At 36.5% G+C, this 144,179-nt stretch overlaps 1 pseudogene; it reads right to left on the bottom strand.

Annotated features, from left to right (window-relative positions):
* Positions 1–61,114: 61,114 nt before the first annotated feature.
* Positions 61,115–117,592, bottom strand: LOC149202258 (glycosyltransferase family 92 protein RCOM_0530710-like; annotated as a pseudogene).
* Positions 117,593–144,179: the final 26,587 nt, after the last annotated feature.

Genomic DNA, 144,179 nt, shown 5'->3' with positions numbered 1-144,179 from the left:
CAATTATTCAAACATGCCATAAATCCTTGGTAATGGATACATGTTCTTCATGGTCACTTTGTTCAACTACCTATAGTCAATGCATAACCCAAGAGTTCCATATTTCTTCTTCACAAACAATACCGATGCACCCCACGGTGATAAACTTGGCCTGATGTATCCCTTGTCCAACATTTCCTTCAGCTGCAGCTTCAACTCCACCAACTTAGGTGTGCTCATCTAGTAAGGTGCTTTCAACGTTAGAGTTTCCCCTGTAACCAACTCAATAGAAAACTCTACCTCCCTATGAGGTGGAAACTCTGTAATGTATTCAAGAAATACATCCTTGAACTATTGTAGAACTGGGTACCTACTTAACACATCTTCATCCTCAACTTCCTTACCCTTGTCACTATAAATGTGCACTACAAATAACACACACCCTTTCTTGTGACTATGCTTTGCCTGCATAGCTATCGCCATCCTAACTGATGTGGCTTTATTCTTACCCTGTAAGACTCTTGTTTCTCCATTGACATCAACACACTCAATGGATTTTTCATAACAATCCACCTTGATTCTATGAAGATACAACCAATCCATTACAAAAAAATATTGTATGACCCTAACAATAATACATTCAAATGTGTGTGCTAGGCATACCATTCAAATCAAATGCACAAGCTCTTACCCAATGATGAACTCACTTCTTTGTACCTGTAGCCAACTGCACTAACCAAGATTCTACATGAACTTCCTTACTCAAACCACACTAATCCACCAAGTTAACACTAACATAGCTATAATTAGATCTAGGGTCAATCAAAATAGAAATAACTTGATCACAAAGCTTACTTTCCATCTCAATGATATATGCCTGATGGTCTTCCTGTTTGTTATCCAATGTTGAATAGATATGAGTAACGCTCTGACCAACATCCCCAACAAATTGTGTCCTTTGCACTGTATATCATAGGTCTACCACCTTGATACTATGGATAATCTCTCCTGAGATGATCCCCTCCACAATTCCAAGACCACACAGGCTCCTTATTCGGTTCCTCAAATCAATGTCGATGTCCTCTATCTGATGCATTGAACTTCTTAGATGGTCAAACATTCTCTTTATTGTCTTTCCCCTGAGGTCTTGCTCGTTTCTTGTCCCATTTCCCTTTGTTCCTTGCATTACCTTTCAGTCTGGGTTAGTCTCATATATGCACTTCAATTGCTCATAGAAACTCCTTAGCTTTCGAATGGCCTCCTCTAATGATCTAGGCTCATCGATCTTAATCATATCTTCGAATGCAACCAGTAATCCACTAATGAACCTCTGAATCTTGGCCTTATCCTCCATATGATAAGGCACATACCTCACTAACTCCAAGAACCTACTAGTGTACTCGTCATTTGTCATCGATCCCATCTTTAGCTCATAATTTTTTTTTCTTGTCATCAAAGTATCTCTCTGATTGGTACTTCTTCTTGAATAGCTGCTCAAAATCACTCCAAGTTAAATCCTCCCCATGAATACATCTGACATTCCTTAAATATTCCCACCAAATGTATTATTTACCTTTGAGACTGAATGTACCTACTCTAATTTTCATGTTCTCTGAATGGTCATGTAACTTGAATACCTTCCTCATGCCAACCATCCATGCCTCTGCATCCTATGGTTTCTTAATCTCTCCATTAAAATTACATGTATTTTCTTTACTAAACTCATCTAACAAGTATCCCCTATCACTCCTCCTACAAGGATGATAATGATGATGATCATAGTGCCTATCTGAATTAAAACTAGAATAATACTTATTTCTATCCATTCTCCTCTCTAGAGTGTCCAAAAACTGGCCATCTCTAACTGTGTCATATCTATATGACATGCGAACATGATGCAACCTACTACCATATGCCCCATTAGTTTTATCCTCCTTCTCATGGCTATCTGACGTGGTCCCTGTCACTGTAAATATGAAAAACCTTGAAGTATCACTACATTTACCTCTACTTGTTTCTCCTAAGCCTATATCATTTTGTCATTATCTACCTTACAACTCCTTATTTCTTCCTTTAAGCTTCTTAGTGTAACTTCCAAATCAGAATATTTTTGAACAACGTACTACTCTTATGATTCATAGAGAGAGTATTTGTAGTCAACCATCTTTCTAGCCATTTGATATTTCTTCTTGCAAGGTATATCATGTCATCTAATCCAAATCACAATAAACCAACGTACCTTAGTATAGATCAGGGAGGATACCTTGTTTGCAAGATGAAAAAATTAGTGTGATACATGTATAACATAATCATGACAGCATATATGTTATAGCTCCAAATCTCACTCTTATGGTTTGTGATGCTGCACTCATGGCCTAGGGCAACCCCTCCTTCCAGACCTGGTCTTAAAATTTAAAAAACAGTGTTTTATCCCTTATACGCGACATTGCCCTGAGTTAAACACGTGTACACGCGGGTCTGTGTATACCCAACCCGCGTGTATGTATTAAAACACTTAAAAAAATAAATAATTCCTTATTTTCGGGCGGAGATCGCGGGTTTTACCTGTTGATCACCTATTAGTGCCCGTGGCCCAACTATTCCCAACCAACTCCTAACTAAAAAACTACTTTGGAGATGGTATAAAAAGATATCAAAGGGAAGGCCTAAGGGAGAGAGAAAAGAGAGCAAGATTATTATGCTGAGATTTTCCCCTTAGACCAGGTCTGAAGTCCTTGGTGCCTTCTGCACTTCCCCCATTTTGCATAGGAAACCCTTGTTTCCATGTGTATTGGTGATCATTCATCCTTTATATCACCATTGAGTAAGACTTGGAAGGAGCTCTTGTTGGAGGCTTGAGGCTGGAACGAATCCGGGAGGAAGCTTTGCTTGGAGCCTGCTGAAGGTGTTTCAGATGAAATCTTTCCGTTATATGTACTTTACTTGCCTTTATATAAAGAAACACGTCTTGGTTCCCGAAACAATCTTTCTTTGTGCTTATGAGATTCTTGTTTTGAATTCTTATGCAAGTAGTTACTTAAAGATTTTTATAACTAACTTTATAGCATGAAGATGGTTTATGTATAAGTATTTGTCTATGTACTGCTGTGTTCTTTGATTTGTTTGTTTTACAGGTCAAAGGAGAAGAAGGGAACTCCAAGAAGGGTTTGGACCCTAAAGGCCTTCTCGAACGTAGGACCTTAGGTACGTACCCTCAACATTAGAATTTGCTTACAGTAAAGATAATGGCTGTGTGTGTGTTTCTTTGAATAAGCAATTTTCAGTCTGGTAGAGTCTTAACCCAAAGGACCCTAGGGGTACTTTCCCCTCAACCAGAATTGGCAACTCCGCTCGGGAACAACACTCTTGTTGTTCCTAGTTTGGGTAGTCTTCAAGCCAATCAAGGCTCAGCCCCTCTGTTTGCTGGCTCTGATTGTCTGATCTGTTCTTGAACTCTAAGCTTTTCCAGTTTTTTCAGTCTGTATTTTTTTTATTTTTTCTTGAAAATCTTCAGATACGCTATTTTGCTGGATTACAGAAGCGTATATACACAAGTTTAACTAAGTGAACCCACGTATATGCAAGTTTCCTCAGTTACAGTTGCGTGTACACGCACTCTGCACATCACTACAGGTGCATATATTATATAATTTTCAAGATTTATAAATTTTTCTTTTTGCTGAATGTTTGTCTGGTGGTTTGCGTCAGTTTGAAGCAGTCATTTTCCAGTAACAGTCCTCTGTTTAACAGGGGTCATCTTGTTCTGAACTCTCTCTAGTTATAAGGAGTATTAGTCTTGTTTTCGTTGATTGCAAGCGTCATTGTTTTTGACACACAAGATTTCTGGTTAAGAATCTTGACTACTCTGTTTTGGCAGAGTAGGAAGATTGGGTTCAATCTTTGTGCTCATTTTTTTTTAGTGACCCTTTTGTTTGCTTAACGAAACCATTTTTGTGACCATTTGCTCCTTCGTTTCGGGAAAGTTGTTTGTTACCATTTTCTTGAAACTTGTCTTTTGATCTTTTGGACTTTCATTGTTGCTTTTGATTGTCAAGAGCGATTTCAAACACATTTATTTTTGTTGGGTTTTCATCATTTGAAAGGTGTCAATTCGAAAAAGTGTTTGGTTTCCTATTCTTCAATCATTAGTGTCAGTATTTTTGAGAGCATTCCTTGAAAAAGACTTCTTTGTTGTTTGAAAGAAAATCTTTTGAAAATTTTAAGTTTCGCTTTCTTAAACTTGCTTTTCATTTGATTTCCTTTTATGCGAAGTGAAAGTGCTTTGTGTTTATCTTAGAACTTGTTTTTATTGTTTGGACGAAATGATTGGTAGCACATCATCTTCTATCTAAGCATTTTAGTGGCAAGATAAATTTGATATGTGAGCAACTTTCCTTCTTTGTTTGTAGAGTAGTCTTAAAATCTTGCATCCACATATAGTTGTTGCATTAGGATGGATTTGCATCCCTTTTTATGCATACATAGCTTTGTTAGCTTTTGTGAGTGTGGAGTTTGAAAAGAAAGCAAAAAACTTTGTTTAAATTGAAGTACCTCTGAACCCAATAGAAATTGCTCTTCATCAAAAAACAAAAAGTGCATGTGCATGTAGCTAAGTTTTATTAATTTCTTTTGCGTCCATAAAAACACCACAAGTTTCATCTCCATTACCTTGTGACTTAAAGAACAGCCTAATAAAATCAAGCGCTAATTAAAATCCACTAGAACTTTTTGTTTTAGACAGTTACACCAACAAGTTTAGGATTTTAGGGCCTTGGATTAGGCGAGTGGAGAGTTAACTCTCCAAGGCCACATAAAATGTCAAACATAAGAGTCTGAATAACGAGAGAAAATCCAATAGCGTTAGGAAGACCAGGAAAGCTCCGGATCTGGGAGTTAAGCACGAGGGTCTGTGAAGACAGGGAAGAGAGATACCCCCTCTCCTACTTGTCCGAACTTACCTCACGACTGTTCCGCCTGGCTTCTACGACGAGTTGGTATCCATAGTTGCCTCTCCTAGGGATCTACACAGGTGGCTACGGAGGGGAATCCCATGGCACCTGAGGTTGACGTTGCATCACTCTCGACAGTACTACTGGAGGGCACCCTTGCGAAGCTTAGGGGCTTGCACCGGCGTAGGCTGTTGTTAGGAGGTCAGCGTAACTTCCTCTGATACCTTCGCTGATAGGACTGGGCCGTCATTATCCCAGACTATCTTCGGAAGGCCCCTGACTCCATTTTCTTGTATTTTGGTGTCCGGTCCTCACCACCCGGAGCGGAAATACTTGGAAGTTGTTTGACTGGCTGTATCTTTAGGGACTTTATAGTGTGTGCTCTTTGTTCCTTGTATACAGTTGGCTTTAGGTATTGTAGTCTAGTCGCGTTTGGACTTTCTGTTCTGAGTGACTGGCTTACCACTCTACCAATCTTGAAAGGATTTTGGTCGTTCTTTCAGAAGTTGTGGAGTTGCCTCCTCAAGGGCAAAGGTTTTGATTGCTTATCCATATTCCTTGAAGAGTTATTTCTATATTCCCGTAGGAGAAGGGTCTTTGGATCAGTTTAATATGGCTAATATTCCTGTGGAAACCAACCAAGGTACCCTTCCAAAAGGGGATCCTTGTACTTTTCCTTTCTTTGGAAACGTTGGTACTCCCTTGATGGCCACTTTGAATATTCCTGGGTTGAATGTTGGACTACCCATTTGGCTGTGGTCCACTCCGAATATTCCGAATGCTCTTGAAGCTTCTCAGTTGAATGCTTTATTTCAGGGGCATCACATGGGTGCTAATTGTTCATCTTCTTTCAAAGAGAAATCTGGGATTCCTTCTTCTCCTCCTTCTTGTAACAAGAAATCTAAAAAGAGGAGAAAGAGGAAGTCAAAGAAGAAGAATAGTTCTATCCTTTCATCTTCAACCTCTACCAGTCATGTTGGAGATGGGTCTTCAGCCGCTGCAAGTCATGCTGGGGGCACAAGTCTAGTCACTGCAAGTCACACTAGCACTTCACCTTCAACCTCTGCGAGTCATGTTGGAGATGAGTCTTCAGCCACTGCAAGTCATGCTGGGGGCACAAGTCTAGTCACTACAAGCACTTCATCTTCAACCTCTACGAGTCATGTTGGAGATGAGTCTTCAGCCACTGCAAGTCATGCTGGGGGCATGGGTCTAGTCACTGCGAGTCATACTAGCAAAGAGTCACTGACCTCTACAAGTCATGTTCAGGACTCTCCGCAAACCACTGCTAGTCATGTTGGCGGAATGGAGGTTGATAAGAAACCTAGACGTAGAAGTTTTAAACCTAAGTTCCCTTGTAAGATATGCAAGGGAGACCATCTTACTCATTTATGCCCTGGTATTCTAGAGGTTCAAAGGATATGGTCCGAGTCTGAAAGTACTTCTGCTCCTAGATCTGATATTGTTTCTCATCAATCCCATCAACCATTGGTTGATAATGTGGTAGAGCCAGTGCAATCGCTGGCCGATTACACTCCTCTTTTGGGGGGTGAAGTGCCTAACAAAAGAGTTTGTTTGATCTCTAGTACAGAGTCTTCTAGTATAGGGGGCATTCCAGGTACTTCGAATGTTCCCCCTCTAAGTGCTAAGAGTGTTTCCTTTGATTGGGATAGTCTTGTTGAGCCTCGTCTTCCTTCCGCTACACCTTTCCAAATAAAGGTCAGGGTTAATTCCACAAATGTCTATCGATGTATGGTGGATGAAGGATCCTCTACAAGTATTATATCCTCTTTGACTTGGAAAGCTTTGGGTTCCCCAAAGTTGTTGACAGCTCAGAGTCAGTTGTTAGCCTATGATAGAAGGCCTGGTGAATCTATGGGTGTTCTTCCTCAATTGCCTATCACTTTAGGTGGGAAGACTGTCTTAATCGATATGATGGTGGTTGATAGCCCTTTAGACTTTAATATGCTACTTGGGTGTGATTATGTCTATGCTATGAATGTTGTGGTGTCTTCACTCTTTCGAGTAATGTGCTTTCCTCATAACGGGAATATTGTCACTATTGATCAGCTTGCATCTGATAATCACCACCCTAATTCGACTTTACTGCAGAATGCCCCTTGGTTTGTTCCAAGTGTTCAAGTAGACTCTACCCTGCCACGGGTGAATTATGTGGCATTGAGTCCTCAATGTTCAATCGCTTCTAAGAAGGATCCTTTGACTTATTATTCTCCTTCTTGGGACTTGGTCCCGGCAGTTGACCGAGAGATTCATCCTATAGGGACATGGGACCCTTTAATTCCCTCTTTTGATCCTTATAGTTCCCATGATTTCTTAGAACTTGTTTTTCCTTCACAGGAGGAACTCTTTGAAGCCATGAGTTATGACTACCAAAGGAGTCCTTGGCCTGAGCCCTGCAAGGGGTTTGTTCAACAAAACTATTATGCGTAAGCCGCAAGGCTCTGTGGTTCCCTGTACCATATTGTATATATGAGGTACACATTTTCAAGTTTGGTATTCTATAACACAAGTTTTTATATGAAGTTTATATGTGTAATGCATTAACTTCTTGTCTAGTGTTCTTATTTATGTTTACAGAACTTGGAAGATTTCTCCTTTGGAAGTTTATGGTTGGTCTGTTCTGACAGGTATTGGTTCTCGAAACTGGCATATAGGTTAGGTTTTTCCGCCTGCATTGTGCACTTATCACTTTCCTTTTCCATTTTGCCTTAGGATCGACCCCACCAAGTTATGGTGCGGAACCTTCTCATTGTTTAGAAGTATGATGACTTGTGTGGTAGAGCCTACCTTATCATGGGTGCCCTAGTTAGTATTTTTTTTGTTGCTTGGCACTCATGTCGATTTTTCATCCCTAGGCTCGGGAGTCCTCTGTAGTCCCACCATGACTTATACGTTGAAGACTCATTCCTCTTAGCTTCTCCGCTTTGTTCTGGGCTTTTTACCCTAGAGGCTCCTTTTTGTTGAGTTGTACTACTGCATCGCATGTTGACCATTTGCACCTTTTGGCCTAGAGCCGGCTTCACTTGGACTCGTGTTTAAGCCAACTTTTGACCATGACGTCTGCAAAATAAACCTTGCATACCTTTGACTTCTGCATCTTGACATACCCTGATCCATGGAAGGAACATACCTCTAAGTGTCATTGACCAGTTTTCACCTCCCTACATTGAGCATAGGAACATTCCTTTCCCAGGAACTAGATCATCTGTTTCACCTACACTCGTTCTTTCCATTGTACCATAGCATTCTTTTATTCTTTTTCCGGCTTAACAGAAAAAGACAAAAAAAATTAAATATTCCAAAAAAGAGCGGGAACAGGGACATTATTTCCATTTATTGTTGGCAGCTAGAGTCAGTCGTGTCGCCCTTGAACAAAGCACTCAAAACAAAGTCTCCTCCGCATGGGTGGGATTTAGTTTGACTTAGGTATGCCATAACCTTGTTATTGAGTCAGTTCTCCCCCGATTGGTTATCTCTTCCAATCAAATGGAGGGTTCGTTCGTGCCTCCTGCATGGCGAACTTATACAGAGTCATCATATGCTGCCACATAGTCACATTGAGTCGTGCTTTTGTTCAAGGGAAGTTAGCCTGAGTCGGCCTCTCTGCGGTGTCTCTTGACTCATTTTTCAGTCGGCCATCCCTGGTTGTCAGTATCATGTCTATCATCACATCAGCTATATTGGTCCTTTACTCGTGCCGGTTTGAGAAGGTCCCCATTGACTTCTTGCTGGCGGGTCTTGTCCTTATCGACGACGACACCTTGCTCTGAGGATAGGCCTAGAGCTGCACCCTGGCCCTATTTTCATTATTGATAGGTCACCTTGTGCTCAGCATCGATCAGTATCATGGGTCTTTGACTGAGTGGTTTCCCTTGTGTTCGACATCAACATACATTATCACACATTGGGATTCGTGCAGTACCTTGGTTTCCATTTGACCCTATTGGTGGATACCTCGCCTCTGTGTCAGCTTTCATTATTGGTTGGTTCAGAGGGTTTCTGCCGTGCGCTAGCCACATCTTGTGTACGCCGGAAACGTACTTCGGTTGGGTTACTACATCTTTTTCGTCTGATTCCTTCCACATTATTGGCCTATGGGTTACACTCGCGCTAGATTGATGGAGGATGCCTTAATGCCTTCCTTCTAGCGGATCTTTCCCTATCGACTCTGACTCATTGCTCTGGGGCAAAGATCTAGAGTCCATTTGGCAGTACCTTGGGGTTTGCAGTCATTAGTGGCAGATCCTTCGCTATCGACAGTGGGAAACCATCATTGTCTCCTGATCGATAGATTCTTACAGGTGTTCGACTTCAGCTCATCTATTCACACTTGTTAGATTGTACTGGGTACCTTGACGCTCATTATCATTATCGGTGAGTAGTCTCACGTTTGTTAACGGTATACATCAATGACCGGTAATCAAATGATTTCTCACATGGTCGACTTCAGATCATTTATTCCCATGGTGTAGAAATGTACCACGGCGGTCGGTGAAGACCTCAGGTTGTATCAGCATTCATTGGTTCACTTGACAGTTGCTCCTGTTGCTGCTAGTTCATACCACTCCACCTTATATGTTGCAGTCAGTCATGGCGACATTCTATATGCTGGCACCTGAGTTTGCAGTGTAGTACCATCCTATTCCATCATGTTCAGTTGGTACCTTTTGGGATCAGTCTTTGATATCAGTGATCCGTTGCACCTTTCAGCATCATTGACAGTATTATATGTGATATTCAGACATGTACTTGCTCATTATGATCAGATGATCCATTATGTATCTTCTAGTCATTTATACTTGTATACTTAGTGGATCCTCTTGTACTTGATATGCGGACATGCTTTACTTCTTTTGAGCATGGGTATGCCCGCCTCAGACAGTGTTTCTTTCTGATCTCCTCTTGGTGGCTTGGCAGGCTGAATTCTGGTGAAGTCCTCCTCGGTTTCTTGACAGACTTCCTTTCCATGTACTTACATAATATATTTCGGCCATCATGTTCCCCTTCTGACCTCATATATTAGGGGGCATCTGTTATAGCTCCAAATCTCACTCTTATGGTTTGTGATGCTGCACTCATGGCCTAGGGCAACCCCTCCTTCCAGACCTGGTCTTAAAATTTAAAAAACAGTGTTTTATCCCTTATACGCGACATTGCCCTGAGTTAAACGCGTGTACACGCGGGTCTGTGTATACCCAACCCGCGTGTATGTATTAAAACACTTAAAAAAATAAATAATTCCTTATTTTCGGGCGGAGATCGCGGGTTTTACCTGTTGATCACCTGTTAGTGCCCGTGGCCCAACTGTTCCCAACCAACTCCTAACTAAAAAACTACTTTGGAGATGGTATAAAAAGATATCAAAGGGAAGGCCTAAGGGAGAGAGAAAAGAGAGCAAGATTATTATGCTGAGATTTTCCCCTTAGACCAGGTCTGAAGTCCTTGGTTCCTTCTGCACTTCCCCCATTTTGCATAGGAAACCCTTGTTTCCATGTGTATTGGTGATCATTCATCCTTTATATCACCATTGAGTAAGACTTGGAAGGAGCTCTTGTTGGAGGCTTGAGGCTGGAACGAATTTGGGAGGAAGCTTTGCTTGGAGTCTGCTGAAGGTGTTTCAGGTGAAATCTTTCCGTTATATGTACTTTACTTGCCTTTATATAAAGAAACACGTCTTGGTTCCCGAAACAATCTTTCTTTGTGCTTATGAGATTCTTGTTTTGAATTCTTATGCAAGTAGTTACTTAAAGATTTTTATAACTAACTTTATAGCATGAAGATGGTTTATGTATAAGTATTTGTCTATGTACTGCTGTGTTCTTTGATTTGTTTGTTTTACAGGTCAAAGGAGAAGAAGGGAACTCCAAGAAGGGTTTGGACCCTAAAGTCCTTCTCGAACGTAGGACCTTAGGTACGTACCCTCAACATTAGAATTTGCTTACAGTAAAGATAATGGCTGTGTGTGTGTTTCTTTGAATAAGCAATTTTCAGTCTGGTAGAGTCTTAACCCAAAGGACCCTAGGGGTACTTTCCCCTCAACCAATATAGAAACATAACACATAACCATATGACCATGTAAACATTATTCTAGTTAGGTCCAGTCATCAATGCATGACATTATACACAACTCATACCACAACTTCATGCATGACGACAACCACTACATCATTGTAAACTTGACCACATGCATAAGTAATGCATAACCAACCACACACATGAATAAACACATGTAATTATACATAAATGAATGATACTTGAAACCAAACCTACAAGAATGATACATGCAACCAGGAATACAAGAATATAACTAAGCGACATATAAAAACATGTAACCGTTTGTACACTCATGATGATGCACTCCACAATAAAAACATTGAGTTCCTCATGATGACATCACCCCAACCATGATCAACATCATGCAAATGCAACAAGCACATGGAATGCAAATGTAGGAGACACACATGCAATTGGCATGCATGCATGACCAACACATAGCCCATCTAGTCCGAGAGGTGAACCATGCTCTGATACCACTTTGTAATGCCCTCCTCCAACATCTACCAAAGCAATTGGCCAGTCTGGGTAAACATTCAACGAGATCCCGCTATGATATGATTTAAGCTCCTAAGTCACGTTAATAAACTGGAACCGAACGAAACACACCATACAGAAATTCAACATCAACCTTAAGAGCCTCGGGAACCAATCCAACACTTAAGGCTACTTTCCCTTGGGTCCCACTAAACTTTTGGACAACTTGACATCTAGATGCTCTCATGCTATGGGCATTCCAACATCCAGGGACTCTTTTTCTTAGTCCTGTGCCAACACTCCTAGGAATTAAACCACATTTTCATGCCAAGATCCTAGGTCACTACCTAGAATTCAATCATGTCTTCAAAACAATAAATTAACAAGGAAATGATAGTACAAAATAAATCACTTGAATGAGACCTTGATTAGACCCCTACTAGCCATCATAGGCATTTCTTCAAACATATCACGAAAATGTAATCTACATGTGTAAATAATAGAGTTGATCATAAGGGTATTATACTTATTCATGAATCGCTAAGTAGCATTGATGCCTTAGCACACAAACTTCCATTTCATCAATTAGGTCATAGATACATTGATCATACATTTACAAGTAAAAATATGTTGAAATCCATACATAGCTTCTATCATAAAACACATAAATAACCATCATAACAGTAGCAAAATACTCATGAAATCATACCATCTAAACCACAAATAATCCAAATATCTCTTCAGCCATTCATCCCCGTGCCATCTAAACCACATATAAGCTAAATCTCTCTTCAGTCATTCACCCTCATTCCATATTCAAATAATGAATGTGGGATGTCATAGAAAACATCAATCAAAACTCATCTTGGGCTTCCAGAGGCCATCCACCTCAACCCATGAAACAATGATTCCACCTCACCATTGTACATCACCAAAACTATCATCAGATTGTTCTCTATCCCAGCTATCCAGGGCTCCAAAGCATTTCTTTGAACCAAGGCTCCAAGACTAGTAACCCAACCTAGAGTTCTCTTTGGGCTCTGTAGAGTTTGTCCAACCAAGGCTCAAGGACTAGCAACGCAACCCACCAAGGGCTCGAGAGTGTTTGTCCAACCAATTCTATGGGAATATTAACTCAACCAAAGTTGTTACCTGGGTCTAGAGAATTTGTCCAACCAAGGCTCCATGAACTAGTAACTCAACCCAAGCTAAGGAAACATGACAACCAACCAAAACAAAACAAGGAGATTGTTGTGGGGAAAAATGCCTATGCAGGACGATCCTATCTACCTAAGGTGTGACAGTGCCTTAGCAACAAACAGAGACAACTATTCTAGTATTCTTCCTTTATGAATTAAGAATGAAGAGAGATGGATGGACTAACCGGTGTCTTCCGTTTGTCCCTCGATCCGGCCTCTCTTCTCTTTGGGTGTTCCCAGCTACTTGCCTTCTTGCTCGCCCAGCTTCAACAGGTCTCTGCAAGATCACAAGAGAAGAACACTACACAAAGACATAGATTCATAATCATAACTAGTTCAGGATTAGAAGTAAACTAAACATACTAATGCAATCATACGTCAAGAATACATCAGCATATAGGAGAAACCAAGATAGCTTTATTGATGAATAACAAGGTTCAGGAAGAGATACAACCCAGAGGGCTCCAATCCAGCATCTCCTTCCCAGCAAAATGGAATTCCTATCTTCACCTCCCTTCAAAGCATTAAGCACCCAATGATTCCAATCTCAAACCAACAGCAATTCTTTGCAATAACAAAATTCCAGCCTCTAGATCTCATGGAGGAGAGATCCATATATAGATGTTTGGAGAGAGGATGAGTCAACTTGAGATCTCACTAGTGTCCTCTCCCTCTGTTAGTTCTTGATTCCACTTGGAGGTTCTTGCTTCCACTTGGAGATTTGGAACCTCTTACTCATCACCAGTCGAATTCCCTGAGGCAAGTATCATTTTGGAAGCTTCCTGGGTTTTGACACCTTGATAAATGAGCTTGCCACATGTCCACTCTCGCTCAGCGCAGGTAGCCAGTGTTGGCTTTGACATTCAGCGTAGGTAGCCAGTGTTGGCTTTGACATTCAGCGCAAACAGCCAGTGGAGCCATTGACATGATCCTGAATTGACTTGTTTTTGAGCAGTTTCTGGTGGAGAACTTCTGTGAATTGCTGTGGTTTGTTAGCCTTGTTCCTCTAGGGGTAGGAACAACATGTTTAGGGACTTTGGATCCCTTATATTATGGACATTTCAGGCTCAATGTTGTAAGGCACAAAAATGTCTATAACAGTTGCCCCCTAAAGTATGAGGCCGTTTATCGGGTGAAATGCTTTATCCAGGAGGATCCGAAGTTCATCCAATGCTGGGAGGAGACCTGTAATAAGATACAATACAATACATTATTTTTCATACTGCTTTCATGATCTAGCTGAGGCGGGCATTCCCATGCTCAGCTTTATAAATTCATTTTTCTGTACATAGAGTAGACAATCGTCTGATGGTAGACTGATAATTTTGATGAAATTATCATCCTTTGAGTAGGATGATTATCTGCTGCAATGATGTACATGTCAATGTCTTTATTTTTTCTGAATATATATCGCAGCCCGGATTGATGAAACTAGATCCGGGGTCTTCAAACTCGTTCGATCTTCACTCTAAGTACAAGTCGATCCATGTGAGAAATGTTCTGAAGTCGAACATGGAAAGACATCGCTTGATTACCGGTCAATGAGGTAAACCGTTAACAAGTGCGAGAGGAATCACCGATAATGATAATTACCCTCAAGGTACTGCAGTACAATTCACGTGGTGTGAATAAAGGACTTGGCGTCGAACACCACGCAAAATCTTTCGGTCGAAGGTCATTGATGTATACCTGTCGCCGGAAGTGAGAAACTTGCCATTGAGGCATGCAAGCTTCAAAGTACTGAAGGGGTTGTTCCTAGATCAACTTCTTGGATAATGAGCTGATGTCGACAAGAAGCGATCTGTCAAAGGAGGACCTTAATGAATCCCACATCAGTGACACGGAACAGAGCTAATGATTTTGATGGAGGTGAAAACGATCTGTGACATATGATTCAGGATGGTGGTCATGAAAGGATGAAGGATAATGTATGGCAGTGGATGGGACACGGTTGACTTTTCTGAACGACTTCTCTTGAACATATGGCGACACTAATGTGATGGATCGGTAGCATTACCCCAAATATGGATGGTATGGCGAGACCATGGTGATGTGACCGGTGAATGAAACAACCCAACCCGATTGTGGTACGGAGGAAAAGTGTCATGTTCAAGAGCGACTTGCTACCATCAAAGTTTTCTTTAGTTTCTTCCAATTTTTCCCCAATCATTGCTGACCAGTACCTGTTTATTTTTGTCAAGCTTGAGGAGGATAACATATGCTTGTTCTATAACCTGCCCTTCGGGCAAGCCCATCGCTATGTTTTAACGAGCCTAGCGATAGTGAAACTCGTTCTCGTCTAAAGACAAGTTTGTCGCTATTTAGTGATTTTAACGAGTCTAACGACAAAGATAACTCGGTCCTTTTCATTTTTAGAGAGTCTGAAAAGGTACATAAAGTTAACTCCAAAAAGTCCTTTTTCGTCATCTAATCCCTTAAGTCCGAAAAAGTATAAAACAAAACAAAAGGGATGAGTTTTCGATAGTTTTAACGAGCCGAATAAAACAAGCGCTCGATCTTTTTGTGCAATAATCCCTCAGGTCCAAAAAGATTAAAATCTAGAGGAGGGATAGCACTTCCTATCCCTTTAACGAACTGGAAGGCCAAGGACTCGGCAATCTCTTCATATTTTATGAGTCAGATGAAAAGAGCTTAAAGAAGACTCGTCTTTTGAGGAACGAGTGATAAACAGGGTTAGCAGTTGATTCCAGGTACAGGTTGGAATTTTCCAATCACGACAGTGTCACAAGGATGGCTAGTGAAATCACTCTTCGCAGCTGTTCCTCAAAATGGGTAAACAAACATATGGAGGTGAACGATCGGCCAATGAAAAGTGGAGGTGATGGGAAAACACGACCAAGGCTTTAATGGCTGATGATATTACATTCACAGTGGTTATTTACCGGGATAGTTCATTTTTTAACGAGCTTAAACGCGGATTGAAACACTTGCTCGATCTTATGTTTATTTTTTAACGAGCATGAACTATGTGCTAAAACTGCTCGGATCTTGCGTTTATTTTTTAACGAGCATGAACCGTGTGCTAAAACTGCTCGATGATTAGTTTGTATGCCCCTAGCATAATAACGCAAATCGAGGTGCATGCCCCCCAAGCTTCATTGCATTCAACTCGGTGGTTGGAATGAAGGTTTACCTTTGAGATTTGAAAAGGGGATTTGTTTCATTTTTTAATGAGGTTGACATAGTAAAAGAACTATCCTCATGACTCCTTGTTTCATTTTTTAATGAGGTTGACACGAGATAAGAATCGTCCTCGGAGTCCAAATCCATTAGATATAGAAGGTTTCATATTCCACTGTGGCCACTTCCGCCAGATTACTCGGAGGCGGTAGGGCAAAAGTACCCATTAAGGCAGGGTCTTTTAGGAGACCTACTTTGATATTTTGGAGCGAATGATTGCTTCCATGGATCATTGGAATGCTTCCAGTAACTTGAGAACCATTGGGGAGAAATGTTTGTTGGTCGACGATTGTAATTCCTCCTTGAAAGGGAAATGCAATCTTTCTAAAATAGGTCGACACAACAGCTACCATGGCATATATCCATGGTCGTCCCAGTAGGATGTTGTAATCAAGATTCCCATCGATGACTTCAGCATCTATTTCTACTGTTTTTCCCCCTAGTTCAACTTTCAAGTTATTTAGGATACCGTATGGGGTATATGTCCTTCCGTCGAATGCTTTTAATGTTGTCGCAGATCGCGACAAGGTTGGAGATCCTAAAGTTTTCCAGCAACTCATCGACATAATACATGTAGATACCCCATCATCAATAATCGTTCGGTGAACAGTTTTGTTGAGGGCTTTCACTTGAACAAGGAAAGCTAATTGAGCTGGTAACTGAGGATCATACCCTTTGTGGTCAAAGGATACAAGATTGGAATCCATTGGGTCAACCCCACCTATTGCTGATAATAAAGCTTGCTCTTGGGAGAGGCAATTTTGCGGCACCTCAAGTGTCGACATAGCGGACGGCGATTGGGCCAGGTCCTCTATTATATTATAATTCTATGCTATTTTTTGCACGAGGATTAACTGTCGATTTGTGCACTACTCCCTTTGGCGACTTTATCATTTGTTCAGGAATGATGGGTGGCACAACTTTGGTCAAAGTTGTTGTCGAACTACTAGGTTGTTCATTAGCCTTGTTGTTCGACAGCTTTGGATTCCTGTAATCTTTATTCCTCGTCAAAGCATCATTTTGCTGCTTTGATATAGACAACATAAGCACTTGGGATCGGGAAGCATTTTGATTAGCAACCAGTTCAGTTCCCGGGCTTGGAAACGGATCAATCAACACAGCTGAGGTTTTCGAACTCTTAAAGAATCTTTTAAGCTCAGCTTTGTATGGACAATCTGTTGTCCAATGATCCTCATCGTATATATGACACCCCGCAGGGGGTTTCCTTTTTCTCCCTTTCTTTTTCTTCTTGCCCCCTGGTTGCTTCAGTTGTTTGCCCTTGTCGTTCGACACGGCACTTACTTCCGAGGCAAGAAGTTCCTCATTTGCATTTTCACCGGAAATCTTACGGGCCTTTTTAGATATAGCCTTTGTCGATTTCATGTCTGTTGCGCCAATCACGCCATTGCCGGCATGAGAGTCATTGTTTGATTTAGGAGGAGGAGGAATTGAGAATTCCGGTCTAGGGGCATCAGGTATTTTCTCATAGAGTGTGCCGGACTGAGTGTAAACCAAGTCCAGATATTGCGCACGAGCGATGACTTGCTCTTCCGTTACGACTCCCCCCTTTTCCACATCTTTCGTGATGGCAGGAAGTAATGACTTGATAAACCATTCAGCTAATAGCTGATCGGGAACGTACGTTTTTACCATCCTACGACGACGTCGCCACTCATGTATATGATCGGATATGTGAGTGGCCGTTGTCTATTTGAAGTTGGTTAGGAGTTCCGTTCCCGTTTCATACCTTATGGGTAATTGAAAATGGGTTAAGAAAGTCGTGGCTAGGGTACTGAAGTTGTCGAATGAAGATCTAGGCAATTCGATATACCATTTTGCTGCCGGACCAGTTAACGTCCTCTGAAAAAGGCGAAGCCTAATCGAATCATCATTTAGGGTGTTTGATGAACACCACAAATGAAAGGTCATCACATGATTCGACGGATCTTCACCCGGATTTCCATTAAATTTAGGAATATCTGACGGAAGTTTATGCGGAATTGCTGGCCACCAAGGGGCATAAGCAATTGGATCATTCGTAAGCCGGTTTAGATCTGGTAATTCTAGAGTTGCTATAAAAGGCAACTGTTGATTTAGGTTGGGCGAAGCATACCCAGGATAAGATGGAATCGCCTGAGCCGTGGGTCTTTGCATACCAGCATAATGTATTTGATGCTGGAAACTTTGACAAGGTTGATGGGCATAACCATTATAATATGGTTGTTGGTAACCGCTTTGTAAATGCGATTGCCCATTACTTACAAAGACTTGTTGCTCAGGTCCTCGATATGATTGCTGGAATGGGGGTTGATGAGTTTGAACCAGCTCTGGTTGTTGGACCATTTGCTGTTGTCCAATACTGGATGATTGACCAAGATGAGGAGTCATAGTACTTGTTTGAGCCTAAGTCGCTCCAGATAAGGAGGCACTAACCGGAGGTTGTGATTGAGTTGTCGAGACAAGAGGCTTTTGTATGGCAACCTGAGAAACTTGGGGTTGACATACAACAGGTAGTGCTTGTACTTGCGACGCAATCACCATACCAGGTATAGTGGCAACATTCGACACAGGGTGGACTGGTTGCACTGAATATGCAACCCTTGGTTGCTGAGGCAGTATCGGTACCCATCCGCTGGATGTAATTCCAGTTTGACCTGAACTTTGTTGTAAACTCCCATATGGTTGTTCTTCGGGGGGGAACAATGAAAAGGCATACTGCCCTCCATATGGTGGCAATCCAGTACTTAAAGGGTAGATTGGCCTTTGAAGACACATTGGATCAATTTGTTGAGTTTCAACATAAGAAATACCAGACGATAATCCGGATGAAGAAATAGGAACTAACCATGTCGTCGAAACAGTCTCTGATTGGACTCCAGCTTGTTGTTGACAATTTGCCGAGACAGATGGTATACCAGCGAACATCGTTGGAGTAGCAGCAGGAGGCTCTGCCGCTGCTATGTCGGATGACACAGTCTTGGATGTCGACGGTTGTTCAGACATATTTAGTCTATCCAAAAGATTTCCTAGCGATTCTACAAGAACTTTGTGATGAAGGTAGACTAACTTCGAAGATCAACTAGGGAAAGGTGATGATTATTCCGTTTAAAATAAATTTTAACGACACTTAGACACAACTTGCTTTTTCAATTTTAAAGAGTCGAGAAAAAGCTAAAGATGACTCTAGTCTCCTTCGATGTTAAACGAGCCCGAAGTGACAAATGCTCGGATGGACTTTTTCTGTTATAGAGTCTGAAAAAGGCCAAAAGAAACTGCTCTGGAGTTCTAGGCAGAGGGTGTGCCAAAATTTTCGCAAAACCGCAGAATACTTTTTTAGGGTACGGGCGGTCGATCTTCCTGAATGCTGTGTTCAGTGCATTGCGATCAGTAGGGTGGCCGACACGGCTTCCTAAGGATAAAGGTTATATTCCTATAGGGGTCTCCCAATATATACGCGACGGTACGTGGGAGCACAATCCGTACTGGCGCTATCGTCCCTCAGGAGGAATCACCCACCTTCAACGAGATCAACAGTCACCAGGCTTTACGACGCCGGAACACGTCTCTAGCCTAGACCTCTATGTTGTGCGTTATATTGCAAAGCGTTGTTAAGCTCATTCAGTTTATTTTAAGTTGATCTTTTTAGAAGTTTGCCTTTCTGGATCACCACGAGATGTATGGTACAATTCCTAAATGCAGTCTAAAGATGATAAGCAAGCTTTATATCTTTTCAACTTTGAAAATCCTAGCTACTAAGGGAAAAGAAAGACACCATCTTTTCTCAAAGAGCAATCAGCACACTCTAATTCACCTTTCCTAAATCAAACATGCAAACTATCAAGATGCAAATGCATAATGCAGGTGTTTGTTTTCCGCTTTCTTAGTATTGATGCCTACAAAGAAAGCTTTTTGTACAACTTTGAATTTGCTTTTAAATGACAAATACAAACAAGTTTACTTTTTCGAAATCAGAAAGGGTAGAAGAGAATACAACACTTTACGACTTTCGAAATGGACACTTGTTTCGACACTTAAAAGAGACAAACTCAAACCAAAAGCAAAAGTAAATGTATAATCAACTGTAAACAGCCAATGAACTCTCTCCTAAGATCACAATCAACAGATCTGAATCAAGGGCTACAGGATGATTATTTCACTCATGCAAAGGAAAACTGTAAATGACGCCACAAACACATAAAAACACTCACAGTCTTTTTGTACAAAAGGAGGCGGAATTTAAGCAGAGAAAAGGAGTTATCAGACTGGTACCTATGCTGGTTACATGCTGCAAAAATCAGAGATCAAAACAGGGCAAAACAGAGCAGAGAACCCCAGCTGCACAAGGCCAAACTGGTTCAGCGCAACCTCAACACTAGGGTTTTGACATTCAGCGCAGGTAGCCTTCACGGGACCTGCGTTGAAATGCAGAACCTCTTCACAGGGTTCGCGCTGAAGGAGAAACGAGAGTTTCTCACTGGGTTCTGGGTCACAGATTGCTGATTAATCAACGGTTTCAGGCCAAATCAAAAACACAAGCAAGGTACAATCAAAGGGATGCTTTGAGGGGGTACTAAGATCTATCACAAAGGATCATCAAATCATTTGTGAGTCCATTGTTCAGATCATAGACAAATCCAGTGATTGGATCAAGGCAGCAACTGTCTACTTTGCATCTGAGAGTAGCAGAAGCAGTTCGATTGTTGTTGTTGAGTCTATGAAGCAAACAATGATAGAGACACAAATAAAATGACTAAACAGATCTCCCCAGTGGAGTCGCCAATTTGTTGTGGGGAAAAATGCCTATGCAGGACGATCCTATCCACCTAAGGTGTGACAGTGCCTTAGCAACAAACAGAGACAACTATTCTAGTATTCTTCCTTTATGAATTAAGAATGAAGAGAGATGGATGGACTAACCGGTGTCTTCCGTTTGTCCCTCGATCCGGCCTCTCTTCTCTTTGGGTGTTCCCAGCTACTTGCCTTCTCGCTCGCCCAGCTTCAACAGGTCTCTGCAAGATCACAAGAGAAGAACACTACACAAAGACATAGATTCATAATCATAACTAGTTCAGGATTAGAAGTAAACTAAACATACTAATGCAATCATACGTCAAGAATACATCAGCATATAGGAGAAACCAAGATAGCTTTATTGATGAATAACAAGGTTCAGGAAGAGATACAACCCAGAGGGCTCCAATCCAGCATCTCCTTCCCAGCAAAATGGAATTCCTATCTTCACCTCCCTTCAAAGCATTAAGCACCCAATGATTCCAATCTCAAACCAACAGCAATTCTTTGCAATAACAAAATTCCAGCCTCTAGATCTCATGTAGGAGACATCCATATATAGATGTTTGGAGAGAGGATGAGTCAGCTTGAGATTTGACTAGTGTCCTCTCCCTCTGTCTGTTCTTGATTCCACTTGGAGGTTCTTGCTTCCACTTGGAGATTTGGAACCTCTTACTCATCACCAGTCGAATTCCCTGAGGCAAGTGTCATTTTGGAAGCTTCCGGGGTTTTGACACCTTGAGAAATGAGCTTTCCAGATGTCCACTCTCGCTCAGCGCAGGTAGTCAGTGTTGGATTTGACATTCAGCGCAGGTAGCCAGTGTTGGCTTTGACATTCAGCGCAGACAGCCAGTGGAGCCATTGACATGATCCTGAATTGACTTGTTTTTGAGCAGTTTCTGGTGGAGAACTTCTGTGAATTGCTGTGGTTTGTTAGCCTTGTTCCTCTAGGGGTAGGAACAACATGTTTAGGGACTTTGGATCCCTTAGATTATGGACATTTCATGCTCAATGCTGTAAGGCACAAAAATGTCTATAACAGAGATAAACCCACAATCTCCATGGTTATCCAGGAAATGGAAAGGCTAGGAAATCCACTGTCAATCATGGCAAATCCTCAATGCTAGTGATAGATCATGACCAAAAATCCACATGCATATGCCCTGCATGCCAAAACTAGTGAGGAAAACATACATGAAACTTGGTACCTACAATCAAATCTCATTGTATTTGTTGATCCTGATATCATGTTGCTCTTTCCTACTCTTTCTTTTCCTTTATCTCCAAAAGTCTAAGTATGCCACACCCTACAAGATTGCTCGAAGAAATCTCTAAGTAATCTCTAAGTCACTAAGAGTATGAGAGAGAGAGAGAATAATGAGAGAGCTCTGAAAATGAACTAACAAAAGGTTACCCACTGATCCTCATAAGCCTTTTTATGAATGATGCCTCTATTTTCCTTCATTTTCCTCCTCACATGCAACCAGTGACCTTTCACCTCCTTTTTCTCCTAATTTACATTATTTTCATAAGTAAATGTGCCAAAAATTCCTTTTTTCCTTTCCAAAGTCTTAGCCATTGCCTTTCAAAATTTTCTTAGCCATTAATAACCAAATGAATACCCACACTAGGATGTATTGCCCAACATTCATCTTGGGATAAGTGTCCCACCAATCGTGGTTATTATTTTTTCTTTATTAGCTTTTATTACATGGAATTTTCACCAAGATTGTTACATGAAGTGAGATGTTTCAATTCATAGCCCATAAAAGCTATATCATTAACATAAATTAACTTAATATGTAATCCAAGTATAGAAACAATGGTAGGTTCCAATGAAGTTATTACGTATTCATCTTTATCATGCTTCAGGGCTACTTCGACCTACTTAGTAAAGTCAGTAACAATTTTACTAAATACGTGATCCAAAAAAATGGTGGATTAATAGTTGCAATGAAATCTTATTCGCACATTGGAGAAGGAAAAGCCCAGTGTTACTAGTTTCACGTGCATGGAAATTTGTTTCTATAGTTACATGTTGCTCTTTGAAATTCATTGCAAGAATGTATATTTTATATGAGTCTATAAGCACCAATTTTTTAACAAAATGTGTCATAATTTGAATATTAGAATCTACTCATCCATGAAGCTTGTCCAATATCATTTCGGATATTGCACCATTAACACATTGTATTAACAATCCATTAGTAGATATCGAAAAAGTGAAGTATTTAAGATTAGATATTTGGAGTATTCAATGTAGAGCCTCCTCCACTCATGATGTTCAATATTATTAGGACATCACTTATGGTGAAAATAATAGATGATGTTTTGATACCAAGTATGTTATGCTAGATCAAGATCTTAATATTTAACTAGAAATAAAGTATATAAACAAAAATCGTCATTTTGACAAGAACGTTCTATTTCAGGATTCTATGGTGAATGTAAAGCTAAATCACATCCCTTTAATTTATTTGAATTTTTTATCATGAAATCATGTTTTTGTAGTTTGTCAAGAAAATGCACAAGTTTTCCTCATAAATGTACTTGTGACAAAACTTGACTATAGGTAATGGGACTTTTATTTATGTGATTACCATGAACGAAATGATGAAATTTATAAATAGATTTAACAAGATCAAATGTACAATTTTTAATTACAAAAATATTTTATTCACCATCAGATAAACTTTGGCTCATATAATCTATTAGACATTCATTAATGTGATCACCTTTTTGAAGAAGTACTAGAGAGATATATTTTTCAATGACATTGGTATAGATAGTAAAATATTTAGAAAAATATGCCTTTTTGAATGATCCAGGTGGATATTTCTGGCCACCCACCTATTCCACTTGGACCCCTGGCATTGTTTCCTACCAGTTTCCTATTTTTAGCATTGTTTCCTATTTCAACAATTTTTTATTCTTGGTAGTTTTTGGGTCCTGAACTTCAAGAGCCATTTTGAGGCCCTAAATGACATTTTATGGGAAAGAGATTAATGTACATTATACATCCATTTTTCAAATAATTTTTTTTTATTTGGATATAAATTTCTAATGGGCTATCATGCAGGCCAAATGGAGATCGTATGCCAAAGTTACGACCCCGATAAGTTGACATTCCAACTAACCCCAGCGAGGCCCATAACTTTGGGTGCTTCGTTTCCTATGGTTAGGTTTTTGGATTTTTATGGTTTAACATTATTTATTCATGATAAAAATTCCTCTAAACCTCATTATAACACAGTTCAAAGGCATGTAGCCATCACATCTCTTCTCAAAGATAAGCTACCATAACCCGTGCTAGTTTACTTTCATTTTGCATGTAAACAATTTTCAACATTTGTTGTTTATTAATTAAAGTTCAGTTTCACTGTATCTCTGTGTTTCTATTTTAAATTTGTATTCCATTTCATTCCTTCATAAATTTGAATTAATGGTATATTAGCAATCTATTCTTTCTCTTCTTTTTAGGCATGTCCTCAACAAGGTTGAGGTATAAGGAGTTGGGACTCAAACTTGTTGAGCCCTTTGCAAGATCATCCTCACTGACCTTGATAGCCTCCCATTGAAAAAGAAAAGAAATATTAGGGAACAAGATATCTTATCAAGGTGTTGCTCAAACAAGCCCTTGAGCGACAAAGGAATGAGATGAAGGATAATTTCTCCCATATCATTTAGTGGCTAACAATGGGTGATGCATCTTCATCCAACTATCACTCTGGAGGTGTCACATACCTTTAAGGTACAAGTTAATTTTGACATTATTATATTTGAAGGAAAAGTAGACATAAATGATCTAGATAGGTGGATAAATCCATTGGAAAGATTTTTATCGATCCATTAATTTTTCAACAAAGAAAATATTACTTATGCACTCCTCAGTGTCACTCCTCATTTCAAGGATTGGTGGGAAACTTACAATGAGCAAAGGGTCAAGGAGGAATCCTGACTTTTTTTAGCCACACCATATTGGGGCTCTTTCTCAGATGTTGTTAAGGAACAATATTACCCTATTGGGAGCTACGAATACAAGTACATAAAATGGACCATGTTATGGTAAGAAATGGAGTGAGAAGTTCCAGAGTTCATAATATATATTTCATACCCTACACCCAAATGTGGGTACTAAAGACTCTAAGAAACATTTCATACTCAAGTATTGTAGTTTTCTACACAAATACTTCCAGGAAAATAAAAATTCCCTAGATATCTCCTCACTTGGTGTGGCATACCAATATGTTGTCAAGATCGAAAAGAAATTTAAGCAAAATAAGCAAGACTTTGGATTAGTTAATCTGAAGCATGTAAAAGGCACACCTTGACTGTATAAAAAAGGACAGAGCCAAGGTGGGATAACCTAGGACAACCATTGAAGTCGTAAATCAAGAATAAAAATGGGAGGACGAAGAAACACATGGGAAGGTGTTGTGAGTTCCACAAGAGCCCCACTCACAACAAAAATAAATCTCATGAAAAGCAGTCACTAGTGGTCGATCTAAAATATCCAGAGTCAAACGCATGTTTTGACTCTGAACAAGAACCAAAAAATGGGAAAAAAATCATTGATGCAGAACACATCACCATTGTTTCCATCACCAAGGTAAATAAAAGTGAGCTCGAAGATCAGTATGAGGGCGAACATCCCTTTCACTCACAGATGTGGGTGAAGGGTGATCTCTTGAAGTTCATTGTCGATAGTGGGAGTCAAAAGAACCTCATCTCAATAGAGGTTGTTAAGAGGTTGCGCTTGCTGACAAAACCACACCCATAGATATACACCATTACGTGGCTCCACCAAGGGTGAGATCTCCATGTCATCTAGCAGTGTTTCCTTCTCTACAACATCAAACCTTTCGTGGATGAGGTATTGTGTGATGTTGCTCCCCTTGAATTTTGTGATGTTTTTTTATGCCAACCATACTTGTGGAAGCATAATGTTTTGTATGAGTCTTGATCCAAAATATATTTTGGATAGACTCCTAAGTCTAAGTGTTCCTCACAAAGGAAAATGAAGGTCCAAGGAAGTTCCTGGAGATAACCCCATTGCAGAGATCTTCTCCTTCTGAATCTACTACAACTTGAAGGAGCAAAAATGGACTTAGGATGCAGAAGTTATCACAGAAAGAAGATGGCCTATGTTCTTTAGAAAAAGAGGAAAAATCCTCTAAAATGGGTAGAAAAACCCTTATAAAGGGAAATCACATCTGAAGAGGGCCAAAGGTGGACTTAAGTGGAAAGGGGAAGCACCAATGATTGTCGATCCCTGACATATCGGGTCGGAGGCGTGCATATGCATTAACATAAGGAAAGGATCGGGCCGATGTGATATTGCGATCACCGATATCGGTGATTCCACGAGGAAAAGGACGGACCCCTGGGCCAATGCGACTTGTAATCATGATATACTGCATCGCAACGTCGCGACGTAGCAAGATAAAGGGGTGATAACACTAGACCCGATGGGTTTTATAAACCCTGCCATATAAATTTTGAGTTCTGTTAAAAGGGATTTTCCATGTATTAACGTGTTTCGGTGTAAAAACCGAAATACAAAGGAAGAAGGCCCTGAAGCGATGCAATATGATCTGGATCGTTAGATTGTGAGATTGGATTAACAGCTAGGATTAAATTGGCGATCCCCAATAGTAGGACTATGCGATTTGCGATAGCAATAACTGGACCCGATACGATTATGGGTTGGATTCTATAATTTTTGAAGTCCAGGAATTTGATTTTTCAATGTATTTCCTGTGTAGTTGGAATTTATCCCATATGCTTAATCGATGTGATATTACGCCTAATTGCAGACCCAATAGGGTTATAGGGGTGATTTAATGGATTTTCAGGTCCGAAAATCACGCCTGATATAGTATTTTTCAGAAATTCTCTGTCTAATGGGATTTTCCCAATTTTTAGGTTTTTGCCTATTAAATAGCAATGATTCCTTTTGTAATTGCTCCTGATCTTTGATCCACGCTGAAGCAGGCATTTTGACAAGCAATGATGCATTTCGCAGTGACAGAGCCATAGAGCCAAATGACCAGTCAAACCAAGAGGGAGCAGAGAAGCCAGAGAGCCGCAGGGGAATGATTGAATTATAGAGAAATGGTTAGGGAAGCCAAAAAGCATGGAAAATGCCTCAAAGGAGACAAAGAGCTCAATTGATCAAGGAGAGAAAAACCAGGCAGCGCAGAAAGCAAAAGCTAAAGCGCAGAGTAGCCGAGTGAGTCACTTGGAGTTAAAGTGGAAAGCCAAAGGGCTGTAAATTGAGAAAGAGTTGAAGAAGCCAGAGCCAAAGCCAAGAGCTATAGCAAGAGCCAGAGCCAGAGCCGAGAGCCAAAGCAAGAGCTGAGAGCTAGAAAGCCAAAAGATTCAAGAGCTAGGGTTAAAATGGTATCTAAACCCATTGTTTCTGTGTAAAATAGTGGAGTTGAGAGAAGAGCTTGTAAAAGGGACTTTGGCATAATCCCAGAGAGCCTAGTTGAGTTGACTAAAGCTCATGAAGACGTAGCCCAAGAATTTTGGGTGAACTCCTAATTAATATTGTTGTTATGTGTGATTTCTTGCTGCTGCATTGTATTTGTTGCTTCATTTACTATTATATGTATTTATATATCAGTTTGAGCACATTAAATTACAGCACATAAACAGTTTTAATAACAAACACCAACATACACCGTATGTTCAAGCACATATTTAGTTCCGCATTGGTTAATCATAAAGACTTGGGAATCTTTAAGCTTTGGAAGTGGGAGAGGTTCTTGTACGTTAGAAAGGAAGCCTAACTCCCGCATTTTCAGATCATGTGGTATCAAAGCTTGAGGTTTGATTAACATCACCTTCAAAGAAGGTTATATCAAAATGCTTGATTAACAAAGCAAAGATTGCTTGTCTGAAAGGTGTTTAAACAGTCAGAGGTTGATTGTACGCTTTTTTGCAAATTGACTATTGTTTAAGTTTGCAGAGGTGAAGAGAAATCTATTGATAGCTCAGTCCAGGAAGGACAAGAAGAAAGAAGAAGTCATTGGCATAATGACAACTTCTACAAATTAGTCCTTGCATTCTTCTTTCTTCATCACAAGACTCTTTGATGAAGACATGAAGCAAGATTTGTCCACCATGATGGATATGGTGAGAGAATGAGGATTAAAGAAAAAGCAGCATACTTAGAGAACAGTGGAATTCCATGAAGGAAGAGAAGCAATTTCTTTCTTACAAATTGAAGGAAATGGAGAGGCAACTTCATATTGCAAATATGAACCTAAGAAGGATGCATGAGTTGGAGGCACATCTCTTTGTTGCCCGAGAAGCCTTAGTCAAGTATCAGCTTGAAGAAGAGGTAAACCATTCCAGTTTTTCTTCAAATTCCTCTGAGAATGCTTATATTGGTTCTTTTGAAAAGCATACTAAAGGCATAGGTTCCAAGCTAATGTCTAAGATGGGCTATGAAGGAAAGGGCTTGGGAAACCATGCACAAGGTATTGTTGAACCAATAATGGTTGAGGAAAGACCTAACTATTTGGGTCTTGGCTATGGACAGTTCTATGGAAAGAGTTCCAAAGCTGCAATTAAGGCCATTGAAACAACTCCAAGAAGGAGTTGCATTGTAGAGTGTGAAGATTGTATTTAGGAAGAATGCAATAGCTTGAAACATAATTTGTAGGATGCAAGTGTTCAAAGGCACACACTTGAACCAGAGAGTTGGGGAGACTCTGATAGCCTTGAAGAGATTGGTGGTGTTCCAAAGGGAGCCACTTCTTCATTCAATTCACCTCCTCATGAAGGCAATAAAGGTGAAAGAGGCAGGTATAAATCTGGTTCTAAACATTTTCCTTTTTATTGTGTAAAGCATGACAAATTTCCACATAGATATGGGAAAAGTATTTCTTGTTCCCTTTGTGGTTTGGATAACCATAATGTTTCTAGATGTTGGAAGAGAATGGCCACATATAGAAAACGTTTGAAGGAAAAGAAGCAAGAAGCCAAAGGTCCATTAGACAAGGAAAATCATGTTGTCAAGAGGATGCACATGTAGTGCACTTACTACCATAAGCAAGGACATCTTGCTGCAAAATGTTTGACTTTTAATCTAGCAATGCTTCCACAAAAGCTGAAGAGAGTGGAAAGAGAAGATGGTAGGCATGGAAAGGAAGATTCCATGGATGATGTGTCTTAGGATGATTCACATGTTGATGCTGATGTGCAGACAAAGGTAGTACCTTTGAAAGGGATTGGTAAGAAACAGTTAGAGTTCTTATCCGATTAAGATTGCATGTGTATTGATGCATCTACATTATATTTCATTTCAGCTTTGAAATTATAGTGTGCTTAAGTGAAAGTTGAAGGATGAGATGCATGAACACATGGATGTTGATGATTTCCTTGTATTTAAACATGTATGTGTAATTAAATTGTTGGGTTGATTACTTTGACATGCATGTGATGCCATGTTGACTTGGGAGAAGTTAACTTGGTCTCCAAATGGAGATAATGATGAAGTGTTTCATCTTTTGAAAAAGAGTTTTAATGTTCTTTTTCTACATGCTTGACTTGAAGGGTCATTTGATTAAAGGCATGTTTTGTGGGCTCGGTATCTAGTCCATCATTTGTATGCAGATGTAAGACAGGGAGGTGTTCACAAGATGTGAAATATGTTTCTTCTATTGAAGTAGGAGTTTATGCCATCCAGTTGTTGTCTGTATTTTTGTTGTTGTTAACAACTGTTGTTCACATCTTGTCAAATAGGTACAAATGAAATTTTTGTGAAGCAGATGGACTTCACATTGGTTTGAGCCACCTTGGATCAATGATCAAGGCAGAGAAGTTCAAACTACCTTCTGTGACCATCTAAGCAGGAGTTCTACAGGAAGGCAAGGAGAGAGACAGTTCTTCCGAGGAGGACCAACATATCCAGGAAGGGAAGTGGTCAAAGGCCTTGGTTTAGGGGCATTATGCAAGGCAAGTGTATGGAGGCTGAAAGAAGAGGGTTTTGTTACTCTCATTTACTATTCAGATTAGTATATTAGTCTTTTGGAGACCAAAAATTCTTTTAGTGGGAAGGCGTGATCCAAAATGGATTTTGGATAGACTCCTAAGTCTAAGTGTTCCTCAGAGAGGAAAATGATTATCCAAGGAATTTCTTAGAGATAGCCCCATTGCAGAGATCTTCTCCTTCTGAATCTGCTGCAACTTGAATGGGTAAAAATGGGCTTAGGATGTCGAAGTTATCGCAGAAAGAAGATGCCCTATGTTCTTTAGAAAAAGACGAAAAATCCTCTAAAATGGGAAAAAAATCCCTTATAAAGGGAAATCACATCAAAAGAGGGCCAAAGGAAAACTTAAGTAGAAAGGGGAAGCACCTCTAATTGTCGATCCCCGACATGTCGGGTCAGAGATGAGCATATGCATTAACATAAGGTAAGGACTGGGCTGATGCAATATTGCGATCACCGTTATCGGCGGATCGCAATCGGCAATGCCACGAGGCAAAGGACGTACCCCTGGGCCAATGGAACTTGTGATCGCAATATATCGTATCGCAACATCCCATTGCAGCGAGATAAAGGGGTGATAACGCTAAACCCAATGGGTTTTATAAACCCGACCATAAAAATTTTGAGTTCCATTAAAAGGGATTTCCGATGTGTTAACGCGTTTCGGTGTAAAAATAAAAATAGAAAGGAAGAAGGCCCTGAAGCAATGCGATATGATCTGGATCATCAGATCATGGGATCCAATCGATGGCCAAGATTAAATCAGTGATCAGTGATCAGTGATCTCCGATAGCAAGGCTATGCTATTTGTGATTGCAATAGGCGGACCCGATACAATTATAGGGCGAATTTGATTTTTCAATTTATTTCCAGTGTAGTTGGAATTTAGCCCATATGTCAAAGCGATGCGATATTATGCCTATTGGTGGACCCGATAGGGTTATAGGGGCGATTTAATGGATTTTCAGGTTCGGAAATCATGCCCAATAGTGTATTTTTCAAAAATTCTCTGTCTAATGGGATTTTCCCAATTTTTAGGCTTTTGCCTATTAAACAGCCCTGATTCCTTCTGTAACCACTCCTGATCATTGATCCATGCTGAAGTAGGCATTTTGACAGGCAATGATGCATTTTGTAGCCACAGAGCCATAGAGCCAGATGGACAGTCTAACCAACAGGGAGCAGAGAAGCGACAAAGCCGCAGGGGAATGATTGAATCACAGAGAAATGGCTAGGGAAGCCAAAAAGCCTAGAAAATTCCTCAAAGGAGACAAAGAGCTCAACTGAGCAGGGAGAGTGAAAACAGGTAGCGCAGAAAGCAAAAGCTGAAGCGTAGAGTAGTCGAGGGAGTCACTTGGAGTTCAAGTGTAAATCTAGAGGGTTGTAAACTAACAGAGAGCTAAAGAAGCTAGAGCTAGAGCTAAGAGCTAGAGCCAAAGCCGAGAGCCAAAGCTAGAGCCGAGAGCTAGAAAGTCTAGAGCTTCAAGAGCCAAGGATAAAATGGTGTCTAAACCCATTATTTATGTTTAAAACAGTGGAGTTGAGCCAAGAGCTTGTAAAAATGACTTTGCCATAATCCTATAGAGCCTAGTTGAGTTGACTAGAGCTCACGAAGACGTAGCCCAAGAGTTCTGGGTGAACTCCTAATTAATATTGTTTTTATGTGTGATTTCTTACTGCTGCATTGTATCTGCTATTTTATTTACTATTATATGTATTTATATATCATTTTGAGCACATTAAATTATGGTATATAAACTATTTTAATAACAAACACCATCATACACCTTATGTTCAAGCACATATTTAATTCCTTATTGGTTAATCATAAAGACTTGGGAATCTCTAAGCTTTGGAAGTGGGAGAGGTTCTTGTAAGTTAGACAAGAAGTCTAGGTCTCCCATTTTCAGATCAAGTCTAGACCTCATAATGTTATTATTACTTTGGGTGGAAAAAAATACAAGATACTATAGGCAGCCCCGCCACCTGCCATTTATTTGATCTTTACTAAGGAATGGAGTAATATCATCTCCCAAACTGGAAAATTTGTAATATCATGGCCATATATATGGACTTTAGAAAGGGATCTTTTGTGCAACATAAGTAAGTTGATAAGGTCATGTAAGTGTATAGGGACATCTTCCCCTCACCCCAAGGGTTACCTTTGCACTGTCAGTTCAAGCATTCGATCAATATTTCCCCCGATGCACCTCTACCCAATGGGCCAATCTACCATCACTCTTTTATAGAAAATGAGGAAACTAAGAGGAAGATCTCATACTTTCTACAAAAAAGGAACATCAAACCAAGCTCCTTACCTTATGGGAGCCTAATTGTATTCATACAGAAGAAATATGGGACCTCAATACTCTACATTGATTATCAAGAATTGAATAAAATCATAGTCATGAATAAATAATAAATCCCATGGATTGATGACCTTCTTGAATAGCTCAAGGTGGCTAAGTATTTGAGCAAGATTGATTTGAGGTATGGTTATCAACAAGTTCCAATAGAAACTAAGGATGTATGGAAGATCACCTTCAAGTACAAGGAGGGTCTCTTTGAGTGGCCGATCATGCCCTTCAGTTTGACAAATGGCCTCGCAAATTTTATGATGATGGATGACATCTGTGGCATTTTCCAACTCATTTGTGGTTGTATATCAGGATGATATTATCATCTTCAACAATATTTTGGTAGAGAACCTGCAACATATTCGACATGTCCTTCAAACCCCGTGGCAACACAATATATGTGCCAACCTAGAGAAATTCTACTTTGGCATGTACCAAGTCCAATATCTGGGCTACATAATTAATGAGAAAGTTAAAATTGATGCCATATTTAAAATTGATAAATTTATAAATAGATGGAGAATAAGTACAGGTCAAATATAATTGTATAATCAAACTATATCTTTATAATAGAGCCTCTCCAATGGGCACCACTACACCATAATGCAAATACATTAAAATTAAATGGTCAAATATGCCAAAGAATATCTCAAACAACAATGAGAATAATGTAAGTATTATTAGAATTGAGGAACTATTGTTAATAGGATTAATAAGTGAATAATACTCTAATGTTCTTAGTGAGAAATAAATCATGACAAGAAAATTAGAATAAAATGTATTGCATATGTCAAAACAATAGAACCTTCATCTAGGACTATCAACCCAATCCAAGAAAATATTTCATTTAAAGAAATATGTATTCTTCTTAACAAATAAAGGGCACCAAATATAAACCTATTACAATGTTTCAAAAGATATAGAATATAAACCATTAGCATATATATATATATATATATATATATATATATATATATAGATAGATAGATATATATATATATATATATATGATTGATTATTGATTGAGAAGATGTTTAAGATAACTAGAAATAAATGTAATGAATATATAGCATATAACAAATTCAATAAAGGCTTAAAAAAAAAAGGAGTGAACAACTACTAGAAAATGAATATATTTTATTTAACAAAAGAAGAATTACATTCACTTGATATTGTAAGATAGGTGGCTAATCCACTAGCTAATTCCATGATCTATTGCAAAATTGTGATTCCCTAGGTTGCTATGAGTATTAAGACTTTTCTGTAGCAATAAACTCCAACCCCTACCATGTCTTCAACCAATTTTTTCCTTGAGTAAATTTAACTTCTAAAACTTCATTAAATAACTGTTTTATAAAAATTGAACTTAGACTTAGGGTTATGAATAAATTTTCCCTATTTAATATCTTCAAAAATGTTTTTTTCTCCATGTCAGATGTCTCCTATATTATGGACTTCACCTAAAATTGTAATATGTCCCTTTATATATACAACCTTTCATCATAAGAATCTAAATGGAAATACCAGAACCCAATGGATATTGTGCATGGATCTATTGAAAATGTAGAAATTATGGTGTAGATTTGTAACTGCTCAAAATTTTAATCAAAATCACAAGGCTTAAACCTACCCTACTACTCTACGGAATTTAATTTACAATTTAGAATAAAAGTTCCATACATGAAATAAGAAATAACGCACATGCACACAATAGTTTTCCTGGGCAAAGCAATCTGCTAAAAATCCCAATGCCTGCTTCCATTAATCTGATGAAGAGAGATGTGTTACAATTGCTTTTCTCAAATGAGAACAACCTACAATTAAATAACCTATCTCTCTGCTACTGAGAATCTATGACCCAAATTTAGTCAATTTTTTCCTCTGCTTAAGCCCCTATTTCTTTTTGTAATTCCTTGAGATATTAGGCCCCTATAATTTAGGAATTTCGCCAAAATGGATTCCACAATTCCCAAGGTTAAGTATCTGACTACATGCAACATGTGTACACTCAAGGCTGGTCTACAATTAATTTTACACTACCTTAGAGTCTCCACCATAGTTTAGGAACACGAATTCTCTGCATGCACTAGCTATTTTGGGTTGATTGATTAGATAACTAGATGATCACTCAGTTTCACTGAAGTTCCACTGCATAACTGACCTTCCACTAGAATTGAGGTAACTGACCTTGATTGCTACAAATTAGCAATCACACATGCTTAACTAAACTCTAACTCCTCCAACTCAAATCTACTGAGTAAATTGGGTGACACAAGTCGTGTTACACAAGTTAACTACGTCCAAGTTGTCTATTAATGTGGAAATTCAATTTTTTTCAATTTAATCAAGGAAAAATCAAATTGAGAATTTCTTGTTGCATTTTACAACACTCCCTCTTAGTAACAAAGGGATTATAAACCACCCCTATCTTGCATCATTGGAACTCAAACTTCACTCTTGAAAAATCCTTTGTCAAAATGTCAGCATCCTGTTCCTATATTGTAATGTAGTGTAGCAACATTATACACATCTGCACATAGTCCCGTAAATGTTGATACCAAATATCTATATGCTTAGATCGATCATGAAATACATGATTCTCAGTCAGCTTAATTCAACTCTGATTATCACAGCCAATCATAATTGGATCCATCATCTGACCAAACAATCCAATAAGTATATTTCTCATCTAGATTGCCTCACTTGCTTCTTTACTTGTAGCCATGTATCCGGCTTCTATTGATCTAAGCACCACAAATATTTTCTTTCTATTGTACTAGGAGCTACAAACCCAACACCAAAAATTCCACCATATGTACTCTTTCAGTTTGATGGACTCCCCATCCAATCTTCATTTGTGAATCCACACAAATTCACTCCCTCTGTCTGTCTGTACCATAGTAAAAATTGGGTAGTGCCTATCAGGTACTGTAAAACATGCTTAGTTTCCTTCAACAATAATTTGGTTGGCCTAACCATATATTGGCTCAGTGGGTTGACTTCATAGCACATATCTAGTCATGTGTTCACAAGATACATTAGTGAACCCACTAGTTGTCGATAAATGGTAGAATCCACTTCTTCACCTAAAGTGGCATTGTCCTTCATCTCATTGGTTGCTAGAGGTGTCTCCATGGTTTTATAACCCTCCATGTGGAATCTATGTAGTATCTCATTTGCATACTTTCCTTGAGACACAAATAGTTCCCCATCACCTTGTCATACTTCCAACCTGAGGAAGTAGTACATGAGACCCATGTCCTTCATCTCAAATTCTCTTGTAACATCCTCCTTACAAGATCTAATCAGCTACTCATCACCAATTAAAATTAAGTCATCTACATATAAGACAATAATAAGCAATTTACCTTCTACCAAGATATGATAGAGGTTTTCATCCATTTCACTTTTGTTGAATCCAAAACCAATGAGATAGCTATCAATTCTAGTGTACGAAGCACAGTGTGCTTGTTTGAGACCATACAATGCTCGCTTGAGTCTACACACATGAGACTCCTGATCAAAAGCATTGAAAGCTTATGGTTTCTTGATTTACACCTCTTCCTCAATAACTCCATTAAGAAATATTGTTTTTACATCCATCTGGTCGATCTTCCACCCCATTTACACAGCCAATGAAAACTTTATCTAATGGATACTTTACTACAAGATCAATGGTATCCTCATAGTCAATTCCCTCATGTTGAGAGTACCCCTTGGCCATAAACATGGTCATATACTTCTTTATGCTGCCATTTGTTGCATGCTTAAACTTGAAGATCGATCTCAAAACCACTACTGATTTATTTGCTTATCTTGGGACCACTTCCAAAACATTGTTCTTTACAATGGATTCCTATTCCTCCACCATTTCATCAACCCATACAAGCTTCTTTACTTATTCCTCAAAGGAGGATGGCTTACCCTCTGCGAGCTCAGTCATTAGAGCCATGTAACCAGTGTAGAATTCAGGTGACCTTCTCTACCTGCACAAATTTGAAGGATCTCCCACATTCTCCATTGTATCCTACACAAGTCTATTAGCTTCCATGGTTATATTTCTACCTTATTTGGATGGTTTTGCTTGAGTGGTTTTCTCCATTCTATACTACATAATTTTTGGTTTCTCCATAAATTCCTAAGGCTCATCCTTTGAAGCTAAAAGCCCCTCTTCTGGTGGAATCTGAAGCTCCTTCTCAAGAGAGAATCACATCACTTTATCCTAATCAAATTTTACATCACTTCGCACAACTATCATTTTGAGGGAAGGTACACACAGTAATTATGAGGATTTTCTATGTAACCCTCAAATACCCCAAATTCTATTGTCGGCCAAATCTTCTTCCTTGATTCTTTCAAGACATGAAAGTGAATAGAGGATCCAAAAATCCTGAAGTGTGACACTTCCATTTTTCTCCCCGAGAAAGACACCTCTAGTGTAATCATACCAAGAACCCGATGATGACTCTGGTTCTGCAAATAGACTATTTTGTTGCATGCATCAGACCACAAATGCATAGGTATGCCTTGGTCATGTACATTGCCCTCGCTGCTCTGACAATGCTATGGTTATTTCTCTTAGCCACCCCATTATGTTGTGGGTTTTTGGGTGCTGTCAACTCTTGTCAAATTCCTTCTTTTGCATAGAAATTTTTGAATTCATTTGACATGTACTCACCTCCATTAGCACTCTTGAGAGACTTCACCTTCTTATCGGTTTCTTTCTCAACCAGTACGTTGAATTCTAGGAACTTGGGAATGTATCATCTTTCATCCCCATGAAAAATATCCAACACTTCCTTGATAAGTCAAAAATAAAAACAAAAAAAATATTTATGTCTAGCAATGGAGGATGTTGAGAAAGATCCATATACATCAGAGTGGATCCTTTCCAAGAGTGCATGTGCTTTATTGTCCCAATCATGGAATGTGTATTTTGCATACTTCCCTAAGGGACATCCTTAGCATACATCTTACTACTCAAGTGATCCTTTGGGGAGTTCAGTGGTTATTTGTTGCATAATATTTAAGGTGCCATGATGCAAATGGCCAAGTATTTTGTGCCAAATTTCACCAACATCACAGTTATGCACTTTCTCTGTGTTAGTGCTCAATGGAGCACAGTATTCCACATCTATCTTATATAGGTTCTTCACACGAATCCCTTCTACTTCACCTATCCCATGGTTATGTGTCTCATGAATACTTTCGCTTTGCTAAAGATCACACCATAACCACAGTTGGCCCAAACTCCAACAAAGATGAGATTTTTATTTAGGCTGGAAACAAACATGACAATCTTGAGCCTGAGAGGGGAGCCCAACTCCCTCTGAAAAGTGATTGTACCAATCCCAGTTGTGGTGTACCTTTTTTCACTCCCTAGCATGACGTGCATTTGGATATATTTCTCTTCTAGGTTGCTGAAAAAGTCTCCACAGCCTATCATGTGGAACAAGGAACCTAATTCCAAGTAGCACACGCTCCCCATCACTATGCTCACCATGCATGCAACAAGGGAAAGTCAAACCTATGGAGCCAAGGATTCACCTACTTCTTCTCCTGATGCCTTCTTTCTTGCCTCTTTGCATGAACACTTCCTGGCATAGTTCCCAAATTCATGACAATGGATCCATTTAGTTTTGGACAAATCCTTTTTCTTTCCCCCTTGGTTGGATTTTGGTTTGGTTTGACATTTCTTCCCTTTTCCGTTATTTCCCTTTCTAACTGATGCAAATTTTTATTCATCCTTTCCCTTGGATGAAGTCCCATCTCTAGTATTCCAACTTACTTCCTCGTGTTCCAAATCGGACCTTAAGCATTCTAAATTCGATAGTTTCTCCCTACCATTCATTGAATCTTGATACTTATGCCAGCTCTTAGGAAGGCCTAGAAGGGATGAGCTTACTAATTCATCCTCTAAAATAATAACACCAACTCTTGCAATCTCATCATGACCTATTGAGAACTTTCTTAAATAATACATGATAGTTTCATTCTTCCACGTCTTGATATTTCGAAGTTTATCTTTGAGCACCAGCTTCCTTGGGTCACTACTATACTATAACAAACATGTTAGTGCCTAACACATTTCATTAGGAGTTTCTTTCCCATGGATATTAGTGACAATGTGGTCCCGTACTCCCTCCAATATTATTCTCCTTGCCTTGGCTACATCTTTCTTCCACTAAGCAAGGTTTTGGGCATTAGATTGTGCTAGTTGTGCAACATCTCTCTTGATGTATTCTGTAAATCCATTGCCATTGAATACTAACTTCATGTGATCCTTCCATACGATGGAGTTAGAGCTTCCTTCCAAGGCATACTCTAGCCTCAACCCGTTGAAGGTCATTTTCTCAACTCTGAAGAGATCTTGCTATAATGAACAAGAAATTCGAACCTCCTAAGAAAAAACTTCGAAATTCTTTTTCCAATGTGAATATTTCTCTGATACCATGTAGAAATTATGGTGTAGATTTGAAAATGCTCATGAAATTTTAATCAAAATCACAAGACACACACCTACTCTACTACTTTGTAGAATTTAATTCACAATTTCAAACAAAAATTTCAGACATGAAATAAGAAATAACACACATGCACATAGTATTTTTCCTAGGTAAGGTAATCTGCTAAAAATCCTAATTCCTTCTTGCATTAATATAATGAATAGCAACATATTACATTTTCTTTTCTCAACTGAACACAACTTGGAAGTGAATAACCTATCTCTTTTATCACTAAGAAGCTTTGACCCAAAATTAGTTAATTTATACCTCTTATTGAGCCTCTATTTCCTTTCACAATCCTTTGAGAAATTAGGCACCTATTATTTAGGAATTTCTCCAAAACTGATTATGCAATTCCCAAGGTTGATCATCTGACTGCATGCAACACATGTACACTCAAGACTAGCCTACAACTAATGTTACACTACCTTGGAATCTCCACCATAGCTGGGAAACTCGAATTATTTGCATGCACTAGCTATTTTAGGATGATTGATCAATTACCTGGATAATCACTGAGGTTGACTCAAATCTGACCACACAACTGACCTTCCGCTAGCACCTCCAATAGTTTGAAATATTTTAACTCAAAACAACTTGAGATAACTGATCTTGATTGCTACAAATTAGCAATCACACATGCTTAACTGAACTCTAACTCCTCCAACTCAAATTTACTAAGTAAATTGGGTGACACAAGCCATGTCACACAAGTTAACTGCTTCCAAGTTGTCTTCTAATGTGGAAATTCGAATTTTCTCAATTTAATCAAGGAAAAATCAATTTGAGAATTCCTTGCTACATTTTTCAAGAGAAACAATTGAAATAAAGTGTCCAAAATGATGTGGGCATACCAAAAACACATCAATTTTTGTTATACAAAGGAAAATTTCTTTAGGACTCTCTCTAGTTGAAATATTATGGCGTAGAAAAGGATTCTACCATAATTTTAAATCTAAGGTTACAAGGGAGTTCTACAATTCTTGAAAACCCTGACACAAATATTAGGAATGAAAATGGTTCTATCTCCTTCAAATATGCATTGAAATGGAAGATTGTCATCCCAACTGAATAGGTCCAAATCTGCCATGACCTTACATTGTTGAGAAAATGGACAAGTACCAACTATGGAAGTAAAAACCCCAGAGGTAAAATCACATTTTCACAATCTATGGCATTTATTTGTTGATTTAATGATTCCTGACTGAGACCTGAAGGTTGATGTCATTGGGTGTAGTCCTCCTACAAAAAAAATGGTGACATCTGCTTAAACTCTAAAGGCTTATTTATAGCATAATTTTTTACATAGCAAGCTTTTGAAAATGTTTTAAACCAACAGATATGACTTTGGTGTAGAGACAGGATTTTTTTTCACCCCATGGTTCCCGTAGTTTGATGCTATATGCATGGTGGAAACAATGATGTTGATGTGGATGAGGTTTCAAAACCTCCCTCTTCCATTTTGGCACCATCAAGTCTTGGAGGATATCGGAAATGCCATGGGAAAAAATAAAAAGTGTGGACATAACAACAAAATGTATTTTTACTTTTGCTAGGATATGCATAGAGATCGACCTTAGTAAATATCTTCCTAATCATATTCTCGTAAAAAATGAAAATTTTCAGTGGACAAAGGTGTTAGATTATGCGAATATGACACTCAAATGCCGAACTTGTTTTCAAACAGGACACATGTAGAACACTTTCCCTCAAGCTAAAAAGGACCCAAAAGATAAAGAGGCACACCCCTAAGAAAAGTGGATGTAAATTTCTTGACATTCTCGAAGATAGAAAAGAAGATCCTGAGGAAAATAATCCAAACACAAAACCCCAAACTCAACCTAGTAGTCAATCAAAATGAGGTGTGGGGGATCAATCACAGATAATGGCACCTTTTCAAAAGGGTCTTGAATCAATAAAGACCATAGTAGCACAATAGTAGAAAACAGAAACACCCACAGAAACAAAAACGGGAGGCATAAAGAGACCCCATCTATCTGAGAACTAGACTCTGACAAGGAAGCCCCCCCACAGATAAATGGAAATCAAATAGAAATAGTAGCATCTTCTCCCAATCAAGGAGTTTGGAGAAAGGTGGATAAGAAGAAAGGAAAAAAAAAAAAAAACTAAGTGATTTCTATCACACTTAACCCCAACAATTTATGTAATTTTTTATATTTTTTCATTTTTCTTTCTTATTAAGTATCAACCATCAAGTCAACATGATTAAATACTTTCTATCATATACAAAATGTTATTTTGTTGTTTGGTGTTATGCTAAATAATAACAAAATGAAGGAAAGATTTTTTTGTAACCTTCTTTCGAAATCCTTTAATAAAAACTTAATCTCCAAAAAAGCATTAAAAAGTTCAAAGAAAAATGAGAATAAGTCTACATGACTGAGAGAATTGAAAACCAGCAGAAGTAAAAAATTTTCAATGTACTCAACATGAAGATTGTCTTTTGACTCTCCAATGAAACAATGTAATTAATGTCATTTTCCATAATATTCATTTTATGTTGAAGACATCAACTATGATCCTACACAATATATCTCCTTCAATATTCAGACAATAAGCATTTATATATAATCATGGTTGTTCTAGACACTTGTGCATATCCATAACATCATCTAAAATAAGTTTTTCCATGTTAGAGAAAGGATTTTTTAAATTTTAAAAGATGTTATTGGTAAATTTATAAATTAGTATATATTTATTTCATGTATGGATTTAGTATATCTTGAGAAAGATCAAATTTATTCACGTGCAATTTATTGAGAGTGAATAATACAATGTATTGTTTTCATTGTTTAAATTTATTTTTGCAAATGCTAAATAATAATATATATATGATTAATGCTAAAAAATATATATATGATTAATTAAATTTTAAATATAAATGTATATATATATATATATATATATATATATATATATATATATATATATATATATATATATATATATATATATATATATATATATATATATATATATATATATATATATATATGAAGTTGATATCTTACATAAATTAGTTAACATAGATCTTCAAATAATTTATCTTACTCCTTTGCATTACTCATTTTCATTACTCCTTGCTTTGTATCTTACATGTATCCTCACTGTTTGTCAGATTTGGCTACCTGTTGCTAGTAGTCTCTTAGCTCTTTCCTAACAAAGCAGGGGAAGGATTCCTTCAACCTGATTTCTTCAATGCTCTTCATAGAAAGTATAGAGTTAAGAGAAGTAGATGTGGAATCTCACTATCAAACTCTTGAAACTACTTTGCATGTTCTAATCTATCCAAATGATTAAGCTACCACTCAACAACATTGTCAATCTTGGAAGAGTCAAGAAAGATCACATCCCTAGATATTATAAACTTCTTATTCACTTCATCATAGAGGTGGTATGCTTTGGAGGTATGACTACCCAAAGAAGATACATTTTTGATTCTACGCACTGAGTTTTTTTATTTGTTCCTTAGGTATGAAGGCATAACAGGAGGAACCAAAAACCATGGCATGCCTCACCGAAGGAATGTGTCCATACCACATTTCATAGGAAGTATTGTTTCTAATAGAAAGAGATGGACACCTATTATTTATATACACAACACATAGAACCGCATCAGCCCAAAACCTTATAACCTTAACATTTGAACTATGCCAAGTTCATACTAAATGTAATACATTCCAGTGAACTCTGTGTTGAAAAATGCAGCAAGAATTTCTCAATTTGATTTTTCCTTGATTAAATTGAAAAAATTTGAATTTCCACGTCAACAAACAACTTGGATGATGTTAACTTGTGTGAGATGGCTTGTGACCAAGTTTACTCAGTAAATTTGAGTTGGAGGAGTTAGAGTTCCGTTCTACATATGTGATTGCTAATTTGTAGCAATAAAGGTAAATTATATCAAGTTGTTGTTAGTTAAACTAGTTCTAACTTTTGGAGGAACTAGTGGAAGATCATTTAAGCAGTGGGACTTCAGTCAAACTCAGTGATCATCCAGTTAACTGATCAGTAAACCCAAAATAGTTTTGGCATGTAGAGAAGTCAGGTTCCCTAAGATTGGTGGAGATTCTAAGGTAGTTTTAATTTCTTGTAGCTCACACAGTTGCAAGAACTTACTATAACCATAGTGTTGGAGGGAGCTTGAGTAGGAGCTTCTTATAAAATTAGGGAGGGAATTATTTTTGGTAGCATTAATAGCCTACCAAAAATTTGTTTTGCACCACACTTCAATGTTTTAGGTAGGGTTTTTGAAGGTGGATAATTTTTTCTAATGTGTTTTGGTCATGCACATCCTCATTAAGTATCTTGGGAGGTCTGTAATAGTTCCTTGAATGCACGTCCTCACTAAATATGCTTTGGGATTTCTATACTAGTTCCTTGCAATTTTTTGCTTTTTAAGGCTTAACTACTTATGATCTTAGGTGCTCACAACATTCTGATAGTTTATGGCACTGTTCAAATCACCATTCCTAAAAGGATCCAACAAACCAACTTGAGAGGAAGATGAGAAGGGCACACTCTTATTGGAACTAGCCTAGAATTAGTGGAATTGGTTGGTCCCAATGGTTTTAGAGTTGTACTAGTCTAGTTTGGTGGTTCATATTGGCTAAGGTTGGTCTTGTATTGAACAAACTTTAAAACACCAAAGTGACCAGTTCTCTACTAAACAGACCAATTCTAAAGAATGTAGTGCAACATAGCTAATGACCACCCAATATTATTTTTTTAATAAAAAATACTTAAAAATAAAAAATAAAAAATAAATCTTAACCCTAGGGCCCTACAAAACCTAAACCTAGTAAGTAGTGGTAATATTTAACTTTTAAAGTTAAAGTAAAATTTGACATTCTCCTTATCTTTCCTTTCTGAAAAGGAAAGATAAGGATAATGTCAACTTTTACTTAATTTTTTAATATTAACATTAACTGTTTCAATTTGTTTCAAAGTGGTTCCAACTTCATTCAATTTTGAGAAGGTCAAATTTTAGATCCCATTCAAAACTTAGTGGTTATTGTTTGAACCACTTCTTTGTAATGAGTCCTAGACTTTGACTTCCAATTTTTCATGTGCATTTATTGCATAACCATATTCCTCATGAGACTTTATAACAAAATTTGATGATCAATCCATTGCAAGCACTTGACCTAGCTTAGGGAACCATCTGCTACCCCCACTAAGTTGCTCCTCAAAATTGAAATTTTCTTTGGAAGGATGCATTCATTTTATCCATTAGATCATTTTTTCCATTGTGATATTCCAACAACACCCTTGCAAGCATATGCTTGACAATCCATATCATCTTTATTGCTACCATATAAACACTTTTAAGTATTGTTTCTCCAATCTAAAAGAGGAAGAACCAAAAAGGGCCTTCTTGGCCCTCTCCTCAACCAACAATATGTTTAGCTTCTCTCTTGTGCATACACTCTAGTCTTCTCGCAGCTTCGGAATGGTGAATCATAAACATAGTCTCATGATGTGCATTCAGAGAGGCATAATTCACCCTTGCTTTGCATCAAATTACCCCCCGTAGCATTCCCTTTACCTTTACATGTAAGCATATATTTTCCTTGTGGAGGATTGTTAAGCTTCCCATCCCTATTTCGCCTCCCTCTCCTACCCTCATGAACCTGATAAGCTGAATTTAACCAATTTCACTGTATCTAAGATAAAAAAAACCTATCCAACTGGGTATATTGAGTTCAGACCCTTTTAGAAACTAAATCCATCCCTCACAATGATATTTCCCTCTGCAACAACATCATCATGTTGGCTTCAAGATCTATCATTCCCATGATCAACATAAATTTCCCAGTCCTTCACTTACATCTTTGGTAACGTCATTACTCAGATCACTTATACTTTGTTGTATTTTTGCTTATTTTATGATTTCCTTTAATAGAAATATCTCCCTAGTAGGCACGAGTAACCAAATTCATTTTCTTATTGAACTCTTGTATTAACATACTTAATTTTCATTTTGACCTATTCGGTTTCAAATTCTAGCATGGTTCATTTACCGGTTGACTACTAGCATTCACCAAGTGATTATTGATGATCATAGTTAGTTTAGAGTGAACATTTGACTTTACCTTGAAAACCAAACCCCAAGAATATGCAATTATCATGGAACATTTCAGAGCTCATACTTTTCTACAAAGGAATACACTATTTTCATTCATCAAGAAATGTTATATCATAAAGAATCAAGTGGTTATGGTTTTCTTATTGAATGGGAAAGTTAGGTTTTTGGGATTTTCAAATTAAAGTTCTACACTCGTGGTGTTCATCTTGCAATTTGGCCTCCTTCTAAAATATTGTTTGGTATGTGCAAAATGAGCATTGGTGTAGCTTTTAGTGGTTCAATTTTTAAAGATATGCAAATTCTATATTGATTTAAGACATGCAATGTTCAATATCTACAAGATACCTTTTCTTGACATTCCATTCATAAATTTGAAATTTGTAAGAAGTATAAATTTTACTAATTAGTTATTATGTTGATTATTACAAAATTGAAGATAAAGGAAGAATAATATATAATGTAGGTTTATGTGAATGTAAAATATTAAGACAAAGGAACAATTATATAATGATAGGTGGACCATATGGGTTGGGTTCCTTACCATCAACGTATTCCATATAAGGAAGGAGAAGAAGGAGAAGATGGCATCAATTTTTCTTGTGTAATTGAGGAGAAGGCTAAGAAGAGACAACATAGTAATGGATTGATGGCTCATGCATGACCTGGTTTTGAAATAACTCTAGGTTTTTTGTTGGAATTTTAAATATTGAGATAGAAATTTGCAACGAGAATATAATGACCTCAATTCCTTGTGAATGCTATAAGTATCTACTATGTGTATTTTTTCAAATCGAATAGAAATATGATCAACTTTGTTTTTTCTAATGAAAAAACACACAAACATATTCTATTATATAAGATTTTTTGTTTTTTGTTATTGCTGACAAAATTATTATCAACCATGTTTTATTTAGAATTATTTAGAAAATAACATATATTAAACTATATAATGAATTCTTAAATTGATAACTATTTAATATGGGTTGACTTTTAATGATGTCTCTATGGATCATCTTATGATGTTGTGGACTATTTAGAAGTCACGTCAATAGTAAGTCAAGTTTTCATGTCTCCTTCTCATGTTTATACAAAAAGTAGAGAATGGATGGGAATCTTTAATTCATGATACTAAAAATGGGATCACGAATTATCTTAAGTTTACACACAATATATTGACAACATATCCATGTGACAAGTACTAGAGTACAGGGATTGGATCAACCACACCTTTTCAATATATGAAAATATTAGGCTTCAAGTGTTCATGTGTTGTAGTGATGGATGCATTAAAGAGGGACAATCAAATTAACTCAAACTACTAGAATGGGATATCGATGGGTGGAGGTTAAGTTCTACCTATTATGGAAGCCTCATCTATAGTATCTGCTTCGTCTATATGTTCTCCTTAGGTGATGGAATTTTTTCAAAAAACTATTTTGAGAGTTAACATTTGATGATTACATAGTCATCTTGTTTCATTAATAGAATTATATTTCTTGATAAAACAAGTAGCAAAAATCCTATTGGTGTGTTAGGAAGTTGGTGCAGGATGGGATCATGAAGCTACAGTATGTCTTGATAGACGATCAAGTAGTTGATATACTAACAAAGTCTCTTCCTAATAAGAAGTTTGAATATCTTAGAAGCATGTTTAATTTAGTTGATATTGTTTATTCTTTTGGTGATGATAAAATTTTGGAAGAGAATTTTTGAGGCATTGTGTGTGAGACACATTGCCTATGAGGACATCCTGTCGACACTATGTGTTGATGTCTAGTTTCCAAAGTAGGGAGGGTGGCATTGGTCATGGAGCTCTGACCTCATACATGCACCTAGATCCCTAGGTTGATGGTTAGAAGGTAAGCCTGATGCTACCTAGAGAGGCTAAAAGCTTTAGTCCATATTAGTCCCACTTGGATAGATTTCTTTGGTCAAGAATCTAGTCTATGGAATTGTGGTGCCTAAACTATTAAGAGACCGTGGATAGATTGCCTTAGTCAAGAATCTAGTCCATGACATTGTGATTCCTAAACTCTTCATAGTTCATATAGTTTAAGATATTTATAGTTTGATCATCTTGATGCTCATTGTAACACCCCCTACTTGCCTAATTAAATTTCCTTACCCAAACTTGAGTAAGTAAGAGAGTATGACTAATAAATAAAATATTGGTTCACATGAAAGTATATAAAATAAGAAAATACGAGATAATTTTTACAGCTGATACTTAGTTAAAATATTGGTTCACATGAAAGTATATAAAATAAGAAAATACGAGATAATTTTTACACTTGATACTTAGTTAATTTTTTTGGCCCAACTTAACTCTTAAAATGACCATAAATTCCATGGGGTGAGATATGCATTAAAAACAATGACTATTCCTTCTTCTTACTACCATACAACAAAATAATGTGGGCACAGTGAAAGAAAAAAATAAACTTATTTTAACATCCATGAAGCCAAAGATAGCCTATGTGACACATTTCTTCTTCATCTTTTTCATGTATTCGACCCTTTTCCTGTGAAGCCTCATAATAAACACTCCCAACTTCTCGACAAACCCCTCACTAAATAGATTATCCCAAGTGCTAGATGCCAAAATATATGCATAACTTTCCCTGTTGTCTTTGAAGGCTTCACATTCTAAAATGAAATGCTTTTATATTTCCACTTTTCCAATAGAACAAAAAATGCGTACTATTTCCTCCCACACTTCTTTTGGCCTTTTATAGTGCCTTGTTTCACAATAGAGTTGATGAGAATTAGTCCTTAACTGAGCAATAATACTTTTGGCTCTCCAAAAAATATTGGCCTCTATGTACGCTTTTTGTTGATGACTATGAGTGGGATTAAACACTTCAATATAGTAATTTTTCTTTCACCCTAGGTCCTTCTCCCATGCATGCTTATGGAACTTATCCATAACAAAAGTTTTTATCTCTTTACTATTTATGGAATATGTGTTCAAGAAAATACCCCATTTATTAAACAATTTGTTATTTTGCTACATCTAGGTATTTTTTCTCTTGCACAATATGTCATTAAAGATAACCTAGTCATCTACCCTCTTCCATTTGCTCAAGTTTTTTTTAAATACCTTATGACTCACACCATAGCAAGTGCTTCAATAGGAAAATGAGCCTTGAGATAACAAAACCCAAAAGCAACCTTTGCAAATGTTAAGACATTGTCTGATATTCACATATATGTGGCAGGCCTTCAGACTCTAAAATATTTCACAATCCACATTTATTACACCGAAGATGTTTATAATGGGGAGTTTCTCTCGAGGACATTCATCATCTTCCTAAAGCCTATAGAAATATGACATGTGTTTGAAATTAGTATCCACCATGTTTACTCATATCACATCATGATAAATGAACGAATCAACATGACGTCGATGCTCGGCTAAGTTCACGAATGAAATCGAGCTCGAGCTCCAACTGATTCTCGAACTGAATCTTTGATGGGATCTCCAACTGATTCCTTTTGAAAAAGTAGTGGTAATGGTGTTGCCTAATATTTTCAACATTAATTTAAAGAGATGTCTATGTTAAAATTATGTCTTATATATGGTTTTCTATTTTTTAAACTTTGTTATGCCCACCCTCGATGCCTTTCAACTTAATTGTGAATATATTAATTATGGGTCTTGGTGTAATATGTAGACAGTCTCTAGGGAAAACACCACACCTCACCCACGTGAATGATTTGAAAGGAACAATCAGAGGATATCATACCATAACACTTTTGTGGGTCGCTTTCCTCGCTCGAACATGCCACAACATCACCATCATTCTGGTATCGATAATACAAACAAAGGTACCTTCTCTACACAGTTTGATTCTTCTCAGATTTATGTTTCATCATCTTCATTGAACATCTCTTCTCCATCTCCTCCTCCTGTGGGAGTGGAATATGCAATGGCTTTTGAAGACTCCCTCCCTCATACATCTTTAGTTGGCATTTCGTCAAGCCCTATAGCCTCATGTTGAGATGCCCCCCCATGTAATGTGATTCCTCATCCTGTGGAATCTCCTCCAAATTGTACCTCATCAAGGAGCCCCCATATTAATAACCCATCCCATTCTCTTTCTCTTGTGATCTCACCCTCTATGCCTCCATTAGAGTTTGCCCTATCCCTACCCCCTTCATGCCCTGATGACCCAATCCTAATATCTTCTCCTTATAATTTGATAAGGAGAAACATTGATTTCCTTCTCCTCAATTCTGACTTAGACCTGAAATCTCTAACCATACATAAGGCAGATTCCCCTACAACATCTCCACATATCATCTCAAGACCTGCTTTAAACATCACGGTTTGTAAGACCCATAAAAAGGGTAGTAAGCACTTTTGTGGTCGCCTTGCTTCTCAATCTTCTCTTTTTAAAGACTCTGCTAGATTACTAGACGTCCCTATCATTTCCACCACTGATTCTTGGGCACTTAGAGATTTGAAGCCTAGTTAGGAGAACCCATGATAAATATTCTATCTATGAACATTCGGGGTTTGGGGAACCACTCTAAACAATTGGGCCTAAAACATGTAATTTAGGACTCTCGACCTTTCATTGTTCTCATATAGGAAACTCTTGTTGATTCACATCGGGCCATTTCATATTTCATAACAATTTACCCTTCATGAACATAGTTGGGGTTAGTTCAATGGGTACTTTGGGTGGTCTCATAGCAATGTGGGATCCTCTCAAGAATATTTTCATGATTTCAGTCTTTTTGTAGGCATTCTATTGTCTCGACATATCAGAGGTATTCCCAGTCATATACATCTGCTTAATATATATGCTCCATGTAGAAATCGAGTAACCTTCTGGTACCGAGTACAACAATGCAATCTTCTAAAGATTAGCGAGCTTATCTTGGTGGGTGATTTGAATGCAACTCTCATGCCACAGGAAAATCGGGGGATGCACAGTAGGGTAGATCCACTTGCAGATCATCTATACAACCTCTTTGCAAATAATCATTTGGTGGATATTTTCCCTTGCCCACTCTCCCCTACATGGAATAATCGACGGGTGGGAGATGAGCAAGTGGGGAAACGATTATATATATTTTTGGTACAAGAGGATTTCGTAGAGAGTATTGGCAGTTTGAAGTTGACGGTATACATGTCATACATTTATGATCACCTCCTTGAAAAGGGTGTCCAACCTCAAGACACAAGTGGGCCTTTGACCAAACTCATGTGTAACTTAGTGCTACATGGCATAATCTCAATTTGGGTATTGATCTTGTAAAGCTCCCTTTTTTCTTAGATCCTTCATCCAGATGGTATTAGGCCCTAGTTTTAACCTAAGAACAAGGATATCCATCAATGACATGAAAAAATAGAATGTAATACATGTAACCATTCCTCCAACTACATGTAAAACATGCCCGAATGGATCCTCATAGTGAAATGCATCTCTGGAAGAACCTTCATCAAACCAATGATCCACCTTCTATATGCTTGTTCTTCCCTTAGATGATGAAGATTTCTCAGGCTTGATGGATTTCAAATGCAGATAACATCCCAAACTGGTACAACCTCCCCAATAGTGTTTTTTCCCTACACATCGTAGCATACCTCTAGAAAAAACGAGTGTTTTTGTCCCCCGCCTTTAACCATATAACATGGTTTTTTAGTCGCCATGTATCCTCATGTAGTCTAAGGATGTATCATTTATGAGCCTCCAACTCCCATAAATCATCAATTTGTGCCCATGAAAGAAATCCAACATCGAATAAAGTAATTTATGTGAACCATCTTTGCCTCAATCTCCTCCAGCTCTTTCCGATGTGCAACCATTTTTTCTCGCTCCCATCTCTTTACCACCCTCTTGAGGATGTCAAGCTTCAAGGAAACTACCTCCATCCAAGATAATCCATCATCTACAAATAACTGGGACCATGATTTACGAACTATCTTGCAAAAATCCTCATTGGCCAGCCAGGTTTTGTTGAACTTGAAGATCAATCCTTTCCACATCCTATTTCCCTTCCACTGTAAAATGATCAGAGTGTGGTCAAAGAGAGTTGTCAGAGAGACCCAGGATCACATATACCCCATCATGTCCAGGAGATTTGGATGAACTAAAAATCGGTCCAACCTTGTTGCAATGTGTTCGATACCAACCTTGCAGTTCCTCCAAGTCAACACAATGGGTCGTGGACATATATGCACCATAGAGTTTGTATATATAATTTTGTGCTATGCATATCACATTAAAAATTAAATTAAAACAAATTATAAAATATATCAAAGAAAATATCATTTTTATTATATATATATATATATATATATATATATATATATATATAGATATAGTGAGATGTTAAATTTATATGTAATATAAATAATATTACAAAGATTTATCATATATCTATTTTAATTCTAAATCCACAAAGTGTTGAGGGGTCAAATTTATGTAAACATTTCTTAAGTTATATACTCAAGAAGAGGTTTACATCTTTAGTGATTTGATTTCTTTTGATACTTGGTTTATTTATAATTAAAATGGATCTTTGTTGGTTTAGAAATTAATTTAGATCCATTTTAATCCTAGATATATGAAACTTGCAAAAGAATCAAATCTCTTGTCAAAATATTTTCTCAAATTTTACACTCAAAAAATAATTTATACCTTTACAAATATCACTTTAAATGTCTAATAAATTTAACTTTAAAATAAATATAAATTAAATATACAACTTTTCCATTTAAATCTTTAAACAAATACTCTTTTTTATTACAACTCTTTTTTTTTTCTCTTTAATAATAATACAATATCTCCTGAAAATATTAAAAACTTCATTATTTCTAATTTTATTTTTAATAAAAAATCTAAATTATATATATATATATATATATATATATATATATTTATTATTTACTATTAAAAACATCATAATAAACTAATAAAATTTATATTTTTAGTGTATAAAAAATAAAAAATAAAAGAAACAATCCGGAAAAAGTTGAAACCTCTAAAAGCTTCTATTTATCTTTTGCTTCCTCTGAGTGCCAAAGTCATGACAGTCAACATCATTTCCCTCCCATCCCCTCCATGGAAACCCTTAGCTTCTGCAATTAATTTGTTGTCTTGCGCCCTCCACTCTACGAAAACTCCAATTCATGCAATCGATTTCATCTAATCTTAGCAACTGAAACATGCGGCTTCCCACTGAACCTTTTGTATTCATACCATTCTCAACCGGTATTGTGTTCAAATCCGAACAGGAGGAGTGGAGTAGGTGCACCTTTTCCTCTATGTTATATCCAAAAAAGATGATGCAGATGTTAAGGTTTCGAACTCCGAAGAGGTTGGTTAAGCAGAAAGAAGTTGATTTCTCTCCATCAAGCCCTTTGACTCCGACAGTCGCAGCCCCAGCTGGCCCATCCATGCCCCTGAGGCTAGTCTAATTCGATGATAAGGGCAAGTTTAGAATGGATCCCAAGGCTATCGCCACTCTGTAGCTCATGAAAGGGCCTCTCGGTGTTGTTTCTATCTACGGCTGGGCGCGTCAAGGGAAGAGCTTCATTTTAAATCAGGTTGGATGTCAAAATATTTTGTGGAAGATGTTTGTGTCTTTGCTAGAAAATACATAGTAATATCTTTCATTAAATTTAAAAAATAATGGTGTGTTTACTGTGGGATATTCTGTAGAGAAATAATAGGATATTCTATAGAGAAATAACAGGCTATGGTGTAGACGCTAGGACATTTGAGATCATGTAGTTGATGCAAGCCAAAAGCCAAAACCCCTTTCTGGTTTAATGCCAGAATGCAGAGCCATCATGGTTCTGAACCTTGTCTCTTCAAAGGGGTGTGAAACCTCTGGGGCACTCCTTTATGTCCCACTCCAACTTACTGCTGGGGGATTAACCCACTTCAACAACAACCCCGTAAACAAAGTAAATGAAATTGTATGCCTATCCGACAGCTGTGTATTATTCTGAAAATATTCTGGGGATGTGTTCCTCTGTCGATCTTGTTTCGAAGCTATAAAAGAAAGGAAATTTCGATCAAGTTCAGCCTATCTTTTGCTCAAAATCATGCACACAACCATTGAAGGAAATTTATCTGCCCAACTATAACTTGTGGGAGGTCTGTGTAAATTCCAGTGATAAGGTGGCGTTGGGATATAATAGAGAGTGTGAATGAACCTGGCCTATCGAGATGGTCAATTCCCTAATGAAAGGTGGTGTTTCCCATACAACCATACCAGCAAGACCAACTATATCACTTGGGTAAATTCAGTAATCAAAAGTGGCCTATGAAGGGTATGAAGGGCAAGACCAAACCTTGAAGTGTGAAATTCAATAAGAAAAGGTGGCGTGTTCGCTTAAAGGTATTGGCCCAATAAACTGGTAAATTCACTAGTGAAACGTGGCCTATGAAGGATAAGCACTATAGGACCTATTAGGCCTACCCCCATTGGAGACGAGAATGAATGCTTCATTGACCATTTCACTTAGCAAACGATTGGGAAATTTGAGAGTGCAAAGGTGGCCTAGTCAAGAACCTAGAGCACTTATTATCTAGATGGTAAATTCACGAGTGAAAGGGTGGCGTATAAAGGAGGAGGGCAAGGTCGATTCTCAGATATCATGTGATGGTGCACTTCAATCTATTCTGCCCCCCACCCAATAAATACTTAGGACTTCTTTCCCTTCCTTCTCATCTGTCGGTAAGTACTTTCCTTCTAACTAATGGTCTATTAGAGAGGAAGTGAGAAGGAATAATGGTGGGTGGAAGGAAGTTTGGGTATCTTATATATATTTTAGCAATTGACAATAGTGTTTGATATACATAATAATAAGGGTCGGGGCTCCGCAGGACACCAGGCTTTCATTTTCATTATAGGGCCATTTAGGGCACTTGTCACTCTCCTTTAGGGTCGTAACTAATAGGTAACTCCCCTTTAGGGTCGTCTAGCTAGAAAGAATCGCTCTTCTAGGAACCACACTTCTCAAGTGCTTGTTTGGTTTCAAATAATGGAACTTATAGCTAGAATTAGTCTTAGTATTTTTTTTCAACAAATCAAATGGGATAAATATATAATAAGGTTAGGCCTTCATTTATTTCACTAAGTATATTACACAATTCCACAATTATATCTAATTCCCCCTTTTGGTATAATCACAACTCATTTTGATCAAGTCAGAGGCGGGATTTGACTAATCAATGGGCTCGTAGTATTCTCCATCTAGTAATGCCATACTAAGCAGTGATAGGTGTCATTATGGCTACTACTATACAATGGGTTTACTAGATACACAACCACGATTCACCAAGCAAGATGAAAACTTATTCTAATTCGATGTTGAAGTGAAGGAGTATTCTCATTGATAGGTTTCATTGCTTAGAGCCAGTTGGCATTGCCGGGAGTACTTTTCTTTGGTGGCATTCTTATAGGGAGGGAAATAGAAGTCTAAAATAACCAATAGAATTTACATATATAGATGAAAGGTTAGTCCTATAACACTCATATCCTTAGCTTATACTAATAGATGGTGTGATTGCCTAATATAGCTTATCCATATTGTCAAGGTTACAACTTTCTTTCACTATGTACAAGCTTGTGAATACGAGTTGTGGGTTGTGAAGATCATTGATTATAAAAACTAATGTAAATAATCTATCTGATAGTGGTAAAGCAATAGGGCATGATTGAACTAAGTGTATTGAGCTTGAACTAGACTCTCATTCATATTCATAAGGGCACTAATCCATTTACTTGGCGAGCTGAATTAGCTTTCCGGATAGATATGTCTGTTTGGGTGGGGGCAGGCATTGCCCACCAGACGAAATAAGATTCTATTTTGCTAGATTTGAAAAGGATTGATAACTGCATATGATGTTGGCTAGGAGTGGCCAGGAGGGAGGTGAGGTGTAGCGCCTAGCATGAAGTGTTAGCACCCATTCCACAAACTCCAACATTAGAGCTAGTCTTATATAGTCGTTATAGAGAGAGAATCAATATTAGATTGAAATGAAATCCTAGATAGAACCTTCTATTCTTATGCACTAATGTTAAGGCATAGTTGTTGGAATTGCAACTATTGGGACTCAAGATTGAACTAACTACTAATTCGAAATCTAATTTCTTCTCATTTCAAGGGACTCAGGCACTACTACTAGCATATCTTCTATGTATTGCATCTTTACGTTTCAGTTTTCCATTGTAAGTAATCTGACTAAATATGCAATTATATAAACCAAGTATTTAGGGAAACACATTCCAACAACACAAATATGCACAGAAAAACTGGATTGAACCTGCAAGGGATGCACAAAATATACATAACACACAAACCAAACAAGCTTCTTCAAGATTCCACACTGGACCTCTCGATGATCTGAGTGAGCTATGGATGTAATTTTTTACTTCTTGGATGGGAGCCCTCTCTACCAGTTGGATAAAATCCTGCTCATAGCCCTTTGCTCATTGATGATTGACCTTATTTGCATTTATCATCTGGATCATTTTTACCAATTTTTGACTTCTTGCCTTGACTATGTCAAGCAGTATGCTAGTGTCCTGCACTATGAATAGTGATGGATTCATAATATTTACATGCGTGAATAAAACTACCTTTAAAACAGGCTTATCTTCAACATTATGAAAAATGATGGATTCATACTATTTATGCGCATGAATAAAACTGCATTTCAAACAGGCTTTGCTCCAGCTCTCTTTTCAGGTTTTGTTCTTGAACTCTCACTCAACGATCTGGAATAAGATGTATAGGTATTTGTAATAAGTTTCGAGTTCTCTTTTCTTAAATATACAATTCTTAATAAAAATCTCAATAACTTTGATACTGTAACAGAGTTCTTAAAAAATTCCCTCACCACTTAGTTCATTTTTTCTCAGTTGACCTCTTTAAACTGAAAATTTTGTGAGTCCTTTTGTTTGTTGAAACTATTCAATTTCTTTTAGTTTTTAGAATAAAATATTTTTTATTATTTTATTTTTTAAAGAAATTATAAAAATGTATAACTTTTGAAAGATAGAATATTATTATTATTATTATATCAAATATAGCTATTTAACAATCCCAATCATAAATACATCTTCTGTAAAGATCAAGTGGAAAGAGAAGTATGTAGGTTATCTTAAACCAAAATGCCAAACACAACTAAATCCTCAAACTCATAAAATAAGCCCATTTTCTAGGTATTTTCCTTCCCTCCCTTGGATGTGGAACTGGATTTTGCCAGTAGATATTGTAACAATATTTTTATCATCTAATTTGAATGTTTTAGAAGAGTTCAATTTGCTTTGGAATTATCAATCTTTCAATCTTGCTTACATCACTCTGGGTTACTTCTTTAGTGAACAGAAGTTTTGTCTATATCGCCACCATGGTCATTACCATTATTGGACTAGTGTTGCCTTGCATTAGCACCTAATTGATCCCCTGAAGCCCTAAACCTGCTCATATCCAGTATCTCCTCGTTGCTAACCAAAATCCCAAACTTACATATACAACAACAAGGAGCAATGAATATGAGCAGTTTTGTGGCTTTAGGGGATCAATTAGTTGTTAATGCAAGGTAGCACTAGTCCAATAATGGTAATGACCATGGTGGCGATATAGACAAAACTTTTGTTCACTAAAGAAGTAACCCAGAGTGATGTAAGAAGATTGAAATATTGACAATTCCAAAGCAAATTGAACTCTTCTAAAACATGCAAATGAGATGATAAAAGTATTGTTACAATATCTGCTAGAAAAATCCAGTTCCACATCCAAGTAGGGAGGGAAGGAAAATACCTGGAAAATGGGCTTATTTTATGAGCTTTAGGATTTAGCTGTGTTTGGAATTTTGGTTTAAGATAGCCTACATACTTACTCTTTCCACTTGATCTTTACAGAAGATGTATTTATTATTGGGATTGTTAAATAGTTATACTTGATATAATAATAATAATAATAATAATAATATTTTATCTTTCAAAAGTTATAATTTTTTATAATGTCTTACGTAATTAACAAATAAAATAATAAAAAATAGTTTCAATGAACAAATAAAATAATAAAAAATAGTTTCAACGAACAAAAAGACTCACAAAATTTTTAGTTTAAAGAGGTCAACTAAGAAAAATTGAACTAAGTCGCAAGGGAACTTTTTAAGAACTCTGTTACAGTATCAAAGTCATTGAGATTTTTATTAAAAATTGTATATTTAAGAAAAGTGAACCCAAAACTTATTACAAATACCTTTAGATATTCTTCCATATTATTCAGTGAGAGTTCAAGAGTGAAACCGAAATGAGAGTGGAGAAAAGCCTGTTTGAAAGGCAATTTTATTCACGTGTGTAAATATTATGAATCCATCATAATATTTATACTGAACAATTTTTACATGATACTTCTGAATCCATCACATAATGTTTTTGAGTTGATGTTTTCGAGCCAGCAAGTGTGGCTCAAGTGTTTTGATGATGAGCTACAGTTGCTAGCTCGAAACATAGACTCAAAAACATTATGTGATGAATTCAAAGTATCATATTAAAAAAAACTATCTAGATGGTAAGGTAAATACTAGGTGTAGTTTGAGTCCCACATTTTTTCTCAATATTAAGTATTAGTTTATATTAGAAACATATACACGAAAACATTATGTGATGAATCCGGAGTATCATATTAAAAAAAAAACTATCTAGATGGTAAGGTAAATCTTGGTTGTAGTTTGAGTCTCATTTTTTTCTCAATATTAAGTATCAGTTTATTTTTGGAAATGTTTCATGTCTGCCTCTTTCCTAGTCCCACTTTTTTTCTCAATATTAAGTATCATGGAAACGTTTTATGTCTACCTCTTTTCTTCATGGAAGCCATCCCAGTTTAAGAGATCTGATTTTTTTTCTTTCACTGAGGCATTTTATTAGTGAAATATTTGTAGGGTCTCTTTTCTTTTTTAAAATTTCAGTATGGTCAGACTTTGAATATTTTCATAATCATATGTAATTTCTTACATATGCTTCAAATTATATTTTCCAGGCACTAGATCAAAAGGAAGAAGGAACCTATCCAACTTGGTCATAGTAGCTCTATATGCAGAGAAATAAATAAGATGACTAAGAGTGAATGTATGATGGAATTCTTAAGCTATGCAAAGTTGGTCCATTCAGAGATCAGTAGATTGTTCTTCCAACCTCATCATGAATTTCATTTCTGTGCAAATGCCCCACTTTCCCATAAATGATTGCAAAAGGTCATACTGTGGCACATATAATCAGTCATGTACAGTTTGGATCTCTCTCACTGGAGCTCAATGTATCATGTCTTCTTGCATGGTTGGCACCTTTACCTCTTATCTTGTCAAGGGCGAGGGCTTGGTTGTGGCAAGCAGTTTTTGTCAACTGCTAAACTGTCAAACTAGTTTACCAAATATTGTAAAATTTTCCACCTCTTTAGTCTTAACAAGGAAAAATACTAATTGTCAAGGAAAATTCATAACAGAAGTGCTAGACCACAGGGCTGAGCATCTAGAAGCAGACTAACTCTCCCTTTCCTTTTTGTATGGCCTGATAAACCAAAGGTTTGGTTCGACGTTAAAAACAAAAGAAAACAAAGAAATTAATGTTTGAGTTACCCATCCACGATTTTTGTGTGTCTTTAGCAATTTTTGATTGATGGATGTGGCCTATATTGTCTGCAAACATGATCCACACTTTCCACATCTCTATTTGGACATAAAAGGCAAAGACATCAAATTTTGAGTTTAGAACGCTTCTCTACTTGCTTCTTACTAGGCCTATAGGGTTTAAGGGGTTTGGTTGCTACTTAAAATGGTTTAAGTTACCTTTATTATTTTTATCTAAGTAAATGCATTTTGTTTTTATTTGTTTCATTCAGGTGCCTATCTTTAATTGTGAAAATGCAAAATATGTTGGGTTCATAGTCAGATTAGGAGTTGTACATCTTGATATGCACAAGAATTTCTTAGCATTTTCCCATTTTAGTTTTTTTCCCATGCTAAAGCTAAAAGGAGTCTAAAAGAAGAAACTTGAATCCTTTTAAAGAGATCCATTCTTGAAGTGAAAGATATTGTCAAGTTCCTAACTGATTTCTTTTTGTTGTAATACTGATACCTAAGGAAAAAAGAACTAATTCCATCTCAGAAAATGCTTCGAGTAATACATATTGAGTATGATTTTCCATGGCTTTGATAAGCTTTAGCAACTCTTACTAGTGACTACTGAAATACCCTTTCTCATCTTCTCTTAACATAGTATTAATTTGTCTTCTCTAAATTTTCATTCTTATCTTCCCCAAAACAGTATCTCACCTTATGTTATCTGAATTAGGATTCTTATCTTTTATAAATTAACATTCTTATCTTTTTCCTTTCTTAGACTTCTCCTACACCCCCTCCCCCGAGTTGCATCCTTATCTTCCCCAAAATAGTATCTCACCTTATGTAATCTGAATTAGGATTCTTATCTTTTCTAAATTAATGTTCTTATCTCTTACCTTGTTATATATTATCTGAATTAGGATTTTTAACTTTTCTAAATTAATGTTCTTATCTCTTTCCTTTGTTATACTTCTCCCACACCCCCACCCCCTCACCCCGGCTTACTTTGACCTTGGATGGTAAGAGAGTGGGGTTTCCTATCTCCTACATGCCTCCCCCTCTAGGGTCATACAACCAGATCCCCTCAAGGTGCCTGATGACTTGATGACTCCAACAATGAGTCGGTTCCTTGATGCCCCAACTGTCAGTCATGAGGATCGAGAGAGCTAAACATTATCTCTACCTCCAACTCTCTCACAATCTCACCACCAAGATTTCCAGATTTCAAGTCTTAGACTCTACCATGGTATAATTGCATCTATAGTATATACCACTGCTATATGTATATATATTTTGGTTATAGTTAGACCTAGTAGTCTGCTTGGTTGGAAACTTATCATGTTGCAGTATTTTTGCTTTCTTTCTCTTGCTTTTAAGCATTATGGAGGAGTTTCTATGGCACTCCCAGGTTATAATTCACACTAGACGTATCTTCTTTAGTCCCAGTGGCCTACCTTTTTGGTCATTTATTGGACATTAATAAAAATATCTTATCTTATCCAGGACCATCTTATCTTATATGTTACTTAAAAGGTTTCAAGTTTCAGAAACTCTAAAAAATATTGAACTCTTGACTGGACAGAGTGGTCTGCCATAGGTTGCAAAGTTTGATCGAGAGCTATGGCTTCAAATGTATCAAGTTTTCAAATCTTTGAAAAATATGGAGCACTTGACTGGACCGATTGGGTTACAGCACGAAACAAAGTTTGATGGAGTGCTGAATGATTGTAAAGAACATTTCTTTTATTTCTTCTTCCCTCCGAAAATAAGAACTAAAAACATCAAATAATTTATTAGTCCACGAAAGATGCAGTAGCTATTTTGATTCTTCAAGACATCTCAAATGATATTGTATCCAAGATGCAAAGACCTCTAACTCTTGGCCAGATTTGAATATTGCAAGTAGTACTTCCCCTTCTACTGAAGGATCTGGTTTCAGAGTATTTAAAGAAAATTAGTACATGCCTCGATGACACACACTATTGGAATGATCAAATGCTCTGGCTGCACATAAATACATTTCCAAAAATCAGTCTGCATGATAAAATTATGTGTCTGGTCAAAGGCTTTGAAAAATCCCTATGTTCTACATTTAACAGCTGGGAAAAATTGTTTATATTTCCCCTCATATTTTCCTCATTCTTCTTGAGAAGTTGTTCTTTCTAGCATCTTCCTATAGACATTTATTGGCATTCCTGTGTTTGCCAAGGTCTATTTTCATCTAATTCATGACAGGGAAACAAGGGGAATTTTCCATTCCTGTTTGTTTGAATCAAAGAGTCAACGGAGATGTGAAGGAAGCTCCAAAAAATTTTATGGTCCATTGAGAGATATAATTAGTAAATTGTTGCTTGATAAACATAGAACAGTCAAACTATGGATTGAAACTTCGAATATTAACTACAGAAAATACTTTCTGGATTTTATATTCCATTTGATCAATATACTTTTCTTGAAATCGATCAACTCCACGAGAAAGATAATTGATAATGCACAATTATTGTTGCAAATCTTCGCAGATAGTTAGAGTACAGAGAATTTAGCTTTTAAATTTAGAGAAAGTCTGTTGCAATTGTTGGAGAAGTGCTCTTCCAATCAAAAAGCATAATTAAACAGAGAATATTTTTCATACGAATGAGTGATACATGATAAGATTATACAGAGCTTTCAATTAAGGGAAAGTTTTAATGATATAGACAAACGAAGCCCGACAAGAAGCAAAGTCACTTCAAGAATCAGAAGAAATTCCTCTCGAGCATCTGAATCAAATTGTTTCTCTTTGACATCAGCTACAATGACTCTAGTAAGCTTCCAACAACTTAGATTGCATATCAGTGTGAGAAAGGCATCAATGTTGTAAATAGTTTTTTAGTATATTGATCTGCCATAATAATTAGTCCGCCGATGGTTCATGTAATAATAGCCCTGTTTGAGATGAAAATGATGGACTATGTTTATTAGGCTTTGGTTCAATTCAGATAAGAGAATGATAGATTTATGCCCCTCTGTTCTATTCAACCTATAGGTGTAACCTGCTATCACACCTTCATCTAGGTGTTTCTTCAATCTAGTTGGGCCAAAGCTATGACAATCAACTCTGATTTCTCCTATTTTGAATAAGCCTGGATATGTAGATGTTGCATTATTGATTATCCTTTCCATGACTGTAAGGGCCTGTTTGAGTAGAATATGTTGGCATAGTCTCATTCTGAATATATTCTATAGGATTCAGAAATTTGTGCATGTCCATGAAAGCCACCCATTGACATTCTTGGTGAGCTCGCAATGCACAATGGGAGAATCCAACCTCTTGGGTTTTAATCCATAGCCACATATGTCTACTTACGTTGAAATAACCCAAGGATGTTATCACTTCTATGTTGTCATCATTGTTCTTATCATAAAGAAACCACCACTGGACACCTAGATAGCCATGATACATGATCTATTCTCTGAGAAATGGAGCTTGGTTCCAAAGCATTGTGCAAGCACAAAGATGGAGAGGCCTAAGCATCTGCACAAGTTTGGAGCTCATCATGGATTTAACTTCAATCCTAGCTATAGATGAAAGTAAACCACTCTTGGATCTCCATACAGAAGCCTTCAACCCTTGAATTTCTTGTATTTCTAAGCCATTAGGCTTCTCACATTTGATCACTTCTTGAGTAGCCACCGAAACCTTGGTCTTAAAAACCTTGCTACCCAAATTCATGGTGTCCCATTTCTTGAAATCCCTGGCATTAAGCAGATCGGTGTCCAAATTGGAACCAAAAACATAGAAAAGATTATTAGTATCAGAAATCCTACCTCTTCTCAGGTTCAATCCTTTAAAAATAATAATCATGTTGTCTGGTTTTACCCCTGCCTCAAAAAGAACATCCTCTATGTAAAATAATCTGGATACCTAGCTTATGAAGGGACCAGAATTTCATTTTTCTTTAGTTTTATAGTTAAGGTCAATCCCTCTGTAGACTTTGGTTGTGGAGGATGTGGGCATCTTACAATTTGCAAGTCTTGTTGTTTCATATCCACAGAGATGGCAAAGTGAAAAGATCCTCGACCAGAAGAGAGTTATCCTTGTCCACGACTCATTCTTCAATTGCATTATTTCTAGGGAGGAGTTGAGGATGATGTTCTTAGATAAAAAGCCTTCCTCGAGGTGGAGGGTAAAAATCTACCACACAATGAAACCCAAACATCAGAAACCTAAAACACTGCATCTATCACCCGCATACACAATGTCATCAAGCTTAGTCAACTTAAGCTGAACATATGCTTTCCTTATATGTTTTTCACTCAAGGAAGGGACTTGTTGCCCAACAACCCTCCTTGTTCTAATTGAAATTCTCCAGCATTTATAGTGGTAAAGAAATTGTCAGAAGGATGGACGAGTAGTTAGATGGTTTCCATATTTCTTTGAAGGACTAATTTTCAGATCTAGGTGTTTGCGTATTGGATCTCAAAGATGGTGTTAGCTAGCTTCAGATTCGAGGATAGACTTTATGGTGCCTCATTTTTTTGTTATAGAAACTAAGGGTTATGCTCTTATTAAAAGATTGATATCTAGGATATCATGCCTTCACCAATAGATCTGCAGTGGTTGGCAGTGCAGACGAGGACAAAAGTTAAGTCCAAGTGGATGATCATGGACATCATAAAGGATCATTTGATCCCTCTATATATGAGAAGAAAATAATAAAGGATCTATGTTATGTTCCCTAGTGGGCCTCTAGCAGAGTGAGAAGATAAATAGGAAGGTGATATTGTGAAATAATTGTAGATCCCTAGAGATGACCAAATGAGACTTAGTCAATAGTTACCTTATGCAGGGCACACAAGTTCATGGTCAACTTTTAATAGTTGCGTAGAAGGTTGTAGATTTAAAGCGAGTGAACATGGCACTAAATGGATTCCTAGATTCATGGGAACCATTTGTTAAAGGTTTTTGTGATAATTAGAACCTTCCTCACATTGAAAAGATGCATGCTGATTGTATCCAAGAGGAGACTTGGATGGAGTTGAAATCTAGCAAGAAGGGTGCTGATGAGAACCTTGTTCTATTTGGTTAGAAAAATAAGGGAAAAGGTAAAGTACCTAACAAGGATACAGGAAAAAGTGAGGAGTCAACCTCATAGTTAGGAAAGGACATGAGTAAAAATAAGTACTTCATTCCTCATAAGCGTGGTCATTATGCATCACAATGTCTAGAATCTAGATTAGAAGAAGGGTAATTGGAAGCAAAAACAAAAGCAGGTAGTAGCATCTATAGAAACTTAGTTTGATAAGTTTGTTGCCAAGTTTGAGAAGGATTTCTCGATGGTATCTTGCCTTTCTATCAACACCATTATTAGGAATGTGTGGTATGTGAATATGGGGCTTCTCATCATATGGCACCAACCTGACAATTATTTTGTAGTTTAACAAAGCAAGACTAAGTAGTATAACATGAGCTTGGTGATGCCAAATACCTAGTAGCAAGAGTAGGTACTATTCTCTTCCACCTTGAGTTAGGTTTTAGATGTTGATGATGTTTTGCTTCACCATTAGTGCAAAAGGAGCCACCAAAAATAAAGGATCATCATGCCTATATTAGGGATTTTTTCTTTGCTGCCTTGAACCTTTGTGTTGAAGGTAGGAAAGTATTGTATACAAGGTGTCCTCTATGACATTTAGCTAGTGCTTCACTTTCTACTATGTTTCTAGGTCAAATGATCAATAAAACATTTTGATCATTATATGTTTATGATATGTATGGATTGTAAAATGAATGAGTGGACATGTCTCTGTACAATGCTTTAGCATGAAGTATTGCATAGCAACATTCTTGCTAGTTTCATCTTAAACTTGCCCCATTTACCTCAATAAACATTACCCTGGATGCATGCTCAAGAGTACACAATTAGGATTATGTTGCCATTGTCTAAGACCTTTTGCATAATTCTTGACATGAGATCAAATGATGTAATCCAAAAGTACTAATATAAAAAATGCTATTTTGTGTCATTTGTTTTAATCTTAGGGTCATGAAAGAGTAAATCTCATTTTTTTAATCTTAGGATCATGAAAGAGTAATTCTGTCCTTAACGTTTTAGATATTTATTCGTTGTATCAATCAAAAGCCTCCAACATTACAGTTTATACAATGTACTTTTAACTACATATAAGTCTATGTTAAGATCCATTCTATGGCTTAAGGTACCTACCTACATAGTAGGGAAGATATTAGGATTGAAGAGTAAAGTATAATCCATTTCTAATGGACTGCATGCACAAGTGACCTGCCTATTTTGGGCTAGATTTTGAGATTGCGAAACTAATGGTTCACTCTGTGCTTGTTACGTCCTCATATTTTTACTATGGGTTGGGAGGTCCTTGCTTGTGGCTTACAAATCTTTGATATCATGATTTGTCTTCCTTTGATTTTTCTCATAATTGTTCTAGTGACCTTGGGTGCTCCAAAAAGGATGCAACAAAGTTGTAGGAGAGAGGGGTCTTCCTACCCAATCATCTATGTCTTACCTGAGGTAGAAGGTAAGATTATCCCAACCCTCCTAATGGTATTCTTGGCCACCTAGACACTCCAGAAGGAAGCAGCAAATTTGAAGGAAAGAGGGTTCTAGTTGTATGGTTGTCTAAAAGGTATTAACTAAGATAGAGGGTAACATTGTGCCAAACCTTGTAATGAAGCTAATATACCTCACGTGCTTGGTTTTGAATAAGTTTTTTCAACTTGTCCCCAAAGGTATACCCTTATAAACTTAAGATAAGTAAACTGCCCTTGATCTCTTAACTCAGGTTAGCAATCTCTTTGGTTTATTTTGTAAGAATGTTGGTTCTGATCGATAAACTATTGTTGGAGAAACATTATGAAAGGATTTTTCTATAACTATTGTGTTTTTCTAATTAATATCAATTTTGTGATGCTTGTCTCTATTTTAACGACCCAACTATGTTCGGACTTGTAAAAATTACCCTTATTTTCACAAACTTGGTATTTGCTACTAGATTTTTATCTAGTAATATTAATCTTTTAAAACTTTTCCTTGTTTGCAAGCATATATTGTTGAGTTGGAAGCTGAAGTAATAGAACTCAAAGAAGAGAACAAGGAATTGCGAAAAAAATAGGTATTGTGGACAAACCTATAATTGATATAAAGATCCACATAATGTACTTTTTTTAGGCAATGGTTGTTTTATTATCATAAAATCTATGTTCTAATTATTAATGGATCTTTTTGTCTAAAAAAAAAGGAAAAATGGTTGAACTGCTAAAAAAAACAAGTATACAAACCTAGAAATCTAGGGTTGCCATCTACTTGGATGAATATCTATCTATTCACACCATTTGAATGTGGGGATTAATATTATTTTCATATCATGTTACAATAATCTAGATAGCAGTTTTCAGAGGGGCGTAACATGGCCTTGAACTTTTGTTATTTACCCACGAACAAATTCATCACCATTTTTCCTTAATTTCAATTAGTTTTTTTATATTCCACTAAGATGTTTGGAGAGGAAAGAAGCTTTAGCACTGTGTTTGTTAAATGTGATTGGTATCTATTGATTTGATTATTTTAATTCTTGGTTGGTTCATATATTTAAATTTAAATTTATTATTATTCACATTCATATATAAAAACCTATTTGTGAGGGTTGAAGACACAAATAATTCATCTTGAGGATATTGGATCTACAAGTGTGGGTGAGTTCACTTCTTCTGGGGTGAATTTAGTATATATATATATATATATCTAGCAAAAGATACACCAAAATTATGAGATTTAAAATCTCTCGAAATTGCAAAGTTATTGGCATATTTGCGTTGCAAGGGTTTTTATTGTTTTATTATTTTGGGTCTAACTTTAATGTAAATCTAGCTATTGTGTTTTCAACCATTCCATTCAAAAGTATCATTTTCAATTTACTGTGAGATTTGTGACGACTTTGTAAAGTGCTTTTATTAAATTTATTTTGAGAGATTTTGATATAATTTCAGTTGTGATTTTAATTTGGATGTATTTTTATTTTAACTATTTAATTCAAAATTGTATTGTAATTATAAATGAAATAAAATTAATCAAAATTGTGAGTTATTGATATTTTATTTTAATTTTAATTGTTTTATTATTTTTTTAACCAAATTGTTTTTAATAGCTATTATTTTTATTGCCATTTTTATTGTGAATCTTTAAAGGGTGCTAGCTCAATGGAAGAGCACCTACTTTATAAGCAGGAGGTTGGTGGTTCGATTCCACTGTGTCCTAGTATGAATTAATCAATGATATTGTAGCTTATTATTTCAATGGTGAGCTATTTTTCGAGATTTATTATTTTGTATTGTCTCTAAGGAGACAGAAGTGATGTTGTATTATCTAATTTTTTATTGTTTCTAGAGAGAAAATAGTGAGGATCAAAGACATTGTCTCTTTAAAGACAATATGTCTTTAATCCCAACTATTGTCTCTACAAAGACAAAAATGAAATTGTCTTTGGAGAGATAAGTGAAATTGTCTCTAGAGAGACAAAAATGCTTGTGTTATATATTATCTTTATAGAGACAATATTTAAAGATAATTTAATTTGAGACACCCGCTTAAAGACAATATTTGAGACAATACTCAAGTTAACTTTTGTTTCAAGTTAAGACAATTTACCCAAAAACTGTCTTAAATATTTTTTTAAAACCCCCTTTGTGTTATAGTGGATTACCAAGTCATCCTCTAAAACAGTAACACCAACTCCTGCAATCTCATCATGAACTTGTGAGAACTTGCTTAGATACTACGGGATAGTTTCATTCTTCCACATCATGATATTTTGATGTTTATCTTTGACACCAGCTTCCTATGGTCACTACTATACTAGAAAAAATCTGTCAGTGCCTACCACATTGCATTGGGAGTTTCTTTCCCATGGATATTGGTGAGAATGTGGTCCCGTACTCCCTCCAATATTATTCTCCTCTCCTTGGCTACATCTTTCTTCCACTGAGCAAGGTTTTGGGCATCACATTCTGTTGGTTTTGCAACAACTCTCTTAATGCATTCTATAAGTCTATTGCCATCGAATATCGCCTCCATGCAATCCTTCCATGTGATGGAATTAAAGCTTCCTTCCAAGGCATACTCGAGCCTCAGCCCATTGAAGGTCATCTTCTCAACTTTGAAGAGATCTTGCTACACTGAACATAAAATTCTAACCTCCTAAGAAACAACTTTTAAAATATTATTCTAAAGTGAATCCTTCTCTGATACCATATAGAAATTATGGTGTAGATTTAAAAATTCTCATGAAATTTTAATCCATAAACCTACTCTACTACTTTGCAGAAGTTAATTCACAATTTGGAACAAAAATTTCAGACATGAAATAAGAAATAACACACATGCACACAATGTTTTTCCCAGGGAAAGTAATCTGCCAAAAACCCTAATTCCTTCTTGCATTAATCAAATGAATAGATATGTATTACAATTTCTTTTCTCAACTGTGCACAATTTGCAAGTGAATAACCTATCTCTTTGTTCACTGAGAAGCTTTGACCCAGACTTAGTCAATTTATACATCTACTTTAGCCCTTATTTCCTTGTACAATTCCTTGAGAAATTAGGCACCTATTATTTAGGAATTTCTCCAAAATGAACTTGCAATTCCCAATGTTGATCATCTGACTGCATGCAACACATGTAGACTCAAGACTAGTCGAATATCCAACACAACTGGGTAACTCAAATTCTTTGCATGCACTAGCTATTTTGGGATGATTGATCAATTAACTAGATAATCACTGAGTTTGATTGAAATCCAACTACACAACTGACCTTCCACTAGTTCTTCCAATAGTTTGAACTGGTTTAACTGAAAACAACTTGAGATAATTGATCTTGATTGCTACACATCAACAATCACACATGCTTAACTGAACTCTAACTCCTCCAACTCAAATTTACTAAGTAAATTGGGTGACACAAGCCATGTCACACAGTCAACCTCATCCAAGTTGTCTACTGATGTGGAAATTCAAATTTTCTCAATTTAATCAAGGCAATATCAAATTGATAATTTCTTACTGGATTTTTCAACAAAAACAATTGAAATAAAGTGTCCAAAATAATGTGGGCATACCAAAAACACATCAAGTTTTGTTATACAAAGGAAAAGTGCTTTCAGACTCTCTTTGGTTGAAATATTATGGCGTGGAAAAGGATTCTACCATAATTGTAAATCTAAGGTTGCAAGGGGGTTCTACAATTTTTGAAAACCATTATGCAAGTATTAGGAATGAAAATGGTTCTATCTCCTTCAAGGATGCATTGAAATGTAAGACTGTGACAACTACTTACACTCTAAAGGCTTCTCTATAAAACAATTTGTTACATAGCAAGATTTTGAAAAGGTTTTAAAACAAGGGCTATGGAATTGGGTTAGAGCCAGTCTTTTTATCACCCCATGGTTCCTGGAGTTTGATGCTACATGCATGGTGGTAGCAATGATGTCAATGTGGGTGAGGTTGCAAAACCTCCCTCTTCTATTTTGGCAGCATGAAGTCTTGGAGGATATCGAAAATACCTTGGGAAAAAAGAAAAAGTCTGGACATAACAAAAAATGTATTTTTACTTTTGCTAGGATATGCATAGATATTGACCTTAGTAGAGGTATTCCTAATCATCTTCTCGTAAAACATGAAAATTTTCAGGGGACACAGGTGTTAGATTATGAGAATACGAAATTTAGATGCAGAACTTATTTTCAAACAAGACACATGCAGAACACTTGCCCTCAAGCTAAAAAGGCCCCAAAAAATAAAGAGGTACACCCCTAAGAAAAGTGGATGGAAATTTATTGACACTCTCGAAGATAGAAAAGAAGATCGTGAGGAAAATAATCCTAACACAAAACCCCAAACTCAACCTAGTAGTCAATCAAAATGAGGTGTGGGGGATCAATCACGGATAATGGCACCTTTTCAAAAGGGTCTTGAATCAATAAAGACCATAGTAGCACAATAGTAGAAAACGGAAACACCCACAGAAACAAAAATGGGAGGCATAAAGAGACCCCGACTCTGACAAGGAAGCCTCCCCCGTAGATAAATGGAAATCAAATAGAAACAGGAGCATCTTCTCCCAATCAAAGAGTTTGGAGAAAGGTGAAGGAAAAAATAAAAATAAAAATAAAAAATAAAATAAAATAAAAAGCTAAGTGATTTCTATCACACTTAATCCCGATAACCCCGTTATCCAAATATCAAAACAACTTCAAAATATTTTATTTATTTTTTTAATTTCAATGAAAAATCATTTAAAATTAATTATTATAATTTAAAAAAAATTAATTATTATTATTATTTTTTATTTGTGGTAATAGTATTCATTATTTAAGGCAAGTTGGTACTACTTTTAAAATTTCAAAACTTTTATAAGAAAAAGTCAAGTACAGTGCAACCCAACAACCCCATTATCCAAATACCAAAACAATTTCAAAATATTTTATTTAATTTTTTAATTTCCATAAAAAATCATTTAAAATTAATTATTATTGTTATTTTTTTATTTATGGTTTTTTGTCTTATAATTTAATAGTTGTATATACTAATTATTTAAAAAAAAAATTATTATTATTATTTTTTATTTGTGTTAATAGTATTCATTATTTAAGGCAAGCTGGTACTATTTTTAAAATTTAAATACTCTTATAAGAAAAAGTCAAGTAAAGCATGCAACCCAACAACCTCTTTATCCAAATATCAAAACAATTTCAAAATATTTTATTTAATTTTTTAATTTCAATGAAAAATCTTTTGGTTAGATCTTATTGATCTTGAAAATTTAAGATAACTTAATAAAATTATCCAAATATTAAAATCTTAAATCTTATTAAGGTTGGAACAACTTAAGGATATCCATATCTTGGAATGTTGAAATCTTAAACTCCAAATGTTGAGACCTTATTCACACTCGAAATTTGATTTACTTCTAAACTTGGAAACCCTTTTCCATTCTCACGTCATTCTTCTATGAACTATGCGAAGAAAGGGATTAATAATAATAATAATAATTATTATTATTATTATTATTATTATTATTATTATTATTATTATTTATTTGTGGTAATAGTATTCATTATTGCATATAATTATTTTTTAATAGTAGTATTTTTTCACACTCGTTTAATTATTCATTTTAATATGTTTTAATATTTGAAAATAATTTATTATTAATAAATAAAGTATATTTCATTAACAAATTTTTTAAGAATTTTTTCCAATGGTTAGTTTACAATGACTATTTCATAACGGAGCATGGATGTTTCTCTTTTGTTTAAACAATTGTGAAGATTGATTTTTTTAAACCACATTAGCTTTTTGCTATTTAAACAATTGCGAAGATTGATTTTTTCACCTTCTTCCTAAGAATAAACCATATTAATTTGAAAAGTAGACCAACTCTCAAGAAAATAATTAATCCAAAAAATAATATTATTATTAATATAAATCACAAAATTCTAAAATCTAACATATTATTCTGTAACATTTTCTTTAGATTATAACTATAAAAACTTCAATTATAACCATTCTTATCAAAATAATTTCACGAGTTTACATGTCCATACCTAATAGATTAGGGTCAACCCACTTATCCACACTATGAAAATTAGTAAACCCATTGCTTATCCACTATTAAAATAGTGAGATTACCACTCTATTGATCCACTCCAATGAAAAACTTTCTAACTGACTGACTATTAATGCAACTTGTTATTGCCTTATCTGTATTCTCCTCTTCGTTCTCAATTAACCACTCGGTCAAGAATAATTCTTGTTGCAGTGAGAAAGGCTAAGATAATAGCCTTAGTACCCACTTTCCCTGTAAGTTTGTGATTTTCTAAACATGTGTATATAGAACCAGAGGATATCACTTGTTACCTGTATATTGTGATCTGCGACGACTTTGATCAAATTGTAAATTATTCCTTCTCACAAAGGCTACCTTGGAATCATTTTATTTTTGATGGAATTGTAAATCATTCCTTCTCACAGAGGCTACCTTAGAATTATCTTATTTTGTTATAGTCATTTTCTTGTGGCCATTTTTTGGCTTCTTTGTAACAATTTTCATTTGTATTATTAATTACCAAAATTTTCAGCTATAAAGGATCGGTTAATACAATAGTAAATTCATATTTCATTTTTATTGAAATCTTCGGAGATTGAAAACCACTATACTAAAGAATATAATACTTTTAGAACATTACGAATGTGCATGAATTGTGAGAATAATGCAGAAATAGATTTAGTTATGAGTGGTTGAACTGAATTAGTTGTAGATGGTTGAACAGAATTAGTTATGAGTGGTTAGGTGTTATTCCTATATAAGTGTGATGTAATTGAACAAATAAATTAATGAAATTGTGCAAGTTTTCTGTTTTAATTTGGTATCAGAGCTCAGGGTTTGAGCTGGGGTGAGAGCGCAGGTGAGGAAGGCCGAGTGGTGTTTGCGTGAGGCCGGATCTGCTGTTGAAGAGTGAACTTGTTTGTGCCACCTGCGAAGCTGTGGAACCAAGTGTTTTGTCTGTTGCTTCTGTGCTGCCAAGACCCCTGTCAAGAACTCGGGTAGCAGTGTTTTAAGTTGCTGCCAAGACCCCTGTCAAGAACTCAGGTAGCAGTGTTTTAAGTTGGTATAATTCATTTCCTGGTGTGCTGTCACCATAGAACCGGCCCGTTGCAGCCATCAAGAAGCTGTTGCTGCGTGGACTGAAGAGCCGTCCGTCCAGAACTCGTCCAGAACTTTGCTGGTGCTGTAAGGCTGCGTGGAGCCAGTTTTTATGGCCGTGCAGTCATTTTAACAAAGTCCGCTGATTGCATGAGATAGTTCAAAGGAGGCAGCAGTCATTTTAACAAAGCTGTCAGTCGAAAAAAGGAGCCACCGCCAGAGAGAAAGGAGCTATGCCCGCACTCGAGCTGCTGCAATTGTAAATTCGAGCTGCTGCAATTGTAAAATGCAGTGCAAATCAGAGAGGCGTCCGGTGTGGAGTTTTTTGTCTGAGTTATTTTCGTTGTTCAGAGAGGCGTCCAGTTTGGAGTCAGCTCTGCGTGAAGGCTGATGTGGAGGCTCTACATGAAGGCGAGCACATTGCTGCGTGAAGGGAGAATCTGCCTGCGTGAGTGTTATTTCGCTGTTCGAACATTCGTGAGTGTTATTTTAGTAAATTAATCTGCCTGCGTGAGTGTTATTTTAGTAAATCTGTGTCACGGCTTTTGGTACCGTGCGTCACTCTGTTCGCTGTTCGAACATTCCTCATGTCTGAGAAATGAGAGGTTTGCTGGTGTGCTGTCGAACGCCCTGTCCAGAACCGCCCTGTCCAGAATAGAACCGTCGAGACCAGAACTCGGGTATTAGAACTGTCAAGAAGCAAGACGGAGACGGTGCTGTCAAGAAGCTGTTGTGAACCGTTTGCAGTTGCTGGTGTGAGAACCGGTGTGTCCAGAAGAAGACGGAGACTCCCTGCGTGTGTTTCTTTGATTTTCTTGAAACCTTGCTGCCAGAACTTTGCTGGTGTGTTTTGCAAGCTTCCACCGTTTCTACTACCGTGGTCATATTCTTTTTCAGTCGGCCCGGTTTTCTTTGTTTTGTTGCAAAAATCGTGTAAGTGGGTCTTGTTCAAGAGAGTGCTGTTAGTGAGCACCGTTTGTGACAGCGGGTCTGATTGGAGGAGCCCGGAGGGCCAAGGAGAGCAGAGAGAGGCAGTAGAAAAGGCGTTTTGTTTGAAGTGTGATAAAGCTAACTGATATGTCTATTATTTTAGACTTTTTTGACAATGATCTTTTTAATGATCATTTTCTCATGAACTCATTTGGGATTAGCAGTGTTTTTGAGTCCATTGACAAAGAGTTTCATGTTGTTGAAGATCATGTCCCCGAAGAAATCACTCATGTTGTTGAGGATCAAGCTGTTGAAGAAATCACTGAGATTAAAACTTGCCCGGTTGTTAGAAGTTTTATTGGATCTACTTTCAAGATGACTGCTACTTTGGAAGATACTACCATGGATGTTCTTCGAAGGCCGCTCATGTTCAAAGATGACTGCATTTTGGTGAATCCTTCGTTGGTTCCTCATGGAAAGTGGGGAGAACATGAATTAACTTACCTCGTTCGAGATCTTGCATTGCCTCTCAATCCAAAAGAGGTTGTTGACGTTAAGTATGTAAGCAAGGAGCAAAGGAATTTCATAAGGAAACCCAAAAAGGTGAAGATGAAACTGCACCAGCAATGGAAAAGGAACAAGCATGGACCTTTTAATAAGAAGGCAAAAATGAAATGTTTTGTTGTAAGCCTAGCTGAGACTTAGACCAGCAGGCAAGTTAAAGTTTAAGTCGTCATGATTAAGAATATAGTTTCTTGTATATCGTGCTATAGTATATATTTGTTATATAGTTGGAATTAAGGGGGAGTGGTAGAAAGGTATTAATTCCAACTACCCTCTGTTAATGCAGTAGCTAGATCAATCTAGAGAATACAACAGATGTTCAAAGTACAAGTTCTAGAAGTCAGTTAGGTATTGTAGAAAATCCATTTCTCCATTAAGGGAGGATGTGAGAATAATGCAGAAATAGATTTAGTTATGAGTGGTTGAACTGAATTAGTTGTAGGTGGTTGAACAGAATTAGTTATGAGTGGTTAGGTGTTATTCCTATATAAGTGTGATGTAATTGAACAAATAAATTAATGAAATTGTGCAAGTTTTCTGTTTTATTTTGAATATTTTAAATTTTAATGTCCTCTTTGAAATGAAAGAGTAGCATTCATGGATTTTGCCAATGTTATTAATAAGCATGTTCCATCAATTTCTTTCCATGTGCCGAGAAGGCACTATCTTAAATTAATCTGATAAATAAAGTTGTGGTTTTTATTGCAGTCATTTAAAAGTTATGGATAGAAATTATTTCAATTGTCCCACTTTTCAAACTGTAATTATGGTGTTTTGAATTTTGTGGAAAAATCTGTGAACAGTTTTGAAACCAATGTTTCGGACTAGCTTAGTGAGTCCATCATCAGGGCAATGAGATTTGTATTTGAGAAGAGAGAGCGTGATGTTACAGAGCTTATTAATAATTATTTGAAAAATAATTCTGATGACTTCATTTGTAGTCGTCAATGCGCACACTACCTTAATCGCTACTTGAAATGGACGGTTCAATTTTGATATCGTGTTTGGAGATCAGTTTTAATTTCATCTTACAAATTTGATTGGTCGGAGGACTCAGATTACATGTGCACGTGATATGTAAATATGCATTTAACTTAATTATAATCTGTGAACCCAATGGATTGGAGGCGTTAGGTTCCTCACGATTGACTAACGATCCATATCGGGAGAGGAAGTGTTTGTAGAATAGTTTTTGCATTGTCCCAATATGATCTGGGCCATTTGGGTTATTTAAGTGGTTTTCATCTAGCAGCTGCATTTTCCATTAAATGTTATAATTTCATTGAATGCCTCAAAACCATTATCAAATAAACGTATATTTTAATATTTAATGTGTTCATTGGCAAAGAATAACTATGATTCCTATTTAACTTAGGAAGTGCATATTTCATATGACAACATAGGAGAAGTTATGAAATGAATAATTTAGATCTAGAAATTTAGAGTTATAAATCCATAACCTTGTGATTTCAAAGGCATAATATAACAAAATTGTGGTTAATATTATATTAGAGAAAACTTATTAGGATATATAACGTGAGGAAATATAATATATGAAATGAAAAATAATATTTTAATATTACAATTTCAAGTAATATTAATGATTATCATTATAATGATTTAGGAAATAGAGAATACAATAATAAAATAAGAGAAAAATAGAAGGATTTGATATTAATAAAAGAATAATATAGTAGGTAAGTTGGATTTTAATTTAGTGTATATAAGGATAAGGAAATAGTGAAATAGAATAATATAATTTTAGGTATAAAAGATTTTGTTATAATAGATTGAACATAAAATCATATATGATGTTTCAATAGGAATGGATGTAAATATGATAAAGAGAGTTGATAGGTAATCACATAAATAATCAAAATAAAGATTTAATAAATTCATAATGATGAGGTTTATGAAATAGAGGAGGCTTAAAGGTAGTAAAGGAAAGTTGATGATAAAATTTGTAGAAAATGGAACAATTTTAGGAGGAAAAATATTGGCGAAAAAACTTTCCAAGATTTAATGTTGTTTGAAAATTGAGGAAAATATAAAGACTTAAAGCATAATATGATATCATGGGGAGTAATTCTCTTATAGGATTAGTTGAACAAGTAATCTATCTACCATTGTATTTAATTCCCTCTGAGTATCAGTAATGTTGAAGACAATTGATTAGATGTTACTTATCAAACAACTTATATATATATTTTTAAAAGCTTATTTGATGGGGTGTAAATTCCTTCAACCAAATTAACAATAAGCTCTAAATCTGTGAAAATAGAAAGATGATGACACCCTAAGTTAAAGGCATTTTCAATTTCAGCTTTATGGATTCAAACTTTGTCACATTATTTGTACATGTGAACCTAAGCCTATAAGGAAAATTCTATTTTTTTCCCATAGGAGAGTATAACATAATACTTGCTCCAGTTCCTTCATTTGAACATTCATTAGTATCAAAGTACATCTTCTAGGAATGATCATTGTGATCAATAGGTTGAGTGACAAGATTATCATCTTCTTCTAAAAATATTGAAAACACACTCATTTTTATTCTACATAATTTACATGCAGCTATAAGATACTTTCAATATATGATGAAAGTTTTACTTCATGGAGCACAATAATGTTTTTTCAAGCCTATGGAAGAGACATGTGGGTTTAATCCATTAACATGTATACACTAGTTATATCTCATCAAACTCTTCCTATAATAGTAGAATGATTGCTAATTGTCATATTGATGACTTGAACATTATAGGTTGTCCTTATTTCAAAATCCACAAATAATACCAAGGTTACATCTTTAATATCACCAATGGTAGCTTGTTTTTTATTATGATATGCTAACATTCTTTTAGAATTCTCATTGGTGCATGAAAGACCTATTTCTTCCATTATGCTCCTTGACATCACATTACGATGAAATCCACCATTAATTAGACAGCAATGAGATTTACTCATGATCTTCATTGAACCATAAAAAGGCTAATTCTTAACTTCATTTCTAGAGTTATATACACCTAAATTACTTATATAGAACACTTCATCTTCATTCTCAATCAAATTGGAAATAGTGGGTCTTACCATCAATAAAATATTTAAGATGCTTCTATTGCTTAGTAATAGTTTCCACATCTAGTAATGAAGAATATTCTTTTACGTTATCAATTTGTTTCAAAATGTTATACTTTTATAAACATCAAGAACATGGAGTTAGGTTTACCTTAGGATGTGAAGTAGGTCTAACAAGTTGACTTCCTAGATCATAAGCATTTCAAGTTTATTTGTTAAGAAGATGAACCTTGAGAAAAGGTGGTATTTTGAGAACCAATCATGTTATTATTTTGATGATATTTATTCATTATGTTAACCAATGTTATATCATATTTAGGAGCCCAATCTAAAGCATCGATTTTATAATATATTTTTTTTCTATAAATTCATTCTCTAGTGTTCTTTCCTACTCTACAATTGTTTTCATCATGGTTCTCTTCACATAATGTACACCATGATTTTGAAAATATTGTTATAGGATGAAATAATTAAAACTAATTTCTCAAAGGAGCCTATGTAGAAGTCTTTGTAGGTGTTGAAACAACACCTTTTCTCTCAAATGAAATAATTTTATTACTCATGTCTTGTACAAGCTTTAGGATAGAGGATATATTGGATTTCTTAGTTAGATATTTAGTAGGAAGACATGCCATTGTCAATTGTTCCTCATGCTCTAAACATGTTTCCAAATATGATCCCAAGCTATTCAAATTATTTATTCTAGTCAATGTTCATAAGAAAAAGTTATGCATCATAATAATGCATCAATGTAGCTTGATTCTTAAGTCTAATGATATTAGATATTTTATTATACAATTTGGTAAAACATAAATTAAATGAATTAATTTTTCACCTTTATTATAAACAAGATTATTATAATGTCTCAACAAATTCACTTGACTTTGAGGTTGTTCATATGTAGATTTAGACCAATAGCATAATTAGCCCAAGTTGGAAAAGCTTTATTTGGGAATTTAACAAAAAAATCAACAACAACTTTCCCTTCTAGAGAATTAAAAAATAATCTCATGCAAGTAACATCATCATTTGTCCCTATATTATGATATGTGTTTGAAAAATAAACTAAATATTCTTTGACAAAAATATTTTCTTTGCTACAGAATTTGGGTAAATGCTCTTTGAATTTTGGAAGAACTTTATCTGATGACGCTAAATTTAAAGGATAAGATACATGGCAAGGAATGACAAATTCATTTTCTTGAAATTGGAATAAACTACACTATTTAATTACCTTAGCAAGAATTGTTATGGACTGAACAAGATTAAAGTAATTGCATGCTTCTAATAAGAGAGGACATAGAAGCTTGAGATGTGGAGAACGTGCCTCAACTATCTAAAGAAGTCATTGTGAATTTATTTGAGGAAACGTTCTAGACAAAATTGTAACTCCCATTTTAAAATCATAAAGAGATTGTTTAAGTATCCATTGTAAACTTTCCAATATTTTCGCTCTCCTTCCAATTTCAATTAAAGGATCAAAATCAAGTGACTTACCTCATATTCTTCACAAGAAATGATATTGGGAGAACATAAGAAAAATTACTAATGAGTAATATGATTTCGAAATTTACTTTCAAGGGATTATCTTCATTTCTAAAGTTCTATATCATGCGCAATAACTTCACAAGAGCATTCAAGTTGTTCGTGAGGCATAATGGTCTCAAGAATAAAATTAAAGAAACCTAAATTAATGTTTCTTTGATTAGGAAAATGAAATCCTATATTTGGTTATTGAGGAATAAGAAAAACCATTAAAATCAAAATAAAAATAAAGGAATCAAAGAGTACAATCACTTCCCCAGCATGGTTACCAAAACATATGTTGATGAAGAAGTATTGCACATAGTGTTGTAATTGATGACAATAATATGCCATTAATGTCAGAGGGGATGTATGGAACAGCAGCAACAATGTAACACCCTCCTCCCACATTTACCCAAGCTAACTGGTCCATCGAGGTAAACGTGTGATGAAGAGTTACTATGATATTCTTAAACTCCCTAAGTGTAACTATTAAGGAAGTGCAACCAATGAAACAAAACTTTACATACCTCCCTTATGTGTTACAGGACCCCTAGGAGCTAATCCACCACTCTAGGTGCCCAACCTCTAAGTTAACCTAGTCTTTCAATGAATTATACCCCCAGTCGCTCCCTTGACATGGCTATGCATGAGACTGGGAACCTCCAGTCACTACCACAATGCCTGCAAGGGAGATACTGCAATCCTTTTCATCCAATTCTATGCAAGACATAGCGAGATTTAAGCCACTTTTTTAGGGCTAGTCTCCAAACCATTGCCCAAAACTTAATTAGACTTTCCAAAACAATATATGACACCATGATAAAGCCTATAACACAAAACTTCATCAATGACATGACCTAACCAAGCCTAACCATGACAAACATTTTGCCAAACACATTGTGTAGATGTAATATGTAGGTCATAAAAACAAATATGAGCATGGGGGTCTCATACTTATCTAAGAATCACCAAGAATAATTGATGCCTTATCACATTAGTTCCATTATCATCTATTTGGTCATGTATTCATTGTTAATTCATTTACAATTCAAAACATGATGAGACCCATACATCGTCATTGTCATAAAACATGCTCATAACCAACATATAACCAATAGAAATAACAAGGATACAACAACCATAAATACCACATATGAACCCATACATTTACACGTGAAATACTAGGGAGAAGGAACTCTTATTAATGAATACCACACATGAAATACCACATGACCATAGATTGGCTGAACCAAATCTTTCTTTCAGCCAATCACCCCTGTGCCATATTCCAAGGATGAATGTGGGACTCATAATCAGAAATCAACCAGAGCTTCCTGAGGCTAAACCACCTCACCCTCATCAATACAACTAGGCTTTACTGTAATCCCCAGGAGAACACTAGGCCCTAAACAAGAATGGATGCCACCGGATTTCTCCACCTACATCGTGAGGAATTTTCCTATCTCCTAGTCTCTAAGCTTTATTGCAATCAACACCAGATCACTAGGCCCTAACCAAGACTCTAGTCTTTGAGCTTTACCTTATATCCCATCTTGGGATTCCTAGGTCCAATCAAGACTCCACCCTCTAGGCTTTATCATATATCCTGCCCTTCACTAGCCAAGGATTCTCAGGCCTGATGTAGACCACCTACCTCCAGGATTTATCATATATCCCACCATTCACCTGTTGAGGATTCTTAGGCCTACCGAGGTGACACAAAATTTGGCTTTACCGTAACCCATAGTCTAGTTCAGGGATCACTAGGCCATGTGTTATTTATTTTAAATACCACCTCACTCAATTTCAAATCCATCCAGAAATATAGCTCAACCAAAAACATGAGAACCCATCACACCATGGTTATCCAGAAAAGGCAAGGCTAGGCTCAAGAACACTGCTAAACCTGGAAAAACCCATGCCAATGAAAGTATGATAATGAAGAACACACATGCATAACCATGCATGCTAAAACTAGCAAGGAAATTAGACATGCAACTCGATACCTACAAATAACCCTACTATAGTTGCTTGATCCTCATCTTCCTTGCTTGATATTTACTTCCTCTTTCCTTCTTTTATTTTCTTGATCCAATGCTAGAGTGCTCCAATAAAACCCTAAGTGTCCAACAGTGTGAGAGAGAGAATAGAGAGAGAGCTCCAAAACTAAACTGACAAAAGTCTGTGAATCGGTCCTCAAAATCCTTTTTATCAATGAGGCCTATATTTTCTTAAATTTCCATTATTTTCCTTCTCACATGCAACCTGTGACTCTTCACCTTCCTTTTCTCCTATTTTCCATTATTTTCATAAATAAAATGCCAATTAATGTCTCTTGCCTTTCCAGATCCTTTGGCAATATCCTTAGCCATAATAACTAAAATGAACACCCACTAGGATGTTTTTCCCAACATTAATCTTAGAATACGTGTCCCATGACCTTGGTTTTATATTTTTTTTACATGGCTTTTTAACTAGGGATGTTACAGAACCCTCCCCCTTGGGGGAACACTGCCCTCAGTGTTCAATGACAACTATAACCAGCAAGGCCGCTAAAAACAAAACATTATACCAATGGAACTTTATAACACAACTCATTGCAATATTTACAATGACATCCCACTAAAACATGACAAACATACCATGTACTAGAGCTTTTTAATGCATCTTGTTACAGTATTTACAATCCACATATACTTATACACATTTTCTTCGACCAGCAAATAACCATTTTTTTCATGGAGCTTTATAAATCTAGGTCGATAAAGTATTTACAATGATATACACATATACACATATGACCAATTGCTAAACAAAAAAATAAAAGGATATGATGTCTGCTCCATGATAAGGGAATCCAGAGGCTCACACCTCCACCCTTAAAAGTAGTACCATAATTCACCTCCTTCCTAGGAAGTCTAGAATCCATTGTCAAAATGAAATTTGCATCCAATGTCTAGCACCACAATCCTGCACCAGTTTTCCTCTTAGTGAATGGTTATCGACTCATTGTTCCAGGGCACACTCCAAATGTGCATCCAATTCCATATAGAAATGCTAATGACCAAAATAAATCCATTTCCTGACCTTCCCTTCTCTACTACACAGTCCCTCAGGCCATTTGGTCATCTGCTTCCGTGCAATCACTCACCTTCCAAGTTCCTCGACATCCCCTATCCCGGGAAATCCATCCCTTAGCAAGGCTTCCTCGCATTGGAAGTTCAAATAATCAAGGCATATACCTGCCTCAAAATCATCATATCAGTCATATCATGCTCATGGAAATCAATGGACACTATTGCGTACCAATTTCCCACAATGGCATTGCTCCTGAAGTTCTTTATCAACATACTACTTCTTGTTCCAATTCCTTTTGGTGTTGCTTACAGACAGTTCCAACCACCTAAACTGGGCATTTCCATGCTTTCTTGTACCAAGCACATATTTTCCATTAGATTCAAAATAAATGGAAATAAATTCACATCATACCTCATTGGTAGCTCATCAACAAGGTACATCTGCAATTATTTTTACTTCCTATCACAACAAGTCAAACTAGCTCTTGACCAAATCATCATGTATAAACATATCCCATTTGTTTAGCTCAAAACATAACCATCATAGATCAAAATCATGAATCACATGCAATCATCATAACCAAAATTATAGATCACATGTAACCATCATAAATCGGAATCATAAATCACATGCATAATAAAACTGAAATAAAATACTAGTGATTATCCTTTAATTAGTCCTTTGCTTATACCTTTGTCCTTTGTCTTTTTGTACATACACTAAATCGGTTGCCACACCAGAAAAACACCTAGTGCCTTTGCTTCTCTGCAATCACATACATATACACATCGTGTACATCACAACACGTACATCCATAGAGGACGTACAACAACACACAATACATACACCCACACCTGACACACAACACAACACATAAATCTACACCCAGTGTACAACACAATACATACACCTACATTTGTTCTACAACACAATACATATACATACACATAATACAACACAATGAATACACATTTCACGATACCATGACTACACAATTCACATATACAATGTTGCATTCCCTCAACACAAGATGTATGCCATACAAAAAATACCACATGCACACTAGTACCACATGTACACAACACCACATGCACAACATGTACATAGCACCACCTCCACAACATGTACACAACACCACATGTATGCAGCACCACCTACACAATGTGTACATAGTACCTCATGTACACAAGACCGCATGCATGACATGTAAACAAAACCACATGCACGACATGTACACAATACCACCTTCACATAGCACCCCCTTTACAACATGTACACGACACCACATGCACACAACACCACATGTATAATCATACACAAAACACCATATATACATAGCACCATATGTATAATATGCACAACACACCATATGTACACAACACTATGTATGCAACATGTACAAAGCACCATATGTACACAACACCACATATCCAACATGTCCACAACACCATATGTACATAGCACTGCATATCCAACATGCACACAACACCATATGTACATAGCACCACATATCCAACTTGTGCACAACATCATCTATACACAACACTACATAAACAACATGTACACAACACCATCTATACATAACATTGAATAAAAAACATGTACACAACACCATGTATACATAACATTGCAAAAACAACATGTACACAACACCCTACACACAACATCACTGGTGTAACATGTACAACATATATACAACAGTAGTACTGCACATCCAGAGTCCACAAACTGACTCTAGAAAGCAACGTTGTCTCTAATACCATTCCACTATTCATGGATATTCTAGCATGCCACCAATCATACTACTTCCATTCCGTTGATGTATCCCTTACAATTACCTTTCCATAACATGGGCATAGTAAAAGCATATAATATCAATTCATATCCACATGATACTAACCTTGTAGATCTGCCAGGGTTACTCTTCACACTTTATTCCTCATAAACCAAGAACCTCTTCATGGCATTCACCTGCATAAGCAATCATTCCTCCACAAGAATGATTCCAAACAACCCTTTTAGACAACAACATACATACATACATATATATGCATATAAACATTAGCATAAAACAATTATGATCCCTGACAACCTTGCTAGACAAAAACATACATACATACATATACATGTGTACACATAAACATTAGCATAATCATGATCAAAACATAATTACCAGATATCATAATGTTAAGTTTAAGAGAACTCCCTTTACCTGTGCACAACATGACCAACATTGAGAACAACAATTCTTAACTTATCCAAGGCATCTAATGCCTCAAGTCCATTTACTTTACCTTTCCTACAACCTTTCTCATGACTTTCCTACCTGTTATATACATTTTTGGGCACTTCAACTCCAATCATATATTTCCATAAACCAAGGGCTTCTGAGTCCCTAAAAGTGTTGTTTCATGCCCTAAAGGAACAAGGTTAGCTGATTACATCATCCCCCAGAAGTTCTCCATAGAAAACTGCTTAGAACTGGTCAAAACTAGACCATACAGGTTTCTCAGTGCTAAGGGTGCGATGCATCTCAGTTGCCCAGTGTAAAAGGTGTGATGCATACTAGAAAGCCCTTCTATAGGGTGAGATGGGCGAGAATGGACAAATGGCAAAGACAGTTTGTGAGGTGGATGATCATGGGATCTTCCAAAAACTTCTCCTGTGACACTTGCCTCTCTGAATTCGCCCAGGGATGAGTAAGAGATCATCAATCTCCAAGTGGAATCAAGAACTATCAGAGAGAAGACACCAATCAAAATCCCAAAAGTTGACTCACCTCCCAAAAATTATCTATATATGGATCCCTCATCCCAGAGATCCAGAGGCTGGAATTTTGTATCTTGTAAGGAAGTGTTGTTGGTTTCCTGGTGGAACATCATAGTGTTGGGTGATCTAAGCTTTTAATAAGGTGAAGAAGGGCTTTCATGCTGGGAGGATGACGTTGGGTCAGATCAATGGGTTGTAATCCTCTCTTCTAATCTTCATATTAATAAAGCTATTCAAGTTTTCCTCCACATTCTTGTATGTCTGATAGTATATGCATCTATGTGGTCAATATATATCTGGTCCTATATTGTTTATGATTGTAGATCTCTGCACTTTGAAGGTATTATGTTGCTTTGACTTTACAGGTACTCTTTGAAGTGGAGTGGTCAAGGGAGAAGCGGTAAATACCTGTCGGTGAGGAGAAGGAACAAGCAAAGGACCGAGCAAAAGATCGAGGTTGGTATTCTTTGATCCTCTCCTATCTACTTCTCGTAAAGGAAAAACGAAAGTAACTTTAATCTGTTTTTTTCTAAGATAGCTACCCGTCTTAGTGGGACTAGCAGCTCTTCATAGACACTAGATTTCCCAATAAAAAAATGGCGACTCCACTGGGGAGCGAATATCTTGTTTGCTTGTTTATATTTGTTTGTTTTATAAACTTACAGATGGAGCCTAAAGTTAGGCCAGCTAGCCTTCGAACTGCATTTGCTATGCAATTGCAAAGTAGATCAATGTTGCTTTAGTCTATCTCTGGGTTTTGCTTATAAACTGAACAATTGATTTGCCAACATCCTAATTGCCCTAGTGGTGGCTCTAGTAACCTCATTAGATCAGCCCCTCTGATTTCTATTTACTGACTATCATTAGCTCGTCCTAAATCCCTGAACTAAGCTGCAAACTATGACCAAGAACCAAGTTGAAGTCTCGTCCCTGGACCATCGCACTTTCTCCTCTTGGGAATCTGGATGCATCGCACCTCCCGTGTGCAGTAGGTGCGCTGCATCGCACTTTCCCTGTGTTGCAGGTGCGCTGATCAGATAAGACCTCTTCTGCTTCTAGATTTTGGTTTCTTTGTTCACTCTCTTCAACTTTATTCAGGAGTTTTTCCATCTGTGATCAGTATACCACTATGGAAATTCCCTTAATTTGCATGATTCTACCTCCATAGTACAAATAAGTGTGAATGTTTTTATGTATTGTGCGCCATTTACAGTTCTCTTTTACAAAAAGTAGCATAATCAAACTGTCGTCTTTTGATTTGGAAGTGTCGCAAGTGTCGTTTTCAGTCAAAGAAAAGAATCCTATCATTCTTGATGGTTGATTATACAGTTATTCTTGTATTTGATTTGAATTAGTAGTTTTTCAAGTGTCAAAAGTAGTTTTCAATTCAAAGTCGCAAAGTGTCGTCATTATCTTCCTTTCATTTTTTGAAGAGAAATTTGTTAGTATTGTCGCTTTGAAAAGATAATTCAGATTTGTACTTAGCATTCTTCTTGTTATTCACACATTAAGAAGGCTGAAAACAAATACATGCATGTGCATTTGCATTTGCATTTACACTGCTTGTTGGTTTGATTTAGGATAGTGCATCTAGTGTATGCTCTCTGCTCTATGTTGAAAGAATATCATCTCTCTTTCTTTAGTAGCTAGGATTTTCATTGCAAGAAGAAGATCAAATGATTGTTTATCATCTTAGATTGCATTTTAGGAATTATATATCTACATCACGCGGTGAACCTGAAAGGAAAATTTCTTAAGAAAGATCAACTGAAAAATAAATTCAATCAACATAAAAACGCTTTGGAACCTAACTCACAACATTTAGAATTCTAGGCTAGAGACGTATGCCGGCATCGTAAAGCCTGGTAACTATCACTTTCATTGTTGGTTGGGTGATTCCTCCTCTTTGAGACGACAAGTGCCAGTACGAACTTGTGCTCCCACGTACCGTCAAGTATATATTGGGAGACCACAATAGGCTATATCCTTTATCCATAGGAAGCTGTGTCTACCACCCTATCAATCGCAATGCACTAAACACAGCATTCGGGAAGATTGACTGTCGTACCGTAAAAAGTATTCTGCAGTTTTGTGATTGGTTTGGTAATCCCTCTATCTAGATTTCCAGAGTAGTCTCTTTCATTCCTTTTCAGACTCCTTAAAGGAAAAGATCCATCTAAGCACTTGTCACTTCAGGCTCATTAAAAATTGAAGGTGACTAGAGTCATCTTTTTTTTTTCTCAACTCTTAAAAATTGAAAAAGCAAGTTGTATCAAAGCATCTAAAATTCATTTAATTTGGAATCATTTTCCCCTTTATTTTTAGTTGATTGAGTAATTCGCAATTGTGGAGGAAAGTCAATCAAAACCCCGTCGTTCGCGGAGACTTACGAGTCAACTGTCTTTGTCTCCAGAAACAAAATTGTTCCAGACAAAGCGAACTCGTTTAACCAGATCAAAGTCCCCTGGTTTGGTTGGAACAAGTGTTCTGACACCCTCAGAGACTCCGGTTACTCCAAACATTTCTAGTATCCCTGCTTCTATAGAAGAAGTTCCGCAGACACAAGAGGATAGTAGAATTGATCCTAGTGTGACGGTAAACACTTATATTCCTGAACCGGCTCCATCTACAGCTGATTCGAAAGGTGTTATTCCCCAAACATCTGTCATTGCAGAATCTATACCTTCTTCGGCACCAGAAATATTTTACGGACCTGACAGTCTACCTCTTCCACCTGGATTGATTGCTATAGAAGAGATTGTGGAGGATCCTCCATCTAGTACTCCATCGCATTTTGGAGTTGGGATCACCCTATATCCTTCTTCGTCAGAAATTAGTTTCCCATCATCGAAGGTTCTTGTAGAATCACTAAGAAATCTTTTGGATAGATTAGATATGTCTGAACAACCGTCGACATCTAGGACTGTGTCATCTGACACAGCAGCGACGGAACTTCCTATTGTCACTCCAACAATGTTAGCCAGCGTACCGTCTGTCCCAACTAGCTCTCAATCACTGGATAGAATCCATCCAGGGGATGTTTCGATAGTATGGTATGTTCCCGTTTGTTCGTCTGAAATGATATCTGGAATCTCTTATGTTGAGTCTCAGCAAATTAATCCTTCGCAGTGTCAATTTGGGCAGTCCAGTCCTCAAAGGCAAATCATTCCTTTGAGCACTAGATTATTGCCGTATGGGGGGAAATACACCCTTTCATTATCTCCTTCGGGAAAACAAACATACAAGATTTCACAACAGAATTCAGGTTATGCTAGAATTACATCTAGCGGTTGGGTGCCGATACTGCCTCAACAACCAAGGGTTGTATACTCAATGCAACAAAGCCTACCTGTGTCAAATATCCCCACTACACCGGCTATTGTGACTGTGTCACAAGTACAAGCGTTGCCTATTGTATCCCAACCTCAAGCTTCTCAGGTTGTAATACAACAACCTCTTGTCTCTACAACGCCACCACAATCATCGAGTAGTGGCTCCTTAACTGGAGTGACACAAGCTCAAACGGGTACCATCACCTCTCATCTTGGTCAAACATTTAGTATTGGACAACAGCAAATGGTTTCACAACCATGGCTTGTGCAATATCAACAACCGCAATTCCAACAAGTTTACCAAGGATCTGAGCACCAAATCTTTGCAAGTAATGGGAAGCCGTATATTCAAAACAGTCAACATCAACCATTTCATAATGGTTATGCCCATCAACCTTACCAAAGTTGTTAGCATCAAATGCACTATGCTGGTATGCAAAGACCCACTGCTCAGGCAATCCCATCTTATCCTGGGTATGCTTCACCGAACCTGAATCAACAGTTGCCCTTCGTGGCAACTTTAGAGTTACCAGATCTAAATCGGCTGACAAACGATCTAATTGCTTACGCCCCTTGGTGGCCAGCGATTCCACATAAACTTCCGTCAGATATTCCTAAATTTAATGGAAATCCGGGTGAAGACCCATCGAATCATGTGATGACCTTTCATCTATGGTGTTCATCTAACACTCTAAATGATGATTCGATTAGGCTTCACCTTTTTCAGCGAACGTTAACTGGTCTGGCAGAAAAATGGTATATTGAATTGCCTAGAGCTTCATTCGATAACTTCAGCACCCTAACCACAACCTTTTTAACCCGTTTTCAGTTACCCATAAGGTATGAAACGGGAACAGAGCTTCTTACCAATTTCAAACAAACGATGGCTACTCACATATATGATCATATTCATGAGTGGCAACGTCGTCGTAGAATGGTAAAAACATATGTTCCTGATCAGCTGCTAGCTGAATGGTTTATTAAGTCATTATTACCTTCTATTACAGAAGATGTGGCAAAGGGAGGAGTCGTCACTGAAGAGCAAGTCATTGCTCGTGCGCAATATCTAGACTTGATATATACTTAGTCTGGCATGCTCTACGATAAAATCCCTGATGCTCCTAGACCGGAATTCTCCATTCCTCCCCCTCCTAAATCAAGCAAAGACTCTCATGTCGGCGATGGCGTGATAGGTGCGACTAGCACGAAAACCGTAAAAGCTACATCAAAGAAGGCTCGTACGGTTTCAAATCAAAATGCAAATGAGGAACTTCTTGCCTCAAAGGTAAATGCCGTGTCGACTGACAAAGGCAAAGAACCAAAGAAACCAGGGGGAAAGAAGAAAAAGAAAGGGAAGAAGAAAAAACAAGAGGATTCATCTCCTAAAAAATCTTCTGCAAACCCTTCTGGAGATAGGAAACCAAGTCATCCATGCTTCATATGTGATGAGGATCATTAGATGAAAGATTGTCCACATAAAGTCGAGCTTAGAAAATTCTTTAAGAATTCAGAAACCTCAGCGATATCAACTGATCCATTTCCGAATCCAGGAACAAATCTAGTTGCTAGTGACAATGCTTCCCTGTCCCAAGTGCTAATGTTGTCTGTTTCGAAGTAGCAAAATGATGCTTTGATATCGACAAGGAATAAAGATTACAGGAATCCACAGCAGTCGAACAACAAGGCTAATGATCAACCTAGTAATTCGACAATGACTTCAATCGAAGTTATGCCACCCATCATTCCTGAACTAATGACAAAGCCGCCAAAAGGAGTAGTACACAAATTGACATTTAATCCTCATGCCAGAGCAGCACAGCATTATAATATAGTGGAGGATCTGGCCCAATCGCCGTCCGCTATGTCGACACTTGAGGTACTACAAAATTGCCCCTCCCAAAAGCAGGCTTTATTATTAGCAATAGGTGGGATTGACCCAACGGATTCCAATCTTGTGGCCTTTAATCATAAAGGATATGACCCTCAGTTACCAGCTCAACTAGCTTTCCTTATTCAAGTGAAAGCCCTCAACAAAACTGTTCATCGAACAATTATTGATGAGGGGGCATCTACATGTATTATGTCGATGAGTTGCTGGAAAACCTTAGGATCTCCACCCTTGTCACGATCTTCGACGACATTAAAAGCATTTTATGGATGAACGTACACCCCATATGGGATTTTAAGTAACCTACAAGTTGAACTGGGGGGAAAAACGGTAGAAATTGATGTTGAAGTGATCGACGGAAACCTCGATTACAACATCCTACTGGGAAGGCCCTGGATATATGCTATGGCTACCGTTGTGTCGACCTACTTCAGGAAGATCGTATTTCCCTTCCAAGGAAATATTACAATCGTCAACCAGCAAACATTTCTCCCCAACAGTTCACAAGTTACGGGAAGCATTCCGATGATCCATGGGAGCCCTCATTCGCTTCAAAATATCGGGGTAGGCCTACTAAAAGACCCTATATTAATGGGGACTTTTGCCCTACCGCCTCCAATCAATCTGGCAGAAGTGGCAACAGTGGGAACCTGCAATATAATATCTTCTATTCAAAAGATATCCGAAAATGATATTAGCATGGATCATCTACAGGTATTGCCTCCAAGCCCAATAGAAATATTGTAGCAATCAATGTTTTCGGCATGGGAGGCAAACCCAAATCAACGCTTATCAAGCGTTTGGATAGATAGGTCTAAGGAATATGGTACCCCTTCAGATCCTTGGTCGCAAGTACATTCTACAAATGAAGGAATTTTTTAGTCAATGATGATTGATGGGGCACCATGGGAAGATTACTACCATCATTCCCATCTTCCGGATGACAAGGAAGATAGTCCTAGTGCCCTTCATCATCCCTCAGTTTTTTATTTTCTATCAAATACTGTAAACACGGTGGATTCCAAATGAAACTTGTCCAATATTGAAGAGACTATCGCCATAAATATCTCGACCAAAACAAATGTTGTAGAGAATATTCATGTCGGCAAATATTGTTCTTCTTCAGAACTAGAAATATATTACGCTCTTTTTCACGAGTTCAGAGATGTCTTTGCTTGGTCATATGATGAAATTTTAGGCATTGAATCGAGCATAGTTGAACACAAAATTAAGATGTGTCTAGATGTCAAACCAGTACGACAATGGCTACGGCAGGTGCACCCCAAGAAAGCCACTGCCATCAAGGCAGAAGTTGAAAAACTTCTCCATGCTGGTTTTATTTACCTGGTTCCTCTAACCGATTGGGTATCAAATATTGTTCCTGTAATGAAAAAACAAGGAACAATTAGAGTGTGCATCAATTATAGGGATGTAAATTAAGACTGTCCGAAAGACAACTACCCTACACCCTTCATTGACCAGATAATTGATGAATGCGCCGGATGTGAAATCTTTTCATTTATGGATGGATTTTCCGGGTATAATCAAATTAACATCCGCCCACAGGACCAGTCAAAGACTGCATTTATTTGTCCGTGGGGCACATTCGCATATCACAAGCTACCCTTTGGTTTAAAGAATGCAGGGGCAACATTTCAGAGGGCAATGAATTATGCCTTCCATGACATAAAGGACATCATTCAACCATATCTCGATGATCTTCCAGCTCATTCATGAAAACGGACGGATCATCCGTAGCATTTGAGAGCGATATTTCTACGTTGTCGACACTACAAGATACGACTCAATCCACACAAATGTGTGTTTTGTGTCAATTCTAGTCATTTACTTGGCTTTGTGGTCTCAAAAGATGGGATTCGTCTCGACCCATGTAAGGTTCAGGCAATCATTGACTTGCCTCCACCTTCAAATTTGCTTCAGATTCAGAAACTCCAACGGAAAGAAAACTTTTTGAGGAGGTTCATTCCAAATTACGCCAAACTTGCTAAAGGTTATACTCATCTATTGAAAAAGGAAGTAGCCTTCATCTGGGATCAGATCGTGCAAGCTTCCTTTGATGCTTTAAAGGAATCCCTAATAAAAGCATCATTAATGTATGCTCCTGATTATCAAAAAGACTTTAACTTGTATCTGGCTGCAGCAAATACGACCATCGCAATGGTTTTAGTTCAATGAGACAATGGAATTGAACATCCTATATATTATTTGAGTACAAAATTAAATGATACGGAAAGAAAATACTCCTACATTGACAAGCTAGCTCTCACAGCTGTTCAAGCGATACAAAGATTTCGACACTATGTCCTCTTTTGAAAAACTACCATTTTGTCAGATTGCAACCCCATGACTTATATATTGTCGCGACAATTGCTAGGCGGCAAATATTCAAAATGGATAGCAATTTTACAAGAGTTTGATCTAGAATTCATAAAATCCAAATCGAAGAAAGCCCTGGTTTTCAAGGAGTTACTATGCGATCTCCCATCATCGTCCAACGACGCAACATCAGAAGAAGTGATCATGGATGAATCTTTGTTTCTGATATCTTCAAGCAATCCGTGGTATGGAGAAATAATAATCTATCTCAAAACCCAAATAGATAGGTCTAATACCTCCCACTCGGAACAACGGCGCATTCAATACCAAGCAAAAGACTACATGATCGTCAGTGATACGCTTTACCGTCGTGGTGTTGATATAGTTCTGCAGAGGTGCCTCACCCACGAGGAGGCTGAAAAAGTCCTGAATGATTGCCATTCAGGCGTGTGTGGGGGGCATCAATCTAGTTACGCTACGGCACAAAAGATTTTACGAGCAGGATACTTCTGGCCAACAATGTTCAAAGATTGCATAATCGCAGTCAGAAGTTGCCATGCCTGTCAAATCTTCGATCGCAAAACCAGAATACCACCCGCACCTCTGCAACCAGTAGTTGTTGTTGGGCCATTCGCCAAATGGGGCATAGATTTCATGACATGTAACCCCACCTCGGCTGGGGGGCATGGGTATATAATAGTCACAGTAGACTATTTTACCAAATGGGCCGAGGTGATGCCTACATTAAACCATAGCAGCGAAACAGCTGCCCTCTTCTTCTTCTATCATGTAGTCTCCAGATTCGGCGTTCCACAGGCCATAGTGACAGATCATGGATCACATTTTTGCAATCACATGATGGTTGAGTTGGCTGCCAAATTAGGGCTGTCCCATGACAGCTCTACTCCGTATTATCCGCAAGCTAACGAACAAGTTGAGGCAATCAACAAGGTCCTGAAGCGAATGTTGCAAAGGATGATTGGAGTCCATAAAAGGAGTTGGCACCTAATCCTATACTCGGCCTTGTGGGCATACTGGACATTGGTGAGGAATGTGACCGGGTTTACACCCTTTCAACTGGTGTATGGCCTGGAAGCAATCCTATCGGTTCATTGTGAAATCTCATCCCTCAAACTCGTGGTCGACCTTCTCCCCGGAACTTCAGAAGAGGAGGCTCGTTTCTTATAACTAATCCAATTGGATGAAACTCATCATGATGTCACTCTAGCTAATGAAGCCCATAAGAAATGAGTCAAGGCGCAATTCGACAAGAATGTCAAACCCCGTGTCTTCTCAGAAGGTGACCTGGTCTTACTTTACGACCGGGAGTCTGATAAATTGGGAGCAGGTAAGTTCAAGTCTTTATGGATGGGCCCCTATATTTTCAAGCATGTATTAGCAAAAGGAGCCTACGAGTTAGTGGATTATGATGGGATTCCACTGGCACAACCCCGCAACGGGTTGTACCTTAAGCGTTACTATGCTTGACTCAAGATAGTAACCCCTATGCTTTTCTTACATTTTTGTTTTCGCTAAGGGTTATTGTTTTGGTTAAGTGATCCGCTTTTGCATTTTTTGTAGATGTCAAACCTATTGGAATCATTTGTTGGATATGCCGATGGAGCGAGTCGTAGTTCGCGGAACCTATCTTCTGCGGCCTGGGCCATCTTTGATCCAAGCGGCGAGTTAGTGAGTTTTAGAGGGGTATGTATCGGTCGGTCAACGAACAACATTGCTGAATATAGCGCATTGATAGAACTCCTCTTTGATGCCATCACACATGGCATACGCCAACTTGTCATCAGGCTAGACTCACAACTCGTCATTCTACAGCTCACCGATATCTACTTCGTATGGAATCCAGCTATCTATCGCATGTTCCTAAGGGTCAAGATTTTGGAAAGGCAGTTTGATTCTATTCAATATCAGCATATTTCCAGAAACTTAAACACATTAACAGACTCATTGGAAAATTATGTGTTAGATAGACATTCGCAACATTTATAAAAGAAGCATTTCATCAATATTTGCATCAAGATCATGTAACTTAACCAAAATAAAGTTCCGAAAATCAAAAATATATATATAATTGTTTATGGCTCATACAAAATGTTCTATAACCAAGACAAAATTGGTCAAATGACCCAAAACTCAAAATGGTATGGGGCACCCTAGTCTAATGATGCTAGTGATAACAAGTCACTGCCTGTGCAATCATGCGTAAAAGCCTAGTCCATCGACTCGGCACGCCAAAAGTATGTCGCTGCAACCTCAGAGGTAGCTCTTCATTCCTCATGTCTAGAATACCAAGAGCGAGACCGTCAAGGTCATGAAGGATAGCCCTCCCCACAGCCTCTCCTGCTGGAACGGCAGCTGGTGCTCTCAGACGTACTGCTGGCCGAACTGGTCCAATATCTGCATGAGCACATGAGTTTTGATTAGTCTTGATAGAAGAAAGCACGAGAACATTATAAAAAATAATAAACAGAGATATGGTCAGAGAATTTACCTATAGCACCCCACTGCTCACCAGCCGGCAGCACCAAATCCGGGTCACCTCGGAAATCCATACCAGCATATGGACACTCGGCATAAACCATCTCCTGATGGTTAAACCACTTGAAGAAGGTATCAGAGAAAGAAACCTGGGACTGACCAGCATGTCGGGCCATGAGGTCAACCCATCTCTGCATCCGTGGCTCAGTTGGTGGAGGTAAACCAAGTGAAATGTATTGTGGCTGCATCAGTGGGATCTTTTCCAAGGCAAAAGCGGTCAAAATAGAACCATAGCCGAAATTCTTGGATCTTCCACTTTTTACCTTGGTCAGTTGTTCTTTCATCACAGGGAGTACTGCGTCACACCAGTTGAACACCTTTGGTTTGAGGCATTCCAAAGCATACTGCATATAAGACTTGTTAGCCACATGAAGAGCCGCACTACCAGCCAGTCTAGCAAAAGTGAACAAAACGGTCCTTAAGGACCGGTCAGTGACATCTCAGATGTTGATCTTGCCATCCCTACTCGGCTGAGATCCCTCTCTGTAGTACCGGCAAATGTAATCTCTCACAGATTCACCCCCATGGGCGGAACCTGATAATGAGAGAGGGGCACCACGCCTCGATAAACTGGTTAGAAAATAGATGTCCACGACAGTCAAGGGAATGTATTTGACTTTGATCTAGAACACCTGGTCAGTAGGATCCCATGCATCAAGGAAGTATTGCAACAAGTTGATTTGTTGCCTCATGCTAGAGATGCGAAAAAACTTGAGCAGGCCACAGTTCCGCAGTGCAGTTACCGTACCCAGATCATGTAAAGCAACCATGTCCTCTTCTTCATGCTCACATTCTCACCATGTAATAAACATTTTTCTCTGATGAATCTCTGCAAAACAAACAAGAGAAGAGTCAGGGTCCTGATTTGGCAAAAAACAAGCAAAAATTCCATGAGAAAACAGTGCAAAAGTTTCCTTTCTTGTGCCCATCGCACCCCAGCAGTGTATTGGGTGAGATGCATACTAACTGGCCAATGGCCAGGCTAGTATGCATCGCACCTTTCGATATAGGAAGGGTGCGATGGAGCCAGGGCGAATTTTTCAAACCCTAGGGGCTCAGAAAAACAGGGAAACATGCTTAGAATTCAAAAAGGAAGGAATGCAACTGAAGAGCTCAAGTTTAGCTCTTACCTGGTCCAGACGGCGTCGAGAATCGTCCACAGAATCTCCTGGAATCAACTAGTGAAAATCAAGGGGGGAAGGCACCTCCAAAGCTCCAACAAACCGAAGTTCAAATGAAATGATAAAATGAGGGGTAAAAACCACTTTTAAATTACTTTTCACGTAATTCGAGTAAGGTATTAGTGTTTTAACTCATTTTTCAAGCATGTATTGTTCATTTCTAATCGGTTTGATGAAGCAATTGAACAGGTAGTACCACCGAAGAAAGAACAAAGTGTTAGCGGTGAAATCAAATAACCGATGACCATTATCACGAGCAGTTTTTATGTGAAGTTCAAGCTCGTTAAAAATTAAACCTAAGCAATGAGAAAATGTTCCCCCCAGAGTTTAAGCTCATTAAAAACTGAACCCATCTTTGGTAAATAACCATTTGAATGCATTATCATCAACTTTTGAGCCTTGGTCGTGTCTCAACATCACCTCCACTCTGTTTTAGCCAATCATACACCTCCATTTGATTGTTTACCCTTTTGAGGAACAGCTGCGACGATTGATTCTCTTAGCCATCCTTATAACACTGCCATGATTGGAAATTCCAAACCTTACTTGGAATCAGCTACTACTCGAAATTATCATTTGTTCCTCAAAAAATAAGTCTCCTTTAAGCTCTTTTCAGCTGACTCATAAAATATGAAAAGATTGCTGAGCAGTTGGCCTCTCCAGCTCGTTAAAGCTACCGAGAGTTCTATCCCTCCTCTAGATTTTAATCTTTTTGGACCTGAGGGATTATTACACAAAAAGATCGAGCGCTTGTCTTGTTCGGCTCATTAAAACTATCGAAAATTCATCCCTTTCATATTATTTTATACTTTTTCAAACTTAAGGGATTATATGACGAAAAAGGATTATTGGAGTTTCCTTTACGTCCCTTTCAGACTCTCTAAAATTGAAAAGAACCAAGTTGTCTTTGTCGTTAAACTCGTTAAAACCAATAGCGACGAACTTGTCCATATAGACAAGAATGAGTTTCGCTGTCGCTAGGCTCGTTAAAACATAGTGACAGGTTTGCCCGAAGGGTTAATTATAGAACAAGCATATGTTATCCTCCTCAAGCTTGATAAAAATAAATAGGTACTGGTCAGCAATGACTGGGGAAAAATTGGGAAGAAAACTTGAAGAAACTTTATTGGTAGCAAAGTCGCTCTTGAACATGACAATTTCACTCCATGTCTGAGTCAGGTTGGGTTATTTTGTTCACCGGTCATATTACCATTGGTCCACCTTACCATCCATCTTTGGGGTTAACACTACCAATCAATTTCAGTGCCGCTGATATGTTCAAGAGAAGTCGATCAGAGAATTCACCAACCCATCTTGTGTCTTATCCGCTGAAATACCTTTACGCTTCATTCTTTCATGACCACCACCATGAACCCTGTATCATCGGATCGTTTTCACCTCCAAAAGTCATTTGCTCCATTCTGTGTCGTAGATGTGGGATTCATTAAGGCCCTCATATGATGGGTCACTTCTTGTCGACATCAGCTCATTATCCAAGAAGTCAACCTAGGAACAACACTTTCAGTACTTTGAAGCTTGCATGCCTCAATGCCAAGTTTCTCACTTTCGACGACAAGTTTACATCAATGGCCTTCAACCGATAGATTTTGCATGGTGTTCGACGCCAAGTCCCATTTTCACACCACGCAAATTGTACTGTCGTACCTTGAGGGTCATCATCATTATCGTTGATTCCTCTCGTGCCTGTTAACAACTTACATGATTGGCTGGTAATCAAGCGATGTATTTCCATGTTTGACTCTAGAACATTTTTCACATGGATCGACTTGTACTTCGGGCGAAGATTGGATGACTTTGAAGACCCCGGATCTAGTTTCATCCATCCAGGCTGTGATAAATTCAAGAAAATAAAGACATCAAATGTACATCATTGCTGCATAGATGATCATCCGAATCAAAGGATGATGGCTCTATCAGAATCATCAGTCTGCCACATAGATGGTTGTCTGTCCTATGTACATGAAAATGAACTTATAAAGCTGAGCATGGGAATGCCTGCCTCAGATAGATCATGAAAATGTTATGAAGATAATGTATTGTATTGTATCTTATTACAGGTCGCCTTCCGGTTCAAAAAACCTCAGATCCTCATGATAAAGCATTTCACCCGACATCAAAAGACTAATGACCTCATGCTTTAGGGGGCAATTGTTATAGACATTTTTGGGCACTGCAACTCCAATCATATATGTCCATAAAGCAAGGGCTTCTGAGTCCTTAAAAGTGTTGTTTCATGCCCTAAAGGAACAAGGTCAGCTGATTACATCATCTCCCAGAAATTCTCCATAGAAAACTGCTCAGAACTAGTCACTACTAGACCATACAGGTTTCTCAATGCTAAGGGTGCAATGCATCTCACCTGCCCAGTGTAAAAGGTGCGATGCATACTGGAAATCCCTTCTGTAGGGTGCGATGGGCGAGAATGGACAAATGGCAGAGATAGTTTGTGAGGTGGATGATCATGGAATCTTCCAGAAACTTCTCCTATGACACTTGCCTCTCTGAATTCGCCCAGGGATGAGTAAGAGATCATCAATCTCCAAGTGGAATCAAGAACTATCAGAGATAAGACACTAATCAAAATCCCAAAAGCTGACTCACCTCCCTGCAATTATCTATATATGGATCCCTCATCCCAAAGATCCAGAGGCTGGAATTTTGTATCTTGTAAGGAAGTGATGTTGGTTTCCTGGTGGAACATCATAGTGTTGGGTGATCTAAGATTTTCATGAGGTGAAGAAGGGCTTTCATGCTGGGAGGATGACGTTGGGTCAGATCAATGGGTTGTAATCCTCTCTTCTAATCTTCCTATTAATAAAGCTATTCAAGTTTTCCTCCACATTCTTGTATGTCTGATAGTATATGCATCTGTGTGGTCAATATATATCTGGTCCTATATTGTTTATGATTTTATATCTTTTCACTTTGAAGGTATTATGCTGCTTTGACTTTACAGGTACTCTTTGAAGCGGAGAGGTCAAGGGAGAAGTGGTAAAGACCTGTCGATGAGGAGAAGGAACAAGCAAAGGACTGAGCGAAAGATCGAGGTTGGTATTCTTTGATCCTCTCCTATTTACTTCTCGTAAAGGAAAATGAAAGTAACTTTAACCTATTTGTTTCTAAGATAGCTACTCGTCTTAGTGGGACTAGCAGCTCTGCATAGACACTAGATTTCCCGATAACACTACCATTGTCCATTTATCCCAATGGACCCATCCAATCCAATCCACTATCATACTCTTGCCTTCAGCTACTCTTATACATGCACAAGCTTCATATGAATCATACATTTCCTGCTGGATTTCATTCAAATCTCCCCAAGCTCCACTAACTTTCCTCTTTCCCAACTAGTTCCCAAGACCCTCAAAACATAACAGGCAAGAATAAGAAACAAACAATAATAAAACCATGAAACACCAATAGAAACACGACACCACAAACAAAGTGGTGAGGCCTTACACCAGACATAATCAAAACCCATAAACATATATCCACATAATGTCAATCAAAATCTAGGTTAGGAAGACTTCCTGTATTAAAAGAATTCATTCATTTGGAATTTGTAGTTTCCAAACATAACCAAAGGAATCCTCACCAATTCCCTTCTTTTACATTTTTACCTTGTTGTGATCAAGTATTACTATGATAAAGGTGAAGCTTGGCATGCAAAATAACAATCACAATTAAATCATAATGATATGTATGATCCACTTGAAACTCCTTTGTATCATGATGTCCATTTTCCTACTTTCATTTACGATTATAGTAGAAATTTTTTGGTTATTTCTTGAAACATAAAAGTGAAACCTTTGGTAAATTTCAAGAATTTAAATCCATGATTTAAAATGAATATATTAAAAGTATTAATACAATGAGAACTAATAATGGGAGGAATTCTCTAAAAAATAATTTACTACATATTTATCTAAGAATGGCATTCAAGATCAAAAAATCGTCCTTATACACCTTAACAAAATGGGGTAGTTGAAAGAAAAAATAAAAATGTGGTTGAAATGGTTAGAGGTATGCTTTATTCTAAATCACTACATAAAAAAAAATTGGGTTGAAGTCATTTGTTGTGTGAACTATATTTTAAATCTAGTTCTTGCTAAGGTAGTTTTGTAAGTTACTATAAAAAAAAATGGAATGGAAGAAAACTTGACGTAAATACCTTTAAGATATTTGGTAGTGAATTTTGGGCCCATATTCTTGATGACAAATGGAAAATGTTAGAGCCCAAGTCACACAAATGTGTTTTAATTGGTTGTAATGAATATCCTAAAGCTTATAACTTATTTGATCCATCTACCCAAGGTGTTATCGTCCATCAATTTGTTGAATTAATGAACTTTCTTTTTTCCTTGAATATTTTGAACCTCATGTTGCCTTGAATTTGCATTCATCTCCTATTATTCCCATATTCATTACCCATTCTTCTGTCTATGTGCCTAATCTTAATCTAGTTCACCTACCTATTCAAGTGATCCTCCTCAATGTTTTGAAGATAATAGAGTGGTTACTACCACTACCTCTCATCCTGTTTGGGCCAAGAAAATGATCTTGAATTTGCAGCTTCTGAGATTGGTATTCCTTCCAATACACATTGAACTAGATATGAATTTTCTCTTATGACTATTTTTTTGGCTACACATGATCCTTCCACATATGATCAATATCAGTAAAAACCTAAATGGGAAATGGAAATGACTGCAGAGTATAAATCATCAATGAAGAAGAATACTTCATGTTCTTGATCCTGGGGGCTAAGATACAAGAGGCTTGAATGTTGAAATTCTTTCCATGAAACTAAACATTGAACAACACTGAAAAGAAAGAGAGAGAAAAAGACAATATGATAAAAGCAAGAAAATGTGATAAAAGCTTTATTCTTTATTAAAAGGGAAGGACAACACTATTACTTCAACATCATGGAATATTGAATGTCATTTTGAAAGGTGAGGTAAATTATTTATAGCATATTCAATGTTATCTTGAGTTACATATTTTTATCATGGGTGAATACTATTACATCTACATCATGGAACATTTAATGTCCTTTTGAAAGGTGAGGGACATTATTTATAGAATTTATAGTGCCTCCTTGAGTTATATCTTTTTGCCATGGGTGAATACTGCAGGTGGATACCATGGATGAATCCCACTTTCTACTCAAGTCAACCCCCCCCCTCCCCCCTCAAAGGAAGAAATGGGCTCCATTGTATCAAGTTCCCTCATGAGAAGCTTCCACTAAATGTGCCTCCTAGTGAGTTGGTTGCCTTGATGAAGAAGATATGAGCCAATGAAAACAAGGATGTGGTTAACCCATAAAAATGGGTTTGTGGATGACCCATAACCAAGTGTTATTGAAGACAAGGACTTTGTGTGGTTAATCCATAACCATCGGTTTATGGATGAACCATAACCAAGTGATGTTGATTACAATGGTTTTGTATGATTAATCCATAACCATGGGTTTGTGAATGACCCATAATGAAATTCCAATGAATACAAGGATTTTGTGTGTTTAACGCATAACTATGGGTTTCTGGATGACCCATAACCAAGTAATTACAATGTGCCATGTGTCAATGAAGACAAGGGTTTTTTGTGGTTAACCCATAATTGTGAGTTTTTTGATGACCCAAAACCAAGTTGGTAATGCAAATATTGGAGAATGATTTTTTGTGGGTGACCCATAATCATGGGTTTATTAGTGATCCATAACCATGATGATTACAATGCATCAATTATCGATGAAGAAAAGTGTTTTTTTGGTTAACCCATAACCATTGTGAATGAAGGTTCGAGGATGAAATTAGCCTATAAAGCCTTCAATTCTCTTTGCAAGTTGTGACACTATGTAGTAAAAAGAAGTTGATGTTGTATTATATGAAGAAATTGAAGCTTGTGACCATGGAGTTCCATGAAATAACATTTCAATGAGCATTTCCTAATAATTTGAGCAGTTCCTTCACAACATCATCTCCTATTTCAAATTTACACTATTCCAAACAAACAAGTATGTTATTTTCAAAGAACATTTTCCTTGATGTTAAAAACATTAAAATTTGAAATTATTCACACACTTCCTTACATCGGATTGAGGTTTATGGGATTCATAATGAATGTGCTTCTCATATCTTCTTGTATTTATTTTCCTTTTACCATAACATTACATTGCCTCAGTATTGGCCTGATGCTTTATTGTCATGATTGGTTGTGTTTCGTCCATAACCATCTTCAACAATGTGGAGATAATCCAATCACAATCATGGCTAATAGTGTCTTTTCTAAGCTTTGTTGAAGCTGATGCCAAACCTAAGTTAGCTACCCTCGTAGAGGATTTTCACCATCTCCATTATGTTCCCCCATAGATATTTCCAAACAAGAAGTTTCTATTGGAACACAAGATGATCCAAGGACTTGACCAAGTTGGCTTGGAAGATTGTTAAGAAATTTCCCAGTCGGTTGTATTGCATAAGCATAATGTGAATAAAATTATTGAAGACTATTGAAAATTTCTAGCTATGGTATGAATTTCATCTTTAAAATCGATGGACAAAACTTAATTTTTTACTCTTGACCAATTCAACCTCAAAAATTCAAGTCGGCTTCAAGTCAAAAATTGACCCTCCAAAGTCACATATAAATTGACTTCATTGACCTCTCATTTGGACATCACATCCAGCATCAAATCATCTATGAAATTATAGGTTGAGTTCACACATGCAAAGAGGAGAGAAAAGTTTTTGTTTTCACTCACATTGACTTTTTATTATGGGTTATTCTGACCTGCATTGATTTATGTTGACCAAGCTCTTCTTTTGCTGCTTTGACCGAGTTCTTGGGGGGAGAATTTGACTGAATTCATGACAATTTTACAGGAGTATGATTTGGAATTCAGACTAGTTCACACTATTAAACGCCATCATCTTTTCCAGCTCACTGCATAAGCGATTAACTCACTAGAAAAAGACATAGTTGGTTGGGAGAAATAGATCAACATGTATAATGTTGATCAAGTTAACCCAACAAATGAAACCGCGTCAAGATATGCTAATGTATGACAATGTCTATAAGAAGGAACTTTTGCGTCACAGCTCTCAGCGAAGAAGAAAAGGGAATTCATCTTAAGGCATTATCTTATCAACTGGGTCATGGCATGCTTTCCCAAAAGCACCATAACAGTGTCTTTCTCAGATGTTTAGAATCACCAAACTTAGAAAGAGGCTTGAAAGATATAACATGGGTGACACCATGGCACATAACGTTATGTGGGATGAATATTATTGGTTGACATTGTTCAAAGACACACACACCTATGCTCACAAATGTCCTATTTTTCAAAGATGTGTTGGTCGTGAGAAAATGTTAGCCACCCCATTATAGTTGATTGTTGTTGAAGAACCATTCCAGCAATGGGGACTAGATGTTATCAGAGAAATATTCCCTCATCCATCAAAGAAACACCAGTACATATTAACCGCTAAAAATTATTTCACTTGATGGGTTGAAGCCATTCCTCTCCAGAAAGTGAATGATTAGGGGGTCATCTGCTTCATCATCCAAAACATCATTATTGAGTTTGGTGTTCCTACATCACTGGTATTTGATAACGCAACCTATTTTTCATCATTGAAACTATATGATTTTGCATTGTAAAATAGCTTTATATTGAAACATTCATATAATTATTATCCTCAAGGAAATGGTTTGGTAGAATCAACGAACTAGAATCTAATTTGAATCATAAAGAAAAAAAAAAAAATGAGCAAAGGAATTGACACAATGACTTGACGAATTCCTTATGGGCTAACTTAGTAACCCGTAAACCCTCTCTGGGAACCTCATATTACTTCCTTGTTTATGGAAAATAAGTTATCCTACCTTTGAACCTGTACCTCCCATCCTTACAATTATCTCAAGAGTCTCAAGGTAAACCTTGTCCAATTCTTCAGAGTAGGATTGATACTCTCCTCAAATTTGAGGAGAAAAGGAATTAAAATAAGGAAAATTTTGTCATCCATCAGAAATGTATCAAAAGTTAGTTTTATAAGAAATTTGCAGGTGATAAAGGATTTGGTGTCAAAGACGTAGTTTTGAAATGGGATAAATCCCACGAAGGCAAAGGCAAACATACCAAGTTCCAATCCCTATGGATTGGTCCATACACGGTACACAAAAATATTGGCCCTAACACTTATGGACTCTAATTTTTAAATGGGAGGATTGATTCTCTTCCTGTTAACATCCAAGACTTGAAGCAATACTTCTAGTAGCAGCCTTGGGGTGTGTTTCTAGTTTGTACATAATATTTTTGTTTCTTTTCTTTCATTGTTATTTCTTGTTTTATGTCATGTCATTTGATTTTTTGTTCCTTTTCACATGCTTTGTTTTAGATCATTATATATAAATAAGATCTTTTGTGAAAACTATCTCGTTTGGCTCTAAGATGATGTGGAAAAAGTTTAAAAGGGCATTGTGATGACTAACAACACTTGGCTAACTTTTGATTTCCTTCTTTTCTTGGGCATAAATATCTTCAAAAGTTGATGACGTCAAAATGGAAAATATGACTCTTTCTTAATGGAAAGCTTTAGCGGATCTATGATGCACATATTCACATTAGGATCTTTGTTCCTTGAATCTATGTTTATATTGATTGGTTCTCTAATGTTTCAACCCAATCGAGTAAAGAAGGGAAAGGAGGAAACTTAAGAAAGAAAACCAACTTCAAAGGTATATATATAAGTCTCTATAAAACAAGGAACAACCTCTCTTGCCCATAAAATAAGGATCCCTCTTCTGCCCTAGCAGAATAAACTCTCATAAAATGTCCATGTGCATAACATAATAAAACAAATAAAGGGTGAAATAGGATAAAGGCTTCGTATGTAGAGAGGTGAAGCAAACAACCTCACCTGGGTACTAAATGGGTCTGCTGGAAACAAAGTGATGTTTGTGATTCCTTGAAGTGACTTTGTCAGGTACTGAGGTCAAAAATGGACTTCAAAACAAAAATGTACAACCAAAATAAATTTTATAAGAACCAATAGGATTTAATATGATGATGTCAACCATGCGGGATGATTCAACATTTTTGGAGTAAAAAGATAAAAAGATAAAATAATAATAAAATAAAAAACTACCTTTTCAACCCATATTTTCAACTTATATCCCCACAATTTTACTCAAATTTTGAGTGGGAGCACTCATTGGATGAAAAATTTAATTCCTCATCCAAGGAGTACCCAGATTACATACTTTTATTGCACCCTAGTACACTAAAAATGTGAAATCATGAAAAAATATGATTGCAATCACATGTTTTCATGTATTCGTCCATGAAAGTATGAAACATGGTCCATCAAAAGTATGAAACATGGGTGCTCCTTGCATGAGGAATTAAATTGCACATATAATGGGTGTTCCTACTTGAAATTTGAGTAAAATTGTGGGGAGATATGTTGAAAATACAAGTTGAAAAGTAGTTTTCCTTTTTTCCCTCCAAAATTTGATGAGGTAATACAATATTTATTTTATTTTTTATTTTTTTTGTAATCTTGGTAGGACTAAATATTCATCATGTCCAAAGTCTCACCTTGATCGAGGGGATAGCAAGATATCTGAACCCAAGACTTCCGGTTCGGTGAGACTTCATTTCCACGACCATTGGCAATTGAGCTACCCCAATCAGACAATCCAATATTTATTTTATTATTTCCACTATTATTTTATAATATTCCTTAGGAGGCCCATTTTAGAGCTCAAAATTTCTCTAATGGACGATACTAAAGCTTTGAACATTTTAAACTCACAAACTCATATGATCCTTCTCCCTAATTAAAACAATTGGATTTTGACTAATTTTTATGATGTGTGTTAAGTCGACAAGAGGAATAGGAGAGACTACATCTATAACCAAACTAAGTGGGGAAGCTAATGTAATATATATGATGAATCAATACTTCCTTAAGGCTAGACTTCAAGCATGAAGTTAGACCTAAACAGAGAAGTTGAGGTTCTTCCAATGAATCGCCAAGTGTTGTAGTGGCTATGACACCCTCCAAAATTTTGACCTCATTTGAATTTTGGAGCCCCCCTAATGGTCATGTCCTCCTTTTGTGTTTTAATTCATCAAGATCATATCATGTTTGTTCAATTTTCCTTAAGTGTTAAAGTTTCCTCCTAAAAAACCCTAAGCGTCAATGCACTTTACTTTCACAAGCCTAAGGCAACTTTCCTTCATGCCACACTTTTTGTCCACAAGCCTAGTGCACTTTCAAAACACATGTCTTGTGTACTTTCTAAACACAGTCCAACACATTTACTAGAAGTAGCTTAAGCACATCTTCAAGCACTAGTTAATTCCCCTGGCTCCTGGACCATGTGTTGGGCACACTTTCTTGATCTAGCTCTAGCTCACTTTCTAGTGGTAGTCAACACCCTCTTGTCACCAAGTTTTGTGCTAGGTGCACTTTCAACCTCTTCCATAGTCACACGTGTGGCTCTTCCTATATAAAGAGATCATTACACATTCATTTCTCTCATTAGAGATTTTTGCACTTTTAGAGCACACGGCCAAACTCTCACTCTTGGTCATGCAAGCACTATCACATGGGTAAGTTATCCTCTGTTGCACTTGATTTATCATTGCATTTCTCTCTTTTTTTCTTTATCGTCCTTTGGTATTCTAGGACTATTCATATTTTTGTCATGAGCTTTATTATATGTGTGTGTGATCATGTTTAATTCCCACTTATGTATCCTCTTTCTCTCTCTCTCATTCAATTGATCCCACACGTGGTTGATTTTTTGTTATCCTTTGTTATGATAACTTATACTAGCTTTAAACACATGAACCCTTCAATCTAAGTGTTGGTGCATTGCACTCCCTTATCTGGTGAACTCATCAAACCCTTTTCTCCAACAATTGCAACATGCACTCATCACAAACCCAACCTTTCCTCATTGGTGCATAACGCACTTCTAGATCCTAGTCCCAAACCCCTTTCTCCTTGTTGTTTCTCCATGCACCCAACCCAACACTAAGTAGCGCTCTGCGTACTTCAAGTGGGAAGGCAAACCAACCCTTTTCCCTTGCAGATGTGTCATGTACCCAGCCTATGAACCCTTTCTCATTAGTGACACACTGTGCACTCTTAGTTCTTAGGCCTCTAACCTTTGCCTCCAGACCATGTGCCCAATGGCAAGGCTAGTCTTTATCCCAACACTAGTGCATTGTGCACCTTTAGTGACCAATCAAAGTAGCCTTGATTCTAGCTTGTGCTATTGCGCCTAAAACCAACGCATTGTCCCCTGACAGTTGATATTTTTCATAAGTGAACAAGGTAGAGTAGGTATTTTTGTGAGACCGAATCTGTGCTTTTCCATGAGTGAATTTTTAGTTCCCAGGTACTACAGATCTAGAGACTATCATATTATCATCTTCTACTGATGCCATTCCTCTAGTTACATAGAAAGAACTAACAAGGGAGGCCACTAAAACCAGTATCAAAGGTGTTGTGGACAACCTGAAAACCAAAGTACCAATGCTAGCAAACACAATATGTTTCATAGAAAAATCCACCACCTTGACATGGCATATGATATTCAAGGATTTTGTCAAGAAGGAGTTCCCAAAAAATATAGAGGATAGGGAAGTGTATGCCAATGTTAAAAGGCTCATATTCTATAGGACTACTATTTGGTATGCAGTTTTAACCTATGTAAAGGTAATCGGGTGGATATTGCAACATATTGATCCTAAAAGCATGATCCTCATAAGTGTGAATGGACAAGAGCTTGCCACATACCAACCCCATGATCCGCATTCATAATATAAGCTTCCAAAGCTAGAGGAATACCTAAATTCAAAATTTTATGCTGCTTTCTCTCCTCATAATTCCATAAAGGACTTTCTCAAGACATGGTAGCAAGAGCCAAACAAGTTTTTCCAGAAGCATGACAATATTTACAGAATAAAGTCATTAAAGAAAGTACATCAACATATGATGGCTATGTGATGCAAGTTGTATGGGTGTGAAAACGGACAATTCTTTAAAGAAAGATGGCTCTATATAATCTATCCATGTGCCGATGAAGGAAATATTTTCAATTGATCTAACCTGATAGCCAACAATTGTAGTAGAATGTTACAAAGGCAAAAAATATTTCACAAGGCGAGTAGCCCAAATTTTACATGTCAGCCTACTTGCTAGATGGGAACTATGCCAAGAATGAAGTCCTGGGTCTAGGATGGAAGTGGAAAAAAGAGCAACCTCTTGTCCATGTAAATTTTTTTATATGTTACCTACAAGGGGATGTATAAAAAAATAACTAAGTGGTTCATTGCAGTGTTATATCAGGGAATATTTGGAGTTGAGGCACCTTGCATGACTAATAAGGCTAGCGAAGCCATAGCTAAAGCTGTAGCATGGTTTACATCTTATTAGGGTACATTCATTAAGGTGTTCAGGGCTTATAAAAGTTTGCAACAAATAAATTAGTCATGAAAGAGGTTGGTTATCAGCTTTGCACAAGATTGTCTCAACAATTACAGAGGTCGAAGAAGTTACCATGGCCTATTTTTCCTCTACAAATAGGGTCATATGAACTGAAGAATTTAAAGTTAGTGTAGGAAAAAATTGAAGAACTTAATCACCTGAGATTTGGTGAGATAGGTTGTCACCAATGTGACCCTAAAAGTATATGCAAGCAACATTGTGAAAAGTTGAGGTATAACTAGCTATATGCTTCTATCTATTGGGAGGACAAAGAAAATATCAAGAACTACTATAATGCCTCTAGAGGATTTGGACCAGGTGAAGAAGTAGGCCCTTCTCCCACAGTGCATGTGCCAAATACGCATAAAGAAGGAACCCAACAGGGAATGGAAATCTAGGATAATGTTGAGTTGAAGAGGAAGAAAGAACAAGATGTTGAGGAGGAGAGGATTAAGAAGTTCAAAGTTGATCCAAACACTAAAGGGGAAATTTAGGAAGAAAGGAAAAGAAAATAACTTGCAGAGGTTAGAAAAAATAAACAAGAGGAAGAGTGCACGAAGAAAGAAAAGTAGGAGAAGAAGAAGCAAGAGGATATGTAGAAGAGGAAAGAAGATCAAAAGAAAAATAAATAGGAGGAAGCTCTAAAGAGACAACAATATGAAGTTCTTAAAAAACATAGGGAAGAAGAAGAGCAGTGAAAATTACAAGTCGAAGAAGAAAACGGGAAGAAATAGTAAGAGGAATTTGCAAAGTAGTTAGAGGAACATTTGGAGGCCCAAGGAATAACTGATGAACAAGAGGAGGAGAACTAGATAGCAAAGACTAAGCCGATTATAGCTCCTCTGAAAATTTTACCTCCAACTCCTCTAACCGATGGGAACCTTCCTTTCAGTGAGATGGGGATTACACCTCCAGATGAAGATAGAATTATGGACATCTCCAATTTCATGTTTGATGAGCTTAAAGATAATATCATTCAAGAAAGGATGAAGTACTTCCCAAAGGAATTAGATCGACATGTTTCTATTCATATAAAAAGGTTCATTGTTTCAAATACTAAGACTAATCCCCGACCAATTGCTTCAAAAAATGCAGACTTGCAGTAGCTATGAAAAACAAAATTTATTTTTTGATGAAAAAAAATGAAGAATTGGAGAAACAATTGGCTAGTGCAAAGCAGCAAATTGATCATCTCCTTGTCTGAAATCAAAGGATGCCTTCCACAAGCTCTAGCAGGGAACGATTATAGTCAGCCATACTTGAAGAACTCAATCAATTAGAGGAACAATGAAGCAAGTTTATGAGGATATGATCATCTTACATAAGGCAACGACGTTGTTGTATGAATTCCAAAAGGGATCACTAGAAAACTTGAGGATCTTAAATTTAGATCATACAACTATAGACATGATCCAAGAATGGCGTGCCAAGTACTTAAATGCACCTACATCGTTGGCTAGGAAAGGAAGGATTGAATTTCAAATCGATAGAGTGGATATGAAAATCCATATGCATATTTATGATCAACTAAACATTCATATAACCAGCACTATGTTAGTTCATATGTGATTTCACAACAGATTAAAAGCTTTGGTATGAGTGCACAAAGTGCCTTCTATAAGTGCATGTGAGGAGGTGAGACATAAAGACACTATCAGGTAGGAGTTAAAGGAATTTTTTGACCACATCAGAAAGGAGACTACTTACGATGATTTAGCCTGTGACCAGAGACATCGTTCTACAATATGTAATTGAGCCAGTCATGTTACATATGAAGCTAGTCATGTTGCGGAAAATTTTGAAATAAGGCTCCAAAACCATATACCCAAACACTTTGGAGGGCAAGATGAGATGCATTCCAAACCTACCACAAAGATTGAAGGCATGACAATGGAGTATAGATCTTGGTATCAATACATTACAATGGAGATTCATGTCACAGTAGCAAAATTACAGTTTCCCCAAATATGAATACAAATATGTTTATTTTGTTTTAATCATTTTTGCCACAATTTTATAGAATGTAATTTTGTAATTAAAGAAATGAAAAAATGTAAAAAATATGCAGAAGCTCAAAAGCCACATGTGGAATGTGAAAAGTCACAAGGAAGTCCAAAGGACATATGGAAGCTAAAGAGTCGTGAGGGAGCTCAAGAGTCACATTGAAGGTGAAATGTCACCTCATTTGTTAGATATAGACCCTCATGCCTCAATCAAAACAACTTTTAGTCTTGGCTTCTCTTTCTAGCATAGGATACAGAGATCATTCTTTTGAGAAGCAAGTTGTGTCTTCACGCTCCACTATTGGAGCAAGTGAGATGTCATTGAAATTGTGTATTTTGGCATTTCCACTTAATCATTTGAATCTTTCGAGAGTTAGACAACCCTTTCATGCATGTATCGGAAGCATTGTAATATTTTTCTTTTAATGGTTGCAGTATATGTGTGTGTTTACATGTATGAAGGAGAATGAACTCCTTTATTGTCTTCAGTACATATTCTTATTGATATTGCTTGCCCTATTTTCTTTTCATGATCTTGGTTATTTTAAGACTACTTTTCAAATGTATCAATGATTCTTTACATTTATATGTTCCTTTACTAGATTAATGCTATCATTGTTCTTCTAAAGGCCCACCTTATTCACTATGTTCATGGAAGCACCTTATATTCATTACAATTGTTTGTCTCACAAAGCTAACATTTCTTGCTTGCCTTAAAAGCAATATAAATTTTGTCTTATGTTATTATGCTTCACCAAGGCAGATCTTTAAGTTCATCATAATGGCATTGTGTGAGGTCTGATTTGGAGTTCATACCGAGAGACCCCCTCGTGTTGGCAAATTTCCAGCACCAACAACATAAGGGTAAATGTATTCTCATCATTCTTAATGAGGAAGCTTCGAAGAAAATATAACATAATTTGTATACTCATTTGACACAAGAAATTATGTCCCCATCTAGATTATTATCTTCGATTAATTATAACATAGGGCAATTACAAATGGTTTTCTTACGCCCAAATTTGACAAACCAACAAGTCAAATTGGAACAAAATATTATGCAATTACCAAGGTATCAGTGGATCTAGATAATATCCCCCCCACAAGATAGTTTTGTTTGACATAAAAATGATGGAAAAGTTGTAGCTAGGGACCTAATACAAACCTCCATCAATGTCTGGAAAATGAAAATATGTCTGCATATAATGGAAAATCATCTTATCCTCGAGGGTTAGCTCACATGGTCAAGTCCCCATTGCTAAAGCACCTCTTCTATTGAGAGGTCACGTGTTCAATTCTCTTGACACTTTTGGGGCAAAGCCTATGGTTGAGCTAGCATGAAGTGATCCTTTCAGGTAGATTTTCTTGTTACAAATATTTTGTGGATGTATTAGCCACCAATCTATTGGGACCATGAAGCACAGAAGAAAAATGGCAATGCATCTTCAAACAAAAAAAATAAAATAAGTGAGCTAAGTTTACTTCCATAATAGATTTGCAATCGAATATTTTAAAGCTAGTAATATAAATGAGGATAAATAAAATGTGGCTTTGATGTTGAAAGAGAGGTAATGAGATCCAAAGACTTAGATCAAAGTAAATGTTTCCTGCCACTTAACACAATCAGAGCAAAAGAATTGTTGGAGCTAGAAAAACAAATGATGGAGATGAAAAATCATATCAAAGCTCTAATGGAAATTAATAACAAAAATGAAAAGATTAATAATATTTTAGAAGAGGGAAAGACAACAAATTTAGCTAAAACATTAGAAAAACAAAAAAAAATCCTTGAGTGGAAACAATTGAAGTTGGATCTGAGAAAGAAAAAATTATTAAATTAAAAAAGAATTAGCTTAGTTGCAAGAAGAATGTCAACCAAAGGTCACATATATTGCAGATATGAAGTCATTATTGGAGAAAATATATGATATTATAAATCAAAACCATTCTAATATTTCTCAAGAAGGCAAACAAATAAATGAAGAAGTAGAAAATGTGGTTGCATATGAAGAGCTAAATAAAAATGTTATCCAAAGATTAGACTCCAACGAATATTTTTTTGGAACTAGACATTGTATTTGGGATAAAATTAAAGAATTAATGAAAATATTTAAAGATCATTCAACATTTTTAACTTTACTATAAAAAATAGAAAGAAGTCTCATCTTGCCTAGTAAAAGAGCCTATGAATAGTTGGGAAATAAAGTGCAGGTAGTTGATGAGGTGATCAAAGTTGTAAATAGCTAGAAAATGGAGAATTTAAAAGCTCTAGCGATATAAAAAATACTTCTTTTACCATGGAAGCTATGTCAATTATAGGAAAGCAGATATTTATCTCTATTGCTTATGAAAAATGTAAAAGTATTAGGACCTTCGATTAGGATTTTAGAAGTATATTATCTGAGGGTTTGGAAAATGATTTATTTGCAACATGGAGATACAAAGGTTGGTTTTATGAAGACGATATTTATTTAAGAATTTTGAAAAAATAAGAAATGATCAAGAACAATTCCAAGATGTTACAAGTCCCATTTGGGGACATTTGATTATGAGAAAATAATATTTGACTTATCAATTTTTGTGATTGTCTCATAAACCGAAAGGTCCCTTCCAAGGATGACCTATATTCTCTACACTAATATGGATATTATTTTATGAGGAATGAATGAGTACCTCATTCCAAGGGAAACCAAATGGTAGTGATTGCATGAATAAGAAACTAAGGTGTAGCAAGTTAAGGAGAAAACAACTTGTTACAATTGGATAATTTTTTGGTGATGAAATCAATGAACCAAAAAGTTGCATAAGACTTTTGTCTAGATCAAACAAAAGTAAAGGCATATTTGCATGGAAAAATCACAAAAACATAAGAGTTTGAAAAACTTGTTACAAATGAATAGTTTGGCAATGATTAAGGCTCAATTATGCATGTATTTTTAATTGGAACCCGAGTCATGAGAATCGTACTCTCTACATATCAATGAGTGGAGTACATTGATGAAATATTTTTTTTAGAATATAACAAAAACCACCAAATTAATCAACGCAAAATAGTTATTGATAAAGCAACAATCTCCACTATATACAATTATGAATCTTGAAGAAGAGATGAATCCAAAACCTTAAGCTTAGATCCCTTCAATGATATTCTCTTCTTCCATTTGATAGGAGGTAATATCAATGATGATAGTCACGCTTTTTGTTCTGAAGTACTATCAATCAAAATTGAAGAAAAATTTGGGAATGGTATCATACCAACTAGTCTTCTCAACATGATATATACAATTTAATTAATGTCTTCATATAAAAAAAATCGGGAGTTGTACAATGGAATCTAGAATCACCTCATTGTTATTAAATTATTCATTGTGATGTTATTATACATCTATTTTTGTATAAATTTGAAGAGCACATCATTGATCCTATTTGTTCATTGATAGAAAAATGGTGATCCTATTTGTTCACAACTTATTAGAAGATACCAGTTTCTTCTGACAAAATTACTTGGAAAATTATCAAATTGTCAATAATCAAGGATGTTTGGACATGAAATTCATTCACTCTCATAAATTATACTATCCTTTAAACTTCAATTTAGATGAACAATTCAACATCCATATAGATTGTTTCTCAAACATATCTCCATCGAAGCTTAGTTAAGAAGTTTTAAATTGTAGATTGAAGATAATAATAGTTCATGCACTAGTTCATGTTGCCTTACTAGTATAAAAATTAGAACACATGATTGAAGGGGGGTATTAAACTCTGAGTCTCCAAACAATTACAATGTCTGAGATTACCTTCTTATGTGTTTTCATTCTTATCTACTTATGAGGCATTGTCATTATCCACTAATGAGTTTTTTGTAAGATCTAGATCTAGAGGTGAATGATGTGCTATAAATTGGTATCATGAGATGAACTTTGCGTAGAATATGGATTAAAGAATTTTCTATGAAATTTATGTCTTTTTTTACGCTTTCTCTTTTTCTTAACATGTATCCAGAAAAAATATTATAGAGTTACCTTGCAAATGACATCTAGACCATGTATATGTGAATGAGTGTCCAAACCTTGAAAATATTAGTAAGTATAGAACCAATCCTCTCGCAAATGATTAAGTTTTGTTGTAATTTCATATGAGAGAACATTCTAAATTGCACACCACCATTATAAAAGGATTAATAAAATTGTTGACTAATAATGCAACTAATCTTTAATAGATTAGTAATCATACACAAAATATAAACCATTTACAAATTAGATAAATATATGTTTAACATGAAAAAACTATGAACCAACATAAATGCAATCATAACATGAAGCCACTATCACCCAACATAAATGCAATCATAAATATCTAAATATCATATGTTTATTAAGAAAAGCATTCATTATTATATTTTAATCGTTCTTAATACACAATATGGCAATACCCTACAACTGAATGAGTGGTTTGAGTGGTTTATATTAGATGATTGTGACCCTATATGGTTCTAAATATTCAAGACATTAAAGGAAAACTTATAGCTTTTCTCTTCTTCATTTTGAAAATTTGAAATTATTTACATCTTAACAATTTTTGAAGTTAATAATTTACAACTAGGTTTAGTTATAAATATGAGTGAGGTTGTGTTGTTTAGTAATCATTTATTAATATTGAAAATTTATATATATATGTGGAGTAAGAATATAATTTTACTTAAATATTAATGTTAAGTGATCAAAATGAAAATTTATCCAAATATTTCATAATAGAATATCATTTTAAAATCAATTTATTATATAAAAGTACATTATTGTGCATCTTTATAAATTTCAAAATTATTTAATTGTTATTAAAAATCCTAAAACTGGGATATTGTGCTTTTTTTAAGCAAAACTTAAAAGAACCATAACCTAGGTACGCACTTGACATATAAATATATGAAAATACAAATATAAATATATTAAAATTCAATATAAAAAGATTAACATGAATAAAATCACGATTAATCTTGTTTTAAAGTATAAGTTATTTTGTACCCTTTAATTTATGTTTGACCTTTCATTAATTAACTTTGAATTTTAAATATTTTAAAAGTAAAACAAATAAATTTTTTTTAATAAAGTAAAAGAAATAATTTATTTTTTTAATATTTAAAATAATTTTAAAAATATGGTATTTTATTGCTTAGATTGCCAAAGTGAGATTTTATACTCTAAATAATCAAATATTATTTTAATTATTTTATTACTATGTGAAAACTAAATCAACATTTCGTTTTCAAACTTTAGTTAAAATAAACACCTATTTCTTTCAAAGATATTTTTGATAAAAAAATCATTTTGAAAGAAAAAATATATATAATTTATAGTAAAAAATTAAAACAAATTTATATATAGGAAAGTGAATGTAAAGTTGGAAAATGACTTTTTGTAAGAGTAGCAATAAGAAGGATCAAATCTCTTTTTTAGTGTAAAATTTGAGAAAAAAATTACATCTTAATGATCTAATTTCTCTTTGCACTTGGTAGATCTAGAGTAAAGATAGATCTATAAATAAATAAAAAAATAAAAATCACACTTTTGTATTTACAAATTTTTTTATTTTTAATCATACATGTAAGGAAGTAATCAACCCCAATTTCAAAAATCAAAATTATCTCTACGTTTTGACTAGTGCTAAGAAGAAAATGATCATCGCTAAGATTAGAACTAATTCTCATGAGCTTCGGAGTGAAATCAGTGTTTGGTCATACCTAAAACACATGGGATTAAAGAGTTTGTCACATATACCCTCTCAAAAGAGTTGAAGATGAAAAACACTTTGTCTTATATGTTTTAGTGGACATTAATCATCATGATCATCATCAATTAAGATCATTAATTAAATTTATTAAGTTTTATATATTTATTAATTATATGTTCTTAAAATATCATGGTTATAAGCCGGATCATTACTATTTAAATTTATTTTAATATTATATGTGTATTATAACATTAAAATTGTTTGTAATTTTTATTAATAAATAATAAAATAATATAATATAACAAATTGAATTGAATCTATTTATTAAATTTGTTACATTTTACTTTTCTTTTTCAGTTTTTTAATTGACTTAGTTTGTCAAGGCCGAAGAATTGCCCCATCAAAAGTGGTCAGATTGGACCAAAAAAATTCAAAAAACCTTGCCAGAGGAGTGTTTGAATCATGTTTTTGTTTTTTAATCATGTTTTTGATGGTGGAACTGGATTTAGCACCATCAAAAACCTTTGGGGCACCCAAAATCTTGAATTTTGACAGATGTAACATGGATTTAGAAACCTCTGGTGCACCCAAAATCTTGAAGTTTGATAGTTGTAACCTGGATTTACAAACCTCTAGGGCACCCAAAATCTTGAAGTTTGACCGTTGTAACTTGGATTCACAAAAATTTCTTTCCGATATTATCAAAATCTTGCTAGAACTTCCATGATTTTCAAGGCAAATCTACAAGCTAATTAAACTAAAGCTTTTTAATTAAGTACACATTTTGTTATTTTTATTATTAATACTTCCTTTTACAAATATTACAACATCTTTTTCATACTAAACCACTACAATAACTTTCCCATATTGAACTTACATTTAAGGTATCACTACAACATCTCCCATCTATATTGAGCCAAACATCTCTCATATTAGACTCTAAAACCCATTCCAGTGCAATTACAAAATTCAAATTAATAATAACATTGTAGATCACCATATCATTTCAAATACAAACCCATTTCTACCATATTTTTTTTATTTATATTTTTTATTCTATTATTTTATTAATAAATAATTCTATACTAATTAATTTACTACATCTAATTTAATATGATTTCAAACAGATAGATAGATAGATAGATAGATAGATAGATAGATAGATAGATAGATAGATAGATAGATAGATTATTTTTTATACAAAAGTAAAATATTTTATAATATATTAAAGATGAGATTAACCAAGAAGAATTAATAGAAATTGATTGAAGAAAGACATCAAACTTACTAGTAATTATGGTAGTTACTTGTCAAGTAAATTGCTATATTTTTCTAGATAAAATATATATATATATATATATAATTCATCCTAACTTTTGAATTAAAGTAATATATATATATATATATATGATTTAACCTAAAAATTTTACTAATTATTTATGATTCATATATATATAAGTTCAAATATGATATATATATAATTTCAAATATTATCGATATCTCACATTAAAAATTTCGAATATATATATATATAACTTGAAATAATATCTGTCTTCCCACATTAATGATAAATAGCATAAATTTTTGAAAATCCTGATTCTAACTTTCTAGAAATAGAATGATAAATTTATTTATTAGTTTAGCATTTTTTATTTTTTTTCCTGGCTCTCCAAACAACGTTAAAATGCATCACTTTAATATCTACAGAATTTATGTTCAGAACATTTCAGTAAGAAGTTCTTTGCTTTTCCAGAGATATACTATGTAAGTTTAATTGTCACGTGTCTAATTTGGAAAAAAAATAGAATTCCCTAAGAATATTTTTAAAAATTCACTATGCTGACAAAATTATATAATTAAAAGAAAAAAATTAACAGAAAAACCTCTAGACTGCTCCCTATTATGACTCCTTCATATAAACAATTATTTAAATTGATTGACATCAGTCGCTCACATGAATGCATTCTCGACAGAACTTGAGCTCTGCGCGAACCACCTTCGTGGGTTTTCTTCTCTGAGAAGCCGCATGCAACTTGTGGTTATCGGTACTTACCAAACTGCGTACAAAATCAATGAATGTGTACATAGAAACCGTAGGAAGACCAGACAGCCGCAGGCTTTTTGCTTTCGGCATCTTGTTTCGTCTCAGTCACCTCGCCTTTCAATAAAATTCCCCGACTGAGAATTGGTATAAATTTCAATATCAATCGTCTGATTCTAGGTACTTGGCCTTTTGATCAAATTCGCAAGCGAGAATTTGATATAAAGTTCCAATAAGTGAGAATTCATGTAAAATTGAAGTGAAGGCTCCAAGGAAGGGGGTCGTGAATAGCGAAGTACGTCCGGTCGAGTAAAGGAGAGCAGGTTAACCTGAAGCATTGAAGGGAGGCCTCAAGGGCCTGGAGTCTGGTTGCTGGCAGCCTGGCAGCAGTAACAAAACACAAGAAAACAAAATGCATGTGCATGCAGTGTCACGTCACATCACGTCAAATCACATCCGTCACCTTACAAGTACGGTAGGGTAATAGATATATGAGTATGATGAGATGTTTTATTGTTTTGGATTCGATTCCGTTGGAGACCATTCTGTGGGTGCAGGCTCCAGTGAAAGCAGACGCATGCTAATAATGCAGGAAGACGAATCCCAATAACACAGACGGTTACTTTACCGTGACAGCGTCTTAAGAGGTGGCAACTCCTATTTCCAACCCCATAGCCTCATTAATGCGGCCTCATTAATGCGGGGCTACATGCACAGGAGATAGGAGTTTATAACACGCGAGGTGGGTACTACGCCGTTTTTTTTTATTATCTAAACGCGAGGTGGCTATCTCCTGCACATGTAGCCCCGCATTAATGAGGCTATGGGGTTGGAAATAGCATTTTCTTTAAGAGGTGACCACAGGTGCTGCCTCTGCCACGGTACTCTTTGTTGGTAGTAAAGGAGAAATGTAGGCTTCAGGAGTGGAACCAACGCAATCCAGTACTAAAAACTGTGGGTTCTGTTACCGATGATAGAAAAGAGCTCGGAGCAAGTATATGCCAGTTGGGCAACCTATCAAAAATTAATAACAATGAATAATGAATCATGCCTGGTCTCTTGGTCAAGGACAGATACATCATACAACGCAAGCCTGGAATTACATAAAGTTCTTTGCATTTTTAAATGTATTTGATGGTTAAGGAAAATTCTAAAAAATTAAAATTGTAAATTTGATGTTTAAGTATTTAAATTGTTCATTATAAATTGAGTGGTTTAAACCGAGCATATTTGTTTTTATGCATGCTTGATGAGGATCAAAGAGATATATTGTATTTAATTTATGGATTGATATGGTCACAAAAATTGAATGGTTGAATCCTTTGACATTTTTATGATGCATTGCATGTGTTTTATAGGTTGTTAATTGAATCCTTTGACATTTTTATGATACATTGCATGTTTTTATAGGTTGTTAATTATGATGCTAGGTTGTATCTATTATGGAGCATGTTAGGTTATTATTGTGTTTGAAAAGCAAGGTTTCTTGGGTTATTGTTGGCTCTCTTAAGTGTTTAATAATGGGGCATGTCTATAAGTTTTGTTGGGAAGGCAGTCTATTGAGTGATACTAGTCCTTAAGGGAGCTTGAGAATGGTCCCTGAATATCTGAAATTTTAAGGCAACAAACTTGAGCTTTAATGAAAGAGCTAGAGAAATCATAAAATTGGCTAAGGCACAAAATTAACTAGGATGTGGGGACAAGAACGGCCCTTGTCTAATGCCAAGAAATATTGACATCGCATCATGTTGGAATGGTCGAGTGGCAGTAGTAAAGCAAGAACAGTAGATGGAAGGTGCGAAATGGGGGATTTCTTGTCACTCAGCATCAAAATATTTGTTGTGCCATAGAGGTGTAAGGGTCCATTGGGTGTGCCAGATGGAACTATTATTGAAAGATGTGAGGTGTGATGGGTAGTTTCTTGTTAGCTAAATGAATAAATGTTTATCCCGAGATATAGAAGGAAACACATCATGGAAAAGTGGGAGTGTGTGAATTAACCAGAAATGGTTGGTAGCTACACGAAATCATGTAATGGGAATTTGTGGCTTTACATGAGGGTCAAGAGAAAATAGGTCCTCAACAAGGTTGAGCTACCAAAAGATACATAGATCGGGAAGGGCTACGTCACTGTCATGAAGGTACATGACATGGAAAGAGTGATGTCATCAATATTGAAGGGGTAAATGGTGTGGACACCAGCACTAATGTGTCACTAGGAGAACATGTGGATGTGTTAGGTGGTGCCATCTAGAATACGGGCACTATGTGGCATGGAAAGGGACACTGACTTGAATTGGAGCCATGTCACCATAGGTCATGCATCTACAGAGGGAATGGAAGTGTGTATGTAGGAAAGGCACACACTAACAAAAGATACAAGACATAATTATTCCCATCACTTGCTGAGTAAATGTGCATTGGCAAGGTGTAGCTACACACTAAAGGAGGGTGCGGAATGGGAAGTAACCCCATCACTTGACATGAAATATTATGTCACGTCATGGAAACCTAGGACATGGATGCTCTTAATAAAGGATGTGTCGCGACGGCATGGAAGTGCAATGGCGTTGTGACATGGTGAGCACCTCATGGGACCTCCAATCAGATGGCAGTGCCACATAGGTGACACATGGTAGTTCCTTGTTGATATGATAGGGAATTAAGGTCCAAAATTCAAATGGGAATAACTTTTGATCTCAATATTGGATTGAGGGAAAATTTAAATCGTCGGAAAGCTCTTGACGCGTTAAGCACTATGGTGTTTTCCAAAGTTAATTCCACTAATTTTGGGAAAGGAATAATTTCGTAACCCCATTTCCATGAGGTAATTATGGAAGTCAAGTTAATTAGAGGTAACATCTCCCATTAGGACTGGGGAAAGTCCAAGGGGATGGGATAACATTGTTACAAAGTGGTATCAAAGTGTGTTTCAACATTGGACCTAGATGGGCTCAAGAATGATTAAAGTTGGAGCTTTCTTACAGAGTGTAGTCATTACATCATGTTTTCTTGTTGTGTGCAATACGTGTTATCTATGTTAGTTGATTATGAAATGCATAAGAACTTGAAATCTAGTGTTTCAAGTAGCCTCATAGCCATATGTTTATCATAGGTGTGCCAAGGTGATAATAAGCAAGTTTTATTTGTATTATTGATTAGCTAACCATTATGTGTGTGTAATAGAACATAAGGAGACATCAAAGAACTCTAATATGGTCAGGGAAAATTTTAAGAACCCCCCCCTAAATTTACATGTATAATAAATGGGCGAATCTCCATGGTATATAGGAAAAATGGAATCGATTTTATCAATAATGTGATATGTATATATCATTTTTTGGCGAATCTCTCATGAGGCATGGCGAATATTTTACTCAATTATAAAATCTTGTGTTTATTGAATACACAAATGAAATCATTGCATTTCTTTAAAATATCTTTTGAAATCAAAATTACTGAAATTACATATCGATAACCTAGTGGGTGTAGGATAAAATTCACCTATGCCATTCATAGAAAGCATGAGAAAAAACCTAATACTATATATAAAACCAAGAAAAATTCAAATTCATCACTTCTAGGGACCTCGTAACCACCCTACCAATACACATGTATGTTCCTGTTTACAATTAGAAAAATTACCTAAATTACAATCTGTTTACTCCAGCATATGTTGGAAAGTTATAGAAGGATGACTAGTGAAATCAATCCATTCCTTTTAGCCCTGGATTTGTTTCAGTTTAAAACAGAAGTATACAAATATACTTGTCCAATGTCTATGCTTTAACCATTCACCTTAAGACGTTTTTACAATATAATTTCGTAAGTCTATTTAATATCTTGATTATCATAAAGACCAACCTATATCCATCTTAACTCCACATCTACCACTCTTAGGGGGATGAAATCTATTTATCCCTCTGAGCACTTGGTAGACCCATAATTAAGATGGATCTAAGATGATAGAATTCCCCCTTTAAATAGTCTATGCTCACATGAATACCATGGTATTACCATGGGTCAATACCATGGGTTATCATAAACCTAGAGCTTAAAAATTACTATTAGTAATTTATAAAAATTAATAAAATTATTAGTTGATTTTTATTTTATTTTTTTATTTTAACGAAGCTAAAATGTTTAACTTACATTAAATTACAACATCCATGTTTACTCTTGATCGGATCAAATAGTTTTTCACTCTATGCTAGTTTGCATATCACGATATTTGATACCTCTCGGGGGTTAGTAGATCCAGAGTAAAGATGGATCTATGTTGGTTTAATTCCCCCATTTAAATAGGCTACCTTCCAGGTGAATACCATGGGTCAAGTGCCATTTTGGTGAATACCATGGGCCAATAACATGTGCCATTTTTATTTTTATTAGTACTCATATTAGGGTTAATAATGTTTTTTTGCATGGTATTAATAACAATCTAGTCCATGGTATTTGTCCCATAGTATTTTGCCCATAGGTTTGACCTAAATATAACGCATTTTTTGAGTGTTCGTAAATATAAGGTGACTTAGGGAGTAAATATAAAAATATGTTTTATTTGTTTACCATACCTCTCATTTATTTATATTTTTATTAATTTACCATACCTCTTTTACAAATATGGTATTTGGCCCATAGGATTCACTTAAATAAAACCTCTTTCTTGAGCCTTCATAAATAGAACGAGGGTTATGGACTAAATACAAAAAGAGGTTTTATTTATTTACCATGTGTCTAGTTTATTTTTATTTTTATTTATTTACCATACCTTTTGAGTAAGTATAAAAGACATTTTATTTATTTACCATACCTCTACTTTACTTATATTTTTATTTGTTTACACCCTTGCATGTATATAAGGTGATTTATGAAGTAAATATAAAAAATGTCTTATTTATTTACCATACCTCTCATTTATTTATATTTTTATTAATTTACCATACCTCTTTTATAAATATGGTATTTGGGCCTTTGGCCCATATGATTCACTTAAATAAAACCTATTCTTGAAAATGGGTGAATGGATTCACTTAAATAAAACCTATTCTTGAAAATAGGTGAATGGAAGGTTGTAACTCCTAATTTAAAGGGCTAAATTTACCTTTTTTACCCACTCCCTTAAAATAAGGTGGGCTATTTGAGGTGATTTGTAAAAATGTACTATCATACAAAATATTCGCCCACAAAAAATTTAAAACCCCTTAATTTCGCCAAAGCGCGAACATTCGCCGCTAAAATTTTCTATGAATATGGTTCAGCACAACAATGATAACTTCTAGCAATGGCAATAATAAGAGTTAGTTAGAAACGGGAAAGTGGAAAAGTCTCCTGACTCGATGAACACCATTAGAAGTATAAGAGCCAAGTTGAGAAGCTACAAGGCTAATAATGAAAGAAATGTCACGGCTCAAGAGAAGTAGGTAGAAGTAAATGCCATCATACTTCAAAGTCTTTCAAATTTACAAAGGCTAAGGAAACATGATCTAGGTTTCAACCAGTTAAGATAGGATAAAGGTCGTCAAAGTCTGTCAAGATTTGGAAAACATGAATTAAGGACTAGTGGTGCAGAGGAAATCATGTCTAAGAAGAGACATAAATAGAGATGTGAGGACACCATGAGAAGTGGAACTCCATGTAGTACTCCTGAGAGATGAATAGATAGTCATAAACAATTTTCTAGTGTATCCATTAAAAGGCACTATCAACATAAAAGGAGAGGAAAATATTTGATGTTGGAAGAATTTAAGAAAGCAAAGCCTTTGATAATCGATGGAGAGAGGAGGAAGGATGAAGCAAAGGCATGGCTACTAGGAATGAAGAAATATTTCAGAGTGCATGACCACTCTAAGAATATGAAAGCAAGAGTAGCCATCTTCAAATTGAAGGAAAAAGTTGATATCTAGTGAGAAGCGCTAAAAATGTCAAGGATCTTAAGGAGAAGGAGTTGTATTACAGAATATTTGAGATATATTTTTGAGATAAGTACATATCTGAAAGGTATTATGACAACAAGGCCAAGGAATTCATGAGCACAAGTTGCGCTGCTAACAACAAATGAATATACAACAAGATTTCTGGAGCTATTAAGGTACATTCTTTACATTAAGGATGAGAAGATGGAAATTCAAAGGTATCAAAGTGGGCTTCCATAGGAATTCAAGGATAGAATATAATTTGATGAGCTTAAAGCATTGGAATATGCTATCAAGAAAATGAAGCATTGTTATGAACAATCCAAGCATATGATTGAATCCTGAACTAATTAGAAAACAAAGAGCAATCCCAACTTTGGAGGAAAGGAGTAGAACGATATAAGGAAATAGACTAGGGAAAAGAATGTGAGCTTTTCCACTCCTAATAGGGTTGAATTTTAGTATCAATCCACTATTGTTGGCAAAGATTGGTTTTCTTAGACTTTGGGAGATGAATCCAAGAATTACAGAGGAGAGCCTCTAAAGTGTTGGACCTATGGAAAGAACCACAAGAAGGAAGATCGTCATCAATGATAAAAGAGCATCCCAAGGTTGCACAATGATCAAGAAGTGGAATTGGACACAATAAATGGTGTGGACTCACGATATTCCCCACATCTATGCAATTTCAGACAATAGGTAAACTAACCACTAGGCCTGAGTGATTGAAATGGAAGGTACGATCAAGAAACAATTTGTTTCAATTTTAATTGATCCAAGTTCCAATTTTAGTTATGTAAGCCCATCAATGTCAGAGAGGTGTGCATTGTAAATCATAGCACATGAAAACTCGTGGTTGGTTCAGCTAGCCACTGGGACTAAGAAGTGGGTTGAGCACGTGGTAAAGTCATGTCTAATTGTAATTGACAACGTGCCCATGTTAGTCGACATGAAGCTACTATAATTGGGTTCATACAACATATTAATCGGCATGGACAAGTTGGCAAGGCATGGGACAAAATTTTATTACTTCATCAAATCAACAAACTCTTCAATGACAACAGAGAAAGAATGATGTTGCAAGGAAAGAGAAAGTTCGTGATAGTCTAAAAAATCATCGCATTGTAGTTAAATAGATGCAACAGGAAGGGATTTGAGTTTTTCATTATCCAAGTGACTAGCAACTCTGAGGGTAGTAACTACATTTTTGGGGGGAACCTTTCTTGAAACAATTCCCAAATGTGCTCCATGAGGAAGTCCCAAGACTGCCACCAAGGTGAAAAATTGACTTCTCAATCGAATTATTGTCAAGCTTAGCACTAGTATCGAAAGCCCCATATTACATGAGCACACCAGAACTGGTATAGCTAAAATTGTACTTGAAGTACATGTTGGGAAAATGGTACATCAAACCCAACGTATCACCATGGGGATCACCTTACTATTCGTCATGTAGAAGGATGCCGCGTTCAGGCTTTGTATCAATTATAGAAACATCAATGAAGCCACTATAAAAAATAGGTATCATTTACCAAAAATCAATCATTTATTTGATCAACTAAGGGGAGAAACGATCATTTCAAATATCGATTGAGATATGGGTACCATCAGGTATGCATCCAGGATGAATACTTTCATAAAACAACATTTATAACTAGATATGGGCATTTTGAGGTTGTGGTGGTTTTGTTTGGGCTCACCAATGCCCTAGCAACATTCATGTTCCTGATGAATAATATTCTAAGTCCCTACTTCGACAAATTCGCACTCATTTGTGTATATGATATATTAGTCTATTCGAAGACTTGAGAGGACCATGAGGAGGATGTAACAATGGTATTACAAGTACTCAAAGAGCACAAGCTTTAAGCTAAACTCAATAAGTGTGAGTTTTTCTAGTCACAAGTTCAATACTTTGGGCACATTATCTCTAGGGAGTTATAATGGACCCCAATAAGATCAAGGGCATCATGTAGTCGCCTATGCCTCAAAATGTGATAGAAGATAGGAACTTCATGGGTTTGGTAGTTTATTACCATATATTCATTTGAAACTTCTTGAATAATATGCATCCGATCACAATACTGCAAAAGAAAGGGAATAAATTTCAATGTATAACTTAATGTACCACCAGCTTTTAGCAATTAAAGCACCTACTCACACATGCATCAATTTTAAGGATAGAAAATATGGAGAAAGAATTTCTGGTGTGCACAAATGCTTGCAAGGAGGGGCTCGATGGATTCATAATTCAAGAAGGGAAAGTGGTCTACTATGAGTCAAGGAAGTTGAATGAGCATGAGAAGAATTATGTCACCCATGATCTGGAACCAACAACAATAGTACACACATTGAAGATGTGGAGAAACTACCTCCTTGGGAGGAAATTTATATTGATGACATATCATGAAGGGATTATGTATTTGTTTGATCAGCCTAAGCTTAATGCCAAGTAGGCAATATGGTTAGACTTGATTATCGAGTTTGATTTTGAAATCAAATACATGAAGGTCAAGGAAAACAAGGTAGATAATGCACTCAGCAAAAGGCCATAGGTAACTCATGTAGTAGTTGTAAGCTCTTGTGAAATTAATTATCAAGAAAATATTAAGAAGGTAAAATAGCATGATGAGCACTATCAGCAAGTGAAATAATGCTTGCAGTAAGAGCCAAAATGTGTAATGAGCAAGAACTACTCCCTCACAAAGGATGAACTGCTAAAGTGAAAATGTTGTTGATGTATACCTTGTATGGGCAAGTTGAAGATGCTCATCTTAGATAAATTCCATAAAATTCCATTTTCTAATCATCTTGTTTATCAGAAAATTATCACAAATATTAAAAATACATTATTTTCTGGGAAAGAAAAAGGATGTGGCTGAGTACATTACCAAATGCTTAGAGTACCACCAAGTGAAGGTGGCCTAGTAAACACCTAAAGGGATTGCTACAACCAATCCCCCTTCAAAAATGGAAGTGGGAAGTCATCTAAATGGACTTCATTACTGGGTTGCAAAGGATCGCTTAGCAGGTTGATGACATAATGGTGGTGGTGGATAAGTTGAGCAAGGTAGCTCACTTTATAACTGTTAAATACACTAATAAGAAAGTGATATTGCCCATATTTTTATAAAGGAAATAGTTAGATCACATGGTGTACCAAAGAAAATCATCTCTAATAGGGGTGTGAAGGTCACTTCCAAGTTTTTCAAGGTGTTTTTCATTGGTTTTGGGATAGAGTTTGCCTTCAGCATAGTGTATTATCCTCAAACATATCAAAAGACTGAAAGGATAAATAGAGCATTGGAAGACATGCTAAGAGTTTATGTCATGAACCAATCGTGGAGTTCAGAAGAGTTTCTACCTTTGGTAGAGTTTTCCTATAACAATGGGCACCAAGAGACAATAAATATGAGTCAATTTAAGGCTCTTTATGGCAAGAAATTAAACACTCTTATCAGCTAGTGTGATCTAGTGAACAAGTTGCATATCAGGCCTAATTTGCTAAAGGAGATGGAGCAGGAAATAATTGTTATCATGTAGTAATTGAAAATAGCTCAGGAAAGGAAAAAAAGTTATGAATATTAGCACATGATGTACAAGGAATTCCAAGTGGGATATTATGTGTATCTCTACATCATGAGTTTTCACTATTTGTGGGTCATTTAATATTTTAGAAAGAGTGGGGCCAATGGCCTAAAAATTGGCCTTACCACCAATAGTGAAAACTCATGATGTTTTCCATATCTCATTACTTAAAAATTATGTACCTAATCATGTTGTTGATTGGTTTTTGATACAGGTGGAATCTAGGGGAGACTTCTAGCCAAATCTGCTATGCATTCTAGATCAAAGGTAGATCGTGCTCCAAAATCAAGTGATTGAGTAGGTCAAGGTGTAATGGAGGTACTTTCGAGCAGATGAGGCCACATGGGATATGGTTGTGAAAATGAGAGTGCCATACCCTTTCTTGTTTGTTGGTTAAGAAAATGTAAATATGATTTTAAATGAATGTAAAGAGTTGTGTATATAAATCTCATAGTAGATTTCTATGCTTGGTATGGAGCATGGTTGAAATTGTGTTGAAGTATAGAACACCGAGCATGGTGTTCCTCTAAATGGGTGGGGTCTATAACAATAATTTTTTTAATCCATATTGTGATTATAATTATGAATTGTATTTCATGCAATTAGTTGTGGAAATGTAAACACAGTGACTAGCCGAGAGTAGTGGACAAGGATTCATAGTTTTGAGGAGGAGCTTCTTGGGAAGTTGGCAAGTCAAGGTTATGCATTAATGGCCACCTCCCCTCTTACTCAATTTTAACGACATGCATAGAAGACATGGAGGTGGAGTATGGATTCCTAAGTGGAGGACAATCCCATTCCCCCTCTAGCATACCTCATGAGCCATGCGAGTGGGTTGGTGGGGAAAAAAAGAGAAGGAAGAAGGGATGGAAGATTGGGGGAGAACACACAACAACGTGGAGAAAGAACTACAAACTATGGAAAAGAGCATAGCATACTAGGAAACAAGCATGGGAAACCTAGAGAAGGGAACATAGACCAAATTTTGGTTGTGGGTGCCTCTATGTCGAGTTATGAATATAGAGGTTCAGTAGTGAATCTGTAGGAGAAAAGGAGAGCATTGCAACAACATGTGGGAAGCATGGTCAAAGGAAGGAACAGGTGGTGATGCAAAGCATTCTAGAGCCCTATTGACAATGAGTAGGTAGAAACTCTTGGTGCTCTAGATTCCTTGTTTACAAAGGATAGCCTCTGTGTGTATGTGCGTGTGTTTTTGGATGATAGTAGGATTAGTAGTTGAGTATGACTGTACTCTAGATTCCTGGGAGAATAGGCAGAGGCATTGTAGGACATAGTCTAGAACTAAGAATATGGAATTGGGGTAGTATCTAGATTCATGTGTGGTTAACAGATTGGAATCGATTGAATTTATTTGAGCATTTCTCCTCAAAATCTAAATCCAACTCAAGGGTGGTCATCTATAAGAAACATTGTAGAGTAGTTGGCCTACGGTTGGCTGGAGGGTGGAATTTCCTCCCTCAATTTCCAATCATTAAGATTATCATATAAGTATTATGTATGTGCACTTGTGAATGGATATGGTACACTGTCAATGACAATGATGTTGTTAGGAATTATAGAAATGTGTGCATCAGCACATTTTTCATTGGAATAGTGTTATTCATGGTTATTAATTAGATGAATGTGTCATTGTCATGGGTTTAAGGGATTCACATATCCTTGCAGTTTTTGACATATTCCTAAGTACACATTTGATTGCATAGTCCCTTATGAATACCTGATTGAGCTCATAGAGATATATTGTGTTTAATTTATGGTTTGGTAGAGTCACGAATATTGAATGCTTGAATCACTTGACTTATTTATGATGTATTACATTTTTTTCATTCATTTTTACGATGTTAGGTTGCATCCACTCTAGAGCATGGTAGGTTGTTATTGTGTTTGTAAGTAAGGATACATTGACCAGTGTTCGCTTCCTTATGTGTCTGATAACAGGGAATATATATAAGCTTTTCTAAGAAGGTGTTGTTTTAAGTATCACTGGTCCTCAGGGGAACCTGAGAATTTTCCCTGAACATCTGAAATTCTAAGTCTAAGGCAACAGGTTTGAGCTCAATTGAAATAGTTGGAAATATCATAAAACTAGCTAAGGTCCAAAATTAACTAGGGTGTGGGATGGGAAAGGTACATGTTTGATGCCAGGAAATATTACGTAACATCACGCCAGAATGTCCAAATGGTAGTAGTAAAGGAGGAGTGATATACAAAATGCATGGGATGGGGGATTTCTCATCAATCGCCATCAAAATATTTGTCACATCACATAGGTGTAATGGTCCACTAAGTGTGGAAGATGACACTATTCCCAGAAGAAACAATGTGCGACAAGAATTTTCCTGTTAGCTAAATAGAAAAAGGTATGTCTAGGGAGATAGAAGGAATCACACTAGGGAAAATAGGGAATGTGTGAATTAATCAGAAATGGTTGATAGTCACTGGAAATCATATAAAAATAATTTGTGGCTTTACATAAGGGATGGGATCCAATGGGCTCTCAACCAGGCTAAGTTGGTAGAAGAAACATAGGCTGGGATGGGCTACGCAATTGTCACATGGGCACATGAGATGTTAAGAGTGACATCATTAGGATTGGAAGAGGCAAAGTCTTGGACACTGAGACTACCGTGTCACAAAGAGAGAATGTGAAAGCATTCAGTGTTGCCACCTAGAATTGGGGCACTATGTTGCACGGAAGCGGAAGTTAATGTGAGTTAGAGCCACATCACTATGAACTGCAGATCACCAAAGGAAATGTAAATGTGTTTGTAGGAAGGGTGCAGACTAAGAGAAGTTGTGAGACAAAACTATTCCCATCACTTGACAAGTAAATGTCTATCACATCATAGGGTTTAGGCCTATGTGCACTACCAAGATGTGGTCACAAATTGATAGAGGAAACAAAATAGGAATTAACCCTTTCACTTGACATGAAATATTATGTCGTGCCATGGAACCTAGGAGCAAGACACTCTTAGTAGAGAATTTGTCATGAAGGCACAAAGGTGAAATGGTGTTGTGACATGGTGGGCTCCATGTGGGATCATAAGTGAGTTGAAAGTTCCATGTGGGTGACACATGGTTAGTTCCTTGTTAATGTGGTAGGGAATTAAGGTCTGTACTTCAAATGGGTGTAACTTTTGATCCAAAGATTGGATTGAGGGAAAATTTATATCGTTAGAAATCTCTCAATGAGTTCAATGCATTGATGTTGTCCAAAGTTAATCGTAACCCCATTTTCATGAGGTAACTATGGAGATTGGGTTAATTGAAACTAACACCTCCTACTAGGCTTGGGAAATTCCAAGGGGGTGGGAGGGAATTAATACATCACTACATTCAATATCTTATTGGGAATGTTGTTATTTCTTTGGAGCATTGTCCCATAAAGCAATAGGTAGCAGATATTTTCACCAAATCCATGACGAAGGTAACGTTTATATGACTTTGAAATTTGTTGAGATGTAGGAATTTTTCATCAAGTAGGAGTGTTGATTTCATGCCATCTTCCTCCATAAGTGTTCCTTCTCCCTATAAAGCATTAATGGGGAGTGTTTGAATGTGTCATTTTGGAAGGTAATAATGTATAGAGTTACATTTGGAGAAATTGAAATCTTATGTAAAAAAATGATCGTGCATCCATTATGGAGTAAAATACTCTTGTTATCATTTATTATATATAAAGAGGTGAAATTAAATTTAGACTACATGTATATTTGGGAATAAATTCCTCCATATCTCTTAGTATATAATAGGCATTAGAGATACCCTTGAGATGTAAGGCACATAGCAAAAAGTATTATCTTTGTAAAGGGAAAATCATTTATGGAAGTGCTCTCAATTGTAACATTCGAGATTTTTAAACAAAGACATTACCTTCCCATGGATGTTTCCACACATTGTGGTTTTACCATGCATATCTAGATTACTTATTTTTTCCCGTCTCCTATGTACATTGATTAAACATTATTTCTCTATGGATAGGATGGTAGTCTAGAAAACTTCTTGTGCTTAATATTGTTATATGTTTATTCATATGTATCAATATTATAACACTATGATCTCATTGAGATGGTTGTAAAAGATAATCAAAGTTCTAATATAATTTCCCCCTAAGAGAATAATATATATTAGTGCTAGTAAAGGGTTTAGAAATCATTGACAAGGAGGATATTGAAAGGAATTTTGAGATCCTATCTAGAAATCAAAAGAATAGTCCTTGTTAACAATAAAACTAAAAACTCTTTGGATAATCCAAATCCTAATGATGTGATTAATCCAAAAGACATGCTCATTTACAATATGGATCACAAAATTTTGAGATCTAACTCATTGGATAGTAAGATATTCAAAAAACTAGTAAGCGATATAATATCAATGACGAACATTGTGTTAGGCTATGATGAGGATACGAAGGATGATATTTTTATATATGAATTCTTACATAATATCCTTCACTTTACAATATTATGTAGAATTCATTTCAAACCAAATATATGAACTCCCCATTGTTGGTGGGCATGAAGATCGAAAGGGGGAATTATGGGGTGATCTTGCATGGAGCCTATCACCTACCAACGTGATGTGCATTCAATAGCAAGGGGCATGTCTCACCCCCAACAAGTATTGACATGCAGTAACACATCAGGCTATTAATAGACACCGAGGGTAATAGACAGAACCATATTCCTAGTGGTCTGTGAGAGTGGTTGGGCTAGGTGAAGGGTTAATGAGCCAACCTCCCTGCTAATGGTGTTTGTGCTTGGCTCATGTGCTAAGAGGCTAGTGTTGGTGTTTTTTCTTGGCTATTATTTTCAGAGGTTGGTGCTTCATCTCGAGATGGTCAAGTAGAGGATGGTAGGGAAAATCTGTCGTGGAGGGGTGAATTTGTGGTAGGATCAAGTGACTAGAAGCGGAAGTCAACCATTATTCTTTTTTGGAAATTCTGGTTCGACAACTCAGGTTTTTTCATTCCTGAATTTGCTTTGGTTTTTTCCCACCCTTCCTGATAATGCATGTCCTGGTTTAGTCAGTCTATTAGGTAATTATACTGTGTTGAGGTCTAGGGTTGATTTGGAGACTTTTTGTATTTCATCTAACTTTTCTTAGCTTAAGGTGATAGTGTTCTTACCTAGTCATAAGGTGCTGAATCTCATGCTTAGACTGCTTAAGTTGGTTACTTTAGCTCTAACGCCCTGATACAATTTAGAAAGGTTTAATTGTGTCTTGTCTTGTCTTTGGGTGTGTTTATGGATCTGTTTTTGAATTCTCAAATTTTAGTGGGTTTCAAAGGTGGGGGAGGTTATTTCCCTTGGGTGGTTGGTAGTAGTGGTTCATCTCTTGTCTTAATTTGGTGTCAATTGGATAGTTTTAGCATTGGTTATATTGTCTATTTTTTCCTTGTAAGTTTTCTTATAAGATGTAGGCATTCTCACTAGTCTTTTGGTCACTAGTGCTCATGTGGTTGTTAGTGTCAGTATCTGCATACTTCCATCAGGGATCAAAATTTTCTCTTTGCATTTTCATTTTAGGGGTCTCATATTGAAACTTTATATCATTTCATTAGGTCATGTCAAACTAGTCCACTGATGGTTGTCTTCTCTTTAGAAAATCTAAATTTTTCCCTCATAGAGTATACTTTTTGACCCTTCTTCAGGTTGTCTTCAGTTATGGTTTCATGGTCAATTTGCAATCATGCTTTCATTAGGTCATAGGGCATGCTTTATTAGGTCATAGGGCATGTATTCATTAGGTCATAGGGTTTCATTTCCAAGGTCAAGATGCCTGATTTTAAAGTGTAAATAAAGGGCAACAAGGGTATGAGGATGATAAATAAGTCAAGAACGATGGTTTACAGGTCATAGTCACTATATCATTATCTTTTAACCTAATGTAATTTTCACCTCAAAAAGTGAAAACAAAGTATTTTGAGTTTATTTGTATTTCTTATGTAAGTTTAAGTCACTATATATAATAAATGATCCCAGCTGCACAAGAGCATCTCTCCTTGCTGCAAGACAAAGAAACGCTGCAAAAATCAGTTCAAGTTGAGAATTATCCACCTGAAAAGAAACAGAGAAGGAAAGGCATTAAAAACAGAGTTTTAAGAAAGCTCAAGAAACATTAGAAAGTGGGTTTTTTAAGTGAAAAATCAAAATCTACTCCTATTTAAGCTCTCACATTTCATTTTCAAGTTCATTATTCTCATTTAGCAAGCAAGGAGTCCAAATGTGAGAAGAAGAGATAAGGTTGAGTGAGCTTTGGGTGAAGGATAATTGGCGTTGCGCTTCAAGAGGGTGGCGCTATGCGTCTGGAGAAGTGGAGGAGTGGCATTGTGCGTAGGGTAGATTTTGCACAGGATGCCTATTTTTCCAGTTTTTGACTGTGTTCATGGATTTTCTCTCATGGAGGATGATTTACCTTTGTAAATGATGACTTGGAATGTAACTATGATAGATAAATAGTAATAGAGGGTAGATTCATTACATTAGAAGTCAATTTGAGCTCAAATGAATCATTTTTTCACTTTTAGAGGCAAGTTGTTGAGATGCCTATATTCTTGTTTCTTGTTTAGTATTAGTTAGATTAGCTCCTCATCTTAGGGATTCGGCCCCTAAGGATGGGAGGAGGTTGAAACAATGTCTATATCTTCTTCTTCATTCTCATTGTAAAGGGTTGGACTCAGTTGGATGCTCAGACCTTGATTGTACACCATTTGTAGCAGTTTAGCAAGAGATTAATAAGAATTGCATCTATTTTTATGGGATCCATGTGGTATGGAGTTTTAGTACAGTTTCTTCTTTTGTGATCATATGTTAATGTGTTTTCTATACTTCATTAATCATTTCATTGCTTCTCCCCGGATGCGGGTGATAGTGCAGACGGGATGGGAGTTTAACGCTGCCCACATGCCAGCCATGTGCCATCACGAGGCAAATGTTTGGGCTCAAGCATGTATCTGTATGAGTGGAAGCAGGTATAAGGTCATTCAATAGAGGAGAGTTAATGCCCTGCACGGCTATTTGGCTCGCTTGGAGGTTGCAGTTATGGCGGACGTGTTCCGAGGTGAGGTCGTTGTGATTAAAAACTATGTCACTGCGTCGGGTCAGGGTATGTTTCTAGTTTTTCCTTCAGGAAGGTTTATGCAACCTCAGGTGCTCTGCGCTGTTCCAAGCAACTGCCTCTCCGTCTGGGTCATCACGCTGTCTGTTTGGGTTATTCCGCTGTCTATTTGCATTTCTCATGGGAAGGATTTTTATCATACTCTGGAGCTACGTCTCATCCCTTCAGTCCCTGCAAGGATGGTAAGGCCCTGACAACGCATGCTCAGCCGTCGAGGCACCTCCAGGGGAGGAACTTCGCGCACTCCCGTTGCTGATACTTCTACCCACTGCTGTCATTGCCATGGCATTCGCTCCACTGGAGCTAACCCCCTTCAATCTAGTCAGTTCATGGATGCTGGTGCTCCGAACTCTGCTTCCTTGCCCGCCTTCGGCTCTGCCATTTTTAACTTCAGCAGTTCTTTGAACAGCCCCCGGATCAGTGCCCATGTATCGGTTCTGTTCATTGAAACTTCCCAGGAAGACAATGACTCTCTGGACAATCGTGGGAAGATGCATGCTGATAGCCCGGAGAAAGAAGCAAAGGATCCTGCTGCAGACCTGGAGAATGTCTCGAAAAGCCTTCTGGATCAAAAGGCAAGGACCAGCAAAACAAAAGACATCCATATGGACACTGCCCCCACTGCTGTGGAGGTGGAGGCTTATGGGTGGTGCCGGGTAGTGGAGGAGAAACTGGAAGAATAGAGATGCCCTCCCTTCAGGTATAAATGGCTATTCTGTCTGGTCTTTTGGCTTCTATCGTTGTTTGTCTTTGCTTAGTTTCAATATGTATGCATTTTTTCTGTGTTCGGAATGGGGTTCAACCACCTTTGTTGTTGGTCTAGGTTATGTCTGTCTCCCCTGCGTGGGATCAATCGGATTTTCTGTTGGGATTTTCTGTTGGGGCCCCTGCGAGGGCTAGCTCTTTTTTAATGGTCTAGTCCTTTGGACCTTGCAGTCTCAGCTGTTCCAGGTTGACACCTCAGGTGCCTGGTTCTTTCTGTTTTGATCTGATGTAAATTTTTGGCTTCTGTATATAATATATTAGTATATTTTTACCGAGAAAAAAAAAATCATTTCATTGCTTCTAAGTGAATGCTTTCTAGTTGATAGGTAGAATTCATTGCATGAGTGCTCTTCTTTGGGAAAACATTCACCATTTCATGTTTTCTATAGTCTAGGAAGGATCCATGGTTTTACATGCTCTTCTCACCTTCTCACCAGTATAAAACATCTCGCCCCATCAAGCCCTAGAGTGCTAAATCTTATGCCTACCTTGCCCCATTGAACACCCTGCAATTCTGACCTAATTCCCTAGACCTAAACTGTCCAGTTCCTCCTGGTCCAGCAAAACCCTTTCAAAATCCAGTCAAAACTTTGTGCTACTATACCTAGCCTAATATCCTTTACTTGATCCAATCATCTTGGCTGAGATCCTTATGGAGAGAGCCCTCTCCTAGCCTAGTAGGGCTAGCTACTTGGCTAAGCGTGGTTTGTGGTTACCCTAGCATTGCCTTCCTTTAGCCTAAGGTTCAATCCAGGTGATAACATAGTGGCGACTCCACTAGGGAATGAAAGAATAATCACCCCAGTAGTTTCTTTCATTTGAATTCTTAACCTTATGGATGATGAGTTTTAGAATTTACTAGGTTGAATTAGAAAGTTGTAAAGCAATATATAAAACTTCGAAATTTGAGCACACTGGCTTCGAGAAAGTACACTAGGGCCAATCCAGATGCAAACTCTGCCCCAGTAGTGGATAATCCTAACTTGATTTCAAGAAGACTCAAAAGACAAGAAACTTTAGTCAGTCCCACACCTTCAATAAAAGTAGATTCCTGCCCTAATGAGTGGTTTTTTTAGAAGGCCTCCCATTTGATCTGTCGTTTGACCTTTCCCTATTTAGAACTAGGTCTGAAAGTGCACTTGATGACATAGTTCTAGATCTCAAGTTTGTTGAAGATCTCGAAGTACAAAAGGCAAACCGGTCAATTGATGAGTATATTCTAAATTCCCCTCAATCATCCCCCACTACTGATAAAATCCCTAAGCTTTTTTAATCGGTGTCCACTACCCTCAGTTCATCATTATTCCATTCAACTTTTGAAATTCATTCCCCACCTCCATTTATACCTTCACTTCCCTATCAACCTATCATTCTCCATCAATCACCTATTACAATGCATTCTCCATCAACTCCTAGTAGCCCAATCCTCGCATTAAATCCACCACCTCCACCTCGAGTTATGGCTGCCCGGTATGTACCCCTTGTTTTACCTTAGAATCTTGGTGCCATGCCCACTGATTATCAAACCAAAATACCTCTCTTTGATGCCACTCAAACCATTACAGCTCAGCAACATGTTGATAAAATGAATGATTTCTTTGACCCCCATGAAGTAGGAATTGAAGATGTGACGATGAGATTGTTTGTACAAAGCTTTGGAGGTGAAGTTTGAAAATGGTTCAAAGCTTTACCCATGGCTTCTATCACCACTTTACCCATCCTCCATAAAAGGATTAACATGAATAAAATCATGATTAATCTTGTTTTAAAGTATAAGTTATTTTGTACCTTTTAATTTATGTTTGACCTTTCATTAATTAACTTTGAATTTTAAATATTTTAAAAGTAAAATAAATAATTTATTTTTTTAGCAACGTAAAAGAAATAATTTATTTTTTTAATATTTAAAATAATTTACAATATATGGTATTTTATTGCTTAGTTTGCCAAAGTGAGATTTTATACTCTAAATAATTAAATATTATTTTAATTATTTTATTACTATGTGAAAATTAAATCAACATTTCTTTTTTAAACTTTAGTTAAAATAAACACCTATTTCTTTCAAAGATATTTTTGATAAAAAAAAATCATTTTGAAAGAAAAAATTTATATAATTTATATTAAAAAAATTAAAACAAATTTATGCATATTAAAGTGAATGTAAAGTTGGAAAATGACTTTTCGTAAGAGTAGTAATAAGAAGGATCAAATCTCTTAGGATGCAAATCTCTTTTTTGGTGTAAAATTTGAGAAAAAAATTACATCTTAATGATTTAATTTCTCTTTGCACTTGGTAGATCTAGAGTAAAGATAGATCTATAAATTAAAAATAAAAAATAAAAAAAATCACATTTTTGTGTTTACAATTTTTTTTATTTTTAATCATACATGTAAGGAAGTAATCAACCTCAATTTCAAAAATCAAAATTATCTCTATGTTTTGACTAGTGCTAAGAAGAAAATGATCATGGCTAAGATTAGAACTAATTCTCATGAGCTTCAAAGTGAAATCAGGGTTTGGTCATACCTAAAACACATGGGATTAAAGAGTTTGTCACATATACCCTCTTAAAAGAGTTGAAGATGAAAAACACTTCGTTTTATATGTTTTAGTCGACATTAATCATCATCAATTAAGATCATTAATTAAATTTATTAAGTTTTATATATTTATTAATTATATGTTCACCCGGATGCGGGTGTTAGCACAGGAGAGAGTGCTAGGCCACATGGCCAGCAGGTGATGACACGAGCCAGCCAGCGGAAGGACACCAGGGACGCCGCCGAAGACATAAATGTGGAGGCCCCCGCTCAGAACCCTTAATGAAATTAAAGACGGATTGCTGTGAGGGCAGGGTGCATTCATGGCGCTCAAGGTTCAAGGGAATGTTAATGGATTTAAGTTGGATGAAGGTATGGGGTCACGCCATTCTCAGCAAGATAGGCACGCTGCGCAGTCGAGCCTGGACATTCTCTGCCTTCAGGCAGACGCTGAGGACTTTGAATTCTCTGCTATTCAAGGAAGGGGCATCAAAGCACTATCTTCAGGTGCCGAGAGGAGAAGCCCTGCATTGGCAGCTCTGTTTCACTCAGCCTGTTCCATTGCCCACATGGCTAGGCCAAGAGAAAGACAGCCGTGCAGATGCGGAACTAGTCGTGGGGGCTCCTCACGCCCTCCAGCAGCGGATGCCCACCACCATTGTTGTTGCTGCTACTGTTATAGACGAGCTGGAACTCCCCACCTGCAGGCATCACAGTTCTTGGATACGGGCAACCCAATTGAAGGACCACCAGCGCTTTCAGCGTTTGGCACCGCAGTGTTTAATTTGGGACACCTCAGTGCACACATTTCAGTCCTCTTCGTTAGGGACACAGAGGGGGATGATGTCGGGTCGAGCAACAGAGAATCGCCCTCCGATGACCAATCGGGAAGGGCTGAGGAAAAGACAAAGGGAGCACCTGAGAAGGCACCCCGCCCAACCTCAGACGCATGAGGCGTCGACGTCCAAGGCAGGAGAAGAACGGGCAGGACTCCAGGAAGAATATGGTTGGGTCCCGATCATTGAGGAGGAACCGGAGGAGTAGCAGACATTGGAAAGCTCTATCATCCATCTTTTTGTCCAGGTCCAGTTTCAAGGTCTTCTGTCTCGGTCGCTTTCTATGTTTGGGATAAATCAAATGTTTTTGTATGGGTCTTTTAGTTCGTCTGCAGGTCTTTTGTGACTTTGTTTCAGTTAGTAAGTCTTTTCTGGGCGATTGCACATGTCCACGGTCGCCCCTGCGAGGGTGGTTTCTTGTGTCACAGCCCCTGCGTGGGCAATGTTAAATGTTAAAAGGAAAATCTTGATGAGTTTTGAGGCAGCTTGGACACATCTCTTTGCTAAAGCCAGCTGCCAACCCACAGTGCCACAGATGGCCATGGGAAACCTGTTTTACTGCCTGTAATGATCTTTTGTACATAATATAATTACTTAGCATAGTTTTACTGAGAAAAAAAAAATTATATGTTCTCAAAATATCATGGTTATAAGCTGGATCATTACTATTTAAATTTATTTTAATATTATATGCCTATTATAACATTAAAATTGTTTGTAATTTTATTAATAAATAAAAAAATAATATAATATAACATATTGAATTGAATCTATTTATTAAATTTGTTACATTTTGCTTCTTTTTTTTCAGTTTTTTAAGTGACTTAGTTTGTCAAGGCCGAAGAATTGCACGCGGAAGAATTGCCCCATCAAAAGTGGTCAAAATTGGACCAAAAAAATTCAAAAAACCTTGCGAGAGGAGTGTTTGAATCATGTTTTTGTTTCTTAATCATGTTTTTGATGGTGGAACTAGATTTAGCACCGTCAAAAACCTTTGGGGCACCCAAAATCTTGAAGTTTGACAGATGTAACAGAGATTTACAAACCTCTGGGGCACCCAAAAACTTGAAGTTTGAACGTTGTAACTTGGATTTACAAACCTCTCGGGCACCCAAAATCTTGAAGTTTGACAGTTGTAACTTGGATTCACAAAAATTTCTTTCCGATTATCAAAATTTTGCTAGAACTTCCATGACTTTCAAGGCAAATTTGCAAGCTAATCAAACTAAGGCTTTTTAATTAAGTACACATTTTGTTATTTTTATTATTAATACTTCCTTTTATAAACATTACAACATCTTTTTCATACTAAACCACTACAATAACTTTCCCATATTAAACTTACATTTAAAGTATCACTACAACATCTCCAATCTATATTGAGTCAAACATCTCTTATATTAGATTCTAAAACTCATTCCAGTGCAATTACAAAATTCAAATTAATAGTAACATTGTAGATCACTATATCATTTCAAATACAAACCCATTCCTATCATATTTTTTTTATTTATATTTTTATTCTATTATTTTATTAATAAATAATTCTATATTAATTAATTTACTACATCTAATTTAATATGATTTCAATAATATATATATATATATATATATGTAAAATATTTTATAATATATTAAAGATGAGATTAACCAAAAAGAATTAATAGAGATTGATTGAAGAAAGAAATCAAACTTTTACTTGTAATTATGGGTAGTTACTTGTCAAGTAAATTGCTAAGTTTTTCTACATAGAATATATATATATATATAAACTTAACTTTTGAATTAAGGTTATATATATGATTTAACCTAAAACTTTTATTATATATATATATATATATATATATATATAATTTCAAATATTATAGGGCTCTCACATTTAAAAATTTGAAATATTATATATATATATATATAACTAACTTGAAATAATATCTGTCTCCCACATTAATGATAGATAGCATAAATTTTTTAAAATCCTGATTCTAACTTTCTAGAAATAAAATGAGATTTTTTTTTTTTTTCTTTCTCAAAACAACGTTAAAATGCATCACTTTAATATCTAGAGAATTTATGTTCAGAGCATTTGAGTAAGAAGTTCTTTTCTTTTCCAGAGATATACTATGTAAGTTTAGTTGTTACATGTCTAATTTGGTAAAAAAAATAGAATTCCCTAAGAATATTTTTAAAAATTCACTATGCTGACAAAATTATATAATTAAAAGAAAAAAAATTAACAGAAAAACCTCTAGACTGCTCACTATTATGACTCCTTCAAATAAACAATTATTTAAATTGATTGACAGCATTCGCTCAGATGAATGTATTCTCGACAGAACTTGCGCTCTACCTTCGTGGGTTTTCCTCTCTGAGAAACCGCATGCAACTTGTGGTTATCGGTACTTACCAAACTGCATACAGAATAAAAGAATGTGTACATAGAAACCGTAGGAAGACCAGACAGCCACAGGCTTTTTGCTTTCGGCATCTTGTTTCGTCTCAGTCACCTCGCCTTTCAATAAAATTCCCCAAGTGAGAATTTTTATAAATTTCAATATCAATCGTCTGATTCTAGGTACTTGGCCTTTTGATAAAATTCGCAAGGGAGAATTTGATATAAAGTTCCAATAAGTGAGAATTCATGTAAAATTGAAGTGAAGGCTCCAAGGAAGGGGGCCGTGAATAGCGAAGTACGTCCGGTCGAGTAAAGGAGAGCAGGTTAACCTGAAGCATTGAAGGGAGGCCTCAAGGGCCTGGAGTCTGGTTGCTGGCAGCCTGGCAGCAGTAACAAAACACAAGAAAACAAAATGCATGTGCATGCAGTGTCACGTCACATCACGTCAAATCACATCCGTCACCTTACAAGTACGTTAGGGTAATAGATATATGAGTATGATTAGATGTTTTATTGTTTTGGATTTGATTCCGTTGGAGACCATTCTGTGGGTGCAGGCTCCAGTGAAAGCAGACGCATGCTAATAATGCAGGAAGAGGAATCCCGATAACATAGATTGTTACTATACCGTGACAGCGTCTTAAGAGGTGGCCACAGGTGCTGCCTCTGCCACGGTACTCTTTGTTGGTAGCAAAGGAGAAATGTAGGCTTCAGGAGTGGAACCAACGCAATCCTAGTACTAAAAACTGTGGGTTCTGTTACCCATGATAGAAAAGAGCTCGGAGCAAGTATGCCAGTTGGGCAACCTATCAAAAATTAATAACAATGAATAATGAATCATGTCTGGTCTCTTGGTCAAGGACAGATACATCATACAACGCAAGCCTGGAATTACATAAAGTTCTTTGCATTTTTAAAGGTATTTGATGGTTAAGGAAAATTCTAAAAAAATAAAATTGTAAATTTGATGTTTAAGTATTTAATTGTTCATTATAAATTGAGACCGAGCATATTTGTTTTTATGCATGCTTGATGAGGATTAGAGAGATATATTGTATTTAATTTATGGATTGATATGGTCACAAAAATTGACAGGTTGAATCCTTTGATATTTTTATGATGCATTGCATGTTTTTATAGGTTGTTACGATGTTAGGTTGTATCTATTGCATGTTAGGTTATTATTGTGATTGAAAAGAAAGATTTTATTGGCCATTGTCAGCACTCTTAAGTGTTTAATAATGGGGCTTGTCTATAAGTTTTGTTGAGGAGGCAGCTTGCTGAGAAATACTAGTCCTCAAGGGAGCTTGAGAATGCTTGCCAAACATCTAAAATTCTAAGGCAACAGACTTGAGCTCGAATGAAAGAGCTAGAGAAATCGTAAAATTGGCTAAGGCACAAAAGTAACTAGGATTTGGGACAAGAAACACCCTTGTCTAATGCCAAGAAATATTTACATCGAGTCATGTCAGAATGGTCGAGCCGCAATAGTAAAGCAAGAACAATAGATGGAAGGTGCGAAACCGGGGATTTCTTGTCACTCAGCAACAAAATCTTTGTCATGCCACAGAGGTGTAAGGGTCCATTGGGTGTGGCGGATGGAACTATTATTGAAAGATGTGAGGCGTGATGGGTAGTTTCTTGTTAGCTAAATGAATAAATGTTTATCCCAAGATATAGAAGGAAACACATCATGGAAAAGTGGGAGTGTGTGAATTAACCCGAAATGGTTGGCAGCCACTCGAAATCGTGTAATGGGAATTTGTGGCTTTACATGAGGGTCAAGAGCAAATGGGTCCTCAAACAGGTTGAGCTAGCAAAAGACACATAGATCGGGAAGGGCTACATGACTGTCATGAAGGTACACGACATGGCAAGAGTGATGTCATCAATATTGAAGGGGTAAATGGTGTGGACACAAGGACTGATGTGTCACTAGGAGGATATGTGGATGTGTTTGGTGGTGTCATCTAGAATAGGGGCACTACATGGCATGGAAAGGAACATTGACTTGAATTGGAGCCATGTCACCACAGGTCGTGCATCCTTAGAGGGAATGGAAGTGTGTCTGTAGGAAGGGCACAAACTAATAAAAGCTATGAGACATAATTATTCCCATCACTTGATGAGTAAATGTGCATTGGCAAGGTGTAGCCATGGACTAAAAGAGGTCACGGAAGGGGAAGTAACCCCATCACTTGACATGAAATATTATGTCACGTCATGGAAACCAAGGACAGGGATGATTTTAGTAGAGGATGTGTCGCAAAGGCATGGAAGTGTGATGGGGCTGTGACATGGCGAGCACCATGTGGGACCTCCAATGAGATGGAAGTGCCACATAGGTGACACATGGTAGTTCCTTGTTGATATGATAGGGAACTAAGGTCCAAAATACAAATGGGAATAACTTTTGATCTCGAGATTGTATTGAGGGAAAATTTATATTGTGAGAAAGCTCTTGATGTGTTAAACACTATGGTGTTTTCCAAAGTTATTTCCACTAACTTTGGGAAAGGAATAATTTTGTCACCCCATTTCCATGAGGTAATTATGGAAGTCGAGTTAATTAAAGGTAACACCTCCCATTAGGACTAGGGAAAGTCCAAGGGGGTGGGATAGCATTGTTACAGAGTGGTATCAAAGTGTGTTTCAATATTCGACCTAGATGGGCTCAGGAATGATTAAAGTTGGCGCTTTGTTACAAAGTGTAGTCCTTACACGATGTTTTCTTGTTGTCTGCAGTATGTGTTAACTTGAAATCTGGTGTTTCAAGTAGCCTCACAGCCATATGTTTATCATAGGTGTGCCAAGGTGATAATAAGAAAGTTTTATTTGTATTATTGATTAGCTAACAATTACGTGTGTGTGTGTAATAGAACATAAGGGGACATCATAGAACTTCAACATAGTTCAGCACAACAATGATAACTTCCAACAGTGGCAATTATAAGAGTTAGTTGGAAAGGGGAACGTGACAAAGTCTCCTAATCGGATGAACACCATTAGAATTGTAAGAGCCAAGTTGAGAAGCGACAAGGCTAATAATGAAAGAACTGTCATGGCTCAAGAGAAGTAGGTAGAAGTAAATGCCATCATACTGCAAAGTCTTTCAAATTTGCAAAGGCTAAGGCAACATGATCTAGGTTTCAACCAGCTAAGATAGGATAAAGGTGGTGAAAGTCCATCAAGATTTGGAAAACATGAATTAAGGACTAGTGGTGCAGAGGAAATCATGTCTAAGAAGTGACATAGATAGACAGGTGAGTACACCATGAGAAGTGGAACTCCACTTAGTACTCTTGAGAGACAAATAGATAGTCATAAGCAATTGTCTAGTGTAGCCACTAAAAGGCACTATCAACATAAAAGGAGAGGAAAATATTTGATGTTGGAAGGATTTAAGAAGGAAAAGCCTTTGATAATCGATGGAGAGAGGAGGAAGGATGAAGCAAAGGCATGGCTACAAGGAATGAAGAAATATTTCAGATTGCACA

Source organism: Pinus tabuliformis, chromosome 2_1 (genome assembly GCF_031772625.1).
Source record: "Pinus tabuliformis cultivar Carrire ecotype Pingquan chromosome 2_1, CPIR1, whole genome shotgun sequence".
Taxonomy (NCBI): domain Eukaryota; kingdom Viridiplantae; phylum Streptophyta; class Pinopsida; order Pinales; family Pinaceae; genus Pinus; species Pinus tabuliformis.
Note: the sequence above shows the minus strand (reverse complement) of the source record. Positions and strands in the feature narration are given on the sequence as shown.